Raw genomic sequence first — 144,179 nt, 5'->3', positions numbered from 1 at the left:
ATCAGATCTGGCCATCTTGTGTGTTTATATGCAATGTATAACCTGAAAAATTTATTTAACTCTCCAAATGTTCTCTCTACTAAACTTGCTTGTGGGTGAAAACGGGAAATTAGTATATGCTTTATATCTTGTTCATGTAAATAGTTTTTCCAGGTATGGCCTGTAAAATAGGAAGCATTATCCGATATTATCACTTCAGGCTTACCCACTTGTGTAAAATATTCCTTCCCTAACCATTTAACTATTCCACGAGCAGTGGCTGATTTAAGGCAGTATATTTTTAAATATTTAGAGAAAAGGTCATACACCGCTAAAATGTACTTCAATCCACTCCTGGCTCGTGGGTAGGGTCCTGCTATGTCTATAGATACTAACTGAAGTGGTCGATGAGGCACTATAGGATGCAGTTCAAACCTTGTGGACTTATTTTGAAACTTAGCTTTTTGGCACAGAGGACAAGTCCCGATAATGGTGCGAGTCTGCTGGCTTATCCCCTTAAAATAACAGAATTTGGACAAAATCCTTATTGTCTTGCCTATCCCAGCGTGACCCCATGCTAAATGCGTGTGCCACACTACAGCTGGGATAGCCTGTTGTGGTATACACACGACTCCATGGTCATTTGACACACCTGTTTTATAATACAGAATATTATCTACTATTTTGAATTTCTGAACACTTTTAAGATTGGTTCCTTCTTTAATTTTACTAATGATATCTCGCCAAATCGGATCAGTTTCCTGCAATATGGACATATTTTTACACATATGTAAAAAGTCCCTCCTATGTACCTTACCTTATACTAATAGTATTCGATATTCCTCCGATTGTCCCAAAATATTTGACATTGAGGATTGCCCTAGTGGAAGCCTCGACAAGGCGTCTGCTACAACATTATCTTGTCCTTTAAGGTACATGATTTTAATTTTATATTCCTGTAATGCTAACCTCCATCTTAGCAAGCGGGTATGGTATAATTTGCAAGTCATTAAATAGCTCAAAGCCTGGTGGTCACTGAATACTTTGACTTCTTTACCATAGATGTAATAGTTAAATTTCTTTACCGCCCAAACCACTGCAAGAGCCTCTAATTCGGTAGCGGAATATGCTCTCTCGCAGCTGTTTAGTGTGCGGCTGGCAAATCCGATTACATTGATTGTTGTGGGGTCGTTGCTCCTGTCCCACTGAAATAAACACGCGCCCAGACCGTATGAACACGAATCTGTCGCTATACAAAAATCTTTTGTCATGTCTGGGTGTCGCAGTATGTTGGCGTTCACCAAGGCATTTTTGATAGCGTCAAATGCGCATTGACATTCTTCTGTCCACACCCAGTGCGCATTTTTACGCAACAGGCTCAATAAAGATTCGTTATTCATTAATTGGTTTGGAACAAACCGTCTAAAAAAAGATGCTAGACCTATAAATGCTTTGAGCTGTTTCTTAGTTCTCGGACTAGGAAACCCACGAATTACATCAAGTTTTTTGCTGTCAGGCTTGATGCCTTGTGGTGTTATTATGTGACCTAGAAATTTAATCTGATTACGTCCAAATTTGGATTTATCAAGATTCGCTGTTACTCCCGCTTGCTTAAACCTTTCTAAGACTTTACTCAGTAGTTCTACGTGCTCCTCCCAGGTGGCAGTGGCAATCACTAGATCGTCTACATACACTGTTACCCTTTGCAGCAAATCCGGACCTAAAACCGCGTCGAGGGCTGTTATAAAAACTCCTGCACTTACATTTAGGCCGAAAGGTAGTACCCTAAATTGGTAGCTCCTTCCCCCAAATATAAATGCAGTATATTTCCTCGACTCGGGTGTGAGCAGGATTTGCCAGAAAGAACTTCTCATATCAATAGATGTCAAATATTGCACTCCATGAAATTTTTGAATTTGCTCATCAAGATTTTCCGGATGAGTCCTAACAGGTACAATAATTTCATTTATGTCTCTCGCATCTAGTACTAACCGTACCTGTCCGTCTGCTTTTGCTACCGCCACCAAAGGACTACTATAAGGGGACAAAGACGGTTCTATTATTCCCCACTCGATCAGTTTTCTTATTTCTTTAGCTACTATTTCCTTCTTGGACCAAGGAATGGAGTATGAGGCTCGACAGTAAGTTTTGTGAGGCTTCACCTCGATATTGTACTGATATCCCTTAACAATTCCTGGTCGTTCTGAAAATACATCTGCATAATTAGATAATAACTGTACCAAATCCTGCTGTTGCATAGAGTTCAAATTTTCGGACTGTGATACTTTGTTCACAAGTGCGTCCACATTTGCTTTTAATTGATCATCTTGTACGTCAGGATAATAGAGATTCTGACCTAGACAATGATTGTCTAAATGTAGTATCCACTGATTCCTACACCTTATGTTAATAGCATTACAATTAGGTACAGGTACCTCTTCAGATCTGAGCATGGACAATTCTATTCTCCTACCAGCATTCATCAAGCTTAATTTTCCCCGAGAAAGGTCGATTATTGCGTCCCTTTCTCTTAAAAAATCTACCCCCAAAATGCAGGCTACCTTTAAACCCTTTACTACCAGGAATGAGCACGCTATGGCTTCATCCCCTAAATACATCTCTACCCGCACTTGGAGTTTAATTATTTGTCGCTGTGCACTTATGGCTCCAGTGACTTTACAATTATTCACGGGAAAAGTCAGCATACGCCTTTCCTTCCCCAGTACTTTGAATGAGTCCATACTCATAACACTGACAGTAGCACCTGTATCTACGACCGCTTGCACATCAATATTGTTAATTTTGATCTCTATTATCGCTTGTACTTTGTCTTTGTGCTCCTTTATGCACGTGGATGGTTCAGTTATTAATTCATCTCCCATCTGTACCCCGTCATTATACCTAAGGATACAGATTTTGTTCGGTGTTTTGTTCTGTGTCGGGCTGCTCTCACTCCAAACCTCAGCCGACGATGGAGAGCGTATCTCGGCTGCATCTAGTTTGTTGAATTATTGCTAGTGGATGGGCGTGGCTGCTCTGTGTCACTGACCTCCACTATGTGCACGTTGTGTTGCGTCGGTCGCCACGGTTGCGCAATTGGCGCATTTTGTGGTGGCGGTCGGTTATTGTCATATCTATCACTGTTTTGCCGGTCCGGACTGGGCCTCTGGTTCTGCGGCCAAGTTCGGTTTGCATCATTATAAGTATTAGTGTTGCTCGGCCCCCTGGCATTTTTCCATCTATTATTGCTTGGTGGGCCTGTCTCATACCGGTCATCGAACCTCCTTTTCCGGTCATTATTCACCGGCGGACTATTGCCGTTCCGGTCTCTACCTCTATTTCCGTTTTGTGCATACTCCTGTCTCCTATTATTACCTCCGCCGTTTCCATTACTTGGTGGAGGCGTGTTATTTCTACCATTTCTATAACCATTTCCGTTACTTCTAGCCTGTTCAGAGGCTGCCTTAACGTCCTCCTGAATCAGGTCAATTGAGTCCAGAACAGACAAGAAATGTTCCATATCATTTTCAGGCACGTGTATAAGTTTTTCCTTTACATGTATCGGCAAGTGTGATTTCAAAAGCCTGATCAAATCCCGGGATGAAATCTGTTCGTCCCAGTAACGGGTCTTATTAATGTACTTCTCGAAATATTTTCGCAAATTGCCTAGTCGTGGAGAATACGGCTCTGGATTATATACCTCCTTCCATAATCTCTCCTGGATACATGTTGACCAATATTTGGCCAAGAATGCTTTTTCAAATTGCTCATATGTATCACAACTGTCAGCTGCTTCGGTTGCCCATAATGCAGCATCTCCTTGTATGTAAGACATAACGAACTGTATTTTCTGGGTATGACTCCAAACGCTAGGCAAAATGTTTCTAAATCCCTTGATAAACACTACAGGGTGAACAGATTTCTTCTCCGTTGTAAAGATCTGAAACTGTCGGTTCCTAATCAAGCTTTCTTCAATCACTACTTTGGAATGACATTTATTTGTTTCGCTTACATTGGTTGCCTGTTCTGTCTCGCAGTCGCAATTTTTTACTGCAGTATTTATATGCCTATCATTGTTGGACCTGGCTGGCGTGACATACGCCCGTGCCTCGTCATGCCGCAAGCTAAGCTCCATCTCGGCAAGACGACGGTCCACACTCCGCTGCCACAGCGGAATGTCTTTGTGCACTATCCTTTTTAGATCTTGCACATCCGCACTTGAGCCCACATCTCTGGCCTCAATTGCGGCGTGCACTTTCTGATCTATTTCTTTTATGACTTCATTTTCTACTTTGTGCACTTGTTCGATCACTTTGTTCTCAATTACTTGAGTTGTGTCAATTTCTAGTTGTTCGACCCTATTAGTCAGGACACTGATTTCCTCTACTATATTGGCGTTAGCCACTTGGACACTATCTACTCTTTCCCTTAATTCTTGCACCGTTTTGGGTATGGTTTCATATTTTTGTTTCAAACTAACAATCTCACTTTGCGTAACTTCTAAAGTTTGCATCAACTGCAAGTCCCTCTCATGCAGGCGTCGGTCACGCTCTGCTTGTTTAGCATCACGTTCTCTATCGCGCTCTGCTTGTTTGGCAAATTCAGCTACCAATCTCTGGTCACGCTCTGCTTGTTCAGCATCACGTTCTCTATCGCGTTCTGCTTGTTTAGCATCACGTTCTCTATCGCGTTCTGCTTGTTTAGCATCACGTTCTCTATCACGCTCTGCTTGCACACGTACAAATTCAGCTTGGAAATTGAGCATGCGCTCGAACATAACTCTTAATGATTGCACTTCTGACACCTCACCACTCTCTGGTCCGTGTCCAGTGCTTGCGGATGGCACAGTATTTCCGCTATCAACTGAATCACTGGGTGGCAATGGCAACATTTCTTGTCCTTCTGCCCCCAGATTCTCACATTGTACTTCCTGAACTACGTCACTAACATTACTTTGTGTCCCACTTTCCAACTCGGTATCACTACTTACTGACTGTTGCTCATTATCCATGTTGATATCTTTCTGACTACGCAATCTAACCATAGTAAACAAAAGAAATAAAATCTGAACTAAATATCCTAACACTCAGGTTTCACTGACATAATCACACAAGAAATGGACATTAACTAATACACACTTACTATATACTACAATGACTAACTACCTAAATGTCCTGTTATTTTAAAACAATTTACTAACAACAAGCACACCACTAATGATCCGAGAACACTGCACTGAGGCTACTTTACTACCCACAGGACAACTACACTGTAGCTTTACCTTTTGGTGATCTATCTTGGGTGCAGCTGCCCCCTGGTATTGTGGTAGGTAATTAATTTTTCGAAATATTGAGCTCTCTTCTTCAGCTTGCCTCTGGGTACATAGTGTTCTCATGCAAAAAATCATACACAGGTATTACCACACAATATTGGTTATGCAATACATAGAAAAATTATTAAATGTTCTGCAACAAAGTTCGACTATATTAATTCCCTAGTTATCTCACGGGTATTTAGTGGCCACTGCATATTCGAGCCCCACGTTGGGCGCCAATTTAACGAAATCGGTCGTAATGAATGGGATTGATTTGAAATTTCGTTAAAGAAGAATAATAAAATTTATCTGTTGTTTTTAAGTTAATTTTCTTTCGTGCGAACTTTGTTGTAGAACCACTCTCTTATTTTCGTGTGGTAATAAAAAATTTTTACTTACTTAATTATTACGTACATTTATAGAAAAAAATAATATTTACGTGAACTCATATGAACTGGTTAAGAATATTAGGTTGAGAATTGGGTCCTTTAAATCATTCGGCCTTGGCATACACTTTCCTGATGCAGTGGATTTTTTGTTAAATATTTTTACTGAATTTTATCCCGGCACTAGCCATAGAACACAAGATTACCTCTATTAGCAGAAAATGTTTTAATTATTGCCAAGCCGACATTTATCACTGATCAAACCTACTTCATTACACATTTAAGATATTTTGAAACAACCAAACTGTTTAAATTTCAATGTTAACTAACATTAGCTATCCGCCTACGAATGCACAAACGTATAATTAATTCAAATTTTATCAGCCACAGGATCACTGAAAAAGAAGAACAATTTCTTAATTCACCATTGATTTTTATGCATCTGTTCCCGATTTACGGGTTTGCTATTGTTGGTCGCGGCACAGCCCAGCAACACCGCTAAAAAATGCTGAAAAATTCTTAAAGAAATTTTATAGATGACGTGGGCAAGCTAATTTACATAAATAATTCACACTTTTGATAAACTCTAATATATTTAGATCAAACAACAATACAACTCACATTAATTCGTAACGCATCGTCTAATGGCGGCTAAGTTCAGACAGAGACAAAAGAAGTCTACCCATTCGTAAAAAACTCTTTCACAGTGTCCTACCGCAATGACTTCTGAACAGAGAAGACCAAAGAATACATAATGCGTTGTGCTTAAATAGTATTGCTGACTATTAACATTTCTTTGCAAATTGACGATATTATTCTCTTCTGGCAACATATCTCTGCTATCGCAAATACTGACACATCTTACAATCACATAATAAATACAGAAAAAATTCCTATCCTAAATATAGACAAATATTACAACAAAAAATATAAGGAGAATAACAAATGTCTTTTACACCACATTCAGTAATATTTTTGTTCAATAATTACGATATATACAACTTGCCCAGAGCGGCGTATATGGTACAAATAAACTCTTGTTTTTTTTTTTTTTTTTTAATAACGTGAGTTTGCCAGGGAACGTTACAAGCACTGTTCTAACACCCGTGCTATTTCAGCTGAGATGTGTTTTTAATAAAATTGAAGAAGACGACGCAAAATGAAAAAAAAAATTAAAAAAAATTCCAGGCGGGGTCAGGGATTTTCTCTGCCTCTAGATGAATGGGTGTTGTGTGTCTTTCATCATCCTCATTCACTCGCAAGTCGCCGTAGTTGCGTTAAAGAACTTGTGGAGCAGCGGCCGAACCGCCTCGCGAGTGGTCTCCCGGCCACGCTCATCATTATTATTATCTTGCCAATAATGCGCCCTCTTTCAAAATACCTGATTTGACGGTACGGTTACGGCATACGTCTGCGAGGCATCCTGCACGTCTACTCAAGTCACACGGAACCATTACCTTCTGTTTGCAGCGACAACGAGAGCTAAAGGCACATTTTACCGCCGGCCGCGGTGGTCTAGCGGTTCTGGCGCTGCAGTTTGGAACCGCGGGACTGCTACGGTCGCAGGTTCGAATCCTGCCTCGGGCATGGGTGTGTGTGATGTCCTTAGGTTAGTTAGGTTGAAGTAGTTCTAAGTTCTAGGGGACTTATGACCTAAGATGTTGAGTCCCATTGTGCTCAGAGCCACATTTTACCGGTGTTGCGTCGCGATATCGATATTGACCTTGAACCCGTGGGCCGACGTGTTTCAAATGCCAATCATTTCTGGAGAACATACTAATGCATAAGTCCTGTGAATATGAACGTCCTATCTCTAGTCGCACGAGGTTTTCCGTTTTTCCTGAACATGAGTATAAGTTCCCAGATGTGTGACTGGTTCCTTAAGTAAGCGAGTGCTCATCAGAGACGAGGATATTGTCAGTAGCACTGCAGGAAAGTGTGAGAGGACCACTCTTGTCACCTATGTTCTCAAACGATCTGACATATGGAGTAAGCAGCATTCTATGAGTGTTTGCTGACGACGGTGTAGTGTCGGGAAAAATGTAGTCTTTGAGTGAATGTAGTACGGCAGAGGATGATTTGGAAAAAAATTTTATTCATCGAATTTGGCAAAACGTAATTTAAATGGGAAAAACAATTTTGTTCGAGTACGGTATTAGTAACGTGCTGATTGACCCACTCAGGTCAATTAAATCATATCTAGGTGCGACGTAGCAAAGCGATCTGAAATGATGGCACGCAAGCTCAATTGTACGGACGGAGAACGTTCGACATCAGATTACTGCAAGAATTCTAGGAAAGTATACTTCATCTGCAAAAGAGATCGCGTACAACGTACCTCCGTGAAACATTCTTGCTGCTGTTCGAATGTTGATAAATGGAAATGAGCCTTTGGCGTCAATGACCGAGAGGCACCTTACGAGGCAGGTCCGGCCGCCTTGGTGCAGGTCTTATTACATTCGACGCCACATTGGGCGACCTGCGCGCCGGATGGGGATGAAATGATGAAGAAGACAACACAACACCCAGTCCCTGAGCGGAGAAAATCCCCGACCTAGCCGGGAATCGAACCCGGGCGCGTAGGACGGTAATCTGTCACGCTGACCACTCAGCTATCGGGGCGGACTTCGAATGTTGGTGAACCCCACTAGGTCGGATTGAAGGAAGACATCGAAATAGTTCCGAGATGTGATGTTAGATTTTTAACGGTAGCTGTTGTCAACATGAGAGCATGACGGAAATTCTCTGTGAACTCAAATGGGAATTCCTGGAGAGAAGAAGAAGCTTTTCACGAAGTAAAAGTCTGTTTACGAAGTTTAGAGAACCGGTATTTGCAACAGAGTGCAGAACGATCCTACTCCCACCAGCATATATCTCACCTAAGGAGTAGGAAGGCTCGAGAAAAACGACGGTTCGCATGGAAGCATATGGACAGTCATTTCTCCCTCCATCCATTTGCCAGTGGAACAGAAAAGGGAATAATCAACAGTGCTACAAGGTATCCTCCGACATACACCGCCGTGTAATGGTTTATAGAGTACGTAGAAGTAGTTGTAGAAGAATCTATGTTCTAATGTGGTACTGAAAAATGTATTGAGTAACATTTGCTGATCAAATGGTAAGATAAAAACTAGCCTTCCTCCAGTTCAGCAGAAAAATTATTTGCTATTATGGAACGGAGGGGTGACCTGAGCGAAGAGCGCATCAAAACTGAATTGGCACTCTTACTTCTTCCAGTGCAGTCTCTCTCTCTCTCTCTCTCTCTCTCTCTCTCTCTCTCTCTCTCTCTCTCTTTTCTTCGGGTTCTGCTTTGTGGTATTCCCGCCAAAGCCCTCTCCACTTCACTGTTAATGACACTCAGCCAATAGCGCATTATAATAAAGATTTTACATTCAGAACCGGATATTGACTTCATTTAGTATGAATTCGATATTATACAGTATCTAAGTTTTCGATCAGGTGTAGCGGACCTCTGCTTCATCTTCTGCTCAAGGCGGCTATCTGAGGCAGGGCTGACGGGGTGTTCTGCTAGCGCGATACTCCCCCGGCCTTTTTAGAAACTCGAGCCGCTACATCGTCTGGTAGCTTCTCCTAGCAGAGGACAGTCCTTAGTAGCACCGCAGATCGGACCAGATCTTTCGTGTGGCAGCCAAAAATTCTAACAGCTCTAAAGGTGACTATTTCGTAATGATGGAATATAAAATGCTTTTTTCTAGTACTTCTAGTATTTCAGCATCGTTTACAAATACCTTTACATAAACAAAGCTATTAGTACGTGGCCTACATAAAAAACGGAGTTTAACTTGCCATCGACGTAGTCGTTATTACGGACAGATCAGAAGTTTGGATTGAACAAAAATGAGGACAAATTCAGCAGCGGCCTGTTCGAAGTAGCATCCCGGCATTCACATGAAGTGTTTCGGAGAAATCACGTAAAATCTAAATCCGTAGCACATTTCTGAATCACTGTCCACCTCGCTGGATGAGATATAGAGCGTCGACTGTAATCTACTGCTTTTGAGAAAATTCGGATGGTGCTCACTTTCAAACGGAAGAATTGAGGAATTTAATACTGATTTAAATTTTTGTGAGCTTCCCCATCGAAATAATGGTCTTCCGTTACCTACGCAAGTGAAAACGTATTTGCATGACCATTTCATAAATTTATGATGTTTTTAATTACAAAGCATTGTTATGAAACAAATCAGTTTTGTGTCTTATAGATGTTTCATTTCATAGCCAATTTTCCAGTGGAAACATAGTAATATTTCTACTAGTTTTCTAGAGAGCTATATTAATAAACTGAAGTACGTTATAATATACCAACACCTTCACACATTTGTATGCCCTGCATCTATACTGCCCGGCATGGCCCCTCCCTACCCATTTTACGTATTACTTTGAACCTTCTCAGGACGTTATTTTAAAATTTTTTTAGAAGAAGCTTATTATTGTTGGTTGTAGTCCTTCCATGAAATATAGATTTTGGAAATTTGTGGTAAGGTCTTATGGGACCAAACTGCTGCAGTCATCGGTCCATAAGCTTACGCACTACGTAACCTAACTTAAACTAACTTACGCTAAGGACAACACATGCACCCACGCCTGAGAGAGGACTCGAACCTCCGACGGGAGGAGCCGCTCGGATCGTGACAAGACCCCACAGACCGCGCGGCTACCCCGCGCGGCGAAATATAGATCTAAATCCACATTCGTGCGTTGTTACCGCCATTGAATACCTTACCTTTCTTATTCGTCCTGATTTATTCTATGGTAGTAATACTATTTTCTCACACGCAGCACGCTTTAGAACTCGTCTCTTATTCCTGACGTATATGCCTCACCTATCCGTTGAGATTACCAGCTCCCTTCAGTGTAAATGGAAGCGCATGGAAGAAGTATTTCACATTTTATCAACACGATATATTCCCTCTATACATTTTTCCTGGGTTATCGGTATTTTCTTGCTGCCTTCATGAGCATATCGTAAGTACATCAGCAAAATTTATGAATTAAATTTTGTATTTCTCGGACGTGATCGTTTGCTGATACTAACCAGCGAGAGCTCCTAAGCGACATCACTGCTTACGTACTATTATTCGCACATTAGTCCGAATCTTTTAAATAAAAACAATTCCAAAGTAATTTTCATTTCAATACGCAAAAGTTACCTCACAAATGCTCCCAAACTTTTCTAAGATTATTTTTTTTTAGGTATCAACTTGACTTAGGAGCGCACAAGCTTGGTAACTGTAAACGAGCTAAAAATAATTTAATTGGTGAACCAACGTAGGAATCTTCAGAGCAAAATTTCAGCGCAAAATCTTGATGCGTGCGTAGCGTGCGCAGCGGGCGTAATATTTTAATGACCTGTTTGCACGTGTCTCGTCTAAACTGCGCTACAGAATGTCTCCCGAAGAGCCTCATGGAGCGAGGTAACCCATGTTATTGGGCCCGCGAGTTCCGCATTCAACGCCAAGGAGCGCCAGCGCCGCCTGCGTCTCCATGGAAACGGTATCTGATCTTGCCTGCGGTCGCTAATTAACTGCTCTGCCGGGAGAACAGCACGCGGAGAGCTTTTGCAAGCACCGGTTTCATGGCCAAAGCACGCGTGGCGCAGCCTGACAGTAGCGTCGAAGGGAAAGCTAGAGGGTGGAAGTCTGCTGTAGATAAACGTGACGCCAATAATCGATTCAGAAAATCAAGCATTTAGAAGCGTTATAAGAACAAAAGAATCTTACGCCAGCAATAAAAATGTGCCGTCTTTATTATCTTCTTTATATTCTGTGAAGCACGATTGCCAGTTATTAACATTTTTGCCCATATCGCATACGAGCAACTGAATTTCTGGAAATCACACCCCGAGCAGTTCATTTATACATGCGCACAAGAGATTATGATAGCCTTAACTTGGATTTACCAGTGACAGCATCAACATTTGCTGCCCGTGAGGGATATTTAATAGCGATTTCCCATTTTGTATTTCTGTTTATCAGTTTCAAACATCTATCTCAAAGCTGTATAATCTTGCCACCTACTTCGTGAAGAAGTATGAGGTTATTATCCTGTAACAGTATGTACCGACCTGCATCATTGACACGGAGCTGCAATGGCAGATATAACATCCTTTTTACAGTGAAAACAAAACACGACAGGTCTCTGTGGATCTGTGTATGAATATTTCAAAATATGAGCCAAAATATCATGACCACCTGGAGAGCAGCGTGTGGGTGTAACATTGTAACACGATACTGTCTGGTATGGATGCGACAAATTGTTGCTACGTTGCCAAAGGCATGTGGCACCAGAGGTCTACGGACACGTCTTGCAACTCCCATAAATTACTACTAGTCTGTGGTTTGTGGTAGCACGTTTCTAGCTTTGTGACACGGACACGGACACCGCGATCTAAGATGCATCGCTGTCTGGAAAGACATCAAATATAAAGGGATGCAGGTAATCAGCAGTAATGTTCGTGTAATCCGCAACTGTCAAGATGCCTTTGATTGCTAGCACAGGTCCCCCGACCTGCGTCCATGGTGCGATTTACGAGGACTAGTCGGAAAGTAAGGTCCGATCGGTCGCGAAATGGAAATCAGAGTGAAAATAAAAAATATTTCATTTGTAGTAGTTGATTACACTTTCCAGCTACTTCTCTACGTAGTCGCCGCTCCGACTGAGACATTTGCCGTAGCATTGTACCAACTTTCCAATACCCTCGCCACAGAAGGCAGTCGCCTGTGCTTTCTGCCAATTCTCTGGGCTGATCTGCACCTTTCTGTCTGTACCAAAATGTTGTCTTCATAGGCAGCAGTCCATGTAAGCAGAGATGAAAATTAGAGGGCGATCAAACACTTTCCACCGAAATCGCTGTAGGAGCGTCCCCATTGCCCTGGAGTGTGCGGCCGAGAATTGTCATAAAGAAGGAAATGGATGACAGTTACATTGTGTAGGCTGCATTAAATCAGGCGAAATCTCTCACAAGCACTCATACCTGCTCACTGAGCGCTCAGAACTGAAAAGATGGACGTGAAGCGATCGATGGACATAATAGAGACACTGCCCAACACACCTCTGCAAAGCCTCATCGCATTTTCATTGTGGTTTCTATTTCACGACCGTTGGACTTACTTTAAGAATAGCCCTCTCACGTTTGGAGCAGCCGTTCACCAGAATGGCGTCGTATACGGACACGAACATCGATCTGGTGTAACCAGGTACATCATTCATACGACCAGACGACAATTATGCGTTGAACCACTGAGCCATTGTCCAGTCTCGATGATCCCATGCGCAGTGCAATCGTTACTGGATCAACAAGTGAACACACAACGGCCCCCTGCTGTGGAACCCCATGTTCAGTATTTTGCGCTGAATGATGTGCTCCAAAACACTTGTGCCTAAACCACCACTATGCTCTGTCGTCAGATTTGTCACGGATTTTCGCCTCTGATGCTTTACAGAGCGGAAGTGCCCCCAAATGCCACGGTCTGTGGTTAGGAGTGGACGTCCAACACTTTGTCGCCTGCTTGTCATCTCACAGACCTTCAACTATTTTCCATAATGCTGAGGACAGTAGCACGTGAACAGCTGACCAGTTTCACTGTTACCGAGATCCCCAGCCTCATGTGCTGGGCTCTAAAAATCTACTCTTTGCTAAAGTAATTGTTTGTGGAAATAGATTTCCAAATTTACGGCCCGTATCGTCACTAGAATCATTCCTTATTCGTCTCTGCCCCGTTTATTTACTTTCCTTGCAGCGTAACGTGATTTCAACGCCAGAAGGCGACATTCAGTCTCACGATGGACAGTGATCGCAACGTTTCGGCTTATCAATGTACATCCTTCTTCCCACACTCTACAGAAGTCAGTTCTGCCCTCTTCACTACGCAAATATTCGCATACTTTTCACAAATCTTTGAGTCTCAGCCATGTTCCAAAATAATGTTTAATATTGCTTTCAGCCAGTCAGCACTACGTTTCGAAATCGGTTGTCAATTTTCTGCTGTAACAAACATTACCTGTGAAATGAATTACAGGCACCGAAATCAAATGATGGGGATGAGGCTGAAATAAGTGAAGATACAACGACACAGAATGACAATAACACGAAATGTTATCAGTGCAAACCGTTAGGAATAACTACACCCTCGATGTAACTGCTAATACTTAAACATCACGAACATTATCATTGACGCTGTTTACTGTTCCTGCCTCTGCATGTTTGCATCGATATTTAGTCCTAAGTGGCCTGCAAAATTTTGTCTGAGGTTTTGCGAAGCCCTCTGATGTCTAGTCCACAGTCAAATACATTTTGTTTACTGAAAATCGCCCTCTACCAGTAATTGCCAACTGTGGGAAGATGGTGATAGCAGAAGCAGTGGGAGAGCGTCGCTCCACGCAAGCCACCACAGCGATCAGCACCCCTGATGACTGAATACTGCACTACATTGTCACACAACACACACTGGGTATCTGAACCTCTTCCTCAAATTAAAATCTCAGTCGTATAACTGGCTAGGAAGCTAACACACCTTACCTCATGTTAAGCAATACTACATTGAAGCCAAAGATATTATACTTAAATAAGATGGAATAATTAGATTGAACAGTACTAATGTTACGAGTGAAGAATACACAAAAGATATGTTGTTTTGCAATATACTTTTTATTCGAAATGGCTTATCTTGCTTTCAGCATCATTACATTGTATAATCCTAATTCGTAATGCTGGTGATGACGTCTCTTAAAACAATTTTGGTGTACTAAAACACAAATCTTCAAATTCTCCTGGCACTCTACTTCTGCATTAGAGCTCCTTTAATTCCACTAAGTGTTTGGTAGAAGGTCCATTGAACTCCTTGCAGACTATTTTTATTTCTCTACTGTTCCACTCTCTAATAGCACTTTGGAAAAATAAGCATCTAAATCTTTCCGTGCGAGCCGTGGTTTCATTTGTTTTATCTCCCTCGTCATTTCTCCCTGTGAAGACAGGACTCAACAAAATATTTTGGCAATCGGAGGAGAAATTTGGTGACTGAAATTTCTTGAAAAGAGGTTGTCGCGACCAACAAGTCTTCGTTTCAATGATTGCTACCCCAATACGCTTATCATATCCCTGACACTCCCTCCCCTATTTCCCGATAACAAAAAACGAGCTGCCCCTTTTTCATTTATTTTCGATGACATTCATCAGTCATGGCTGGTAAGGACCAGATACGGTGCAGCTATGTTGCAGAAGACGTCAGACAAGTATACTTCTAAACGTTCTTCAAATTGAATGCTATTTTTTTTCGCGTTCCCACGACATTTTCTATGTGATTGTTGCCTCTTTAAGTTACTCGCAATTGTAGTCCCTAGATATTTAGTCGAATCGACAAACTTTAAATTTGTTAGTTTTATCGTGTAACCGAAATTTAACGGAGTTTGTTTAGTACTCTTAGCATTCTCATCGAGGATCTCACACACTCATGGTTATTTGCCACTTCTGCATAATCCGGATATCTTGTTTAATTTATTTCGCAATTTCGTTTTGATCTTTTGGTGACTATGCTACAAACCACACCATCTCCAGACAATGTAAGATACTGCTCATATTGTCTCCTAAATCGTTTATGTAGATTAAGAATACAGACGACATGTAATATTTCCTTGGAAAACTCCAGATGTAACTTAAGTTTCATTTCATGCCTCCCCGTCATTTACTACGAACTGAGATTTTTCTGATAGGAAATCACGAATGCAGTCGTACAGTTGAACCGACACTCCGTAGGCACGCAATTTTATTACAAGAAGCTTGTGAACAAGAAGTATTCAGTGAAATCGTACCTGTTGTCAAAGAAATAAAGCTTAGGCTGTAAAATAAGAGCAAAGATACTTTGCTCTACGTTCCGAAATTTTTATACCAAACAATATCACAATAAAGTTCCTCCTTTCGTTTGTCATATGGGTGCAAAAATCACACACATAGAAATAATTGACCGCGAAACTGAGGAACAATTGCTCGATCGAGAAAAGGCTGCTCAAGCTGATCGTCAAATTCCACCAAAAACTTCCGGAATACTGGCCCTCCATCTCACTGACATCAGTTTACACAGGATTACTGAGAGTACCTTTGGCTTCTTCGGGAAGTGAACACCGTCGCCTCTTAAATAACATACAGTATGTCCTCAAATAATTACAAAAATTAGTCATGAAAGAAATGCAGGAAAACTTGTACATTATCAGCGTTAGTGGACACACACCATGATGAAATCACTAGTCAGATACCTACGAAAATTTGTCTAGAGCGATTTAAGGTGGAGCAATCATAAAAAAGTAGCATCATGTAATAAATTGGACTTCCCCAAAGAATAGCAGAGAAGTCCTCCATAGTATGAGCAATATAACCTGTTCGTTTTATATAGTTTTATGTGCCTGCTGCTTCAATGAAACTCTGCAATGCAACTAGTTCTTCCAACAATGAAACAGCCGAAATATGTTTTCATATTGCATTTAATTATGGTTTGATTTATCAGCCAGAATTTACACCTTTTGGAATCTCAAAGGAATATCTGGTTAGCGATATTCACCTGACTGTCTTCTTCATAGTTCCGTTCTGTCAGACTAAGAAACAAACAAAATAGCCCGCTTTGTCCCATGTAACGAAAATATCTGAATACTCTATGACCGTTGGTTAGTTTTCCTCATGGTCTACAGTTGACAAAAAATGGTTCCTCTCTCGTTGCAACTGATGTTGAGTATTATACTGTTAGTTCTCTCTTATTTTGGATTGCTTTCATCAGCGCTGAATAAGCTTCATTTTCGTTTCACCTGACCATACAAACCCATCAGCTAATATGTGGAATGCTTGTTATGCTTTTCCATCAACGACCTTTAGTTTCAAATTTGTGAATATCGTCTTCCATCATGTGTATCGCGGAAGCTTTTTCGGTTTGAGCAGCTAGTTTGCCTCCTGTTTTTTTTTTTCAGATGTATGCACAGAGCTGAATGCAGCCAGCAGAGTAGTACTTTCGAACTACACACTTCGTGCTGATGTAGAAGCTGACTCTCAGCTAAGCTGTAAATACGGCCTCACAGTGATGGCAAACAGAGCCGCGATGCATCATTACAGCATATGCAATGGTGTAATGACAGCATGTATCGTAGGAGACAAATAACCAGATGTGATGATCAAATGCGGACCATAAAAATTGCCTGGAAATATTTTAGCTTGAAATTCTTTCTCAAAATAAATAACCAATAGGGCAGCTCTTCTTGCGGCTCAGCTTTGGATGTACCTCTGTTTCTCTCTGCTACAGCGAATTATGAAACTTATAATGAGAGCATACAGGCATATGCGGAAGCAGAAGGGTTATGTTTTATAAGTTAGACGATCTTGTCTACGCAGAGTTGAACTCTGTTGAAAAATTAACAGTAGAACTAAAGATAAAGGTAAAAAACATTACTACTTAAGAAGTGCACAGTTGTTAAATACAAGAGGAACAAGTTAATTTTTTAAAGAAAGCTCAAATGATGACACATTAAAAAAAACCTGAACTCACAAGTTAAAAAAAGCCTGGACTCACTGAGAACAAGCAGAGGGCTACACTATCCAACCAAAAGTATCCGGACGCCCCTATGTGACGCAGAACTCCCCACAAGATGTCACGACACTCGGACCGCCACTATAAAAGATGACTATAGTGTTGTCAGTAGAGAGGCAGTAACAGCACGATGGCTCGCTCAGGAGAGCTCAGTGACTTCGAACGTGGACTAGTCACTAGAGTGACAGATCCACCAGAGACATTTCAACGCTTCTAAAGCTGCCCACATTGACTGATGGTGATGTTATTGTGAAGTGGAAAGGCGAAGTAACCATCACAGCTGAAGCAAGACCAGGTAGATCTCATGTACTGACGGACAGGGACCGTCACATGAAATCAGAGGAAGGAATTACTCGTTAGTTCCACAGTGCTGCCAGCAGTCCAGCTAACTCAATCAATGTTCGTAGGGGATTCAAAGAATGGGATAGAGCGATCCGGCGGCACCTCACAAGAGACACTTTTCTATAGTCAATGCTATGCGATGTCACTGGACATTGGATGCCTGGAAATGAGTGATTTTGAGTGACGAATCACGCTGTAGGCTGTGGCAATCCGATGGAAAGGTTTGGGTTTGGCGAATGCCTGGAGAACGTTACCTGCCATCATTTGTAGTGAAGTATAGGGGAAACAGTTCGGAGACATTGATTTATCAGCATGAGAATGCAACATGTTATATAAAGTAGCATCTGTGAGGTAATGACTTGTGGACAATAACATTCCTGAAATGGACTGGCCTGCAAAGTGTACCGAACTGCACCCAATTAAACACCTTTCGAATGAATTCGAGCGTCGACTTCGGTCTAGACCTCAGCGTTCAACATAACTATCTACTCTGGTTCCGATTCGTGAGAAAGAATGGGTTGCCATTCCTCCGCAGACATTGAAACACTTCACTGAAAGTATCCCCAGCAGAATTCAAGGAATGTGGGTTGATTATTATAACAGCAACCGGCCACTATTGATACTACTATTTACTTAAGTAAATGGCGCCGTAACCGGTTTCTAACTGACAAGTTCATCATCAGACGGCTGTTCACAAGACTTACAAGATGCACTTTACGTGATGAACTTGTCAGTTTGAAACCGGTTACGGCGCTATTTACTTAAATAAATAACAGTATTAATAGTGGGTGATTGCTGTCTTCTTCTTTGTAAGAATCAACCTACATTAATTGTACACAAGCACGGTTTCACCATGTAAGTTTTAGACAAAATAGAATTCAAGGAGTCGAAAGCGCGAAAGATGGACACATCCCATATTCATGCCCACTAACAAGTCTCCAGATACGTTTGAAAAGATAGTGTATACGAATTGGGCAAAGGTTTTCAACAGTCTTGGTCATGTTTGGAAAGTAAGAGAGCGGTGCAGATGGTTCATAAAAGAATTTGGACTTTACTGACTGTGCCTTCCATTGCTCCTTCAGATCCACTGATGAATAATCAAATTACCTGCTGAGGTGCCAGATTTCGTCTCTGAGGCTGTAGTTTTCATACAAGCTGCAGGGCAATTTCCGTACGAAGCAAGTGCTGAGTCCGACGTTGCGCGGGAACCAATAGCGGGGAGGCAGACTCGCATCGCCGGATACCTTGCGGCCCGTTCCTCGGACTTTAGAAAGTGCCACATCGATTTTAGCCGAATTGCACGACATAGGAGATGCCTTGGAAGTCCAAGGAAATTGTTTTCCTTCCAACACTTCAAACTGGTGTCTTGCTGACGAAGCGTCTTTGCACATATCGGCTTGAGTGAATACGCAGGACAACACGCAAGACAATAGATTCTGAACTAAGATCTGGCGAAAAGAATTTTCTCTGCTGTCTGTATAAGGCATTTCTCCCTCAGTAAAATAAGGATCGTATCTACAACGAGAAAGAAACATCCTTCTATAAGAGTGCTTCAATTTTTTAACATCCTTTCCTGTAATACTGATTTCACGTCTGGGCTTTCTGTATGGCTCCTTGCTTGAGGTCACAGAGAGAGAGTAGGACAGCTTTTCGGCAAGCTAAACGAATCCCTGATAAACATGCTGCTCCTGTTCGAATCTTTTTTGTCTGTCACGTCTACTTGGTGAGGGTTACAGGCTGAAGATCAACACTGAAGTGTCCGTCGAACGTGAGTTTTTTTAGTTATCTTTTTGAGGGTTCTTCTAGTGACTCTCTGCCTGGCGTCTGTCTTCCCTACGATTAGTTTTATGTGATCGAGCTATTTAAAATCTTTCCGTACACGCAGTCCCAGTTATTTAAGGAATGTAACGCTTCCCAGTGAGTGTTAGTAATTGCGCAATCAAAGGACAACGAGCCTTTACGACAGCATATGCTCGATGTGTAGCATTTGCATGTATTGCCGTTTGCGGCACCAAGTGTCGACCGTCTGCAGTTGTTCTTTCACGTCGATATAATTTTCTACCGTTCCGGTTTCTCAATACACAACGGCGAGCGGGGTGCACTCAGTCCTTTTGAGGCAAACTGAGGAGCTCCTTGATTGAGAGGTCTCGAAAACATACGGCCGGGAGAGGTGTGTGCTGATCACGTAACCCTCCATATCCGCATCCGGTAACGCCTGTGGGCTGAAGATGACACGACGGTCGGTCGGTCCCGTTGAGCCTTCATGGCCTGTTCGGGCGGAGAGAGAGGTTTGAAAGGAACTGTCACAGAATTTTCTAAAGCATTGTCGGATAACCACACGCTTTGGTCATTTAGCCGTCACCAGACCACGAGATGTGTAGCACCATGGAAACCCTCAGATACACTGCAGCGACTGTCGAATTTCCTGGTGTGGAACACTACTGCCCTGCAACGTCTTATCACTGTCGATTGTGACAGAGTCTTATGATCCTGCCGCGCGGGATTAACCGAGCAGCGCAGCAGTCATGGACTGTGCGGCTGGTCCCGGCGAAGGTTCGAGTCCTCCCTCGGACATGGGTGTGTGTGTTGTCCTTAGGATAATTTAGGTTAATTAGTGTGTAAGCTTAGGGACTGATGACCTTAGCAGTTAAGTCCCATAAGAATTCACACACGCCGGCCGGAGTGGCCGAGTGGTTCTAGGCGCTACAGTCTTGAACCGAGCGACCGCTACGGTCGTAGGTTCGAATCCAGCCTCGGGTATGGATGTTTGTGATATCCTTAGGTTAGTTAGGTTTAAATAGTTCTAAGTTCTAGGCGACTGATGACCTCAGAAGTTAAGTCACATAGTGCTCAGAGCCATTTGAACCATTTCACACACACACACACATCTTATGATCCTCTGGCGAGTTGTAGCAGAGCGCTGACAGAGATGTCTAGCAGTTCTTTCGAAAGCAATATCAATGACTATCCTGACGAATTGAGCTCACGAAACCTCTGAGCAGGAAAAAATTCACGTTGTGCTCTCTTTATGAGATTAGTTAACACTTACGCTCTAAAGTTGGCATTTGTCTCCAGGAGGAATAAGAAAAATACTTCGACGACCCCGTGAAATCTAACACAGTTAGCTTTCGTTGAGTTCTGACTGTAGTTTGCAATTTGATTATCCACATTTTTCCTTTACACGATCTCAATGTATATTGAGTTGTGGTCACTACATATCAAGCCCTGTATGTGGTGCGCTCGTCCCCTGTCGTGAAACGTACAATAATTCCTAGTTTTATACAATTTTGTGAGCTCTGGCTTTCCTAAAATCTCCAGTATCTGCTCCTGTGCTCGTCAGCCTTAAGGTAAAGGTACAAGACAGTTTGTGCACTGACGACGGTGGCCACAAGCAGATTGGAACTCTGAGAATAGTGCTTAAATTTCTGTGTACATGGAAACTGCAATGCACTGTCCGGTTTGAATTTTTATTTCCGCTTTAACCACATGTCTCCCACACAGGGCCGTAACGGTGGTACGATTATTGACATATTTCGGATCACTATTGTCACAGCTGTCTTCCACTGACTTGTTATTCCATAGGCTTATATAGGGCTCTTGAATGCACACAATGTCAACGCCCACTTCTTCTACGGCGATGAGCAGCACTGTGCCAACACGTTAATTTCTCACAGCAATAAGCTGCAGAATTTTAATGTCTGCGGATAAATATGAAGCATTTTCCCAGGGCGGCACGAGTGACTTCCTCCACTCAGGGCTATGCAGGGGCGCATCGATAGCCGAGCCGTGGTTCAGTGTGTCAGTGTGGACCTGCGGTGCAGCCGATCGCAGGTCGATAGCCGTGTCAGGTCGCCGGTCGACCTCTGTGGCCGAGACCTTGCACCGCGCCTCCCCTGGTTGCTGTGGGCAGGGTCACCGCCCGACTAGTGTCGCGTCACGGGCTGTATCGAGCGAGAAAGGTGGATCAGTACCACACGGCTCTTACTGGCTATTGTCTCTAAGGAATTCGTAGTCGAGTCGCAGTCTTCGTGGTGCTATTTAACAAGATCATCTTTTCTTGTGTTCAGAATGTGTACCACATCTGGGATCGAACCCAGACCTTTCCCTTTTGCGGACAACACTCTCCCCGGCTAAGACATCTAGTAAGAATTCGAAACCGAACACAAAGCTTAGATCAGTACTATTTCTATCCTACAAGTCCTGTAAATTCGTTAAATATAGTATGCAAAAATAGAAGGAAAATGGAAACTGAAACGTCGATAGTCATTATAGATGGCCGTTCATATTTCTCCACTAACGAGAACTGTGCCGTATGTGTTGGAAAGGAATGTGCCCTGTTTCTAACAGGTGCATGATCCAATGACAACGAAAAAGTAGTGCGCTACACCTGTAATGTTTATGTCGTATTTGCACTTCCGTTCGGAGCACAGTATAACTTGCTAGTGAAATTTACGAAATAATATCACAAAACGACATTAGATCCATATTTAATTTCTGGATTCGGCTTTGGGTCTCTACCTATACAGCCATCTATCTATAGTTTCTAATCATCGGTACTCAGTTCCTAAAATTTATTAATTAGTTGAAGTATGCTGGCAGTAACATCTTTTGCATAGCTTAGTGGAAACAGACGATTACTGTAGTTAGAATGAAGGTTCAGAATGAAACATCTAGTGTCAGCACTGCGAACGTCCAGAATAATAATGGTAAAATGGGTGCAAAACCTGGGACTTGAACTAAATGAGAAAAAGTCCCAAGTAATCTTAGCAACCCATTAGAAATGAATAAGTTCTTCTCAATGGTTTTCCAATACACATCAGAGGACTGTCAAGGACATTGGATGAACATCTCAACTGGGCAGAAAATACTGTCGTCACATGCAGGAAGACATCTATTCGCGTCTATGCCCTCAAAAAGTTGCGGAACACATTTCCAGAGGATGTGAAACGGAAACTTGTGCAATCACTCGCTCTATGGAACCTCCACTAATGCGATGTAATCCAACATGACGCGAACAGTGAAAACACTAGGCATTCAGAACTAACCGTGAAAGCTTGGCTGCGTTACATCTGCAACATTTATCTCTTTGACCGTGCCGGTGCGTCACGCTCCCAGACACGCCGTTTGCGGCCAGACAAGTCACGGGACCCCGCGAGCTGCGTCTACTTCACAGGCTCCTCTTGCCGCCAAGCACAGCAGTGCTTTGAATCAGGGACTACCTGTCCTCTCACCGCAATCGATACATAAAGCCTAACTTGTCTAGTATCCTAGCTGTGCCCATTCATAAAACGAAATCTACGGCAATCTCCTTCTCTGTCGCTGTCGTCCGCCTCTGGAACAAGTGACCCTACACTCGACGCACCATTCAATGCCCTGTTGCATTTTACAAGAATCTGGAGCAATTTCCTCTTTTATCCCCACGTTTCCCAGAAAATTAACGTGTATTGGCAATATTCCCTCTGTCAGACAGTAAAGACAATGCTCCTAACTGTAATGGAACTTACGCTGGTTTACCTGTATGGGTATATGTTCTATTTTTTTTTCTAATTTTATCCATTCATTTACCTAAGTTGTTTGCGGCGAAGATTAAAAAGAGGTATGCCCGCAGCAATCAAGCCTGTGGAGCTAGCGAGAAATGATGAAGAACGTTTATTTTATTATATCTGTAAAAACTCCTATCGGATGTTTCACCGATCGTGTGCGTAAATTAGCTGAGACACACTCTCCCGAGTGAACACATTATTTTTGCCCCTCTTGTGCTGCGCCAGAAAATTTCCATCTTAATTATTATTCTTAAGATTATTAATTAATCAGTAGAACTAGTGACTGATCCCTGGACGATACCAGATAGATTAGACAGGTGCAATAATTAAATGGTATAAAATATTCTATTGACATATTGTATTTTATAATTTACTTTATTTGTTTCATGATTGAAATAACATTGCCGAGAGAAAGAACTTGGGCAGACACCTCATAGTATGCATAAATTACAAATGGTTAACCGTTGGAATTGTAACAACACTAAATATCTCACATGCCAGCGTTTTGTAACGCATCGATCAAAAGTAATATCAGTGCATTACACTATCCAGTCAGAAATATAAACCACTTTTTTTAAAGCAGTAGAGATCTCGATTGACATTATTTTCATTTTTTGCAATGTGGACACAAAAACTGCAAACGGCAATAATAAGCTGCAAAAATGCGTAGAATACATCATGTACTAATAGGGAAAATTCTCGCAATGAGTTTTAAGATTAAAATTAAATTTTATTTCATATTTATAACTTTAAAAAAGATTTACAAAATGGAACCAGTTAAAATGGTTGTGCTGAGTAATGAAAATAGTGTAAAGATACAAAATGTCGCCGCATTGGGTGCGACGACAAATGCTAGTGACACCGAAAATGCCGATCACATCGACGGCAGCTGGGAATATTACACAATCCAATTTGTGCTGAAGACAATAACGTCTACCATGCTAACGGTAGACGAGACTAACTTCTAAATCTCATCGAGAAGCATTTTCTCACATAAAGCCAGTGAAAGGCGCAATAATGTGGAATCTTTAAATTATAGTTTCTCAATGTCACTAGAGCTTGTTTCAAATGTGGCGGAACAGGACACCTTAGGTACACAAGGCACTAATGCGGCATCAGTGCATTCAATGCAGGACATGTATCAAGGCCTCACTGGCCTAATGAAGAATTTATTTAATAATTTTTCCACACGACAAACCGAAAAACTTGATTACAAATTTTATGATTTCAAAAAGTGAGCAAAAGCAAACATTTGGTGGTTTCGAGAATGAACCTATCACAGAGGTTCGATATTTTAAGTCAAAATCTACGCACTAACCTTTCTAATTATTTAACATGCAAACTTGCAGATATGGGGAAGAAATTAAAGGTGGAATTATTCACTGACTTGTCTCAGGTGATAAACAACCTAGATCAAAAAGTGTCATCTATAGATGAGGCACAAGCGGACATGGCAGGTAAGCTAAATATCGTGAGTGACATCCAGATTCAGATGCAAGAGGCTCAGTAGTAAATTTGAAAAAATTTAGAAACTATACCAGGTACTGTCAGTGAGTTGCAATCTTTATGTAAAGATTTAACAGAAGAAGTACAGGATCTGTTGGTAAAATTAAGTAATTTGTTTTTAGTTAATAACTTCATAAAGAAAGCACAAGAAAAAAATAGAAAGGAGGTAAAGAACTTAAAGAACAGAGCCGAAGCGGGAATGCTAAGTTAGGATCCAATCCTCGCACAGAAGGTCGTACAAGAGCAGAAGACCTATGTCGAAGCAGTTGAAGAGGTCGTAAAGGAAAGGGAAAACGAATTAATTGCTGGGATTGAGCTGAGCTTAAAGGCAAGGGAAGAGAAATTTGCAGAACAAGTGGTGACATCTCGTTTTTCTCGTTCGCTGGCGAACTGTTCATCAGTGTTGTTATTCTGTTTAACCATCGTTTGCACGAGATTTTGAAGCATCGCTTCCATATTGTTATGAATTGATGTGTCGGGTGGGCTTTGCGGTGTGGAGACATCATCTACAACCATGGTGGTCTCTTTTGTTGCATTATCTGCATAATTATCGCTAATGTAATCTGACGGATTTTTAAAAACATTGTACTTTGTACTACTGTGTCTTCTGACACACTATTGGCATTCTGATTGACTGTACAAGAATTGGGAAGTTCAGTGATCTGATTCGGTAAAAGATCCTCTTCTGACACCACCTTCGTCCGTCATGCCGGAATCGACAGTCTGAACAGATGGTAAATTAGGTGAAAACATACTGTCAGTAAACTGTACGTTATTTTGGGCAACGGAACTCACGTTTTCTGTCGTGCTTTGCAACTGTAGCACCGCAGAGTGGTTACTATCATTCTCTACATTGTTGTCAATAATCGGAGATTCGTCCATTTCGGTATCTTTTATTGTCAGATTATGCGCCGGAACCTAAACACTTTTGCGCGGCATAGTAAATCACCTATAGTGTGCAAGCCAAAAAACAAAAAATATTCAACAATCCAATCAATGAAAAACAAGGCGGAGCACAAGAATGCCGATGAACTGTGGAAAAATTTTGTACAAGTCAGGAAACTACGTTGCGCCAAAAAAATCTAAATTCTATTATCGCTACGGAGTGGTTGAGAGAACAGAATATATATATTTCTATTTTAATATCAAAAACTTCACAAAGCGAACGCCTGACAGAGCTGTCGCCAAGTATAACGTTCAAACGGTTCAAATGGCTCTGAGCACTATGTGACTCAACAGCTGAGGCCATCAGTCCCCTAGAACTTAGATCTACTTAAACCTAACTAACCTAAGGACATCACACACATCCATGTCTGAGGCAGGATTCGAACCTGCGACCGTGGCAGTCACGCGGTTCCGGACTGAAGCGCCTAGAGCCGCGTGGCCACCACGACCCGCCAAGTAGAACGTTCTTTAACATGTGTAACGTTCGTTAAAATTATTGAAATACTTAAATGACTGCCTGAACTGAGAAAGCATACAAAACTGGAGTTATCGTGTAGCGTGTTATAACTGCAAGTTGTGTGCTTACTCTGTGTTATTGTTAGCAAAACTTCACTCGTACTGATTGGGCAATGCAACTCCCAATACCAATAAAGAAATACAGTCACTGGAAAATACTTAGGTACTGAATCCTCTGGCGCGCCGGCCGAAGTGGCCGTGCGGTTAAAGGCGCTGCAGTCTGGAACCGCAAGACCGCTACGGTCGCAGGTTCGAATCCTGCCTCGGGCATGGATGTTTGTGATGTCCTTAGGTTAGTTAGGTTTAACTAGTTCTAGGTTCTAGGGGACTAATGACCTCAGCAGTTGAGTCCCATAGTGCTCAGAGCCAGCCAATCCTCTGGCTCTGTTCAAAACTGATAACTTTGATCGCTGTGCGCATAACAAATAAATAAAATTATCTTACCTCTAAAGCAGCAACGGTGGATCGCGTTATATTCTGCTCTCTCATGAACAAGAATAAAATATACTAGCTACAGGCTCGGCGGGATGCAATGCTGGCTGAAATACTTTGAATTACACATCAAATTCTTTTAGCTGGTAAATGAAAACATTTAAGAAAAAGTCTATGTCTATAAAAAACATACGACCTGGACAGGGAGGCGGTCAGGGATTTTCTCTGCCTCGTGATGACTGGGTGTTGTGTGATGTCCTTAGGTTAGTTAGGTTTAAGTAGTTCTAAGTTCTATGGGACTGATGACCATAGCTGTTAAGTCCCATAGTGCTCGGAGCCATTTTGAACAGGGAGGCGGTAGTGATTTGGGTGAATTATTAACACTTGACTTTTTCAATAGTGAAATTGTATTCGAAGTTAAGTTTAGCTTTTCGAAACATCTGACAAATGGAATTACATTACTCATAAAAATTACGTCGTTTTTACTAAACCAAAACCTTTATTTGCCGACGTAGTCACAAACAATGAAATTTGTAATTAAAATCACTAAAAAGCATAAAGACAAATCATCAAATTACGTATAGGCTACCTGAGTTACCAAATCTTAGGAGCATTACAAAAGGGAAATATCTAACTAGCCTGTACATCAAATCTGTTTACGTACATTCTGGGGTCACTCAACATAGAACTCATTGTTACCAATTATTAGCCAACTCATTCACTAACGCGCTGGCAAAAGGAAAGTAATAAAAAATTAGCTTCTTTACCTTAACTGCGATAAGACTTCTGCTTACACATTTATGTTTCCAGTAATACATGTACCCATAAAGTGATGTAACGCAAAATATTGGTATGAGAAAATTCCTACATTATAATCTAACACTTGGTGGCTTTACAGAGCACACCATAGAAAACTGTCCACTACATCCTCTTTCGCTCATAGACTGATACAGTCACTACTGTGCACCAAGCGCTCTGTTGCTCCAACAGTACAATTTCGGACCAGAAGGAGTATCTTTGGCTCTGCGGTCTTGCAAAGTCAGCGGTCCACTTTATACAGTCCATCAGATACATACATCGTTCACAATATAATAGTTTCATTTTAGTTCACGTTAGTATCATCACAATATTCGGGTGCCACATATAAGTGTATCCCAGTATACTTCTTGCAATGTTTACATTTTGATCGAGATGTTTGGTTAAAAAATTATTCCGGTATGAAATGCAGGCTTTAATCACGTAAGCTCGACCTCTTGAAGTTCCTTAAACTGGGCCCCTTACTTTTTCACGCTTAAAGTATTAGTGCACTCTTATTCTGTTGTAATTCTTTTACTGATTCCATAAGGGTAATAGAGCGGGTTAATCGAAGAAAGTGGAGTCTGTCTAAGCCGACTAAAGCTACTGAAGTGGTACAAAAACTTGTGAGTTCGAAGGAGGCCAGTGAACAATTGAATGTTCCAATAACAACTCTTATGAGGATATTCAGCAAGAAGTACAGTGCAAAAAAGAAAAAAAGACCTACACGTTTGGGTAAAGATCTTAAAGAAGAGCTGGTTTAATGTTGTCCAACTATGGAAGCTTCTTCCTTCATGCTTACCCGCAACGACTTGTGAAGAATGCATACGCAACTGTCAAAGAGAAATAACACTGAACACCCATTCAAAGCCGAAACTGCGGAGAAAGTGCCATAAATAAATCCTACAGGAATATCTTATAACAGGACTCTTGGGTTCAAACAAAGAAAACATACAGAAATTCTATAATTTCCTGGAAGATGTTGTATTATTCGCTGAAGCGCCAAAGAAACTGGTATAGGCATGCGTATTCAAATACAGTGACAGGTAAACAGGCAGGATACGGTGCTGCGGTCGGCGACTCCAGCATAAGACAACAAGTGTCTGGCGCAGTTGTTAAATCTGTTACTGCTGCTACAACGGCAGGTTATCAAGATTTAAGTGAGTTCGAACGTGATGTTTCAGTCGACGCTCTAGCGATGGGACACAGCATCTCCGAGGAAGCGATGAAGTGGAGAATATCCCGTACGATCATTTCACGAGTGTACCGTGAATATCAGGAATACGGTAAAACATCAAATCTCCAAGATCGCTGTGGCCGGAAAAAGATCCTGCAAGAACGGGACCGACGACGACTGAAAAGAATCGGTCAACGCGACAGAATTGCAACCCTTACGCAAATTGTTGCAGATTTCAATGCTGGGAGGCCCAGCGTTGAAATCTGCAGCAGGTGTCAGCGTGGCGAACCATTCAACGAAACATCATCGATATGGGCTTTCGGAGCCGGAGGCCCACTCGTGTACCATTGACAACCGCATGACACAAAACTTTACTCCTCGCCTGGGACCCTCAACATCGGAATCGGGCTCTTGATGACTGGAAACGTGTTACCTGGTCGGACGAGTCTCGTTTCAAATTGCGTCGAGCCTATGGACGTGTACGTTTATGGAGACAACCACATGAATCTGTGGACCCTGCATGTCAGCAGGCAATTGTTCCAGCCGGTGGAGGTTCTGTAATGGTGTGGGGCGTGTGAAGTTGGAGTGATATGGGACCCCAGGTACGTGTAGAAACGACTCTGCCAGGTGACACGTACGTAAACATCCTGTCTGATTACCTGCATCTATTCATGTCGATTGCGCATGCCGATCGAGTTGGGCAATTCCAACAGGACAATTCTACACCTCACACGCCCGGAATTGCTAAAGAGTGGCTCCAGGAACACTCTTCTGAGTTTAAATACTTCCGATGGCCACAAACTACCGAGACATAAACATTACTGAGCACATCTGGGTTGTCTTGCTACGTGTGTTCAGAAGAGGCCTCCGCCCACTCGCGCTCTTACGGATTCCTGAAGGATTCACGGCGCCAACTCACTCCAGCACTACTTGGTCGAGTTAGTCGAGCCCATGACACGTCGTGCTGCGGCAATTCTGCGTACTTTCGGGGGTCCTACACGATACTAGGCAGTCGTACCAGTTTCTTTGGCTCTTCAATGTACCTACTTTGAAACTAGATTATGTTTTCTCAGATTTAATACCTTCCTCTAATTTTGTTTTGTATTATTTTGATTATTTGGTATCCGATTTTGGTAGCTATTTTTTTAAATTTAAATTATTTTTTTCATAATAACTTTTCTTTTATTTCCTATCACTAAAATGCACATGGTGTAAATTAAATATTACATGATTTTAAAGCACAATCTTTTATAGTCAAATATTTGTAACAAGTAAGAATATAAATAACATTGCTGGTCTCAGAACCCGTCGCAAAGGCGAAGACATAAAAACAGTTGTAACAACCTCTGAACCTGTGATCTTCGACATGGTAATCTGATACTTGCAACCATACGACCAAACAGAATATTGGATTGAGTGGAATAAAGATTTTGTTCATATTAGGATCTCCTGATGAGTGTCGATGTGCCATTAGTTGATATTGAATTATAATAAGTCCTACCAAGGGTAACATATTTGTGATAAATCATCAGTGCGTCAGAAACAACTTTAGTAAGAAAACAAATATAAACCCGTACGCAGGTGAAACATAGCGCTTTCCGGTTTGTCTTCCAGTTCTGACTTTTCATTGGTCACTTGGTTAGAAGTGGGACGACGTTGTGGAAACAGTGCAAAACCCATGTTATTTCCGTTCTTGCACTTAAGAAAGTAGCTATATAGATACTACGGAGGTTGAGTGCATTTATCAAATTCACAATTTCATTCACATTATTGGTCAATACTTCTTGAAAATCGATATGACAAATAGAACAGCCTCCTTTCACAATGGTTGATTGAATAATAAATGAAGTGGGTACTAACACTGGAACCGGGATTAACGGTATCGTGGCAACGGTACATGTCCCATTTGCAACCATCAGCGCCTACCTATCACCGGTACTGACGCATACTCTCGCCAGTCTGCTGTGGCGGTAAGGCGGCCGTGGGTGGTCGCATGTGAAGAACTAGAATCTCGGTCGTCGGGACTACGATACTGTGAAGTCCAGTCCAGCGATTGAACTCAAGAGTCCTCGACGTCTCAAACCACCGACCGTTCACCTGCCAAATCCGAGTCAAAAGTGTCAATCTTCAGGTGTCCCTACTCCAGACCCTGTTGCTTGCACCGTTCCGGCCGCAACCGCCAATCAGGAAAATTTTTCCCGTTTCCCACCAACAGCGTGAAAACTGCTACGTTTAATATATTCCCACTACAGACTGTCTCCAGGCGCAGGCCAAACAGAGCACACCTACCTCGCCATTTTGGTCTAGAAATTTCTTTCTGACGTCAGTAGGCGATGGGAGAATCAGAGCGTTGTTTGTAAACCTCTGAATTTCCAGAAGTCTAACCAACGTGGCAGTAATTTCGCGAGATTCGTCCTCCGACAGCATAGGCCAAGACATTCAGGACTTGCGATTTGCCGCGCGGAGTGGCCGCGCGGTTAGAGGAGCTATGTCACGAATTGCGCGGCCCCGCCCTCCGGAGGGTCGAGTCCTCCCTCGGGCATGCGTGTGTGTTTTGTTCTTAGCGTAAGCTCGTTTAAGTTAGTTTAAGTAGTGTGTAAGTCTAGGGACCGAAGACCTAAGCAGTTTGGTCCCTTAGGAATTCACAGACATTTGAACATTTGACTTGTGATTTCTCACCATATATTATTAGGTGTCAGCCAGCACCTGAGACTGCCTTCCTCAGGCTTTAGCAGAGACGAACCGTCCCGACTACCGCGAAACCCGTGTTAGCTTGATGGACACGACAGGTTCGGTGAACCCTCTCAGGTTCACACACGTAATCCGGAACAGAGGCGTGTGGTCTCTCCTGACGCTTTCAGAGTTCTGTGCGAACTGACGGTTCTTACGCATTCTTGGAAAACAGCAGACAATCACTGCAGTTTTGTAAAATACATTCCCCAGCATTGCATAATGTCATAAAACTTTTAGAGTGATGAAAATGAAGTGTCCTGGCTATCGCCAGATAAATTTAGCATGTAATTGGAAGGAGGCAAGCCAGACGGCTTGTAAGCTTTCAGTATTTTGTCTGCATTCAGAGTTAGTGTGTCTGTTCCTGTAGCACAGCAAACGCGGTGCGGCACACTTGGGTGCGGCGCCCGGCTGCTGCGGCAGACATTTATTTAATTGTGGCGGCAACAAGTGGCGCTAAGTGGCAGACAACGGCCCTGCTGATGAACCCCCCCCCCCTCCCCCCTCCACGCTCTACACCAGCGGCGACGCTTAATCACGCAATCGAGTTAGCGCCGGCCGCCGCGGGCAGCAGACGCAAAGCCAGGCGCTTCAGCTCGTCTTCTGCTGTGTACACGCCGAAAATCAGCTTCCTACGTCGTTGCGAATATCGTTTGTAGTATCTCACGCTTAATACCTTGAAACGTCCCCTTAGAAAAATTATGAATTACTGTGCTGGCAAACTTCTACGTTATTTGATACAAAGACAGCTGAGTAAAACTCAACGTACTCAAACAGTTTTCTCTTAACTTATTCTGATCATCACTAAACTGACACACAAGATTTTTAGCGCAACGCAATCTGGCTTTCAATAATCCCTATAAAAGAATAGCCCTAACTAGCAATAACCTATACCTTTCATGAATCACTTACTTCACGAAAATCTTCGTTACTCGAACTACTGCAATACAGTGAGCGCCAATACTGCAAGCTAAATAAAAGGTTTTAACTACTGATAGGCGTAGTTAGCAAATGAAAGATTTTGATAGAGAACAAACAATGTATTTACCTTAATAATGTTCAAAAGTCATCATATATATATCTATCAATTCATGACATCCATCTTTACAAATTTCCTTTTTTTTGGCGGACACACGTTCAGATCGTCCAGTTATAGTAACCTCTCAAAACTCTGGCATCTCTCTCTCCACATCCACGACTGCTAGCGGCTCACCTCCAACTGCCCAACGCTACGCGCTGTTCACATCCAACTGCCCAACACTACACTAGCGAATATTCCAACAATGAGTCCAACGAGCCACAGACTGCACACAGCGCACAGTCAGCGCTTTTCATACAGAGCACTACGTGGCGTTACCAACATAACAGCCTACTTACAACCTTACAAAAAAAAAAACCGGCTAGAAGTGGTCGTCACAAATAGACTGAGGTACGCGTGTTTGCAGACGATATAAATATAGAAGAGCTATTTGTAAAAAACAAAAATTAATAGTATTTGTGTTTACAGAATGAGATTTTCACTCTGTAGCGGAGTGTGCGCTTGTATGAAACTTCCTGGCAGATTAAAACTGTGTGCCAGACCGAGACTCGAACTCGGGACCTTTGCCTTTCGCGGGCAAGTTCTCTACCATCTGAGCTACCCAAGCACGACGAACGCCCCTGCGAAGGTTCGCAGGAGAGCTTCTGTAAATTTGAAAGGTAGGAAACGAGGTACTGGCAGAAGTAGAGCTGTGAGGACGGGGCGTGAGTCGTGCTTGGGTAGCTCAGATGGTAGAGAACTTGCCCGCGAAAGGCGCAGGTCCCGAGATCGAGTCTCGGTCCGGCACACAGTTTTAATATGCCAGTAAGTTTCAGTATTTGTGTTTATTGCGTATAACTGTAAAATTTCGTGAGTGCACTATGCGAAGTATTTGTCACATAAGAGATATGTTTGTTAAGAGGGTTTTGAATAAGGGATATATCCACTGAGGTGACGAAAGTCATGGGAAACTTCCTAATACCGCGTCGGACCTCCCTTTGCCTGGCGTAGTGCAGCCACTCAGTGTGGCATGAACTTAACAAGTTGTTGTAAGGAAGTCTCCTGCAGAAATACTGAGCTATGCTACCTCTATAGCCGACCATAATTGCAAAAGTGTAGCCGATGTAGGATTCCGAGCACGAACTGGCGTCTCGATAATGTCCCATAAATGTTCGATGACATTCATGTTGGGCGATCTAGGTGACCAAATCATTCTCTCGAAGTATCCAGAATCTTCATCAAACCAGTCGCAAACAGCTATGGCCCGGTGACATGGCACATTGTCATCATTAAAAATTCCAATCCTTGTTTGGGGAACATGAGCTCCATAAAGGGTTGCAAATGGTCTCCTAGTAGCCGATATAGCCATTTCCAGTTAATGATAGGTTCAGTCTGATCAGAGGACCCATTCTATTCCATGTAAACACAGCCGACACCATTATGGAGCCACCACCAGCTTGAACAGTGCCTTGTTGACAGCTTGGGTCCAAGGCTTCGAGAGGTCTGTGCCACACTCGAACCCTATCATCAGCTCTTACCAGCTATTATCGGGACTCACCTGAACCGGCCACGGTTTTTCAATCGTCTAGAGTCCAGCAGAGGAGCATCAGGCGATGTCGTACTGTTAGAAAGGGCACTCGCGTCGGTCGTCTGCTGCCATTGCCCTTTAATGCCATATTTCGCAGCAGTTTACTACCAGATACGTTCGTCGCACGTCCCACAATGATTTCTGCGCTTGTTTCATGCAGTGCTACTTGTCTGTTAGCACTAACAACTCTACGAAAACGCCGCTGCTCTCGGTCGTTAAGTGGCGGCCGTCAGCCACAACATTGTCCTTGGTGAGAGGTAATACCTGAAATTTGGTATTCTCGGCACACTCGTGACATTGATGATCTCAGAATGCTGAATTCCGCAACGATTTATAAAACAGAACGCCTCAGGCGTCTACCTCCAACTACTGTTCCGCATTCAAAATCTGTTAATTCCCGTTCTGCGGCCATAACGATGTATGATACTTTTTCGCTTGAATCACCTTAGCACAAATGACAGCTCCACCAATGAATAGCCCTTTTGTACCTTGTGTATGCGATACCATCACCATCTGTATATGTGCATATCGTAATCCCACGACGTTTCTCACTTCAGTGCATATTTAGGCTGGCTGCGATAATTTCTGTCCACCCCGGTAGCTGGCTGGTTAGCTCGACGGAATGTCATGCCAGGAGGCCCGGGTTCGATTCCCGGCTGGGTCAGAGATTTTCTCCTCTCAGGGGCTGGGTGTTGTGTTGTCTTAATCATCATCATCTCATCCTCATCGACACGCAAATCGCCGAAGTGGCGTCAACTCGAAAGACTTGCTCTAGGCGAACGGTCTACCCGACGGGAGACCCTAGACACACGACATTTCATTTTACGCTAATTTCTGACCAACGAGATTAATGTATGATGTGATCCAATAGTCCGATTTCATTTGAAAATGCAATACCCAGTGGCATCATGTAGGTAGAGAGGTGAAAACTAACACATCTGCTACAAAAGACATGGGTTTTTATTGAAACCAAGAAAATGTGCAGACAATGACGAATTGATGCCGCTTAGTATGATAAAAGAGCAATAAGTAGCAAATTTTTAGCGAAGATAATTTTCATAACAAATGCTCAACATGTGGGGCATAATTCAACTGCAGTACCTATAGGCGAGGGGCAATGTTGTGAACAGCACTGTACAGCATAGCAATAGGTATGGTGACAAATTGCCGCAAGACGTTGTCTGTTAGCATCTCTAATGATGTTGGTCGATCACGGTAGACTTGCGACTTCAGGTAACCCCACAATAATCACGGCGGACTGACGCCAAGCATGACAGGAGTGGCGGTTCAGCACGTGGTCCTCACCAAATGAGGTACGCAGGATCAAGCATGTAGCAATATGGGATAGAGCGCCATCCTTCATCAAAGTCCTAACTTCCAGTAGGCAGGTGTTTGTCAGTCAGGCTAGGAAGGATACGATTTTGTAACATATCAGCGTAATTCGCACCCGCCACGGTGACAGCTCAAAAAGCGTCACCCATTATTTCCTCGAGGAACAAGGTACGACCACGATTGGTATGGTAAATCTACACCACACCGTGACTTTCTCGTCAAGCAGTGGGGTTTCCTCGACAGTTCTAGGATTTTCGGTGGCTCAAATTTTGCAGTTGTGAATGTGTTGACAGACCCTCGGAGTGTGAAATGGGCTTGGTTGGCCCAGAACATGTTAGGCAACCAGTCGTCGTCTTCCCTCTTTTTTTTCTTTTTTTTTAAGTACCCACACCTCACTTGATCTCCGCGTCTTTTTTTTTTAAGTACCTACACTTCACGTGATTTCCGCGTCATAAAATCTATGGCTAACAGTTCATGATGAAGCTGTATTTTGTACGGGCAGCGTTGGAGGGTGCGCCATAGTGCTTTCCAAACAGTAGTACTTGGAATGCCGGGGTGACGTGCGACGTCACGAACACTGATTCCACCATAAGAAGATGAAACCGCTGAAGTCCCCATTTCTAGCCTGAACTGTCCTAACACCAGTAGCATTTGTGTCTCGTGGCCCACTTCGGGCCGATCGTATGAAGAACCCGTGTCTTCGGACTGAATCATCTTTTTCTTCACAGCAACACTTCTCACAGGACATTTATCCGTTCGAATACTCTTCTTATGACGATAGGATGGTAAAGCTACCGTGGAGGATTCTCCATGCTGATAGTAGAGTCTAACCGTGCCTTTCCTGGCACATCTCACTACAGCTCATTTTATACACGATTCCCGAGCAGCGTCACTGAAGTGTTGCTGTCCAGCGGCACCTTTTGGCCGCTTTTTTCACTCGTTTTTGGTTTCACTAAAATCCCATGCCATTTCTGGCATGTATGCACAGTTTTCCCTTCTACCTGCATTATTCCGTGAATTAGTGCATTTTCAAATATTAACGAAGTTTTGGGTGGCCGTGTATAGAAACTGTTATCAAAACAAAGTTGTTCAAATGGCTCTGAGCACTATGGGACTTAACAGCTGAGGCCATCAGTCCCCTAGAACTTAGAACTACTTAAACCTAACCAACCTAAGGACAGCCATGCCCGAGGCAGGATTCGAACCTGCGATCGTAGCAGTCGCGCGGTTCCGGACTGAAGTGCCTAGAACCGCTCGGCCACCACGGCCGGTAAAACAAAGTTGTGTAGAATGTAATAAAGACCGGTATTACCTGTGTTATGTATGATAAATATTGTTACCTCGTATTACAATTTTTTGCATTCCATAGTGCACTGTGTGCCGAAAATAATGCTCCAACCGTGTGCGGCGGGAGGGTTCTCAAATGGAAGGTGAGAACATGTGTGGTAGAAACGTCGGTTTCTGATTCTACAGTGCTTGCTTATGCGTAGACATTGGCTTTTCAAGCATTAACAAACAGCATTTTGCAGTGCCTTCAAAGTGAATTTTGATCAGGGACTTGCGACGACTGCAATTAGTAGCTTTTGTGTGATCGGGAGGAGCTTTGATTTGTCATTGTGCATGCTTTTATGATACGGGTTGTTACAAGTCTTGATTGATCGGTGGAATTATAAATATTAATTGCAAAGCTTTAGTAATTCACGTAGTACACACTGTTCAATCAGTCAATAAGGTTATTTGAAAATTTAACGGAGTTAACAATCCTTCTGTTCCACATTAGTTCCAGGTATAGGGTTTATTAGCGAGCACACAATCTCACACACACACACACACACACACACACACACACACACACACTTGTCTCATTATTATGAATTTTACGTAGTAACTTGCGTGTCAGTTTTCATGTGTGTGAATGAACATTTTAAAAATGTTTGCCAATTTTATGTTTGTTGTTTTCATACTCTCCTTGACATCAAGCGTAACATTTTCGCTAAGCGAAGTAGTTGCTCATAATCTCCCAAGGCTAGTCCGATAGCCACGTGGTCATGTACACCGAAGAGCCAAAGAAACTGGTACACCTGCCTAATATCGTGTAGGGCCCCCGCGAGCACGCTGAAGTGCCGCAACACGACGTGGCGTGGACTCGACTAATATCTGAAGTAGTACTGGAGGGAATTGACACCATAATCCTGCAGGGCTGTCCATAAATCCATAAGAGTACGAGAGGGTGGAGGTCTCTTCTGAACAGCACGCTGCAAGGCATTCCAGATAAGCTCAATAATGTTCATGTTGGGGAGTTTGGTGACCATCGGAATTGTTTAACTCAGAAGAGTGTTCCTGGAGACACTCTATAGCAATTCTGCACGTGTGCGGTGTCGCATTGTCCTGCTGCAATTGTCCAAGTACTTCGGAATGCAGGTGATCAGACATGATGCTGACGTACGTGTCACCTGTCAGACTCGTATCTAGACGTATCAAGGGTCACATATAACTTCAACTGCACACGCCTCACGCCGTTACGGGGCCTCCACCATCTTGAACACTCCCCTGCTGACACGCAGGGTCCATGGAGTCATGAAGTTGTGTCCATTCACGTTCACGTCCAAACTGGCACTCTGCAGATCGGAGTGTGGAATGCTAGATCCGTTAATCTGGCAGGTAGGTTAGAACATTTAAAAAGGAAAATGTATGGTATGAAGTTAGATATAGTGGGAATTGGTGAAGATCGTTGGCAAAAGGAACAGGACTTCTGGTCAGGTGAATACAGGGTTATGAATACAAAATCAGACAGTGGTAATGCAGGAGTATGTTTAATAACGAATAAGGAAATAGGAAAACAAGCAAGCTATTATGAACAGCACCGTGAATGCATTATCGTAGTCATGATACACACGAAGCCCACGTATACCGCAGTAGTACAAGTTTACATGCCCACTAACTCCGAAGATGATGAGAAGATTGAAGAAATGTAAGATCAGTTAAACGAAATTATTCAGATTGTTAAATGAGACGAAAATTTAATCGTGATGGGAGACTGGAATTCGATAGTAGGAAAAGGTAGAGAAGGAAAAATAGTAGGTGAATATGGAGTGGGATAAAGGAATGAAAGAGGAAGCCGCCTGGTAGAATTTTGCACAGAGCGTAATTTAATCATCGCTTATACTTGGGGTAAGAATCATAAAAGAAGACTGTAAATGTGGAAGAGACCTGGAGACACCGGAAGGTTTCATATTGATTATATAATGGTATACAGAGGTTTAGGAATCAGATTTGAAATTGTAAGACTTTTCAGGGGTAAATGTGGACTCCGACCACAATTTACTGATTATGAACTGTAGATTAAAATTAAAGAATTTGGAAAAAGGTAGGAAATTAAACAGATGAGGCCTGGTTAAGTTGAAAGAACCAGAGGCTGTTGAGAGCTTCAGAGGGAGCATTATAGACGGTTGACTAGAAGTGGGAAAGGGAATACAGTAGAAAACGAATGGGTAGCTTTAAAAGATAAAACAGTGAAGGCAGCAGAGGATCAAATAGATAAAAAGACAATTTCTAGTAGAAATATTTGCACAACACAAGAGATATTGAGTTTAAATAATGAAAAGAGAAAATTTAAAAATGTATCAAATGCAGCAGGCGAAAGTGAATGCAAACGTATAAAAAATGAAATTGCCATGAAGTCCACAATTGCTAAGCCGGAATGGCTAGAGGCAAATGCAAGGATTTAGAAGCATACTGCACTAGGGGGACACAGCCTACAGAAAAATTAAAGAGGCCTTTGGGGAAGAAATAATTAGCTGTATGAATATCAAGATCTCAGATGTAAACCAGTCCTAAGCAAAGAAGGGAGAGCTGAAAGGTGGAAAGAGTATACAGAGGGTCTATATGAGGAAAATGTAATTCAAAGCAACGTAATAGAAAGGGAAGTAGAGGTAGATGAATATGAGTAGGGGATATGATACTGCGAGAAGAATTTGGCAAAGCTCTGAAAGATACATGTCAAAACAAGACCCCGGAAGTAGACGATATTCCGTCAGAACTACTGATAGCCTTGGGAGAGCCAGCCATGACAGAACTCATCCATCTGTTGTGCAAGATGTATGGGACAGGCGAAATATCCTCAGACTTCAAGAACAATGTAATTCCCATTCCAAAGAAAGCAGGTGCTAAGATGTGAAAATTACGGAACACGCAACACAGTACTGACCCTACAATTTGTCATAGCAAATAGGGTAAGGGAAAAAATGGTTCAAATGGCTCTGAGCACTATGGGGCTCAACTTCTGAGGTCATTAGTCCCCTATAACTTAGAACTAGTTAAACCTAACTAACCTAAGGACATCACACACAGCCATGCCCAAGGCAGGGTTCGAACCTGCGATCGTAGCGGTCTCGCGGTTCCAGACTGCAGCGCCTAGAACCGCACTGCCATTTCGGGCGGCGGTTAAGCGAATACAAACCTACATTTATAGCATCTGTGGACTTACAGAAAGCTTTTGACGATGTTGACTGGAATACTCTCTTTCAAATTCTAAAGGTGGAAGGGGTAAAATACAGGGAACGAAAAGCTATTTACAGACGGCAGTTATAAGGGTTGAAGGACATGAAAAAAAAGTAATTCAGAATGGAGTGGGACAGGATTGTGACCTGTTCTCTTGGAAGAGTAGTTGAGCAGAATGGACAGTGTCCTGAAAGGAGGATATAGGATGAACATCATCAAAAGCGAGACAAGGATAAAGGAGTGTAGTCCAATTAAATCAGGTAATGCTAAGGGAATCAGGTTAGGCAACGAGATACTTTAAGCAGTAGATGAGTTTTGTATTTTGGCAGCAAAATAACTGATGATGGCCGAAGTAGGGAAGATATAAAATGTAGACCGGTAATGGCAAGAAAAGCATTTCTAAAGAAGAGAAATATACTAACATCGAATATTGATTTAAGTGCTAGGAAGTTTTCTCTTAAGGTATTTGTCTGGAGTGTACTCATGTATGGAAGTGTAACATGGACAATAAACAGTTTAGGTAAAAAGAGAATAAAAGCTTTCTAAATGTGATGCTACAGAATAATGCTGAAAATTACATGGGTCGATCACGTAGCTAACGAAGAGGTACTGAATAGAATTGGGGAGACGAGGAATTTGTGGTAAAGCTTGTCCAAAAGAAGGGATCGGTTCATAGGGCACATTCTGAGGCATCAAGGGATCTCAAATTTAGTATTGGAGGGAGGTTTGATTGAGGAAATCGTAGAGGACTACCAAGAGATGAATACAGTAAGCAGATTCAGAAAGATGCAGTTTGCAGTAGTTATTCAGAGATGAAAAGGCACGCACAGGATAGAGTAGCATGGAGAGCTGCATCAAACCAGTCTTCGGACCGAACACTACAGCAACAACAGCAGTGTTCGTTACCATTTATTGCTCTTCTCTTGTGAGGTTAATATTCCAGTAGCGATTGTGAAAATATTAAATCACCACGATAAACTACTGAAACCCACTTGTATCCGCAAATATGCAGATGGTGCCACACTGGATAAACGTATGCCACCGTCTGCATCGCTGCGACTGTGTGTGGGCTTCAGAGGTAGCACGGAATGAAATAACGAGTCGTATGAAGCTAAATTTAACCTTACTTTCTAACAAAGACATAACAATATCCACAATAAAGTCAGACTTTTCGAAAGTGCGCATCTTTCCATACTTATGAAATCAAAGTCTTTTGCTCGGTAAGTAACATACTTAGTTTCTCCTCGACGTGCTGCCCATACGGTGGTCGACTCATTACCTTTTCATCTACATACATGTTCCTCAAGCCACCGTATGATGCGTGGAAATGGATTCCTAGTGCCACTACTACTAACTTCCTTTTCTTTTCCACTCGCAAACAAATTGAAGGAAAAACCATTGTCTATATGTCTCCGTGCAAGCCCTAATCTCTCTTTATTTTATCTTCGTGGTCCTTATGCAAAATGTACGTTGGCGGCAGTAAAATAGTTCTGCAGTCAGAACTCTAAATTTCCTCAATAATTTTCCTTGAGAAGAACGTCCCATTCCTTCCAGGGATTCCAACTTAAGTTCGCGAGACATCGCCGTAATATTCGCGTGTTGATCGAACCTACCGGTAACGAATCTAGCAGCCCGTCTTGGAGTTACTTCGATGTCTTCTTTTAATCCAACCCGTTGGGAATCCCAAAGACTCGAGCAGTACTCAAGAATGGGTCGCACTAGCGTCCTTTATAGACGAATCACGCTTTCCTAAAATTGTCTCAATAGACCGAAGACGACTATTTGCCTTCCCTACTACCATTCTTATATGCTAGTTCCATTTCATATCGCTTTCCAGCGCTACGCCTAGATATGCAACCACCGTAAATGTATCAAGCAGCAAATTACTAATGCTGTATTCGAACATTACGAGGTAGTTTTTCCTACTCATACACATTAACTTACATTTAGAACAAGCTGATATCATCAAACAAACTAGAAAATTCGTCTAAACCATCTTGTATCCTTCTACAATCACTCAAAGTATGGTGTGTACACCACAGCATCATTAGCAAAAAGCCGCAGGTTGCTGCTCACGCTGCCCATCAGATCATTTATGAATATGTAAAATAAGTGCGATCCTACAACGCTTCCTTGCATCACGTTTGACGATATCCTTCTCTGTGATGAACACTCACCGTCGAGGACAATGTACTCTCTTCTACAGTAGTGTAGAAGTCTTCGAGCAGCTAACATATCTGTGAACCTATTCCGTATGCTCGTACCTTCGTTAACAGCCTGCAGTGGGGAACGGACGACTTTTTTGTAGTGTTGCTCAGGCGGGCTCTGTGGTTGCTGCTCCTTGTTTTGACGTTGGCGTGACCCCCTATCACTGACTGACCCGATGACCACGCATTTGTGTGTTCATATTTACTTGGTGGCTCCAAAAGATGAAGCTTTAATCTTCAAAACCGGTTATGCAATGAATTAAAAAATTACTGGCAACTGAGGCGAATTGTTCACTCTGTAAATATGTTTCTCACTTGCGGGTACTTCCGTAATCAAATATTTTGTAAATCGATATTGCAAACGCAGATACCGTATGAAAGATACCAGCGACCTGTGTTTAAAATCTGAACTTTCTAGGCCTTAGAAATATGCTGTATTTGTTTGCTAAAACGAGAAAATGTAATGACAATTCCACTGTTTTTTTATCGCTAGCTCACTTCTGTCTTTTCTCCCAGATTCTGCACTGCAGAGTTGAGCTATTCACATGTAAGTGTCTGTCTGCGTACGCATTTTTCGTTGGATTTAAGTAAGATTAAACTTGTTCATGTAACATACACTACTGTTATCATTTAAAGAATACTTTCCTTTTCTCGAATTTTAAGATGCATATGTATTTACTCACTGCTTTTCAAAATATTCAACGACTGAAACAACGAAGTCGGCACTGAATTGTTGAGAAACGTAATGACCGAATACATACCGTGTTCAGTCATTAATTTGTCTTTAGACAAAATACGAAGCAGCCCTGAGATACATTAGCGGCCATTTAAAGTATCTTTCAGTAACTTTTGGGCAAGCAATGCCGAGAACGATTCCGTCATTGGCTCCATACAGTGACGTTGTCGATCTTCAGTACAAGTCAGACACAGACCCCGTTGTACTATTTTATGAATGGTAGTAGAAAAGGTCGAGTATTGTCATACAGTAATCTGTGCCGCACATACGTAGTTTCTTTTTGAAGCACGAACCCCGTGCATTAACGGAGGCACTTACCACCATCAAATGAAATGTTGTACTCTTGTGGCGTTTGTTGTCTCCATCAGTAATATACGTATCATTAAATTTAATTAATTCAATTGAGTCCCTCTCTGAAAACTTTCACTACTTCAGAGACAGCGGAAGGAGTGAACACTTCACTTTGTCTGCGAATCATTTACATGTTCCGTAAGTCAGGTCCTGAGCTTGCTGGTAGGAAATTTAAATGTTCACTTATGACCACTGAGTAACATGTTGTGCAAAGTAAGTGTTCCTCTTACGAATTTATTCTTGAAATATAATCAAACAGCTTATGATAAAATTTACTCATCAGAAATGTTATAAGAGGTCATTTAAGAAAGGACAACCTTATGTACACATTGTCAAATGTCTTGGGAATTTACCAACACATAACGAGCTTCCAAGCTACCTTAGACAGCGATGAGAAACATCCGTCATTCGAACATGTTAGCAGCCCAAAACATGACGACTGCTCCTTGCTGTTGAACTCGCGTAACTGCTTGCCTCAAACGTCAATTGTTACCAGGTCACCTCTTCACAATTCTACGTTGGTCAATAATCACACAAAAATTGTAGACTTCTTGGAAACAAATGTATTATATTGGTTTCCGTTAGGCCTCGCCAAATATGTCTCTTTGATGAAACACTACTCTTAGGTGGTCAATGTAACCACGATCTGATATGAGGCCAGTGACTAACGAGCACCTGCCCACTCACTGAATGTTGACACTAGCCCTGCATACCGGAAAAAGACTCATCAGAATTCCACTCCCACGTAAGCGAACGCACTTTCGACTCCCCTTAGCCTTCCCATATAGGAAAAAAACTTGATCCCTAAGGATCACTTCTATCGATTGCAGAAATTTCAATTACCACATCTGTTTCAGGGGCCGTACGACCTACCTCCTACAAATGGGAGGGTTTCTGGCCGACTCCTCAGTCCTGCTACCAGACTCTTGCAAAAGTCTTTAAATGCAACAGCCTTTCAGAAAGTTAGTTGACCTAAGGAGCAGAAAGCAAGCATTGTCACTCATTATTTTCTTCTCCCGCTAACAGTTGTCTATGGAAAGCGCAGCTTCCTCCCAGGTTCTGGAAAATTCCTGTTTTAATGGAAAAGGCACCAGGCTTCAAGTTCCCCGACTAGGTTCCGGCCAGATATCACTTTCGAATGATTGGGAACGATAAACCCGACAGCTTCAGGTTGGACAAAGCCCAGTTCTACCAAATACTGGAAGCCGACTCTTGAGTCCATAGCAGCCGAGAGGCAGAACGCACAGCGGAGCCGGGAACGACATGCCACAGAACCGCAGGTGGAGAACTGCTACATACAACAAACGGTAGTGCAGAGCCGGGTGGAGGTTCTGAATCAGAGGCTCAGACGGTTTTTCGACCGTGTTGGCTGCAGATTCCTTGACTTGCGCCATAGAGTGGTAGGATTTCGGGTTTCGTTGAATAGGTCAGGAGTTCACTACACTCAGCTGGCGGCTACACGGGTAGCGGAGGCTGTGTGGAGTGGACTGGGCGGTTTTTTAGGTTAGAAGGCCTCGGGAAAGTATGGGGTGGGCTACAATCTCAAAGGGTGCATGGCAAATACAGGACGTGCTTGGATCAAGCAACAGTCGGAATTGTAGTTGTAATTGTTTAGTTGTGCTGGGAAAGTCCCTGAGCTTCAAGCGCTAATAGAAAGCACAGAAGCTGAAATCGTTATAGGTACAGAAAGCTGGCTAAAGCCTGAAATAAGTTCTGCGGAAATTTTTACAAAGTCTCAGACGGCGTTCAGGAAAGATAGATTAGGCAGAATTGGTGGTGGAGTGTTTGTGTCTGTCAGTAGTGGTTTATCTTGTAGTGAAGTCGAAGTAGGTACTCTGTGCGAATTGGTATGGGTGAAGGTTATACTTAACAGCCGAATTAAGTTAATAATTGGCTCCTTCTACCGACCCCCAGACTCCGATGATATAGTTGCTGAACAGTTCAGAGAAAATTTGAGTCTCGTAACAAATAAATACCCCACTCATACGGTTATAGTTGGTGGGGACTTCAACCTTCCCTCGATATATTGGCAAAAATACTTGTTCAAACCGGTGGTAGGCAAAAAACATCTTCCGAGATTGTCCTAAATGCTTTCTCCGATAATTATTTCGAGCAGTTAGTCCACGAACCCACGCGAATTGTAAATGGTTGCGAAAACACACTTGACCTCTTAGCTACAAACAATCCAGAGCTAATAGAGAGCAGGGATTAGTGATCACAAGGTCGTTATAGCTAGGCTCAATACCGTTTCTTCCAAATCCACCAGAAACAAACGCAAAATAATTTTATTTAAAAAAGCGGATAAAGTGTCACTAGAAGCCATCCTAAGAGACAATCTCCATTCCTTCCGAACTGACTATGCAAATGTAGACGAGATGTGGCTCAAATTCAAAGATATAGTAGCAACAGCAATTGAGAGATTCATACCTCATAAATTGGTAAGAGAGGGAACCGATCCCCCATGGTACACAAAACAGGTCCGAACGCTGTTGCAGAGGCAACGGAAAAAGCATGCGAAGTTCAGAAGAACGCGAAATCCCGAAGATTGGCTAAAATTTACAGACGCGCGAAATTTGGCACGGACTTCAATGCGAGATGCCTTTAATAGGATCCACAACGAAACATTGTCTCGAAATTTGGTAGAAAATCCGAAGAAATTCTGGTCGTATGTAAAGTACACAAGCGGCAAGACGCAGTCAATACCTTCGCTGCTCAGTGCCGATGGTACTGTTACCGACGACTGTGCCGCTAAAGCGGAGTTATTGAACGCAGTTTTCCGAAATTCCTTCACCAGGGAAGACGAATCGAATATTCCAGAATTTGAAACACGAACAGCTGCTAGCATGAGTTTCTTAGAAGTAGATACCTTAGGGGTTGCGAAGCAACTCAAATCGCTTGATACGGGCAAGTCTTCAGGTCCAGATTGCATACCGATTAGGTTCCTTTCAGATTACGCTGATAAAATAGCTCCCTACTTAGCAACCATATACAACCGCTCGCTCACCGATAGATCTGTACCTGCAGATTGGAAAATTGCTCAGGTCGCACCAGTGTTTAAGAAGGGTAGTAAGAGTAATCCATCGAACTACAGACCTATATCATTGACGTCGGTTTGCAGTAGGGTTTTGGAGCATATACTGTATTCATACATTATGAATCACCTCGAAGGGAACAATATATTGATACGTAATCAGCATGGTTTCAGGAAACATCTTTCTTGTGCAACGCAGCTAGCTCTTTATTCGCACGAAGTAATGGCCGCTATCGACAGGGGATCTCAAGTTGATTCCGTATTTCTAGATTTCCGGAAAGCTTTTGACACCGTTCCTCACAAGCGACTTCTGATCAAGCTGCGGGCCTATGGGGTATCGTCTCAGTTGTGCGACTGGATTCCTGATTTCCTGTCAGGAAGGTCGCAGTTCGTAGTAATAGACGGCAAGTCATCGAGTAAAACTGAAGTGATATCAGGTGTTCCCCAGGGAAGCGTCCTGGGACCTCTGCTGTTCCTGGTCTATATAAATGACCTGGGTGACAATCTGAGCAGTTCTGTTAGGTTGTTCGCAGATGATGCTGTAATTTACCGTCTAGTAAGGTCATCCGAAGACCAGTATCAGTTGCAAAGCGATTTAGAAAAGATTGCTGTATGGTGTGGCGGGTGGCAGTTGACGCTAAATAGCGAAAAGTATGAGGTGATCTACATGAGTTCCAAAAGAAATCCGTTGGAATTCGATTACTCGATAAATAGTACAATTCTCAAGGCTGTCAATTCAACTAAGTACCTGGGTGTTAAAATTACGAACAACTTCAGTTGGAAAGACCACATAGATAATATTGTGGGGAAGGCGAGCCAAAGGTTGCGTTTCATTGGCAGGACACTTAGAAGATGCAACAAGTCCACTAAAGAGACAGCTTACACTACACTCGTTCGTCCTCTGTTAGAATATTGCTGCGCGGTGTGGGATCCTTACCAGGTGGGATTGACGGAGGACATCGAAAGGGTGCAAAAAAGGGCAGCTCGTTTTGTATTATCACGTAATAGGGGAGAGAGTGTGGCAGATATGATACCCGAGTTGGGATGGAAGTCATTAAAGCAAAGACGTTTTTCGTCGTGGCGAGATCTATTTACGAAATTTCAGTCACCAACTTTCTCTTCCGAATGCGAAAATATTTTGTTGAGCCCAACCTACATAGGTAGGAATGATCATCAAAATAAAATAAGAGAAATCAGAGCTCGAACAGAAAGGTTTAGGTGTTCGTTTTTCCCGCGCGCTGTTCGGGAGTGGAATGGTAGGGAGGTAGTATGACTGTGGTTCGATGAACCCTCTGCCAAGCGCTTAAATATGAATTGCAGAGTACTCATGTAGATGTAGATGTAGGTGTAGATATAGAGCCTTAGTCTTCTTTCAAAGCAGCCTGGCAGTTGTGAAATCGTTCAGTGTAGGAAGAAAGATAACGGTGTAACGCAACGTTGACGATATCTTCAGACATGGAGAATGAGTTTGGACTGGGAAGAGTAGGGTACGAAATATTGGCAGAATCCTTTTAAAACGAACCGTTTTGTCATCAGCCTTAATCGATTTAGAAAAACCTAAATCTTTATGGCTGCGTCCTCCCCATCGTTTTAACCACTGTGCAACTTCGCTCGATTTCTTTCAATGTGCAATACTGTGTAGCAGCTCCGTCAATGCTAACACCTTTATATTGCAAGGATCACAACTTCTATTTGCTTGTATCGATACATGTTGTTTTTTTTTTGTGGTTTTAGGGCGCACAACTTCAATGGTCATTAGCGCCCTGACTACTCTAAGAATGCACCGCGAGGCACAAGTTGACCACAACAACTAAATGGGAAAACACAATGAAAGACAGACTGACAGGCATAGGATTAAAAAACAGCATCATCAAATGTCCTTAGCGAGGTTTGTCAAATTGATAAAACGAAGAACACGAGCAGCTGCTCGTGGGTCATCCGCTAAAATGGCATCGAAAGTATTTGGCAGGTTAAGATCGAGGCGCAGTGTGTTAAGATCTGGACAGGACATTAAAATGTGTCTAACCGTCAGCAAGTGCCCACATGGGCAGAACGGCGCCGGCGCAGCCGTCAGCAGATGGCGATGGCTGAACCGGCAGTGTCCAATTCTTAACCGGGCTAAAACGACCTCCTCCCGCCGAGAAGGGCGTGAGGAGGACGTCCAAGCCACGGGAAGAGGTTTTAAGGCCCGAAGCTTGTTGTCGGTAAGTGCAGCCCAATCGGCATGCCACAGAGATAAGATGCGCCGACAAATCACCCTGCTAAAATCGGACGAAGGGACACAACAAGAAGCTGTCCGAGGCTGGAGGACCGCAGCCTTGGCCGCGGCATCTGCAGCTTCGTTCCCAGGGATACCGACATGGCCAGGAACCCACATAAAGCTAACTGGAGAACCGACGTCCACCAGCTGCTGAAGAGAGCGTTGGATCCGGTGTACGAAAGGGTGAACCGGGTACGGATCACTGAGGCTCTGGATGGCGCTCAGAGAATCTGAGCAGATGACATAAGCAGAATGTCGGTGGCGGCAGATGTAAAGAACAGCCTGGTAGAGGGCAAAGAGCTCAGCTGTGAAGACCGAACAATGGCCATGGAGCCGGTATTTGAAACTTTGTGCCTCGACAATAAAGGAACACCCGACCCCGTCATTGGTCTTAGAGCCATCTGTATAAATGAAAGTCATGTCGATGAACTTCGAACTAAGTTCCAAAAAACGGGAGTGGTAGACCGAACCGGGGGTGACCTCTTTTGGGAGCGAGCTGAGGTCAAGGTGAACGCGGACCTGAGCCTGGAGCCAAGGCGGCGTGCGGCTCTCGCCCACTCGAAAGGTTGCAGGGAGTGAAAAATTAAGGTGTTGAAGGAGGCGACGAAAGCGAACTCCAGGGGGTAGCAGGGCAGAGACATACAACCCGTATTGACGGTCAAGAGAGTCGTCAAAAAAGGAACGATAAGACGGATGGTCGGGCATTGACAGTAGCCGACAGGCATACCGACAAAGCAGTATATCGCGCCGGTAGGTGAGTGGCAATTCGCCAGCGTCAGCATGAAGACTCTCTACGGGACTGGTATAAAATGCTCCGATCGCAAGTCGTAAACCCCGATGTTGTATGGAGTTGAGGCGGCGTAAGATGGATGGCCGTGCAGAGGAGTATACGAAGCTCCCATAATCCAGCTTGGAGCGGACGATCGACCGATAGAGACGAAGTAGGACGGTTCGATCCGCTCCCCACGACATACCACTGAGAACACGGAGGACATTTAAAGAACGGGTACAACGGGCGGCCAAATATGACACATGTGGAGACCAGCTAAGTTTCCTGTCAAATGTAAGGCCTAAAAATTTGGTTGTCTCCACGATTGGGAGAGCAACGGGACCGAGTCGTAAGGACGGTGGGAGAAACTCTTTGTAGCGCCAGAAGTTAATACAGACCGTCTTCTCGGCAGAAAAACGGAAGCCATTGGCGACACTCCAGGAGTAAAGACGGTCAAGAGAACGCTGAAGACAGCGCTCCAGGACACGTGTACACTGCGCGCTGCAATAGATGGTAAAATCGTCCACGAAAAGGGAGCCTGATACATCAGCTGAGAGGCAATCCATTATTGGATTGATCGCGATGGCGAAGAGAGCGACGCTCAAAACTGAGCCCTGTGGCACCCCATTCTCCTGGCGAAAGGTGTCGGACAGGACAGAACCCACACGTACCCTGAACTGTCGATCCATTAAAAAGGAACGAATAAAAAGAGGGAGGCGACCGCGAAGGCCCCATGTATGCATGGTGCGGAGAATGCCCGCCTTCCAACAGGTGTCGTAAGCCTTCTCCAAATCAAAGAACACAGCCACGGTCGGGCGCTTCCGCAAGAAGTTATTCATAATGAAGGTCGACAAGGTAATCAGATGGTCAACAGCAGAGCGGCGCCTACGAAATCCACATTGTACATTGGTAAGTAGGCGTCGAGACTCGAGCAGCCAAACCAATCGAGAGTTAACCATTCGCTCCATCACTTTACAGACACAGCTGGTAAGCGAGATAGGTCGATAACTGGAAGGCAAGTGCTTGTCCTTCCCCGGCTTAGGAATCGGGACAACAATAGACTCGCGCCAGCATGCGGGAACATGTCCCTCAATCCAGATGCGATTGTATGTACGAAGAAGAAAACCTTTACCCGCAGGAGAAAGGTTCTTCAGCATCTGAATATGAATAGAATCTGGCCCCGGAGCAGAGGACCGTGATTGGCTAAGTGCGTTTTCGAGTTCCCGCATGGTGAATGGGGCATTATAACTTTCACAATTCGAGGAGCGGAAGTTAGGTGGCCTAGCCTCCTCTGCCTGTTTGCGGGGGAGGAAGGCAGGGTGGTAATGAGCGGAGCTCGAAACCTCTGCGAAAAAGCGGCCGAAGGCATTGGAGACAGCCTCAGGGGCCACAAGGACGTCATTCGCGACCTTCAAGCCAGAAACTGGTGAGTGGACCTTAGTGCCAGATAGCCGGCGCAGGCTACCCCAGACAACAGAAGAAGGAGTAAAACTGTTGAAGGTGCTTGTGAAAGCAGCCCAGCTGGCTTTTTTGCTTTCTTTGATAATACGACGACACTGAGCACGTAATCGTTTATAATTGATACAATTCGCCACTGTAGGGTGGCGTTTAAATGTGCGTAAAGCACGTCGACGAGCACGTAAAGCGTCTCTACACGCTGCGGTCCACCAGGGGACCGGTACGCGACGTGGAGAAGAAGGAGGGTGAGGGATTGAATATTCAGCAGCAGCGAGAATGACTTCCGTGAGGTGTGCGACCTGACGATCGCAGCTTGTAAAGGTTTGATCCTGAAAGGTCGCCCTGGAAGAGAAGAGCCCCCAGTCTGCCTTGGAGATGGTCCAATTAGAGAAGCACGGAGAGGGGGTATGCTGCAGGAGATGGATAACGCACGGGAAGTGGTCGCTCGAATATGTATCAGAAAGTACATACCACTCAAACCGGCGTGCAAACGCGTGGGTCGGCCTTCAGGCACGCACAGGGAGGAAGGAAGAAGAGGAAGAAGAGGAAAAAGAAGAAAGAGAGGGAGAAAGAGGACAGACTGTCTCAAACGCCGAGGCGGAGACCAGAGAAGGCAAGGAGAAGAAGGCAATGAGAAAGCAAGGAGAAAAAGGCAATGAGAAAGCAAGGAGAAAAAGGCAATGAGAAGGCAAGGAGAAAAAGGCAATGAGAAGGCAAGGAGAAAAAGGCAATGAGAAGGCAAGGAGAAAAAGGCAATGAGAAGGCAAGGAGAAAAAGGCAATGAGAAGGCAAGGAGAAAAAGGCAATGAGAAGGCAAGGAGAAAAAGGCAATGAGAAGGCAAGGAGGAAAAGGCAATGAGATGGCAAGGAGAAAAAGGCAATGAGATGGCAAGGAGAAAAAGGCAATGAGAAAGGAAGACAGTGAGGTGGAGAAGAGCAAAGAAAGGAACCAACAAAAGGAAGGAAGAAACAAGAAGTGAAAAACCAAAAAGACCACGATGATAGGTCGTGGAACCGTCCGTCTCCGGACGCAGGCGCTAACTACCCCCGTGAGGGGGATGGACTCCTTTTAGTCGCCTCTTACGACAGGCAGGAATACCGCGGGCCTATTCTAATCCCCGGACCCGCAGGGGGGGATACATGTTGTGTTGCTGCCAACAGCTTTAATGCAGCGTTACACCACGCAATTTAGACCCACTATGAAGATGATCGAGCGGGGTTTCAGGAAGAAACCCCCGTCTAGTCATAGAGATTCAGGTTTTCCTTGATTTCCTCTATAAAATAAGGCGAGTTCTTAGATCCCTTTGAAAACGCCACCGTCTTCGAGGTGCGCCGTCTTTGTCTATTCTGAGCTTGTGCTATATCTTTAATGATTCCGCAGTCTGTGAGATGTTAATTCCTGATATTCCTCCCTTACTTCCATTCTCTATGATACCAAGGGAACATCAAAAACACTGTAGAGCATGCACAGATAAGCTATTCATTATAATTCTTGTATCAACCTTACGCTGATAATTAATGGACTCCATAACAAAGTAGGACATCAAAAACATCCGAACAAACTTTCATAGACATTTTTCTGAGACTCTGACGCCTCATGGCACCAAAACTATGCAACATTTCTTCCTTGAAAAATGACCAGTTCATCATCCCACTCAATATTCTTATTGTTCTCAGAAGAGTTTTGGTACATCACGTGTAGACAAACTGTATAGCGTGAGACAATCAGTATCAATTAGCACTGAGTTACCGCTTATCCGTCTAACCATTGCTTCGGCATGGGTTGAATATCTATACTAACACACAAAAGAGAAAACTCTTTGCCGATTTACTTCAAGCTTTTACTCTAATAAACATTCGGATGCTTCAACTTTTTACCCGATACTGTAATAAACATTCGCACGGACATAGACAATTTATAATTTTAAGCAACAACTGTCAAGTGCGTAAAAGAATATGCTGTGCTATGCTGTAGATATCAACGGTACCGTTACCTGTCTCACATCCGGCTTTTGGACAGAGGACACATTTTGCATTTGATAGCCAATCTTTCTGATATATAAAACTTTCCATTATAACCGACTACGAGGGAGAAAATAAAGCAGCACCTTGATCTATGTTCAACTTTTACTCATATTACCTGTATATATGTGGGAGAAACAATTACTCTAATGCATTAATTGTCTGCTGTCATAGTTAAAACTGACTGCCAGGAAAAAACAAGACCGTGAATTTCACAGCAGAGAACAGCATTTTCTTTTTGGCGGAGATTCTAACGGAAAACCTGTAAATTGTTGTTTAAAAATGTAATGCTTATGTCCGTCCAAACGTTTATTACGGTATTTTTTATTGGTATATTGTGTAAAAATTTGAAATAAATCGCTCTGAACTTCGTGAGGTCTTTTTTATTCATATTCTACATGATCTGTTACATTTTCGAGTTCCACACCTTCAAAGTTGGCGAAATCGCCATTAGGGGCCGAAATTGGTATCCTGACAGAATTCTTTATGAGACATATCCAATCCCCCATACATGTTTAGCAAAGTGCAAAACATTTCAAGGTTCACTTGTCGAAAATAAGAGCGGTGTTAGTACGATGAGTTACAAACGGAGTTGTCATTGCAGACACTGCTCATGTTTAATTACTATATAGTTCCATAAGTTCGTTGTCACAGCAGACGAGTTTTCATCTGATTCAGTTTCTCATACTTTCTTTTATTCTTCTGCGAATTGTTTCTTATGTGATCCCTGCGTCCAAATTCTGGACAGTTAACGCTTGATAAGATTTGTTTGCTTTAATTCTGTTTCTCTTCTGTATGATTTCTTCATATTACTGTATCTGAATGTACTGTCAGTGCGTGTGGTGCGGCAGTCCTGTTACCAAGTTTCCTTAATATGCGTTTTGATGCCCCCAGTGCATCGTAACATTCATAAATTGCAATTTTTCCATCTTAGATTTATTAGAAGAATCCACCGACAGATAAGTTTTTAAAAGTGTCGAATATTTTAATTGTTAGATTCTTTTGCATGCAGTCCTTTTCCATCTTCTGTAATGTCTTCACAACAAAATTATTTACACGAAATATATGTACCATAATCTAATCTTTGGCCTTATTAACACTCCGGTTTATGTATATTTTTCAGAGATTTAAATCACCGATAGTAACGTAACACAAATCCGTCCTATTACGCTTGTATACACTAATGGGCAGGTATGTCCTCTTTTGGTTTATGAGAACATTTCGTTAGGCAATTCACTCATATTATTTTGCATATATTTTTGTGTATTAAGGGGAGGGGGCAGCCTGCGTGTTATCTCCTGGCATTGTCAGAAAATGTGGAACAGCACGATATGATTACCGACACTATAAGATGCACTTTTACTTTGAGAAGTAAGTACTTGGTACACAAATGTGGCCTCCGTTAGATTGAAGAAGTAATTTTAGCAGTAAATCACATTATAAAACGGCTTCATTTATGCGAACTGTGATTAACAGATTCACTCGAAACCTATCTTCATCCTGTTCTTCGCGTAATTAGGTAACAATGTTTCTCGCCATCAGAAACGGCGACACTAAAGTAGCATTCTGAAGCCATCACCAGACTCAGTGATAGCTGTACACAGTTGAGAGAGATATGTTCTGAAGTACTCACATTGCATTACGTCCGCTCCGGTGGTTACAGCGAGAAGAACGATGCAAACGCGGCGAATGCTGCCACCAACTTCCTGGTTTCCGCGGAAACCATGTCTGGACGACAACAATCGCAAACGCTGGCACTTAAGCAAAGGTACCATCTTGTCTCGGTCAAAATTACACGCCAATAGAACTCCGTCACTGAAATCAGGAACCGCTTATTGTATAATACGTAATTCCCCCAATGGATAGAATAACGCAGCTCTAAAATGTTCACATTGTATTTGGGTGTTTTGTAATATTTGACGAGCAGTCAAATGAGCATGAGACACATGAAATAAGTAAGTAAACTGTTTATTATTCCACAATTAACCACCAGAACCGTTAATACATTTATCCCACTGTGAAACAAGATGGTCAGTACCTTAATGAAAAAATGTTTGTGATTGCCTACAAAGACGTAAACTTCTTCGCCCTAAGCAAATCCATGGCCACAAAAATCTTTCATCAGGACTCCAAAAATATGGAAACCGCATGGGGGAGGGATCGGAACCGTATGGAGGATGTGTAAAGGCCTCTGAACAAAACTTCTGGAGCGCAGAGTATTCGAAACAACTTTGGCAACATGTCAGTCAACATTCGTGGGCGTTTGGACTTGATGGCGCGCTTCAGTTTTTGCAAAGTGTGTCGATTGGGCGCCATGTTCCACAAATCAATGAGCAGCAGGCCCTTGCAGTAATAGAAAAAGGTCATCATGACTTCCCCAGAGCTAGCGTTCCTGGTGTTTTGAATACACCGCAGAAGTTTCGCTGACAAGTGCGTGAATAAAACGTCAAAGAGGTCTCTCTAAGACTCCAGTTCCGCAACAACTGCGCATCTTTGTTGACCACCTTAGAAATGTTCCTATAGAGAGACAGTAATTGACTCCCAGACGCCAGCGTGACGGGCATCTATTTCGATGCCCTTAATAATTCTCATACGGCCAGAAGGTCTAGTTTGACGACGTTTGACGTTTTGCCACTCGGCTAATGTCTATCGAAATGGTGTTGGCCACACGGGCCCTTAGGAATCACTTCATGGCTGTCTGTACAGGCTCTACAAAGGTGTGAGGGAGGCACAGAGGATGTTACCGAAATAAGAGAGGGGGGGGCAGGGAACGGTCTTTGCCGTTTTGTTCACCCACGTGTCTGTGTCGCACCCCGCCCCGTAAGTACAGTCATAGCTGTATCAAACGAAATTTGCAATTGGATTAAATGTTTCTTTGAAGAGACGTCGTAGTTTCTTATCTTGGTTGGAAAGTCATCGACCGACTTCAAGCCTACTCCATACAAGTGTATTCACGTTGCAGATAAATTACCTGACAGACGACATTATTAGTAGTCTGAAACTTTTTGCAAGTACTACTTAATAACAGATAAATGTATTTTCGAGATCAGACTGGATATTTGTCCCGTTTTTTGAGATAAGATTTCAAAGTGGTGCAAATATTGGCAAGTTGCTTACATTTTTCTTTTAGGAAGTTACAACAGTACACTTAATAAAAACGAAAATGTATTATTCTATGACAATAATACTCTATCAGTCAGTCACACTGGAATCAGTCAGCTCACACTAATATCTGCGTTTGTCAATTTGTGAGAATATGATATAGTACCAGACATCAGTTCATTAACAGGATAATGCTTGCAAAGCGCTAAAACACTCGTACGACCTATCACTGTATATTATTCATGTGGGACCCATACCTCATATTTCTAACAAGGGATATTGAACGCATACAAGGAAGGATACGGGAAAGCGTCACCGATACGTTGAGAAACCTGAACTGGCAGACGTTTTGTGGTAAAGGTCAACTACTCTCCACGAAAGCCGACTTCCAGAGTTTCAGGAATAGTAACAAGAGATGAATCTAGAAACATACAACCATCCCCAACATATTGGATACTTGAACATTGTCACTTTCATTTCGAAAGATCAGGGTTCAAGCCCCGCTTCGCTAATAGGCTTTAGTTTATCAGCAGCACAAAATACGCTGCAGAGTGGAAGACGGGGAACAAGGAAGGAGCCTCCAGGAGAGAATTCTCGAAGTGTGAAAGCAGGAAATAGACCAGAGAATATCGGTTTCCGCTGAAAACGGTAACAAATATAACGGCCAATCCTTCCGCCGCCGGAAACCTGTCTTCAAGACCAATCAGAACCGAAACAGGAACTTGTCAGAGTCAACTATGACGATTGTAACCCTATACGTCTAGGGAATTACAAGGAACAAGCAAGACGCCATATCGACACTCGGTGGAACACATGAATGAGACGTATTAGGTACTCAAGAAACTCACAGAACTGGAGGAGGAAAAACACGCGAAGTGCGAGGAATGCGACTAGCTGGTGAAGCACTGCACCCCAAACACGGCAGCATGCCTTATTCATCAGACTGCATATGATCGTTATCACTGTCGCTACGACCACAAATAATCACGCTGGAATACTAACAATCGAAAGCTGGAACTTCAGTCACATCCGGGTACAGCCCACGTGTAACGTCCAAAATACGAAATTCATAGCAGGAGATTTAAATTTCCACAGTGTCAGCCGGGACTACAGCGAAACAGATGGGATCGGACACCTGCTGGAGGAGTGAGCAGACGCAAGTGGTCTCTCTGTCCTTCATGGTCCAAAACTTCCCCGCTCCTTCATGAGCAAAATATGGAAGTATGGCTACAAACTCGGTAATTGTATCACTAGCTCTAACATGCAAGACTGACATACTAAAATGGTATGTCAGTTCATTCCTAGAACCGAGCACAGATCAGTTGTGATACAGGTGTATGCCGCAGCTAAGACCACTATTGTACCGTTCCACTGAAGGTCTCACTTCAGGAGTGCGAAATGGACAACCCTTCGGGAGGAACTTAACAAAGCCATTGTGGACCTTACCCCTGCATCTGAAAATTACCAGGCATCTCGAAACAAAACATACCACGAGGTTACCAATAGCAGTTCATGCCACGCCTCTCACACAGATCTGAGAAGCTCCTCACTAAATAAGAGAAACTATATTAGAAAGACCCTTTTAATGGAGAAACTATAATATGCGGCGTGGCACTGACAGAAATAATAAGTGAAGCGGAGCAAAAGAGATGGATTAAGACCTCGCAGTAGATGGAAATGACACACAGAAGTAAAATAGAACGGAATCTTATCAGAAAGGTGAACGGTGACCCAAAAGGCTCCAGACGGCCTGCTGAGGTAACACGCAACCAAGTGGCCCATCAACTCCTTTTGAATGGAAAGTCCGATATAAAACATCAAAAAGTAGAAATGAACAGGGTCCCAAAATCGAAAACTCATATGCACTCAGCGCCTTTCGCAATGAAAGAACTCAACCAGGACCTCAATACTACAAAAAACGGTGAAGCAGATCAAACATTTTGACCCAGGCGTCAAAATGTGGACCCTGCAGCTCTTCAGCCATTGCCGCGAAACTTATAAGATCCCCAAGATGTGGAGAAAGGATAGTAGCGTTGCTGAAGACAGGGGAAGAACCAGACTCGCCAAAGAACTACCGACATACATCACTTCTTTGTCACCTGTACAAATTGTATGGAGACTCGTTTGAATTTTATGGCAGACTCTATCGATCTGAAACTTATCCCTCAACAAGTTGTTTTCAAAACTGGCAAATCATGCCAAATTTTGTACCTGACAGAACATATAGAACAAAGGTACTACAATAAAAAGATTATAGACCACAGCTCTGCATGCGTTACAGTCAACCACAGGTTGCTCTTCCAGAAACCCTATAACGACCTCAGAGATTACCACTTCGCCAAGATCGTTGAGTCTTTCTTACAATATGGCCAATTTTACGTAGTTCTCGAAAAAGGAAAGAATCGACGAGAAACTAAAGAAATGAACTCGCCAAGGAAGCGTTCGGTCCCCCTCCCTTTTTAATCTATACACTAACGGTCAGCCAAAACCCAATCATATGAAGCATATCCTGTACGAAGATGACCTGGAAATCACACCTCAGAGGAGGGTTTTAGGGTAGAAGTTTGTGAAAACACTCAGAGACTTCTCAGAATATTATCAAAATAACTCCCTTAAACCGATTTCTTCGAAGATTCGAGTAAGCGCTTTCCACCTCCGATCTTGGCAAGCAAAGCGAAAGCTCAATGCTTCCTGGAATAACACATCATTGGAACACACAAATAAACAAATCTACCAGGTTATGACGTAGAACAGATATCTAACACATTGACACCACTGTGAAAAGATCCGTAAGAAGGTGGCTTCCAGAAATAGTATTTTGCGAAAAATCAAATAGCAAATGGGAAGCAAGACATACTATCCTGAGTACATGGCACAAGCATTACGCTTCACTACGGCTGAACACAGAAGTTGTAATGAAACATTTTGAAAAACATCTCAGGAATTCACAGAGGAACGCGAAACAATAAAGTAAAGTAAGAGTGAAAGATCTATTCTATAACTGAAATTGTAGCGGTTGGTTGGCTGGTTGGTTTAAAAGAGGGAGAGAAGGGACCAAACTGCTAGGAAATTGTAACGCGTCGAGATGTGGATTCCATGGGAATGCGTAGCCAATTTACTGTTTGTAAAAATAATTGTTCAGAACACGATACGGAACTGAAAAAAGTAATGCCGAATATAAAAGAAGCACAACGGAGGAACGGTTGGACAAGTAAGGTGCGAACCAAATTGATGCTGTCAGAAGCTAGTGAGGATTGGACGCAACGATGGATGTTGTATAAAGAAGTTTTATTCAATAACAGTAGGAAAGGTTTAATTAGGTGGCGTGTTTGCATTCCACAGAAGCATGCACATCAATTAGTGCTGTACATCTCTTGGGTATATGATCGTTTTGAGGTTAAAAAGTGCTTATTTCACATCCAAAATTATTATTATTACGAAGGTATTAGCAGGATTGTTAACGAGAATTAAGAACTTGCTTGTGCCAGGAAAATAATTACGATAACCAGCGATTTAAAGTGCAATTTTATCCTTTTATAACCGCTAACATTTTCGAACCATTGCCTCGTGGTAACAGGGGGATGCTATACTTCATTGTTATATCGGAGATGTGGTGCAAATTCGTTAAACTATATCCAGTTAATACAGCAACAAGTAAAGCCATAATTATATCCCTGGAGCAGGATTGCCCAAGGTGGAGGAACCCAAAAACCCTGATATCACTCAATAGTATTCAGTTTACATATAAAGAGATTACCGGCTTTTTATAAATCAAAAGAATAAAGCATTTGTTAATTGCACATTTTTCGCCCCCAGGCCAACTGCAATGGAAGAGTAATGGGAGAGTCAGGACGATTAGGAAGAAAATATTTTAATCAAAAACATACAAAATGGTCAGTGTATCTCAGGGAGTATGAGAGGATCTTAAACGACCTACCAAATGTCAATGAAGGACTAGCACCTAGAGAAATAATCGAGGGAAATAGCTTATTAAATAGGATTGAATTTCCACTTAAAGAAGATGACTGGGAAAGGAAAGCTATGGAATTAGTAGACCAGAATTCACTTAGAAATGCTGAGGTTCGACCAAAAAGGCTTAACAAGAATCTAGGAAATAGGAATTTTAACATCGGGGATAAAGTTTTGGTACGGAGTGACTTAAAAGTAAAAAGATAAACAAAAGTATCAAGAAATTTTACCAGTTACATGATGGGCTTTATAAAATTAAGGAAATGCCCCATCCTGCTACAGCGGTACTGAAAGAAATCAACTCATGTAAACAAGTAGGGAAATTTCATTTGAGTGAATTGAAACGGTACGTTACCTCAGCTTTTGCCGTAGGTAACACTGAAGAATAAAACACTGATGATGGTAATGTTGTTACACGGGTGGAGAATCTGCAAAATTCATTTGATGTAGCAGTACATCATAACGTAAAATCATTAAAAGACAAAAAGGGTAATGCAGCACTTGACTCTGGTAAAAAGTGATGGGTGTTCTCAATATTTAATGCAAATGTAAGTTACGCTAGAATTAAGACTGCTCTGAGATTATGTAGGCATTCAACTAGTGGATAAGAAATATAAATCTAAGAATAGAAATAATATTAGTGGCAAATTAGGAGGAGGCATTCAGAGAGGCAGTCCAATTAAACAAAAGAAGCATAAAATCAAGAAATCTTAAATTGAACCCAGGAGGCTCAGAGATTACGAGAAATTATACCGTTGGTGGTGGTTTGGTAAGGGACGGATGACCTTACTGAAGCCACAAGGAACTGGCGAACTGATAATATGTGCCCTTAACGGTATTTTAAGTTTGTATGATTAGATAAGTTGAGTGAGTTAAATGTTTGTATGTTTTGTACGTTGTGAGTATTAGGATTGTTAACATGTTTTAGTTAAGCTGGTGTTTATGCACAATGTTGAGTCAGACCATTGGTCCCGCAAAAGCAGATTGAACTTAATGAATAAGATAAATCATGCTCATAAATATTAATACTAAAGAATTATGAATTACCTATAAACCCTCTCTCCTGATTAAAACTGCTGCAACTGAGAGGAGGCAGAGATGGATACTGTTAGCGGCAAAAACTTCGCTTTTAACCCTTTAATTCAAATAAAGAATGAGTTGCAATATTAGCCACTGTCTACATTAAACAATTAATACGTCATTTAAAAATAAACTCGCTCAATTAGTAACTTGAGCAGTTCATCTGTTGCAGAAACTATGATTAAATATCTTAATATGTTAGTTATAAATTGCCACCATCTACTAATTAAAAGTTGAAACTAGGAGACGGGACAAAAGATCTTGAGTGACGTCACGGGTTGTTTATCGTTTCAACATATTAATTTAGAGGTTGGAAATATGTTAAGACCACGAAGATAGTTATAACTTTATTATGTTTTGTAACTAATGTCACTGTGTCAGTATGTTGTAGGAAAGCGAGCAAACGTCCGCGCTTGAATGTACGACCAAGCTGCAGCAAAGACTGCTCGCTGGCAGCAGGAGCCAAGAGCTGACCACGCCATAGGTCCCATCTCATCTAGCTGGCCGCTACGTGATACAGCGAAGGCCGCAGAAAAATAAATATTTAACTCTAAGGCAATTGAGTGTTTGCGATAATTTTGTGGTTCGTGTAGGTCTCTCATTCTAAGGTAACTGAGTGTTTGCGCTTTTTATTGTTGATGTTTTAATATGCACTTCTGGATTAGTGTATGTACCGTTTGACAAGAGTCTCAATCGATGTTTGATAATAGCTAGCAATCACAATTAGCACAGTGTATACGTTGAGAGAATACAGCTATTGTTGCCCGCGAATGTGTGACTGCAAATAGTGAGGATAGTTTAGTACCTTAGCGGAATCAATTAACACAAAAGCGACGATATTCCACTGCTTGTTAGGGTGACGAGTTAAACTTCGAATAGGGACTGTTAGTGGGAACTCGTGAGTCAGTACTTGAAAAGGCTGAGTTTTGCCTAATAATTTAATTTAGTTAAGGATGTAAGTGGTGGTGACAAGTAGGTTTTTTGTTACGAGCTTTTTGTCTTTGTATTTCCGCTTCGTCTGGGACTAGCTTCGAGTAACTCGTTCACGATAAAATTTCGAACGTGTACCGAATTTACTGAACTAAAAGTAAATAAAAAAAGGAGTAAAAATAAAATTTGCCTTACGAACATTCGTTTCGTGGAACGGATAGAAACCCCGCTAAAGTTACTTACGCAAGTAGTTTTGAAACGACAAGATGTCATTTTGATTTGCAAGGTATTCAAAAGCAACAATAGCAAAGATAAGTTATTTTTCAGTAGTGTCAGAGATATTGAAACAAGGAAAGTTCTTTGTCGTAATTATATTCAGTTGCAGAAAAAGTTAATCAAATATCTGGAAAGGTTTAATAAGAAATTCAGTTGAGTGAGATAAGAAAAATAATAACTTCCCTAAGTAAAAGGTTATTTCAAAGTTTTAAAGAAATAAAGATAATAAGCATAAAAATATAATATAGATTAGGTCATAGGAATACATATTATCTTAGAGGTAGCTGACGTTCTGTCGTTGGTCCATAGTAAAATTAAAACTCGATCGGAAATCACGTAATGATACGAGTTTTGAAATTAAATTTTGAGAATTCTATTTAAACGGTAGTAACCGTAAGTAATATTAGCAGCAAATACGATTAGTATTCATAAAGTGAATTAATGTGTGCTGTGTCTAGTGAAGTAATTTGACGCACTCCGTTGTAGAGTATCTCACCGGTCGATAGCATTAATCTGTGAGAAAAGAGCAACTGTAGCCAAAGTTATCTCGCCCAGAGAAGTTAAAAAATATCTTAACGTACTCAAAACTTCAGTTGTCCTCTTTGTTAATGTCATAGTTTGCATAATGTTGCGTGAAAATAATTGTAATATGATTTGTTGACCTGACGATTGCTACAGCAACGTCCTATATAACAGAGTGATAAGTCTCAGTTAACAAGTGCCACGGGTACGATGTTTATTTAATTCATATTTATTATCAGACAGTATACTATTTCCGACGAGTAATGCTTATTTACCACTTCAAATGTACCTCAATTTTCCTGACTGGGAGAATTAATTGCATTCATAGTAGGTTGACATTTTATTCGCGTACTGGTGGCTCACGTCTGTGTTATTCCGTATTGCTATAGCAGATACGTTAATTGCGTGTAGCCGCGCGGGGTAGCCGAGCGGTCTTAGGCGCCTTGCCAGGGTTCGCGCGGCTCCCCCCGTCGGAGCTTTGAGTCATCCCTTAGGTATGGGAGTGTGTGTTGTCGTTATTGTAAGTTAGATTAAGTACTGTGTAAGCCTAGCGACCCATGACCTCAGCCGTTTGGTCCCATAGAACTTACCACAAATTTTCAAATTTTCCAAAATTGCGTGCAGCCATGAGGACATAAACATAATAAGCAATTCTGGATTAAAATTTAACTTTCTATTCGTACTGGGGACGAGGTGTTGGTATTCGTAAAGGCAGGGCTGGAGTCTTATTGCCAAGTTAGCGTAGCATCTCGCCACGGCGCAGTACATAGGACATGAAAAGAAACCCTCTTTGTAATACCACCAAACGTTGCTGGTAAATTACATAAGCCAAGTACTCATGCTGGTATTTCATGTCCGTTACATGCAACCAAAACAAAAGTAAGGTTCTATAGGCGTGGGCTACCGATCACTTCATAGGTGTCTTTATTGATGAGTAAACCAATGGCATCTGAACTGAAATTTAATTGCATTGTGAGCCAGTATTAATAGGATTACAGCAGAAAATTTCCACGAAATGTGAGCCTATCGTAGCGGCGCAGGTGGTAACCACCGTGTAAACAAAACATTCACTTCCTGAAAGCTACGCTGTAACCGTGCACACGAACACTGCGTGCCCTGGCTACCTTGTAAACAGACTGTCTGAATATGACCTTATTGTTAACCCTTTAAGTTCAGTAATCCATTGTTTTAATGACTGGTCAGAGTGCTTCTTAAGATGAAAATATTTAAATCTTGCTGCAGCGATCTGTATCTATGATGCAATATTTTTCCGAACGAGTTCCTCAAAACTAATATCTTCCAGACAAGATTCGGGGCACAATTTACGACAGTCTCTACTAGTCGGCTCCGACAATCGATAAAAATAAAACAATGCACGCCATACCTTTAATGTTGTATGCTGCGAAGTGTTCTTCGAGTTCGCCGCGGCATTTCGAGGAGAACTTTTGTTTATTGTTAAAATGGTGAAACCTGGGAACATAAACCCGGTGTGGAGCTGCCTGTTGCGACAGTAAGGTTGTCATCTGTTGGACACTGAGCAGCAGTCTGTCAGTCTGCTGAGCCTGCAGCTGAACAACTTCGTTTAGAGGCATTTCTCGTGGGGGCTCAGACATAGTTAAATACTCTATAGGAAACACAAAATGTTGGCCGCTGTGACTAGCAGAAATCAAAACATTCACTGGGCACGCCAGAGCGGTAGGCAAAGCATTGGAACAAACGTGCACACATTAACAACACACTGGAGAACATCCTCGTCGCCATTGTAGAGCCGGGCGAAGAACAATTGACATATTCGCGACGTCACTGTAGTGGGTCCTAGCAAGTCTACATTTACTTCCGTAGCAGGTCGAGTGGATACTACAACACACAAAATATTAGATCAGGTTATTAAACTTTGAACACTCTGAACATGGAAATGATCCATGTCCATAGGAAGACATATGTATTTGTTACTGTCTGTAAACAAATAACTTATCACTTAATACAGTTACTCTCTCTTCTCAATGTGCAATTTGTAAGGTGGTAATATCTTTTGGTTTTTTTTATGTCATCGACGTGTATATCAGAGAGAGAGCAAGCTACGTTACTGCTAAACAATCTTTGGTCTTGTCGAGGCACAGTCTTTGACTTCGCATATCTGATACATTCTTAGTTGAAGTGTGGTAGGGGATGGACGTATTTAGTAGTGCTGTGTTGACTTGTGATTGTATCTGTTAGATACAGAATATGGTAAAGGACAGCAAGGATGAGTATGATGTGTACATTGAAAGCTGAAAGAAATATGTATTTTGATTAACGGTATCATTTTTGAAGAGAAGTTTGAGGTAAGACTGCAGCATTGCGCAGCTAGGGATGATTATTGTCAGGTAGTTAACTTGCTTAGAGCTGAGAGAAAAACCACCCCACTTGCCTAAATCATGGATTAACATATTAATTAATTAAACTATTTGATTTCTATAGAAATTCTCTGAAGAGGGGCAGCAGCCTTTTCAGTAGTTGCAGGGGCAACAGTCTGGATGATTGACTGATCTGGCCTTGTAACACTAACCAAAACGGCCATGCTGTGCTGGTACCGCGAACGGTTGAAAGCAAGGGAAAACTACAGCCGTAATTTTTCCCGAGGGCATGCAGCTATACTGTATGGTTAATGATGATGGCGTCCTCTTGGGTAAAATATTCCGGAGGTAAAATAGTCCCCCATTCGGATCTCCGGGCGGGGACTACTCAGGAGGACGTCGTTATCAAGAGAAAGAAAACTGGAGTTCTACGGATCGGAGCGTGGAATGTCAGATCCCTTAATCGGGCAGGTAGGTTAGAAAATTTAAAAAGGGAAATGGATAGGTTAAAGTTAGATATAGTGGGAATTAGTGAAGTTCGGTGGCAGGAGGAACAAGACATTTGGTCAGGTGAATACAGGGTTATAAATACAAAATCAAATAGGGGTAATGCATGAGTAGGTTTAATAATGAATAAAAAAATAGGAATCGGGTAAGCTACTATAAACAGCATAGTGAACGCATTATTGTGGCCAAGATAGACACGAAGCCCACGCCTACCACAGTAGTACAAGTTTAAATGCCAACTAGCTCTGCAGATGACGAAGAAATTGAAGAAATGTATGACGAAATAAAAGAAATTATTCAGATAGTGAAGGAAGACGAAAATTTAGTAGTCATGGGTGACTGGAATTCGGTAGCAGGAAAAGGGAGAGAAGGAAACGTAGTAGGTGAATATCGATTGGGGGTAAGAAATGAAAGAGGAAGCCGTCTGGTAGAATTTTGCACAGAGCACAACGTAATCATTGCTAACACTTGGTTCAAGAATCATAAAAGAAGGTTGTATACATGGAAGAATCCTGGAGATACTAAAAGGTTTCAGATACATTATATAATGGAATGACAGAGATTTAGGAGCCAGGTTTTAAATTGTAAGACATTTCCAGGGGCAGATGTGGACCACAATCTATTGGTTATGAACTGTAGATTGGAACTGAAGAAACTGCAAAAAGGTGGGAATTTTAGGAGATGGAACCTGGATAAACTGTAAAAACCAGAGGTTGTAGAGAGTTTCAGGGAGAGCGTAAGGGAACAAATGGCAGGAATGGGGGAAAGAAATACAGTAGAAGAAGAATGGGTAGCTTTGAGGGCTGGCTCAAATGGCTCTGAGCACTATGGGACTTAACTACTGAGGTCATCAGTCCCCTAGAACTTAGAACTACTTAAACCTAACTAACCTAAGGACATCACACACAGCCATGCCCGAGGCAGGATTCGAACCTGCGACCGTAGAGGTCACGCGGTTCCAAACTGACGCGCTTAGAACCGCACGGCCACATCGGCCGGCTAGCTTTGAGGGATGAAGTAGTGAAGGCAGCAGAGGATGAAGTAGGTAAAAAGACGAGGGCTAGTAGAAATCCTTGGGTAACAGAAGAAATATTGAATTTAATTGATGAAAGGAGAAAATATAAAAATGCAGTAAATGAAGCAGGCAAAAAGGAATACAAACGTCTCAAAAATGAGATCGACAGGAAGTGCAAAATGGCTAAGCAGGGATGGCTAGAGGATAAATGTAAGGATGTAGAGGCTTATCTCACTAGGGGTAAGATACACTCCTGGAAATTGAAATAAGAACACCGTGAATTCATTGTCCCAGGAAGGGGAAACTTTATTGACACATTCCTGGGGTCAGATACATCACATGATCACACTGACAGAACCACAGGCACATAGACACAGGCAACAGAGCATGCACAATGTCGGCACTAGTACAGTGTATATCCACCTTTCGCAGCAATGCAGGCTGCTATTCTCCCATGGAGACGATCGTAGAGATGCTGGATGTAGTCCTGTGGAACGGCTTGCCATGCCATTTCCACCTGACGCCTCAGTTGGACCAGCGTTCGTGCTGGACGTGCAGACCGCGTGAGACGACGCTTCATCCAGCCCCAAACATGCTCAATGGGGGACAGATCCGGAGATCTTGCTGGCCAGGGTAGTTGACTTACACCTTCTAGAGCACGTTGGGTGGCACGGGATACATGCGGACGTGCATTGTCCTGTTGGAACAGCAAGTTCCCTTGCCGGTCTAGGAATGGTAGAACGATGGGTTCGATGACGGTTTGGATGTACCGTGCACTATTCAGTGTCCCCTCGACGATCACCAATGGTGTACGTCCAGTGTAGGCGATCGCTCCCCACACCATGATGCCGGGTGTTGGCCCTGTGTGCCTCGGTCGTATGCAGTCTGATTGTGGCGCTCACCTGCACGGCGCCAAACACGCATACGACCATCATTGGCACCAAGGCAGAAGCGACTCTCATCGCTGAAGACGACACGTCTCCATTCGTCCCTCCATTCACGCCTGTCGCGACACCACTGGAGGCGGGCTGCACGATGTTGGGGCGTGAGCGGAAGACGGCCTAACGGTGTACGGGACCGTAGCCCAGCTTCATGGAGACGGTTGCGAATGGTCCTCGCCGATACCCCAGGAGCAACAGTGTCCCTAATTTGCTGGGAAGTGGCGGTGCGGTCCCCTACGGCACTGCGTAGGATCCTACGGTCTTGGCGTGCATCCGTGCGTCGCTGCGGTCCGGTCCCAGGTCGACGGGCACGTGCACCTTCCGCCGACCACTGGCGACAACACCGATGTACTGTGGAGACCTCACGCCCCACGTGTTGAGCAATTCGGCGGTACGTCCACCCGGCCTCCCGCATGCCCACTATACGCCCTCGCTCAAAGTCCGTCAACTGCACATACGGTTCACGTCCACGCTGTCGCGGCATGCTACCAGTGTTGAAGACTGCGATGGAGCTCCGTATGCCACGGCAAACTGGCTGACACTGACGGCGGCGGTGCACAAATGCTGCGCAGCTAGCGCCATTCGACGGCCAACACCGCGGTTCCTGGTGTGTCCGCTGTGCCGTGCGTGTGATCATTGCTTGTACAGCCCTCTCGCAGTGTCCGGAGCAAGTATGGTGGGTCTGACACACCGGTGTCGATGTGTTCTTTTTTCCATTTCCAGGAGTGTAGATTCTGCCTACAGGAAAATTAAAGATACCTTTGGAGAAAAGAGAACCACTTGTATGAATATCAAGAGCTCAGATGGAAACCCAGTTCTAAGCAAAGAAGGGAAAGCAGAAAGGTGGAAGGAGTATATAGAGGGTCTACACAAGGGCGATGTACTTGAGGACAATATTATGGAAATGGAAGAGGATGTAGATGAAGATGAAATGGGAGATATGATACTGCGTGAAGAGTTCGACAGAGCACTGGAAGACCTAAGTCGAAACAAGGCCCCGGGAGTAGACAACATTCCATTAGAACTACTGACAGCCTTGGGAGAGACAGTCCTGACAAAACTCTACCATCTGGTGAGCAAGATGTATGAGACAGGCGAAATTCCCGCAGACTTCAAGAAGAATATAATAATTACAATCCCAAAGAAAGCAGGTGTTGACAGATGTGAAAATTACCGAACTATCAGTTTAATAAGTCAGGGCTGCAAAATACTAACGCGAATTCTTTACAGACGAATGGAAAAACTAGTAGAAGCCGACCTTGGGGAAGATCAGTTTGGATTCCGTAGAAATATTGGAACACGTGAGGCAATACTGACCCTACGACTTATCTTAGAAGCTAGATTAAGTAAAGGCAAACCTACGTTTCTAGCATTTGTAGACTTAGAGAAAGCTTTTGACAATGTTGACTGGAGTACTCTCTTTCAAATTCTGAAGGTGGCAGGGGTAAAACACAGGGAGCGAAAGGCTATTTACAATTTGTGTAGAAACCAAATGCCAGTTATAAGAGTTGAGGGGTATGAAAGGGAAGCAGTGGTTGGGAAGGGGGTGAGACAGGGTTGTAGCCTCTCCCCGATGTTATTCAATCTGTATATTGAGCAAGCAGTAAAGGAAGCAAAAGAAATATTCGGAGTAGGTATTAAAATCCATGGAGAAGAAATAAGAACGTTGAGGTTCGCCGATGACATTGTAATTCTGTCAGAGACAGCAAAGGACTTGGAAGAGCAGTTGAACGGCATGGACAATGTCTTGAAAGGAGGGTATAAGATGAACATCAACAAAAGCAAAACTAGGATAATGGAATGTAGTCGAATTAAATCGAGTGTTGCTGAGGGAATTAGATTAGGAAATGAGACACTTAAAGTAGTAAAGGAATTTTGCTATTTGTAGAGCAAAATAACTGATGATGGTCGGAGTAGAGAGGATATAAAATGTAGACTGGCAATGGGAAGGAAAGCGTTTCTGAAGAAGAGAAATTTGTTAACATCGAGTATAGATTTAAGTGTCAGGAAGTCGTTTCTGAAAGTATTTGTATGGAGTGTAGCCATGTATGGAAGTGAAACATGGACGAAAAATAGTTTAGACAAGAAGAGACTAGAAGCTTTCGAAATGTGGTGCTACAGAAGAATGCTGAAGATTAGATGGGTAGATCACATAACTAATGAGGAGGTGTTGAATAGGATTGGGGAGAAGAGAAGTTTGTGGCACAACTTGACTAGCAGAAGGGATCGGTTGGTAGGACATGTTCTGAGGCATCAAGGGATCATCAATTTAGTATTGGAGGGCAGCGTGGAGGGTAAAAATCGTAGGGGGAGATCAAGAGATGAATACACCAAGCAGATTCAGAAGGATGTAGGTTGCAGTAGGTACTGGGAGATGAAGCAGCTTGCACAGGATAGAGTAGCATGGAGAGCTGCATCAAACCAGTCTCAGGACTGAAGACCACAACAACAACAGAAATTCTCTGTCAACATTGTACCATTTTTAAATCATTGTTCACTTTGTTAAGCATTGTTCAGACCTATGTTATTTGTCAAGATCATGCGAAGAATTGCTACGTCAATTGAGTAAATACTTTATTCTAAAATCGTTGTTTTTAAACAGCCTATCATTTCATAGGAATACTTACTCTCCCCACCCCACTGTTTACCATTACTACATGCAACAGATTGAATATGTGTTTAGAAACGAAAATGTAGCTTAACCGCTGCCTGCTTGCTGTTTGCTGTTGTGCTTTCGAGAAATTTGAAATTTAAACAGACGCAAAATCCCCAAGATTGGCGATCTTTTACAGAAACTCGAAATTTAGCGCGGACTTCAATGCGACATGCTTGTAACAGTTTCCACAACGAAACTTTGTCTCTAAACCTGGCAGAAAACCTAAAGAGATTCTGGTCGTATGTGAGGTATGTTAGCGGCAAGAAACAATCAATGCCTTCTCTGCGCGTTAGCAATGGAGATACTATCGAAGACAGTGCTGCCAAAGCAGAGTTACTAAACACAGCCTTCCGAAATGCCTTCACAAAAGAAGACGAAGTAAATATTCGATAATACTAATCGAGAACAACTGCCAACATTAGTAACGTAGAAGTAAATAAAGGCAAGTTGTTGTTGTTGTTGTGATCTTCAGTCCTGAGAATGGTTTGATGCAGCTCTCCATGCTACTCTATCCTGTGCAAACTTCTTCATCTCCCAGTACGTACTGCAGCCTACATCCTTCTGAATCTGCTTAGTGTGTTCATCTCTTGGTCAAAGGCAAGTTAATAAAGTTAATAAAGGCAAGTCTTCTGATCCAGACTGTATATCAATTAGGTTCCTTTTGGAGTAAGCTGGTGCATTAGCTCCATACGTAACAATCGTACCCAAAGACTGGAAAGTTGCACAGGTCACACCAATATTCAAGAAAGGTAGTAGGAGTAATCCACTGAATTACAGGCCCATATCGGTAACATCGATATGCAGCAGGATTTTAGAACATATATTGCGTTCAAGCATTATGAATTACCTCGAAGAAAACTGTCTATTGACACACAGTCAACATGGGTTTAGAAAACATCGTTCCTGTGAAACACAACAAGCTCTTTATTCACATGAAGCGTTGAGTGCTATTGACAAGGGATTTCGGATCGATTCCGTATTTCTGGATTTCCGGGAGGCCTTTGACACTGTACCACACAAGCGGCTTGTAGTGAAGTTGAGTGCTTATGGAATATCGTCTCAGTTATGAGACTGAATTTGTAATTTCCTGTCGGAGAGGTCACAGTTCGTAGTAATTGACGGAAAGTCATCGAGTAAAACAAGGTAGTGTTATAGGCCCTTTGCTGTTCCTTAACTATATATACGATTTGGGGACAATATGAGCAGCCGTCTTAGGTTGTTTGCAGATTACGCTGTCGTTTATCGACTAATAAAGTCATCAGAAGATCAAAACAAACTGCAAAACAATTTAGAAAAGATATCTGAATGGTGCGAAAATAGGTAGCTGAAACTAAATAACGAAAAGTATGAGGCCATCCACATGAGTGCTAAAAGGAATTCCTTAAACTTCAGTTACACGATAATTCAGTCTAATCTAAAAGCCGTAAATTCAACTAAATACCTAGGTATTACAATTACGAAAAACTTAAATTGGAAGGAACACACAGAAAATGGTGTGGGGAAGGCTAACCAAAGACTGCGTTTTATTGGCAGGACACTTAGAAAATGTAACAGATCTACTAAGGAAACTGCCTACACTATGCTTGTCCATCCTGTTTTAGGATACTGCTGCGCGGTGTGGGATCCTTACCAGATAGGACTGACGAAGTACATCGAAGAAGTTCAAAGAAGAACAGCATGTTTTGTTTTATCGCGAAATATGGGAGAGAGTGTCACAGAAATGATACAGGATTTAGGCTGGACATCGTTAAAAGAAAGGCGTTTGTCATGGCGATGGAATCTTCTCACGAAATTCCAATCACCAACTTTTTCCTCCGAATGCGAAAATATTTTGTTGACACCGACCTACATAGGGAGAAACGATCACCACGATAAAATAAGGGAAATCAGAGATCGTACGGAAAGATATAGGTATTCGTTCTTTCCGCGCGCTATACGAGATTGGAATAATAGAGAATTGTGAAGGTGGTTTGATGAACCCTCTGCCAGGCACTTAAATGTGATTTGCATAGTATCCATGTAGATGTAGACGTAGAATGTTGTCAAGACGCGAGGTATGTGGAAATTTTGATTAGATCCAGATGAATTTTTTACTTCCGTTTCGCATTTTAATACAAAGACAAGCTGCATTCAGATTAGTCACAGTTCAGTTCAGATTAGGTTCTGTTTAATCAAAGGTTAGCACATGAGTGTAAGTTGGTTAACGGTTAGCAAATACATAGTTTTGGTAGTACGTAGACTTCTCGAGCGTCGACGGAAATTTGGGCTAAATTTCATTCAAATTCAAAAATATAGTGAGTAGGTCACATACATCGACTTTTCTGCCAGGACAGTTCGTTGATTCTTTTGGTAATACACAGTCAGATAATGTTGGATCTCTCGAAAGCAAAAATACCCAGTTGCTAATTTACTAATGTCGTACTTCTTTTACAGGCAATTCATTTAAAATTTCGTCTTCAGTTTGTGAATATTTGTGTCGTGTGACGATTATCGATTACTTTCTCACGGAGGTTCTGTGTAGATTTCTTTCATTGTTGAGTATTTGGGTGCACAATAGTAAATTTTTGTTTTTGCTTGTTTGGTCATTGTAGCAATCTTGATTTTCCAAGAAATAGTGTTTCATCATGTTTGGTACAACAGAAAACAATATGAAAGTTCGTCGCAGCACAAGACAACAGAGGGTGTTGCAAAATAAGGAGCCAGTAAAGGATGAGATAAACCACCTTGAGCCATTAGCAAATACCAACAATTTACATGAGGCTGCAGGACACTGCCCGGATCCACAACTACTAACCAATTTAGAGAACAATAATAAAACAGAACAAACGATGGGTAATGAACCTGTTAATTCTGTTGAGTCGGTCGGCAATAAGCCGTAACAGTCGTAAGCCTACAAAAGTCACCACAGTCGTGCGAAAGTTTACAACTGGTAACAGACACATCAGAATCAGGTTTTGTGTCAATGTCGTTTGAACGGACATAACACATTTCACCTTCAGTGAACAACTATAAAGAGCCACACCGACAAATTTTCTAGATTCGGTTCGCCAAATGTTTAAAGAAACACAAGACTAAATGGGTAAGCAAATCGACAAAACAGAAGCAGACGATACTAAATCAATTAGAAGAAATAAGAAAATCACAAAGAGAGAATAGGAAATTACTTTGGGAAGAATTAAAAATTACCTTCAACCAATAATTAGCTGTTTTGCAACTAGATTACGCGACCTCTAAACGGAACATAAAAAGCTGATGACAAATCAGCGTGATGACAAGAACGAATTGGCAGTTAAAATCAACACTGTAGTTCCGAGTGCGATGGTTACACAGATAAAAGAACGGAACGAACATCTCAACACAACGGTAAAAGAAACTCTGACACTAAATCCTGAAGAACAAAATTAATACTCAAGCACAATTAAAGCAAAAGTCCATGACCTGACAGCGCAAAGATCAAATTTGTCATCCATTGTACACAGAGATTCAAATGACACAATGCCAATACAATTTTCAGACAACAGAATACCAGCCTTTAATAAATTTTAAAGACAAACAAGAGAGAATTAATCGGGAAAAACGCATTACAGGAACACCCTGAATGACTAAGTTGTGCGTATTGAAAGAAAACTTAACCTAAGGAAGAAAAAGACGAATTTGACCGTTTACATCCATACTCAGAAAACTTTGCGACCATACGTGTCTATTACGTGATTTCTTACTAGTACAGTAAAACACAACCAGATACGACGATGAATCGGAAATGTGGTACAATAGAGAACAATCTGGTTCACATAGGGATGATAGCTTCGATTACAGACACTCACGATTGCAGACACTTTTTGACAGTACATAAATTCAAAGTTGCAACGTTCTTTAAATAAATAAACTTTTACGATTGCGTTGAATGAATGTCTCAGCTGCGGAATGGATACTGAACTCGAATTATCGTGTAGCGTGCTGTAAGTGCAAGTGGTGTTCTTACTCTATGTTATTGTTATAAAAAACTTTATACGAACTGATTATGCAATGCAACTCCGAATACCTGTAAAGAAATATAGTCACTCCAAAATACATTCAGTCCTTAGGCACTGAATCCTCTGACCCTGTTCAATACTGATAACTTTGGGCCCTGTGCACATATGTTAATTAAATTGTCTTACTTGTAAAGTAGCAACGGTGGAACGCGATATATTCCGGTCTCTGATGAAAAGAATATAAATATGTTAGCTACAGGCTCAGCGGTGTGCAATGCTGGCTGTAATACTTTGAAATACACTTGAAGTTGTTTTGGCTGATAAATGAAAACATTTATGAAGAATCCAGCTTCTTTAAAAAATATACGACCTCGACCAGGAGGCGGTACTGATTTTGGTGAATTACTAACACTGAGTTTTTTAGCAAAATTATATTTCAAGTTAAGTCTGTCTTTTTGAAATATCTGACAACTGAATTCACAATTGATTCACAAACAATGAGATTTAAACAGCACATACTATCTAATCTCACTAAACCAGTATAAATGCAAATCATCAAATTAAATACAGCTCTGTTAACAAATCTTAGAAACATTACAAAAGTGAAATATCCAACTAGCTTTTTATCAAAACAGTTCATCTACATTCCGGAGTTACTCAACAATTATAAAGTATCAGCCAACTCATCTATACTAAGGCGCTGGCAAAAACAAAAATCATAATTATTTAACATTTTTACCTTGCTTGACTTCTGCCTTAATGTTCAACAATATTGACCTACCTACATTAACCTAACACTTGCTGTCTTTACACAGCACACCACAAAAAACTGCTTCGCTCACAGCCAGCTACCTACAACTGTGTGCCCAGCGCTCTCATACTCAAACACTGCAATCTCAGACCAGAAGTAGTATCTTTGGCTCTGCTGTCGTGCAGTCAGCAATCCACCTTATAAAGCCTATCGGAGACATACATCGTTTGTAATATACTGGTATCATTTTAATTTACATTAATGTTCTTGTCATATTCGGGTGCCACATACAAGGGTGTCCCAGCAGACTCCTTTCAAAATGGATAGGTTAACGTTAAATATAGTCGGAATCAGTGAAGTTCGGTGTCAGGAAGAACAGGACTTCTGGTCAGGAGAATAAAGGCCTATAAATACAAAATAAAGAAGGGGTAATGCAGGAGTAGGTATAATAATGACTAAAAAAAATAGGATCGCGTGTAGTTACTATGAACAGCATAGCAAACGCATTATAGTAGGCAACAAATACACTTATTTAAAAAGGCAGCTTAAACGTACCTGTTATGCAATACATTTTATACATTGAAGGATTATTTAGCTAAAACAGAGTAGGGGTTTGATAAAATTGTTATACAAATAAATGATGATAATAATGATTATAAAATATCCAACATTCCACATAACACCTTCACTTTATGTTTTTTCCTTCTTTTTTCCTTTCTAGAAACACTTACCCCCAAGTTTTGCATAGCACAATACTAACACCTCTTTCTCTTTCTGAGCTCAACATCTCCTCATTACGGAGGCATTCTGACTCAGCTTTTCAGGATAGCAAATGGGAAGTTGCGGTACAGAGAATGGCCCAGAGATCACCAGTGTGTGTGTGTGTGTGTGTGTGTGTGTGTGTGTGTGTGTGTGTAGTGAATGAAGTATTATGAAACAAAGTGTGTATAGTGTGTGCTGTGACTGGTAGTGATATATGAGTGAACAATGTGGCTTTACATTACTTAATAAGTTATTTGTAAAAAAAGTATTGTATACCAGGAGTAAATCTAATGGTCGTCTCTAACTAGAAGTTTGTAAATATATGTGTATACGAATTAGCTTATTTTAAATTGAGCTAAATTTGTAAATACTTTGACGTGTCCTACATCCTTGTAAAAAGAGCTCTACGGATGAATAAAGCTACTACTACTACTAAGACAGACACAAAACCTACACCCACTACAGTAGTACATGTTTATATGCGAACTAGCTCCGCTGGTGAGGAAGAGACTGAGGAAACGTACGATGAGATAATAGGAATTATTCATATCGTTAAGGGAGCCGAAAATAGATAGTCATGAAGGACTGGAATTCGATAATAGGAAAAGTAAGAGAAGGAAAAATAGTAGGTGAATATGGATTGGAGGAAAGGAATGAAAGAGGAAGCTGCCAGATAGAATTTTCACATGACATAGTTTAATCATCGTTTACACTTGGTTTAAGAATCATAAAAGAAGGCTGCCTGTATACGTGGAAGAGACCTGGAGACACCAGAAGGTTTCGTATTGATTATATAGTGGTTGTACAGAGGTTTAGGAATCAGATTTTAAACTGTAAGACATTTCTAGGGATAGATGTGGGCTCAGATCACAGTTTATTGGTTACAAATTGTAGATTAAAATTTAAAAAATTGAAAAGGTAGGACACTAAGGAGATGAGACCCGGATAAGTTGAAAGAACAGAAGTTGTTGAGAGCTTCAGAGGGAGCATTACACGATAGTTGACTAGAGCAGGGGAAAGTAATACAGTAGAAGAAGAATGGATAGAGTTGAGGAATAAAATAGTGAAGGCAGCAGAGGATCAAGTAGGTAAAAAGACGAGGGCTAGCAGAAATCCTTGGGTAACACAAGAGATATCGAATTTAATCGATGCAAGGAGAAAATATAAAAATGCAATAAAGGAAGAAGGCGTAAGGGAATACAAATGTCTAAATAATGAGATCGATAGGAAGTGCAAAATGGCTAAGCAGGAATGGCTAGAGAACAAATGTTAGAATAATGGAAAAACTGGCAGAAACGGACCTCGGGGAAGACCAGTTTGGATTCTGAAGAAATGAAGGAACATGTGAGCCAATACTGACCTTACGACTTATCTTAGAAGATAGGTTAAGGAAAGACAAACCTACATTTACAGCATTTGTAGACTTAGAGAAAGCTTTTGACAATGTTGACTGGAAAACATGCTTCCAATTTCTGAAGGTGGCAGGAGTAAACTACAGGGAGCGAAACGCTATTTACAATTTGTATAAAAACCAGATGTCAGTCATAAGAGTCGAGTGGCAAGTAAGGGAAGCAGTGGTTGAAAAGGGAGTGAGACAACGTTGTAGCCTATCCCCGATGTTATTCAATATGTTTATTGAGAAAGCAGTAAAGGAAACAAAAAAAATTGGGGTAGGAATTAACGTCCGGGGAAAAGAAATAAAGACCTTGAGGTTCGCCGATGACATTGTAATTCTCTCAGAGACAGCAAAGGACTTGGAAGAGCAGTTGATCGGAATGGACAATATCGTGAAAGAAGGATATGAGATGAACATCAACAAATGTAAACCGAGGATAATGGAATGTAGTCGAATTAAATCAGGTGATGCTGAGGGAATTAGATAATGAAATAAGACGCTTAAAGTAGTAGATGAGTTTAGCTATTTGGGGAGCAAAATAACTGATGATGGTCGAAATAGAGAGGATGTAAGATGTAGACTGGCAATGGCAAGAAAATCGTTTATGAAGAAGAGAAATTTCTTAACACCGAGTATAGATTTAAGTGTCAGAAAGTCTTTTCTGAAAGTATTTGTATGGAGTGTAGCCCTGTATGGAAGTGAAACACGATAATTAGTTTAGACAAGAAGAGAATAGAAGCTTTCGAAATGTGGTGCTACAGAAGAATGCTGAAGATTACCTGGATAGATCACGTAACTAATGAGGAGGTACTGAACAGAACTGGAGAGAAGAGAACTTTTTGGCACAACCTGACTGAAAGAAGGTATCTGTTGGTAGGACACGTTCTGAGGCATCAAGGTATCACCAGTTTAATACTGGAGGGAAGCGCGGGGGTAAAATCGTTGAGGGCGACGAAGAGATGAATACAGTAAGGAGATTCAGAGGGACGTAGGAGGCAGTAATTACTCGGAGATGATGAGGGTTGCACAGTATATAGTAGCATTGAGAGCTGCATCAAGCCAGTCTTTGGACTGACGATCACAACAACAACTTGCTTCTTAGAAAACACTTTCAATATGTAGGACAACATGCACGTCATCTCTTTACACTTCCTCACCATCGGCAGATACGATCGGAAACTTGTATTAGATTTTTTAAGGCGCTTGAATTTTAGTGTGTTTTCTTGTTTTCATTCTGCGAAGTATTGTCATTCATGATTCAGGAACATCTTCACTTTCAATGATGAAAAATTTCTTGGCCCTTGGAATAAGGAAGGCTATTATATCTGTTCTATGAAGAGGATTACAAACTAGGCTTCAGTTAACCTCAATAAAACAATTTCGTTTAGGTGTACTGCTAACAGTGAAAATTTCAGCATATGTAGTTTCAACAGGACTGAAAAGGGATTAACGGAATCCATTTAATTTGCTTTTGGGTTCTTAGAATTGTCGTAAATTATTAGTAATTACTGCCGTCATTAGTTATGAAATGATTATTACGAATGGACTTCATGCATTATTATGCAGGTTTGAGTCCATTGCGGTCACAAAGTTTCGTTTAGTAATAACAGCTGGCTAATAGTAAGTTGCCAAGGATGCTGTTTCAAGGTATATGGTCATGAATAATCGGTGCTTACAGAAGCAGGAGTGAAAATCTTACAGAGGGAAGTGATAATTCAAAATTTACATTCTACGCTATTCATCTCGTTCGAAAGTCTTTGGGACTACTACTAGAAAGACGGTAGCGTGCAAGTTTCATACGAAGCAGCTTGGCACAATTACTCTACGGGATGAGGCAGCTTATGCAGCCCAATCAAAATAAACTAGTGGCCTTTAAAGATGCAACACCACGATGGGGACATGTGGAAAACGTCAAATTAACACAAAGTGTACTATGTGCTTGGATATGAAAATATTTTAGGATTTCAGCGTAACTGCACAAAGAATAAAGTAATACATTCTGTACGCAAGTAAACCGCATTTGTAAGTCCGTTGTTTGAGAGAAGATCGTGTTATGCCCACAGGATTAAGGAGAAAAGTCTTCCAGTACTTTTCGGAATTCCACAGGAACAATATAGTTGATTAACGAGAATGCAGTTCCGTGAAATTACTGTTAGCGTTGATTGGGATTCCAAGATTGTCATGTGAATATGAAGTGATGGATTCAGGAGGGACGTATTAAATGCCACGCAAGATTATAATGGCCCTGGGCGACTAGCGCCTGAGAGGACATACGTAATGTTTCTTCCTTCTTGTGGGATTTTAGACCCACTTCAGATACACTGGGTTAGGAAATGGCCTTATTTTGAGAGAGACAAGTACACAAATGGACAAGGCTACGATATTTGGAGCACCATGACGACCATTTCTGCGGCATCCCTTGGCAGCAGAGAGAGGCTTGTCGACGGCTTACGCCCACCAACAGTAGATGCATGAGTGGCACCACGCTATCTTTACAGACATTTGTTGTATTATATGTGAGTTACTTATGAATAACATGACTTTAAATACGTTTTCAAGTCCTGACTTCCATGCAGTTTCGTTGTATCTGTTGATGTCTATTTGTTACTGATTCTATTTTATGTTAATGTAGCAATAAAAATCAGTTTCGTAGTACTTTCTCCCTTCTCTTTTAGTATTGTTCAGAAACAAATCTTAGTCTGTAACTTACATTTTGTGGCAGTAATTGTGACAGATCAGAGATTTTGTTATTTCTGTTGCTAACTATTTGTTTATTGATTATATTCTTTCGTTGCTCTTTTAGTGGTTACCAGTTGCTTGTTACGTTTTGACATTTCATTAATAATGGTCAGAAATAAACTTAATTCCCAGCTGAAATTTCGTGACAGCAGTTATGTCAGAGAACAAGTGATGCTGTATAGTTACATTTGCTTTTGACAATTCTAACAGCAATGTTATCGGATTATATAGCATGGATATTTGTGATGTTTGTCATTTAAGTTAAATTTTATCCGGGATCTTACTGGAGAATGTCAATAAAGTTTTCGTTAAAGTGTTTATACTTTAGGTCGATTCGTTCGTTGAGGATTAAATGTGGATAATTTATTGTGTATCCAATCGGTCTGATGTGTGACGTTCGTTTTTGATGTGGTGGACGAAGGTAACCGAGTTGTTGTCACTAGTCTAACTTGTTCTCGATATCTAGTGCCGAAGTTTCTACCTGTCTGTCCTATGTAGAATTTTTCAGTCTTTGCAGTAAGAATGTATGCGGATGTGAAGTGGAGCAATACATTAGCCCAACTATGGCCCAGAAAATAGATAGGTTCGATTCATTGGTAGGATACTGGGAATCTGGAGTCCATCTGCAAAAGAGATTACTTTTTAAAATATTTGTACAGGTTTTAAAAGATACTGCTCAAGCTTTGAATAAGGTCTTATTACCATAGGACGTCGAATGCATACAAAACAGCGTAGCGCACACGGTCACAGTCTAGTCTGAATAGTTGAAGTATGTAACGGGAGTGCAGAAAAATCGGAATTGGCACAATTCCAAGAACCGGATTTCATCAGCAGCGTTAACATCGCTCCTCTATCGGGAATATAAAGTTGGACCGATAAGTGTCCTGACAAGACGTTATAGAGCTTCACGCTATCTACGCCCAACTTTCAGATGAAACTGGGCAGACTCCTTAACGTATGGAACAACAAAAAGCATGTGTTGCCATTCACTTAGCAGTGATTTTTAGGATATATTTGTAAATGTAGAAACTGTATGCTAACTAACTCGTCGACAAAAGCCTTGAAAGACACAGGGAAAGTTTGGAATATGTTTAAAAAAATCAACCCATCATTCGCCTTAAGCGAATTGCCTAAACCAGAATTTGCGGGTGGATGTATGAAACTCGAGAAAATATAGACCGGAAAACTATTCTGTTTTCCTCTTCTGTTGATTGTTTCTTATTGAACCGAAGTAAACATGGCTGCTGATAACCTGGTGGTCTACAGAAATCTGCTGTTACGTCTCTCAAAGTAAAGTCTCGGCAGTTCAGCTCAAATCCCCACAAGTTCAACTCGTAGCTCGTAATGTCTGCACTTACGAGTGATAAATCGTTCCGGAGAGCTTTACTGCCACAGAGGGCTCACAAACGCCGAGTTTACGACTCTGGGGACGTTACACCGGCTGTTATACTCACACTACTTCTCGTTGTACTGTGGCTGTGTTTACGATTACTCCTGCTAGTAGATGGAATACAGTGTGCTAACACAAAATCGAGAGTCGCAACGATAAAGCGGTAAACCGCGATGAACTAATTCTTCAATGACTCATCACCTAACGTTTTACCATGTGTCATCGAAACTCTATTCTTTTGTACTGTACTCATGTAATACTTGTAATGAAATGCCACAAGAATCGATGGCCATAGGTATAAACGAAAGGAAGCTCGATAACGTCTATTGTGTGTCTGCAGTAAATTAATTATGACAGTTTGCTAAAGAGAAATTACTTCACCCTCTTTCTTTGAGGAGGTGCGTATCACTAGCGAAACGCAATAGATGTAAGACTTTACAGGAGTACTAAGTCTTTTTCAGTAAAATATTTTGAGATTTTTGATGGTGCGGAGTCACAGTCGTACGCTATTCTTTTGACAGCATACACCCGCTTTTGATTGCATATTACTGTATTTTTCGTATGTACGATCTAGATTTCTGCTTTCGCGCCATTATAGAGAACAAACTTCTTAGACCATTAACATCACTTGCTGTGTTCTGTGCAGGATGACAAATACATTGCTTAGCCTTGATGTAAATTGACGTCATGTAGGAAAGCAGCATACTGTTGTACAAGCATGTTCTAGCACGTCATATAAATCAGACCAAAGCTGGTTTTTACCAGATACATTCCTACATGACGTGCTACATTCCTACATGACGTTAATCTTGCACCATTTATATCAATGCTAAGTAAATGTGTTTAACTGTTTATCTCTCATCCTGCACACTACACAGCAAAATGATGTTAGTGGTTTAAGAATATTGTATTCGATAACGGCGAGAAAGACGAAATATAGATTGTACAGAAGAAAAATACAGTAATATACAGTCAAATGGCGGTGTATCCTTTCAAAAAAAATTCTCATGTCATCCGAGGTCCTAATCACTGATTGCAATTGTCTGCCAACGTTTTCGTAAATTTCAGTTCTTTTTAGCTTCGTTTCAGGTTACTGTAGGTAACTTACAGCTTTACATTACAAATATCCACTGTAAACCAAACAATGAATTTCCAATTGTTGTTCTTTTTAATAAATTCCTCTCGAATCATTGTTTATAAAGCTTCTCATTCGCTTAATGATTTTTCCCCGTTAAGTCAACAGTAATATAATATTTAACAAATCGTACACTTGGACAGTCAAACAGCACTTTAACTTCTAAACTACAGAGTTTAATTACACTATGTCCACCGCTCGTGGTCTCGCGGTAGCGTTCTCGCTTCCAGGGTTCGATTCACGGCGGGGTCGGATTTTCACTTGTCCCGAGATGACTGGGTGTTGTGTCGTTTTCACCATCATTCATCCCCATTACGGCGGATGAAGGCAGCGGCAAACTTCCACTAGGACCTTGCCTAGTACGGCAGTGCGCATCGTTCCCCCACGCTCTGTCAAGAAGCATGGGACTTCGTCATCATCAATTACACTAAATAACATTTAAACTACTTGTGTAAAAAATGCCATTGCAGACAAAGTAAACTTCCAACAAAATATTCAAAGATAGTATTAAGCTTCAATGGCGCTGGGCAACTTTGGCGAAAAGTGTGAAACACGTATGTTGTGTGGCGGCGATGGCGAGGCATTGCAGAGTCTCTGACCATCGCTGCCAAATTTTTGCCGCCCCCGCCGAACACCCCCCCCCCCCCCCCCCAGTGGAGGGTTATGAAACACGTATGTTGTGTGGCGGCGATGGCGAGGCATTGCAGTCTCTGACCAGAGAGCTATTTATCGTGGCTAGTCTGCGCTTGACCGCGCGAGTGTTGCGAGTAGTAGTCAGTGGGCAGTCGAGTGCAGTACTCTGTCGGTAGTAGCAGCCCAGTGCAGTTGTCTGAGGCACTCTGTCGGTAGCAGTCGAGTACGGTCGCGAGCGGGACGCAGTCGCAGGCGTCGACATGGGTCTCTGATCAAGATGCTGAATGAGGTATATTGTTAATTAAGGTAACCAAGCTGCATTGCGCACATCAGATAATGTAAAGTTTATTTATTGTAATTCATTTTCAACAAGTGCCCCAATAATAATTTTGATTTCAAAGCAAATTTTAATAAAAGAACCATTTAATTGAACGAACGATCTCGTTCCATTTCCTTTAAAGAAAAGTTTGTTAAATTTCAAAAAATAATACTTGCAATGCATTTCCTCCAAGCCGCGGCCAACAATAAGAGCAGAACTTTGACATGCAGTTATACTGAGGTAAGAAATTAATTCTGATTTTTGCACAGGGCCAAAGACTGATATTTCGGTCTAATTGAGTTTTCATTGTCACAGAAGTTTCATTAGCATTGAATTATCTTTCATTATTTTTTTTTTGTGGGAGCTTACACCAGAGTCAGATTGCGATTTTTCACATTTAATTGTCCTTGTCGGTAGATTTCATTGCAGGGAGGTTACGCTTGGCTCCCATTCATTTATTATTTCTGTCTTTCGAAATTTCCATGGGGAGGTTACAAGTGCGTCACCTCTAGTGGTTTGGAATCTACGCGAAACCTCGCTGACGCTTCGACTTTCAATGCGCAACATTTGATCAGTTTGTCTTCACTCGATGTTGTGTGGCAGACTACGGTGGGACTCTTATCTCTCGACGGAAGATGAGAGTATGAAGAACTATCTGCATGGATTCCCAAGCAGCAAGTGTGACTTGCGACCCTTCATTTATAATAGATGTGATCCAGAGCAGGATGCCTCGCCTTTGGGCCAGCAGATGCTTTTCTTGTCGAGTACAGTTGCTCACTGGTAGCGGCAACTTTAAGGGGTTTATCGGAGCTCCTCAGGGAAACAGCAGGCAGCCGGTGTGCACCCAGCATGTAAGCCAGGAGGTATCATCCGAGATGCCGAATAGGTCCTGCCGGCAGCTCTGAATTCGTTGGGTGCCACCGGCTGCAAATCGTAGTTCATGGCACTTTTAACATTTGCCGCCTGGTTTCTGAAGCCATCCTCGCTTCCTTTAGACGGCTGGCTACATTGGTGCAGGTGCCGGGTGGAAGTACGGCTTACAGCATCGTATCCAGAATAGATTGCAGTACTCTGGTTTGGAGCTGAAAGGAAAGACAGAGGCTTACATGATCCGGCATGTCAGTCTCTTGACCTCCACTCTTGGGTGGAGGATTGTAGAACCCCGCAATATAACAGACGTACTCTACACAAGGGAAGCAGACGCTCGGGTAGCGAAGGACATGTGGCGGGCATGTAGTTTTTTACGTAGTTTTTTTTACGCTAGGCACGTAGGTTGTTGTGGGTTTTTTTACGTTAGAGGAAACGCCTCCTTAGGGTCAACGATGGATTGCCTGCGAAGTCGAAGATAGATCAGCCGCTGTAACCTCAGAGACAAACTTCCGTCCTTGCAGAATGGAAAGAGAAAATGTTAATGTAGTGTCAATAAATTGCAAGAGCATCCACGGTCAGATCCAAGCATTATCATTACTTATTCAAGACAATACAGCCCACGTAGTATTAGGAACAGAAAGTTGGTTGAAGTTCGGAAGTGAATAGCAGCGAAACCCTAAATCCAGACTCTAATATATGTCTCGCAAAAACAGCGTGCACACCCATGGTGTTGGTATATTTACCACGGTGAAGAAATCTATGTTCGTTCGGATTATTGCAGATTCCGAATGTGACATGACCTGACTGAAGTTACATATAAAAACTGGGTCAAACGTGGCAAGCGGATACCTTTATAGACCACCTGCGTCAGAAGCTGAAGTGGCAGAGCACATCAGAGACGATGGGAAAAATCATACAACTGTAACAGGGGGAGATTTCAAGTAGTCATCTATTGAATGAGAGAGTGCTGCCGTCAAAACTGATGCCAGGACAAAGGTTTTATTGAGATCGTTGTAACTTATTTTAGAAAAATACTTCGAGTGGGTAGCTAGATAATCACCCTCTAGGACATCTTGGGCCTCTTAGTCACTAAGAGATTCTGACTTTCGAAACAGCATTGCGTTCTTAAAGGAACGCAATCTATAGTTGCCTAAAATTTAACGGGAACACCCCAATGGAGTGTTGAGACAGTTGTCGTTTGCAGCATACAGGCTGAAGAAAAATTTGCGCACTTAGGGTTCGCAGCGTGATAATTAGCATACTAGCAATACAAAAATGTCTCACAAAAATTTTGTCCTGCTCATATTTCGGGCGGTAAAAGGATGTTAAGGAATGGCAATTTGGCAACACTGTTATCACATATATGGTAACCACCTCTGTCAACATTTAGCGGTAGTGCTGTGCAGTTGGTGCAGTAGCTAGTGTTTTGAGTTAGTATGCAGGAGGTCGGGGGTTCGATTATAGCTCGAAGGTTGTTTTTATTTGCTAAATGTGACCTGCGTGGTACGGTATCTGACGTCTTAATCATCTTACAGTGATTACAGTAGTTCTACAACACATTTGCAGTTACATACAACGAATACAGAAATGGGAGTACACTCGTTTTCACTGGTCAGCTTTTAAAGAAGCCTTCTGCACGTCGTGGACGTGAATTATTTCGCACCATTGCATCTTCTAGAATCAAAACTTGTGTGTGTACCCTGCCGCAGTGGTCCCACCGAAATTATTTGCAAAGCACATTGGTAACCTTACTGGTGACATAATGCCCTAAAGAAATGTAATGGACTTGAAAGTGGCAAGAATAACAGTTGGTATTAATCGATAAGACCATCGGGTGGAGATGGGAGGGGGCAGGGTACACATAAAACAAGTTTGCAATCTAGAAGATGCAGTGGAGTGAAACAATTCGCGTTCACGACCTGTAAAAGACTTCTTTAAAATCTGACCAATGAAAACGAGTGTAATTCCATCTCTGTGTTCGTAGTTTGTAACTGCAAATGTTTTGTAGAAGACCCACTGCAATCGCTGTGTGACAAGTAAGTGATCTGATACTGTAGCACGCAGACCACATTTAGCAAAGAAAAACAAATAGGCCTCGACACAGAAACCCAGAATCGAGCCCTCGACCTCCTGCCTGCTAACCCAAAATGCTATCCACTGCACCCACTCCTGACCACTACTACTACCACCTTCTGACGGAGGTAATTACCATACATGTGACTACAGTGTTGCCAGATTGCCAGATTGCCAGTCTTTAAGTCCATTTACTGCCCGAAATGTGCACAGGACGAAATTTTGTGAGACATTTTTTGTATTGCTTGTATGTGAAGAATCGCTCTGCGAAGTCCGAATGCACGGATTTTTCTTCTCCCTGTATATTAATGATCGACTGGCTAATTAGTACATTCCGTGGGGCCATGCGAAGATCATGCTTAAAGAAAGACTGCAAAGCATGTAGGAAAACCTGTAGATGATTGATTGTCGGTGCAGCTACTGGCAGTTAAATCTGAATGTAAATAAATGTAACGTATTGGTCATAGTTCAGTGACGAGATTCACAGCTATTCCGTTACAGGTTTTTTTCATTTTCTTTCTTGTATTTGTTAGTCATCTAAGTAGTTTGATGCGACCCGCCACAAATTCCTCTCCTGCACTAACCTCTTCACCTACGTTTAGAGTTTGCACCCTAGGTCCTCAGTTGTTGAATGTATTCATTATCTCTGTCTTCCTCTACAGTTTTTACCCTTTACTGCTCCCTTTAGTACCATAGAGGTACTACCGTGATATCGGAACATATGTCCTATCATAGTGTCCCTTCTTGTCACTGTTTTCCATGTGGGTGATAAATTACTGGAAACAGTAACTACCACAAACTACCACGGACTAAAGACTCAGAGTGCCCTAAACTCAATAGACCACATGAACGACACTCTAGGAAAAACAGATGCCAGGCCAAGATTCATTGAAAGAATCTTAGGAAATGTGAATACGAAGGAAATGGCTAGCAAAACACTTGTAGAACGAGTCTTCTGTATTTTTGATAAGTCTCGAAAACGAATTTGGAAGAGACGGAGAAGATCCAACGAAAATCGACGCTCTTCGTTTTTATGTAACGTGGTGTCTCGTATGGCTTGGTTTGGACGGTGATTATCTACCTTTGATGGATGTGAGTGCAGCAGAAGGCAGTTCGTCGATGCAAGAAATTCTTTATTTTCATTTACACTGAGGTGACAAAAGACATGGGGTAGCGATGCGAACGTATACAGATGGCGGTAGCATCGCATATACAAAGTATAGAGAGGCATTAGCGGAGCTGCCATTTGTACTCAGGTGATTCATTTGAAAAGGTTTCCAATGTGTTTATGACCGCACGACGGGAAATAACAGACTTTGAAAGCGGGATGTTTGTTAGAGCTGGGCGCGTGGCACATTCGTTAGATTATTCAGTATTGCTAGATCAACAGTGTCAAGGGCATGTCGAGAATACCAAACTTCAGGCATTATCTCTCACCACAGATAATGCAATGGCCGACGGCCTTCACCTAAGCTGAGGACAGCGGCGTTTGCGTAGTCAGTGCTAACAGACAAGCATATAACCGCAGAACTCAATGTGGGACGTACGACAAACGTATCCATTACAACAGTGCTGCGAAATTTGGCGTTGCCGGCCGAAGTGGTCGTGCGGTTAAAGGCACTGCAGTCTGGAACCTCAAGACCGCTGCGGTCGCAGGCTCGAATCCTGCCTCGGGCATGGATGTTTGTGATGTCCTTAGGTTAGTTAGGTTTAACTAGTTCTAAGTTCTAGGGGACTAATGACCTCAGCAGTTGAGTCCCATAGTGCTCAGAGCCAGCCAAATTTGGCGTTAATGGGCTATGGCAGCAGACGACCGACGCGAGTGCCTTTGCTTACAGCACGACGTCGCCTGCAGCGTCTTACCTGGGCTCGTGATCAGTTGAGTTGGACCCTAGATGACTAAGAAACAGTGGCCTAGTCAGACGAGTCCTTATTTCAGTTGGTAAGAGCTGATTGTCGGTTCGGGTGTGGCGCAGATCCCACGAGGCCATGGACCCATGTTTTCAACAAGGCACTGTGCAAGCTGGTTTTGGCTCCATAATTGTGTGGACTGCAGTTACTTGGAATAGACTGGGTCCTCTGGTCCACTGACTATGATTATGTTCGGCTACTGGGAGACCATTTGCAGCCATTCATTGTCTTCATGTTCCAAAACAATGATGGAATTCTTATGAATGGCAATGCGCCATGTCACAGGACCACTATTGTTTGCGATTTGTTTGAAGAACATTCTGGACAGTTCGAGTGAATGATTTGGTCATCCAGATCGGCCGAATATTTATGAGACATTATTGAGATGTTATTTCTTACACAAAATCCTGCGCCTGCAACACCTTCAGAATTTTAGACGACTATAGAGGCAGCATGGCTCAATATTTCTGCAGGGGACTTCCAAAGACTTGTTAGTACCATGCCACGTCGAATTTCTGCGCCAGACCGGGCAAAAGGAGGTGTAACACGGTACTAGGAGGTATCCTATGACTTTAGTCACCGCAGTGTACGTTTGTCAGTCTTCGATGCTGGAGAATGATCCCTAGCGAGTGTGGCAAATATACTGACACGGCTCGTCCAGTTTGTGTTACCTCTGAATCCGTGCGCCGCCACTGCTGCTGCAGTGTCAATGGATGTCTCGTGTTACCTGTCCATACGAGGACACACAGGCGTCGTCTGCTCTTACCGAGGATATGGCGGAATGCGACACACCCAAGTGGCACATGGCGAAAGAACCCTCGGCAGATCGGGAGATGTGTGTACCCCAGCGTCGAAGACTCACGAACATGGCAGAGTGCCGAGCATCCCAAGTGGCTTGGTGACCAAGTGCCAGTCGAAGATTGAAGACCTGGTGACGGTTGTGTCGGCGGCGTCATCAGTGCAGCGTCGATTGGTACAGACTGGACGGCACAGTATAGCTCAGCGGTTCGAGGCTGACAGATTGGCCTCGCGGAGTTCAAATATAGCTGTCCGGGGCTGAGCATGCGGAAGTTGTCAGGATTCTGTGTCATGGGGAAACGTCGTGAGCAGCTGCCAGCGCCCCGAGTCACGGCTGTCGACATGCAGAAAGAAGTCGAGTCGGAAGCAGAGGGTTGCTTGCATCGGTAAGTCGCTGACAGGTTGCTGGAGGTGGCTATTAATGTCCTAGTTATGACACTGGACTGCGATCCATGGCGTAACAATTGGATCGTTGATTCGGCACAAGGGCGATTCGCAGATGGTCCACAAGCTCCAGTTCCAGACGCTTTGTACATCACGAAGACGATTTCTTTAGAAATGCCGAGCATAAGCTCCAAGAAGAGACAGAAGTATATTAATTCCTCCCACATACGTCTTGCAAAATAAACAACGAGAAAAATCAGGTAATTACCGCTCGTTTGGAGGTTTACTCACAATTTTTATTCTCATCTCACCTACCATTTGCAAATGGCAGTGTTACCCTCAAATCACCACAAGTTAGCTTGCGGAAAATTGATGTAGATGTAGCTGTAAAAGTAGAGGTGGATATAGAGAGTGATAGCACTTCCCACACATGTTTCATGTAGTTTGGGGAACCTTTAATCATGATTTCTGGTCGGATATTTGAACCCTGGTCTCCACTAACATGCATCTGATGTCTTAACCACTACCTCATCTCAACTGGTAACTTTTTAAAAAATAAATCCAAAAAATAAATGGAGAAGGGGAACATTCTGTCTGGGAAGCACTGCTACATTGTGCAACGGCGCATGGATGCTGAATCAGGTTTCACCGCATTTAACTATATTGATGGAAGGCCGATAGTGCATCCTCAGAGTGAAATATTTAAAATGAAATTGAACATCAGTAAATAACCGTTTTCCCAAACCGTTTTCCCAAACCGTTTTCCCAAACCGTTTTCCCAAACCGTTTTCCCAAACCGTTTTCCCAAACCGTTTTCCCAAACCGTTTTCCCAAACCGTTTTCCCAAACCGTTTTCCCAAACCGTTTTCCCAAACCGTTTTCCCAAACCGTTTTCCCAAACCGTTTTCCCAAACCGTTTTCCCAAACCGTTTTCCCAAACCGTTTTCCCAAACCGTTTTCCCAAACCGTTTTCCCAAACCGTTTTCCCAAACCGTTTTCCCAAACCGTTTTCCCAAACCGTTTTCCCAAACCGTTTTCCCAAACCGTTTTCCCAAACCGTTTTCCCAAACCGTTTTCCCAAACCGTTTTCCCAAACCGTTTTCCCAAACCGTTTTCCCAAACCGTTTTAGGTGCTTCAAATGTCATTATCTGCTCAAAATCTGACATATTAAGACTTTATCAACTTCTGTTAGCTACCAAATTAAGAAATTGTCATTCATGTCAATGAACATTTAAATGTACTTGCAATAGGTAAAAGAAAGGTGAAGTAGAAATCATGGCAAGCAAGACATTTCACTTCTGTTACCTTTCTAAAAATTAATAAATCACTTATGAAAGACAGATTAATGAATTACTTGAATAAATACAAGTTTCTATGTGCATCACAGTTTGATTTGTGTGTATGAATTACTAAGGGACCAAACTGCTCTGGTCATCTGTCCCTACACTTACACACTACTGAAACTAACTAACTTATGCTAAGAACAACACACATACACATGCCTGAGGGATGACACAAACCTCCGGCTGGAGGGGCCACGCAATCAGTGACGTGGCGCGCAGTTTCGTTTCTGGAGTGGTAGAAGCACAGAATCAGCTACAGCAGAATTCACAAGGGTGACAATGCTCTTCACAGTCATGTATTAGATGCATATTATTAGATTTGTCCAACAATTTTAATGCTTTTGATCATAAGAGTCTCCTAAATTAGCTAGCATCAATAGGAATAAAGAGAAGCTAACAACTGGTCCAAATCGTACCCAGCAGATAGAGAGGAGACGTACCACAACTCTCAGATATAAAAAATTATCAGACTTCTTGCCGCATCAGATCAGAATAGAATAGAACCTTAGGGCTTTTGACAATTATCCCCATCGTCTCCGTCAATCGAAACTGACTATCAAAAACCACTGCTGTGGTGACCTTGTGTGGTCCATAGACGGCTTCTGATTGGTTAGTAATTATATAATGCCGTCGCAGATGATTCAATGTCTGCACTGGTGGCGCCACTGCTCCTGCTGCCGTCTAAACATTGAGATGAAGAATATCTCTGTCTCTTCTCTGCATCAAGAGCTCGCTTCCATGCACCGCTAAGATTATATTCGCTGTTGCGATTGAAGACCTTCTCAAACATTTTTATTTCTACAGCCACGACATCGACAGCATATTAAAAATCGAGAACTTGAGAAATCTGTAGTTGCTGAGCACAGCCTTACAAACAGACATAACATAATATAATATTCGATGAAACAAAAGTTTTGTTCCAGTCTTCTACGTACTGGGGTTTTGTAATTAAAGAGGCTGTGGAAATAAGAATTTGTGAGAAGGTCTTCGTCTGCGACAGTGGATGTAATCTTAACGGCGCGAAGAAGCGAGCTCTCGATGCAGAGAAGAACTATGGCTGGAAAGGTGACACCACCAGCGCAGACGTTATCACCATCTGCGGCGGCAGTACACAATTACCGACCAATTACATGCCTTCTATGGGCTATAAAAGGCCATGACATCAGCAGTTTTGACAGTCAGTTGTTCCTGGCAAAGGCGATGGAGGCAACTGTCGGAAGCTCAAGGTTCTAACCTGAAATAATGCAACAAAAAATCCGAGAATGTTTTTTACAACCATCGCGAAAGACTTCGTTCTCAATTTTTGGATATGGCAGAAATCCTAGAGAAGCACTTACCAGAAACAAAATAAATTAATATACATGTTGCACAGGGAGACACAAGGGCCAGTACTTACCAATGGCTTTCCAAACTGTTTTTCACAAGGAAGAAATTCCTTTTGTTAATAATAGTGACGATCAACAAAAAACTTTTGAAAGAAAAGACGTCTCCTTTCAGAGAAACTATATGGGACCACTAAGAAAATTTAGAGATAAATTTGCAATAAAGTTATGACAAATACCATCAATTTCATTTTAAAAAGGGAAAATATCTATGTTAAATAGATCTAGATGGTAGTTGTATTGACTGTGTAACAAATACAAAATTTGTATAAGTTAATATTGATTGTCAGTTGAATTGGTGTGACACACAAACCTATTGGCAAACTTCATGTCTCTAGCATATTATATTCTTACAATCTTGTCATCAGTATGTAACAAGCAGTGCTTTTTAGTTACACATTATTTACATGTACTGTAGCAGCACACAGTTTAAGATAGGAAAGGTGCCGGTTTTCTAACAAGATTCATTCAAGTGTGGCAGCTCTTGGACAACGAGGCATGTCTCACCACCAGCTACACGCAGCAGCAGATGGGGCGCCAGCATTTCAATCTACGGCAGGTCTCTGGCTCGACCCTCTGAGGCCGACACGGGGTCCGTAGCCAGCCAGCCAGGGGCGGACCACTTCACAGCTCACTACCACTAGCAGTCGTCATGGCTTCCAACACACACCGGAGGCATCCAGAAATGAGGGCTGCAGATTCGGACGCCGGATCGCAGGCACTTGTTGTCACCCCGATCTCAGCTACGCCAGCGAGGAAGGAAGCAGTGGGCTGCTTGGCGGCTCCCAGCAGGGCAGCGCTGAGTCAACGGGAAAGAAGACCACTGAGCCAGCTGCCGGCGCAGCGCTGACGATGCGGTCCTACAAGGCTGACGCACAGCGGCGCGTTGCACTGGGTCGCTGGGGCGGTAACCTCAGCATTGTGGGACCCTGTGATGTGGGCAGAGGTGAATGGGGCACTGTAGTGGAAACAAATCATCTGGTAAGCTCAGATGAGTCTTAATACGGCACCTCCTGACCTCCAGCCACTACAGTACACTCAGTTCTTAGCTGTGGAATTATTTTGCGGGGAACAAGTGCACAAAATATAAACACAGTTTTCAAACAGCAGAGGACAGCCATAATAATGACCAAGAACAGTAATTGTGTCTATTGCGCAGACCTGTTCAAAACATTTTTGAATTTAGCCTCACCATGTGAGTGCACTTAGTAATTGTTATTCATACATAGAAAACTTTAATGATTACTGCACTAACAGCTTTGTGTGTGACTCTGCAATAATATTTTGATTGAACTTAAGAAGAAAGAATAAACATAAAACTCCTAACAGAATTTTCTACCAAGGTGTAAAACTTCACAAAAAGTGGGCCAATGGAATTAAAGTGAATATTAAAACTACTCATTTAGTAAAGGCAGTTAAAAAGTGCTGTTAAAACAAATTCCATTCAGTGAAGAATTATTTAGACAACACATTTTAGCCTCTTTCTAAACTCAAAATCTCGTCCATTGAGCTGACTCATTCACTCAGGTAAGCAAGTAGGAAATTGTAGCATACGAAATGGAAACCAAATATCATCATCTGTTCAGTCACTCATGTGGAGAAATGAGTGAACAATGGAGCACTAGCTACTTATGTTACTATTTTACTGTTTTTCAAGACAGTATAAACAGAACAGTACTGATAATATAGATAATCCGACCAAAGCTGCTCTGTTGTTAACAGACAGGCTGGCCTCATATTTGGAAGGATGAAGCCTCCAACCCCATCTGGCCATCATGGTTAGGTTTCCCATCATTCCCTTAAATTACTTCAAGCAAATGCTGGAGTGTTTCCCATTATAAGCCCAAGGTCGATTGTTTGTTTCATCCTTGTCAAACTAGAACTATGGAAATGCCTCCATATCTGAAGTATACTTTTTTCCTCAAACTGTAACACCAGTATCTTCCTAAATGTGATCGACAGATTAATACTACTTTTCTGCATTGCTATCGGTAGAACACGTTTTGCTCCTTTTTTGTCCGTAATGGTGAGGTTTTTTACAAAAGACATGTACGAGCTGGGTAAACTGGAAGTAGCTGACGACTTATCACAATAGTATACAAATACACGTATGGGACCTTCTGTAATAAAATGGGTTCAACCTCAGTTGACAGAAAAACATTAAACCAACTTAAAACATTGTGAGATACTGTATTTTGTGAAGAAAAGAACTAATTTCATATCTCATATTACTTTCCCCTCTGGTGGACAGTTCTGACTATGTTGTAACATTTTTGTTAGACATACTGTTAAGTGGCTTCACAAAATGTGGAAATTCTTTCGCATTAACACATACATTTTTCTATTCATATTTCACTAGTTTCTTTTATAGCGGCCTCAGTCAGATCTAACCATTTTGTGTGAGAAGGAACTTTCGTTTCTCCATTACTGCTCATAATATCTAATGCTATAAATATTAGTATCTGAAGGAGTTGTCAGACGATCACTTTTATCAGTACACTTTCCCTTTCTCCAAAACCTCTCTTATTATACAGAGTGAAACTGGCATAAATGCAGATATTTCTATTGGTGACTGAGGACAGTATGCTGAACAACATTACATCAGTATTTATGTCATTTGCAGGCTAATAAGTATAACTATTTCAAGTCTTATGCTTTTAGGTTAGGTAGTACCTCGAAATGTGCATGGCACAAGCACACCATTAATATTTATTTTGACCTGGATAGTAGGTCAGATATTGAAGTGTGGGCATTAGATGCAAAACGTATAGTTTATACGGACAGGCATAGCCCACTTTGCGACGTAGTTACAGCCATGCAGAAAACATCAGGTCGTAAAGTGTGTGAAGTGTAAGTGGGAAGACTGTTCGATGCAGAGAAAAAACAACCAACACACCGATGTGTGTACATATTAAGGTGGCACACACAAAAATATCAGCGCTCATACCCATTACACCCTGTATAAAACTCACACCGAATAGAACTGGAGTAAAACAGCCACAATTTAAAAATATTTATACTGCATAGCGTTGTTGGCCATAGTAGGATAAAAACTACTATGTGCTTTATCACCATACCAAAGGATGATATATAAGTTACTATGATGAAACGGCTTTAATTTGCAATAATGGTAGCACTATGAGGTCGTATGTGTATGCAGAGCGTTCCACTACTCTCATTACAGGATTCTAGAGGTTGCAGAGGGCAGTACTTAAAATGTAGCCAAAATATGAACTCCTGTAGAGAGCAAAGGGCAGAGCTTGTTGCCTCCTCTGTGTCATACCATGACGTGGGACAGTTTAAAGTGATCCAATCTTCAATCTTATTTTACATCCTATTGGTACGTTTCTGGACAAGGGTTCCTCATCAAAACTTTATCCATCAGTAAGTCCCACAGCCCATAGAAGCCTGTAATTGGAACTGTGACAGACCCTGTATAATGTTTCAAAATTTTCTGCTTGTAAAACAAAATTTGTTTCTGTTTCTGCTGTGAGTAGGAATATAAATAACTTCTTGGAATAAAAGGAGATCCAGTTTTAAAAATCTGGAACCAGGTTCGACCTCGAATAACGCCATTTTCAAAGAACATCAAGTAAGTGTTCAAGCAGGCGGACAAAGCTAAACTAAGCTCAATATTACTTTAACAAAATCTTATACGAGATTGAAACCGATCATGTTTTTGAAATACAAAATGTTTCAACTGGAGGCACTGTTACTGCCATGTATTATCTACAGCTGTGGAAGACACCAACCTCCTCATGAATAAATCAATACGGCTGCGGGTATGTTCTCCCTGATATCCTTTTTACACTTTGGGTGAATTTGTCCTCCAATACATAATCCAACTTATTATTTAACAGAGATATGTGGTTGCACATGATTTAGAACTGTGTTATGACAGTGTTTGTGAACCAAATTTTTATAAATGTAATTCAGTGAACACTGCAATTGGTCATGACATACACAAAACTTCTTTTATATAAGTAAATTTAAGTGCCAGCTCGCAGTGTACATCTGACTCCCATGTCTATTGTTCTGGACAAGGAACGGAGATTTCACGATGACCTTTCTTACTCAGACTGTTGTTCCTTCAGCTTAGATGGTTGTGAGAGTGATACCTAAAGGGAAGACAATGCCCTGTAGGTACAAAACATCTAAGATAGGGTATTTGTACAATTACAATGCGCTGATCATGACTGTGTATATGTATCTCTGCTTTAATTTGCCATTTGTCTTATGCGTGCTGTTACATGAACGTTTTTTACAGAAACAGTCCTATTCTTTCGCTTACACCATAGTCCCACAGCGATCGCAGGGTCGGCGTGGTTACAACGGATTTGGCAATGTTAGTGTTAGGGATGGACGGATGCCCTTCCTGCCGCCACGCTGTACCCCCCAGGTGGAATCAGTGTACCCCAACTGCCTGCGCCGAGTGTAAATTTCGGAATAGTGCGGACGTGTTTCAAATGTCTGCGACGCGTGTAACTGATGCGGAACGTGGGGACCAGCCCGGTATTCACCCAGCAGGATATGGAAAACCACCTAAAACCCACATCCAGGCTGGTCGGCACACCGGCCCTCGTCGTTAATCCGCCGGGCGGATTCGATCCGGGGCCGACGCGCCTACCCGAGTCCAGGAAGCAGCGCTTTTGCGCTCGCGGCTACCCTGACGGGTTTTACAGAAACAGTCCTATAACATATGTAACATCATAAAGAAAGACCCAATAGAAGGCAATAATTCGTCAGCGTCAAGGGCTGTGATACATAACAATGCCACTGATTGTCAGCAACTGACTAACATTATTCTTCATTTACCTTTTATTCTAATTTTCGTACTGTACTTAAATGAGAGGACGTTAAAAGCAGATTTAAGGTGTTGCAGGAGCACCCAGGCAAACTGGGAACTCATGTAGGTCGCCACCCTTGGAGCGATGTCACAGGAGAACACAGGTCAGTGGCTAGGAGGCCACTGGACAACCTTGACACTGGGGTGCCCAGAGTGTTGTAGATAAACACATATGGGATCTCCTGTGGCACACGTTCCCTAGCTACGAATGCTTTACAATGCAGGAATGGAAGGAGGGACACTTTTTAGCAGAAAGCACTATTATGCTGAATGTTTCTCCAGAAAGCGTTTCATCCCACAGATAACTGCAATGGGAACCCACAGTTATTGGCCTTCGAAAATGGTCAACTTAAATAAATAAAAGGTTAGATAATCTCAACTGTGATGATGGGGATCTTCTTTATTGGTCACAGAAAGAGATGGAGAGAGTGAGACGACTTTCTGTGTTACTGTTTAACTGACTAAAGTGTAGCTCATAGAGATTGTACTGTAGATAGGACAGCTTGGCTGTGGAAGTGGAAGGGTAGCCCACAACATAGACAACAGTATTCACAATTACGAGCACCCGAGCTTTAATGATCTTCCAACAATAAAGGCTCTTAAATCTCATTTAAGCAAGGACAAACTTGTTTACAAACATGTTAACCTTCAACCAGTGAATAACCCCAATAAAGAATTACCAATCAAACTTAGATAATGGACTGCTTTATAAGAATGCTTAAATTAAGTAAAATCATGAAAGCTAAGCTACAAATTTTATGTTAAGCTTCAGCAGGTGAATAACCCCAATAAAGAATTCTCATTTAAATAAAACAGATAGGAAAATGCCTTACCAAAATGCTGGAATTGTGTAAAATCATGAAAAGCTGAGTTACAACTTTTCCCACAAACTACTTAGGAATTTACAGCCAATAAACAAGTTTGATCTGTTTAACCAGAAGGTAACTGCCAAGTCCAAGCGACCGAAGTCACTCAAAGCGGACGACCGCCCCACCGCTGGTCATCAACCGACATCGTCACGGCCCAGTGGCCACCGTGCTAAAACAGACTAACGTTTCGGTAAGCGATCGACAGCAACAGCAACAGTGACAAAGTCGGCGTACGCCTTACGAAACACGGCACACCCTGAAGCGGGAGCAGGCACAGCTGACTAGCGGCCATACAACCGCGAACAAACAAATCTCACGCCGCCCGTACTAACGCGGGAAATGATAGCGAGCGACAAGACGCCACGCGCAAAGCAGCAACCGTGCCTACCCCTCGATCACAGAATGTGCCCTGTCTCCTTGTCTATGGTAATACAATTTATAGCACACAAGAAACGATTTAATAATGGCATTAGTTCAACGCAAGATCAGTTAACAGTTAGGTCCAGTAAAGATTTACCAACGGATTTACCTTCAAACCAACTTCCGGACCACAGGTGGAAATTAGTAAACATGGTATAAGTTTTCACCAGACCGATAAACAAGAAATCAAATTAAATAGTTGCCAAAAATACAGTCAAGTTACGCAAGCCCTTCAAGACCTTGCTATCTTACAGTTATCATTAACGGCGAAACATACACAAACGAATGACAAGAAATTCACTATTGAAAGCAAAATAAAACAACACGCCACAAAGGGTAAATTAATTAATTTGCAGACGAGCCAGTCACTGAAAGCTCAGTTCCACAAGGTTAGGACTAACCTCATTCGGCAGCAATACATTTGTTTGCGTGATAACTAGGTTGCCCAAACAAGACTCCAAAACCCAAAACAACAGGTCACACGTTAGCTGTCTTGTCTTGTTCTGGGATAGTAGGCACCACCAGGCTAAGACAATCGCGACGAAAAAAAATCTCTATAAGTCATGGCGCATGAACGTAAAGCACAAGCCACTGTTCCAGCCGGAGCGTAACCTTTTCAATGCACATACGGACAGAACAACACACGTGCGCATAAAGGGAGCAGCAGATGCGTACCAAGCAAACTATACTGCGCCAAAATACGACCCACGTCACGTCCACAAACCGGAGCACTGCTCCCGTAGCTGGTGTCTGCTCGTTGCACTGCCGCAACTCTGTCCTCCGGAAAGCGATGCTGACTGCCGCCTTGCTCAACGCTCCCTTCTCGGCCGTGCACAACAACTCTTCTCTTGTCGCCTCAGAGTGCGGCCGCAATGTCCGTTCTCCCCCTGCTGTCCGCCCCAGCCTCCCGTACTCGCACTCACCCCCCGTTAGGACCCGCTCCGACAGAAGGCGCTCGCGATCGCACATAGTGCCAACCTCAACCAGAGGAGTAATCGATAGCGTCTTCCGCCCGAGAGCCGCGCCACGGCTCAGAGATGACTAGTTGCTAAGGGGCATTTTTACCAGACGGCACTCAGATCTGAAGCCCAACCAGTGTGAATACAGTAAGAGACGCAAAACAGGGCACTGTCAGGTTTCCTTTTGGTAAACACTCCATCAGTAGGTACCTGATTTACGAGAGCCTCGGCATTGAGGAGCCTCCATCACCAGAACATCACCTTCACCAGCCTGCACCGATAGGGCTAATGTATCGGGGCACTCAGAGGAATTTTGAGCTGATCTGCACTTTGCCATCGGTGAGGGTCGTTGGCGCCTCCAATGACTGGTTTTGCAGCCACTTCAGCCTCCACCTACAATTTTCTGTGGTGAGACGGAGCCGCAACCCCGAGTCGATCTGGAGGGGCATTAAAGTCAATTTATAGTGCTTCGATTACTTCGAGTTTCACTTTGCAGACTTGCATTTAGATTCAGTGAACAGTCTGCTTTCAGCTCCGATCACAGGTGCCTCATATTCCCTTCTGTAGTACTATACGTCTACTGAGCTAACCTCAGGACAATTATGGTGAAACTTCACGACTGCAATTATTTCACTTGAACAAATATTAGAATCTTCTCCCCTGACCACTTCGTCAGATATGCCAAGGTTTTATTATAACAATATTGCCATTGTTTGTAAATTGTCTTACGAATACCTTTAACAGAATAAACCAAATTAATTCGGTTTCTTGTTTCATTTAGTTGTCATTAGATTCCCAGTTCATTATTTTGAAAATTGATTAATTAAGGTTATGTCATACACAGGATCCATTTACATAAATAACTTTCTCTACCCGCTACATCAACTTGCAGCGCCAAGAAATCAGTTGTGCGTCTCTCTTGTAGGGAGAGAAGACTGAAACGAGTTGGTAGTAACGACAGAGAGAGAATCAACAAAGAACATAAAAGTAGTCTCAAGAAAACAGGATGGTCTTAAAGTTTTCTTGTATGTTCACGAAAATGACCGCCAACGACAAGTGAAGAGGTTATGTACGTCACAGTTGCAGCTAATGTGATGTCACATTCCCGTCTGATGGTAAATTTTTATTGCCACATCACAATCAGGTTCTTTCGAGATTAGAAAGTCTTTATATATAGCGCTGATATTAATTAATTTTGGCTAAAATTTGGTTAGTGTTTCTATATCTGGTGTGAGAGTGAGAGAGAGGCACGAGATAGGCAGAATGATCCACCAGTATAGATGTATGCCTGTAATTTTTACAAATCGTAATTGCAGTTAATTTAGAAATCGGTCATTTTCATCAGGATTCCGTTTTCCATTGTACGGGAGCCCTTTGTGGTTTTTGAACGGTTCTTCGTGCATGAATAGGCTGCAGAGCCTCCACAGAAACAGTTCTGGCCGTTACAAGAAGTCAGTGTCTGCTAACGTAACTCAAGTAAGCAACCTACCCGATCTCGCGTCCGTCGGCCGTCGTAATTTAATGTATATATTATTATTGTTATTATTATTTTTTGATTGTTGCCGACTTACGTGGTGGGCCTTAATAAAAATGATATTTAAGCTGAACAATGTAATAAACTCGGCTAGTCAGTTCACTTTAAAGCAAGAAATTTTTAGTTATTAATTAAAATTGCGGCCCACACGCGCGAGAGTATTTTTCTTACCTCCGTTGACCATTGTATTGTAGTCGGAGTCCTGGCTCTGGCTCTCAGCTATGGTACTGAAAATAAGAATCTTAAAGCTAAGTATTTCTGCAACTTCGTGCGGCTGTGGAGAAAAATTAATATTATGTTAATAGCTGGCGAGTTTTCCGCTTCCGCTAATTTTTCGTAAGTTAATATCGCCACGTAATGGCGTCGTTGGCTGCATCGGCCGCTGCGATTGTTGAGCTGTAAATTACTTGAATGCAGGTTAATTCAAGGAAGGCGGACATGAAATCGGGATCACCTCTTACAAATTAAAAGTGCACAATAATATTAAATCGTTATATTATATGTTTAACTCATACAAATATGCTTACATTTGTCAGCACACGCAAGATGTCCCTCTAGACACATTCAAGACAAAAGAAGAAGTGAAGTCGACTAAAAAAATTAACAAAAGAGCGTATCTTGTCGTCTCTTTATATCATTCTGTCATAAATTATTTCTTTGCAATCTAAACCTACACAGAGAAATTATTATTTTACGGCTACATGAAAACAAAATCTTACAAATTATGAATGTCTTCTTTATAAATATTGTCTTTTCGTAATATGGCACTGGGGACGCTATATTGCCCCCCGAAATGTTTATGTCATAAAAAATGTTCGTGTTTTTTGACATAAATATTTCCACTTTCATGTCCACAGTGTCCACACGCAGATTTTTCTTTCACAGTTTACATATGTCACATCGTATGTTGTAATTACTGAGGTGCGTTGCACACAAAGTGTAATACAGATGAAGTTCAAGGTATACAACCACGAGTTAGTCCGGAATATTTGAAGTCCCAGGGGTGTCAACTGTTCGCTCCCCATTTGGCGCGGCCGTAGGGAAACCTGGGGAAAACCTCGGCGGAGCGACAGACTAACTGCTTTGGTCACTTTCACTTAATTGTTTCTGGAATGTCATTGGAGTACAGGATGTGCATACAAATATTTTTGTTGCACTATGAAAAAAATGAGGTCATTAAAACAATTGATTGCGGTGTCGTTGATGATCTACGCTGCGACGTTTGGCTCGCGACGGCGTCGGTTGGTGTGGTCGGTGCTCGGCGTTCGCGGCGGCTGCGGAGAGGTCAACGCCCGCTCGACGCCAGCGTGTGTCTCGCCGTCGCGGAACGTCAGAATCAGCTGATCGGCTGCACCGTTGGCGATGCGCTTCTGTCTCGGCCGGGCGTGGCAGAGTGGGATGATATCCGCCCCCCGCTCTTGTTGGCAAGAGTCAGCTCTGCTACGCATCTCCAACGTAGTACATGAAACACACACACAACCAACGTAATATTTGTTTCCCGCTGCAGATGGTTACGCTAGTGGGAAAGGAGCATTTATTAGTGCGGCAGTTGTTAAGCTTTCGCCAGTTTCCGAGTGTCAAGCCAGCACTGTCTTGCAGAATACATGACATGGACCTTCTCCCGTGAATGCAGTTTTGATGCAATACTGCTTCCATCATACGTCAGTTTTTGTCTTGACAAAATTATTTATGTTTTCGCCGCACTCGCAGGCACTGGTGAGTGTCCCAATACGATTTTAGCACAAACATTCGCCGTTTCTGCGGTCGCTGTTTTGCAACAGTCCACGCATCGCATTCCAATCTCGCATTATTGTGCTCACTGAAACTACAGTCTGTCCCAAAAATATTGGCTGTGGGTTCACTTCACGTCAACAGTTCACATTTATAAGCAAATTCACAGTTTTTCGTGCGTAATATTGGCGTTTGGCGTCCTCACCGCTGTTGAACGTTCAATACTAGCACTTCACTGTCCATATCATAGTTTCACCTTCACAGTATTTCACACTGTTTAAAGTAACTGTTTCGATTAGTTCACAAACACTAATGTATTTCATTCAGTCTGAACTAGATTTTGGCTTGTGCTGGATTTTACCAGTCTCTCGCACTACTTGTCTCTTTTCCTTTTCCACTTAGAGTCGTACTTGCCTTCAGATTTTTTGGCTATACAATTGTATTTCCGTCTCATCTGAGGTCAGTCCCCATGTCATGTCTGCCCACTCATTGCGTACTTGCCCTCCAGAGCCAGGATCGACTTTACAAGACCTTGCCTCTCGCATTATTGTACACATTTTATAATCTAGGCCTAGCGTGCAAGTTCCTAGATTAATGTTAGATTTGTGACTTTTGTTTGCACTACAAATTCGTGCAAATCTCTGCCTTAGCAGATGGCAATATATTTTAACACTGCTAAGCGGTAGTCGCGTTTACTGATTTGCTTTGTACCTTGTCCACAACACATGAGGTACCTTGGGTGATGTACACCCTGCACTCATGTTGTTCAGTAAATTATGATTGAGCATATTTCGAGATCGGTATAGACATAAATACATGGAACAACATATACATTATAATATTAAATTTTCATAAGTTTCATTACTACTACAGTTCAAAAACATTCATGACACACTAATGAAAAATTCTTTCATCATTACATGCTATTGAATTTTTTTTTTAATATTTTTTTAAAGCATTTTTCAACATGAAATTTTTAACATATTCTTAAACCTACGTTCATTTTTTTCTTCAAAATGCAATTGTTTAAAAATACTATTATTCCTTAACATCTACAAAATTGAATCGCACTAATCTTGTGTGCCTCATTGTCTTTAAATATTACACTAAAATCGGAACATTTACACACAGAAAAAATACACTATAAACTTAACCTACTACACACAAATGTAAACGTTGCTCTACTGAGCGAACTTCTTTAAGTCTTTGTAAGTATTTTTCTTGTTTCCTTAGTAATTGCCTCCCTCTTTGACCACGGGATGGTGTAGTTTGCGTGACAGAAAGTATCATGAGGTACCACTTCGATGTTATAGGTGTAGCCCACGATAACACCGGGTTTTTCCGAAAACACATTCTCATAATCTGTAAGTAGCTGAGTCAATTCGTTTTGTTGTGCTTCAGTCAAATGTTCTGACTCCCTAACTTTCATGGCTATCAGTTTCCTTTTTTCCTCTTTGTTTTCAGTAATAAAATCTTTAAAATATACTTGTCTTGTACTTAAGTCAGAATATAAATTCATTACCTGTATTCCTTCGAATCTCGTTTGAAAGCTCCGGCAATATTTACCGTGCACTTCCCGTGTCCTCAACAATGGCAAAACTACACGTGTACCCTTATTCATAAGGCTTACTTCCCCGCACAAGAGGTCGATTTTTGCGTCCCTCTGGCGTAAAAATTCCATCCCCAGGATGCAAGCAACACCTAATCCCCTAACTACTAGGAACGAGCTTTTCATTGCTTCATTTTCTACCGTAAACTCGACTTGCACCTGGTGCTTTATGATATGAGATTGTGCACCTATTGCACCTGTTACACGACAATTCTTCACTGGCAATACTGGTATTCTATTATTTTGACTCAAGTACTTGTAAAAATTTGCACTCATGACATTGGTTGACGCACCGGTATCGACTATTATGTGTATTGGTGCTCCATACATATCTGCTTGCAATATAGCCTGCACAACACTTTTGTCGGTTCGGTTACATTTCTGCGGTATGTCTACAAGTTCCTTTTCTATTTTTGTTCCTTCATTGTATCTCAGCATACAAAGTTTATGGCTGTCATCCGTGAATGTGCCCTCACTACACCATCCTGCAGCCAACAACGGAGAGCGTATTGTGGCTGTCTTTAGTTTAACGGATGAGCATTAGTGGGTTGACAGTTGTCTGTCACTTCCACTAACCTCACATTGTGGTTCTGGTTGTTGTTGTTGCTACTGTTGGGTTGGCCGCCCTGCCTCCCCGATGGTGTATTTTGATATTGTGTATGGCTCTGGTTTTGCGGTGGACGGTTGTAACTTCCTGACATGTTCTGTGATGGACCTGGGTTGGCGTTCCATTGTGGCGCTGTGTTTTGTTGCCACTGTGGTGTCGGTTCGTTACGACCACGCCACTGGTTTCGGTTGTTCCGCCATTGCGGATTGCCGTTACCATTATATCCATTACTCATGCGTCCATCATGATGTCTCTTTCGATTTTGACGATTATAACCGTTGCCGTTATAACCATTGCCATTGTTTGTGCCTCGATTCTGTTGCCGGTGCTCTTGCCTATTCACGTTACCATTTGGTACTAAGTTACTACCGTTACTGTGGCTGCTATTGTAATCGGCTTTGTGTTGATTATAGCCTGCATGGTTCCACTTGTTTTCGGTTTTCATATCTTCGATCAATAGGTCAACAGAATCCACTATTTCCATGAATTGTTCTATATCGTATTCCAGCACATTGATGAAATATCTTTTAATTTCACTGGGCAACTTCATTTTTATTAATCTGATTATGTCACGATCGGACATTGGCTCGTCCCAGTACCTGGTTTTGTTTATATACTTTTCGAAATATTTGCGTAACGTTCCCATCTTAGGATTGTACATTTCTGGACTGTACAACTCCTTTCGTAGTCTTTCTTGGACGCTATCGGACCAGAATTTTTGCAAGAATGCACCTTCAAACTGTTGCATCGTTAGACATTTTTCGGACACGTCGGTGGCCCACAGTGCCGCGTCACCTTGAATAAAGGAGACCACGAACTGTATTCTTTGTCTTTCCGTCCATGTCCTGGGAAACACATTCCTGAAGCTCTTAATAAATACAACAGGGTGGACATTTCGTTTTTCGCTATTGAAGGGTTGGAATGTCCTGTGTTTTATTACATTGTCCTCTTTTTTGCACATCTGATTGCTATATTCTGGGACATTCATCACTTCGTGATGTGCACTGCACGGTATCGCGTGTTGTTCGTGCTCATAATTCGCATTAGGTTGCGGTTGCGCACTCGCACCCTGCCTACCGTCAGCGTTATTACAGTAATCAGTACGCGGAGTCGGATTCATGATCTGTCCGCCACTGTTTACATTGCTTTCCAACGCAGACAGTCTCCGCGCGACCTCCTGTTGCCAATTTGGCAACTCCGCAGTCACACGGGATTTGATCTGTGTTAATTCGGCACGTAGTGCGGCAGCGCTAGCGTCAATATTTACACTCGCGGCCGCAGTCGCTTGTTCTACAGCTGTTTTTACATCGCTTTCAATCTTTGCAGATATCTCGCGATCCTTTACTTCTAGCCATTCATTTAATTCTTTTTCTACTTTTTGAGCTTGCACTTCCAAATATGCGTCAATACTTTTCCGTGCATCTATCTCCACATTATCCACGCGGTTGGTTAAAGTCTGGACATTGTCTTCAAGCCTAGCCTGCGATATCTGTAATTTTTGCATTTCGCCGGCTAAGCTTTGCACAAGATCGGGTATTTCTTTGCACGCGTCCCGCATCTAAGCAAGTTCGCTTTGGATACTATCTAGCTTTGCTTCACTGCGCTGCTCTTGCTCAATGAGCTTTTGCGTTAATTTTTTCTCCTGCTCATGCAGCATCTGAGCCAGTTTTTCGTCTCTTTCCCTATCTCTTTCTTCTAACCTGCGCAGAAATTCAGCAAAAGGGTCTGCAATCGGTGAGCATACTGGTGCCCCGTTTAATCTAGCACTCGATTGGCCCCCCTGCCCAGGCAGTGGAGTTGTTACTCTATTCCCATTCTGCTGTGGAGCGTCATTCCCCGACCACAGATCCTCGCCCCCCACTCCGGAAATTATTTTATCCGAGGCGGTGGCTTGGGATTCGTTTACGTATTGCAAATGATCCTCACTTTCCATATTAACAGAATTTTGTTCTTCTGGTACGGATGCTTTAGGTTGTCCTATCTTACCCATACTAAATTCACTTTAAGCCACTGACAAATCTTTAACACTGATACACACACGATTAATTATCCCCTCCAAAAATAAACACATAAATACACAAAACGAATAATTATCCCCTCCAAAAATAAACACATAATAATACACAAAACACCGAAGGTATCTCATGTGCACATGGGTTCGATATTCCGCACAGAGCTACACAGGATGCTTGCACAATAGGCCTTACCCTACTTATTTTTCTTTCTCGCAATCCTTTTTCTTTTCTACACTTTTTCCTCTCCAGATCTCCTCAGGGTGTGGTTTTGTTGTTGTACATGTAAAAGAATTCATATAAGCATTAATATTTTACAACAATTAGACACATACATAATTACATTCATTACAATAGAATCATATTAATCGGGCCCCAAAGTTGCGGCGCCAATCTCGCGTCCGTCGGCCGTCGTAATTTAATGTATATATTATTATTGTTATTATTATTTTTTGATTGTTGCCGACTTACGTGGTGGGCCTTAATAAAAATGATATTTAAGCTGAACAATGTAATAAACTCGGCTAGTCAGTTCACTTTAAAGCAAGAAATCTTTAGTTATTAATTAAAATTGCGGCCCACACACGCGCGAGAGTATTTTTCTTACCTCCGTTGACCATTGTATTGTAGTCGGAGTCCTGGCTCTGACTCTCAGCTATGGTACTGAAAATAAGAATCTTAAAGCTAAGTATTTCTGCAACTTCGTGCGGCTGTGGAGAAAAATTAATATTATGTTAATAGCTGGCGAGTTTTCCGCTTCCGCTAATTTTTCGTAAGTTAATATCGCCACGTAATGGCGTCGTTGGCTGCATCGGCCGCTGCGATTGTTGAGCTGTAAATTACTTGAATGCAGGTTAATTCAAGGAAGGCGGACATGAAATCGGGATCACCTCTTACAAATTAAAAGTGCACAATAATATTAAATCGTTATATTATATGTTTAACTCATACAAATATGCTTACATTTGTCAGCACACGCAAGATGTCCCTCTAGACACATTCAAGACAAAAGAAGAAGTGAAGTCGACTAAAAAAATTAACAAAAGAGCGTATCTTGTCGTCTCTTTATACACTCCTGGAAATTGAAATAAGAACACCGTGAATTCATTGTCCCAGGAAGGGGAAACTTTATTGACACATTCCTGGGGTCAGATACATCACATGATCACACTGACAGTACCACAGGCACATAGACACAGGCAACAGAGCATGCACAATGTCGGCACTAGTACAGTGTATATCCACCTTTCACAGCAATGCAGGCTGCTATTCTCCCATGGAGACGATCGTACAGATGATGGATGTTGTCCTGTGGAACGGCTTGCCATGCCATTTCCACCTGGCGCCTCAGTTGGACCAGCGTTCGTGCTGGGCGTGCAGACCGCGTGAGACGACGCTTCATCCAGTCCCAAACATGCTCAATGGGGGACAGATCCGGAGATCTTGCTGGCCAGGGTAGTTGACTTACATCTTCTAGAGCACGTTGGGTGGCACGGGATACATGCGGACGTGCATTGTCCTGTTGGAACAGCAAGATCTCTTGCCGGTCTAGGAATGGTAGAACGATGGGTTCGATGACGGTTTGGATTTACCGTGCACTATTCAGTGTCCCCTCGACGATCACCAGTGGTGTACGGCCAGTGTAGGAGATCGCTCCCCACACCATGATGCCGGGTGTTGGCCCTGAGTGCCTCGGTCGTATGCAGTCCTGATTGTGGCGCTCACCTGCACGGCGCCAAACACGCATACGACCATCATTGGCACCAAGGCAGAAGCGACTCTCATCGCTGAAGACGACACGTCTCCATTCGTCCCTCCATTCACGCCTGTCGCGACACCACTGGAGGCGGGCTGCACGATGTTGGGGCGTGAGCGGAAGACGGCCTAACGGTGCGCGGGACCGTAGCCCAGCTTCATGGAGACGGTTGCGAATGGTCCTCGCCGATACCCCAGGAGCAACAGTGTCCCTAATTTGCTGGGAAGTGGCGGTGCGGTCCCCTACGGCACTGCGTAGGATCCTACGGTCTTGGCGTGCATCCGTGCGTCGCTGCGGTCCGGTCCCAGGTCGACGGGCACGTGCACCTTCCGCCGACCACTGGCGACAACATCGATGTACTGTGGAGACCTCACGCCCCACGTGTTGAGCAATTCGGCGGTACGTCCACCCGGCCTCCCGCATGCCCACTATACGCCCTCGCTCAAAGTCCGTCAACTGCACATACGGTTCACGTCCACGCTGTCGCGGCATGCTACCAGTGTTAAAGACTGCGATGGAGCTCCGTATGCCACGGCAAACTGGCTGACACTGACGGCGGCGGTGCACAAATGCTGCGCAGCTAGCGCCATTCGACGGCCAACACCGCGGTTCCTGGTGTGTCCGCTGTGCCGTGCGTGTGATCATTGCTTGTACAGCCCTCTCGCAATGTCCGGAGCAAGTATGGTGGGTCTGACACACCGGTGTCAATGTGTTCTTTTTTCCATTTCCAGGAGTGTATCATTCTGTCATAAATTATTTCTTTGCAATCTAAACCTACACAGAGAAATTATTATTTTACGGCTACATGAAAACAAAATCTTACAAATTATGAATGTCTTCTTTATAAATATTGTCTTTTCGTAATATGGCACTGGGGACGCTATACCGAAAATGTGCAAATGAGCAGAGTTAGGATGGCTATGGGAAGTAGAGCCCTCTATGCAGTCAGCCGATCCCTTTGAAACCCGAGTTGTTAAACAACCCTCACAGCAAAAACTAGGACTCAATGGGACCCGATTTCTTCTACCGTCAAGACATGTTTCCGCTTGTGGTACAATCAGTCTCCAGACCATATGTTTCTACCGTTTTAGGCGACATGTTAAAACAGTTTACCTGAGTGCCAGAAACGCCAGAAGGGTCGATAAAAGATTGTCGGTATGTCGGAGAAATAATTTTTACTCGCTGGTTGCAACAATCAGGTCATCCTGAATTTCGATCGTTGGCAACTTGTAATTACGACAGCCGACGTCCCCACTCAACCGCTCAGGTAATCTGCCACTATCTACTGCCATTTCCCATCATGAGCATGTCTCTCACTCACCCTCAACTTTGCGTTTTATTTCTTCATTTTCTGACCTCTGATTACTTATGTGAGTGACTTTTCTTGGTTGACTGAGTGTTTCCGACCGGCGCACTAATAACTTTCTTAGCAGTCAGGTACTTTCCCCACTTACACTTAAGAGCCAAAGAAGTGGTACACCTGCCTAATATCATTTAGGAACCCCCGCGAGCACGCAGAAGTGCTGCAACACGACGTGGAATGTACTCGAAGAATGTCTGAAGTAATGCTAGAGGGCACTGACACCATGAATCGTGAAGGGCTGTCCATAAATCCGTAAGAGTACGAGGGGGTGGACATCTCTTCTGAACAGCACGTTGCAAAGTATTATAGATATGCTGAATGACGTTCTGTCGGGGGAGTTTGGTGGCCAGCGAAAGAGGTTAAACTCAAAAGACTGTTCCTGGAGCACCTCTGTGGCAATTCTGGACGTGCGGGGTGTCGCATTGTCCTGCTGGAATTGCCAAAGTCTGTCGGAATGCACAATGGACATGAACGGATGCAGGTGATCAGACAGGATGCTTACGTATGTGTCACCTGTCAGAGTCGCATCTAGACGTATCGGGGGCCCCATAACACTCCAACTGCACACGACCCACGCCATCACAGAGCCTCCACCAGCTTGAACAGTTTCCTGCTGACATGCAGGGACCATGGATTCAGAAGGTTGTCTCTGCACCCTTACACGTGCATCCGCTCGACATAATCTGAAACGTGACTCGTCCGACCAGGCCAACAGTCATCAACAGTCCAATGTTGGTGTTCACGGGCCCAGGCGAGCCGTAAAGCTTTGTGTCGTGCAGTCAGCAAGGGTACACGAGTGGACCTTCGGCTCCGATGTTTCGTTGAATGGTTCGCACGCTGACACTTGTTGATGGCCCAGAATTGAAGTCTGCAGCAATTTGTGGAAGGGCTGCACTTCTGTCACGTTGAACGGTTCGTCGTTGGTGGTATGCGGACATTTGCCACGCCGGACGTTTGCCACGTCGGACATTTGCCACTATTTTATCTGCTCCGAAGGGTTGGGTCCCTTGTCTCCCCCTCCTCCTCCTCCTCCTCCTCCTCATCGCTTACTGAGCCTTTCTGCTGGTTTAGTTAACATATAACCAGAATCTCTTTGGATTTTCCGCCACATTTCTAGAGAGAGTTTCGTTGCGGAAACTATTAAATGCATCTCGCATTGAAATCCGCACCAAATTTCGAGCCTCAGTAAAACTCCGCCAATCTAGGAGATTTTGCGTTCGTCTAAATTATACTTGCCTTTTTCACTGCTCCTGCAGCAGCTTTCTGTCGTCTTTTGTGTAACATGGGGGATCAGTTCCGTCTCTTATTAATTTATTTGGTATGAATCTCTCGAGTGCTGTTGATACAATTTCTTTGAATTTAAGCCACATATGGTTTTCACTTACATAGTTTGGAAGGATTGGAGACAGTGTCTTAGAAAGACGTCAACCGTAGGTTTAGTTGCTTTTATAAATCGATAGGGTGTTGTCTGATGTCCTTAGGTTAGTTAGCTTTAAGTAGTTCTAAGTTCTAGGGGACTGATGACCATAGATGTTAAGTCCCATAGTGCTCAGAGCCATTTGAACCATATAAATCGATATATTTCGCGTTTAGTTTTGGTGAATTTCTTAGCTGCAGAATTGAGCCTCGCTACGACTGTGTGTTCACTAATCCCTGTATCCGTCGTGATGCTCTGGATTATTTGTGGCAAAGAGGTCAAGTGTGTTTTCGTAACCGTTTACAGTTTGAATGGCCTCGTGAACTAATTGTTCAAAATAATTTTTAGGAAAGCATTTAGAACTATTACGGAAGTTGTTTTCTATCTGCAATAGGGTCTGAAAACGTATTTTTGTCAACATACGGAAGGTAGATTGAAGTCACTGCCAACTGTAGTTGTATGAGTAGGGTGCCTACTTGTGATGAGACTCAAGTTTTCTTTGAACTGTTCAGAAACAGTTTCATCTGAGACCCGGGGTCGGTAAAAGGAGCCAGTTATTAATTTATTTCGGTTGTCGAATATAACCTCTGCCATACTAAGTCACAGGAACTCTCTGCTTCAATGTTGCTTGTGGGCTGCGACACACATTACATTATTTTTCCTTACGTTGTGCTTCTTGTTTCTGTTGCAGTGCAGATCATTACAATTACGGCTTTTCCCTCCAAAACCTAGGATGCTTTCTTTGTGACCCTGTAAATAGCAGAGCTAAACAATGTAGAACAACAACGTACGTTACAAGCATAGCATTCTGTATTACTTCATTTCCTTATTTCTAACATTTTAAAATTGTTCCTCGACTTTAGATGACATGTCAGTCATAGATGTTCTTATCTCTGTTTAGTGAACGTATTTTCAGTCATGTTTTGAACATTGTCCCCCTACACTATATTAACTAATGTTTCGCCGCAAGGCTGGCTCTGAGCACGATGGGACTTAACTTCTGAGGTCATCAGTCCCCTAGAACCTAGAACTACTTAAACCTAACTGACCTAAGGACATCACACACACCCATGTCCGAGGCAGGATTCGAACCTGCGACCGCAGCGATTGCGCGGTTCCAGACTGTAGCGCCTAGAACCGCTCGACCACCTCGGCCGGCTTTCACCGCAAGGGATATCGCATTTTAGAGAGTAAATTAATATGGAGTATGTCGTTCTTCTTTTCACACATTCACATACCCATTTCTTCTTTCCTTATAATCTTTTGTGCATGAAGTTGCAGTAATTAAAGTAGGCACAAATGCAATGATCAAAAAGAAATGATTAGTGTACATTCGCATTATCTTTACATCGTTTCTTTCTTGTTGCTCCCATGGCGATGGACTGTTTCTATCGCAATCAGTAAGCGTACAGGCAGAAGGATCTATATTTATGCTTGGCAGAACTAATTACATACTGACATTATCGTCGGTATTGCTTTCGTTTCCCAAAAGTTATAAATATTTCGATTTCGGAAAAGAAGCTCTGTATTTTGCCAAGTTGTCGAAGAAGAAAGTCCCTTACGTACTGGTTGTATCGAGTAAGATGTGGAGACGGCAGTTTGAAAGCGGACAGAAGTAGTACGAGGAAGGGCGTCCCTTACCTGAGGGATCGCTACCTGGCGAAGGGGCAAGTGTGGCAAATGTCCGGCGTGGCAAATGTCCGGCATTCGTCGTTGGTCCCGTTCTTGCAGGATCTTTTTCCGGCCTCAGCGATGTCGGAGATTTGATGTTTTACCGGATTAGTGATATTCAATGTACACTCATGAAGTAGTCGTACAGGAAAATCCCCACCATCTCTACCTCGGATATGCTGTGTCTTGTCGCTCGTGCGTCGACCAGGAGTGAGTTCAAACTCACTTAAGTCTTGATAAACGGCCATTGTAGCAACAGTAACCGATCTAATATCAGTGCCAGACGCTTGTTGTCTTATATAGGCATTGCCGTCCACAGCGCCATATTCTGCTCGTTTACATATCTTTGTATTTGAGTACGCTTGCCTATACCAATTTCTTTGGTGGGTCAGTGTATTTCAGTGTTTTTTAGCCTGTTCAATGTTTGAGCTTTAATGTAAATATTTTTGTGGGTCTTTACGAAAATATACATATTGAACTGACTCTATGGCCAACTCTTATTTAAGCAGAGTTGTACAATTTTCGGAGTCGTTAATTTAACCACTGTAATGTGAAGACAACCTCGAGTCACGCCAGTAGTAGGAGAGGAATTCGATGCTTTAGGCACGGCCAGAGCAGGGTGCAGGGTAATGACTGCTACTTGCCAAGCCCCACAGCTGGGAACGCGGTTTCACCTTTTCACACCACCAACTAGGACCGCTCACCAGCTTCGTATCTTTATCCAATGTACTTGGATTTACAAGGTTCGCTAACGATGAGTGGGGTTTCTTAACAACAAGATCTTTATTGTGAGTCTCTTTATCAGTTTATGAAAATATCGCACAGTCTGTACGACCTCACCCAGTGAATCTCCTAGATCAACTTAGGATCATAATATGCTGAGAAAATCTAAGTCGTAGACGTAATATCCATAGCAGCAGCAACTTTTCAGGCAAATACTATCAGTTATAACACACAAAAAGAATAGTTATCTTAGCTGTCTTACGGGTGCGCTTCCAGCAGATTTCTTTGATGAGAGTTACGACAGATGCTCTACCATCATACATATTAGTTAATCATTACATCAATTTGGGACTATGGTACTTCCAGAATTTTCGACCCATATCTTTCTTTAGCGATTAATATTAACAACATTTATTATTATTATTATTAACGGTCTATACTGGCATTTATTACACCGAGTGTGTCGCATAGGCCTGGAACACACTGACCGCGGCGCTGGCGTATTTGCGCAAGTTCCCGCAACTCTGAAGAAGATAACTAGATTATTACAATTTATAAATTATGTAACAAGTATTTGCTTCTGATAATCTAAGAAACTGCTGCAGAATGAGACTTCCTTTTTCGGTCGTACAGGTTAGCTATTTAGAGGGCGATACGACAATATCATTCAGTTTCAGCAAATATTGTAGACGGTAATCTCCTTACGACGTAGTCGTAAGTCACTATCAACAATGAATGAAGTAGACGAGCTATTGAAAAAAATGTTCAAATGTGTGTGAAATCTTATGGGACTTAACTGCTAAGGTCATCAGTCCCTAAGCTTACACACTACTTAACCTAAATTATCCTCAGGACAAACACACCCACACACCCATGCCCGAGGGAGGACTCGAACCTCCGCCGGTACGAGCTACTGAGACGAGTTGCAATCGAAGTCCCTGCAGTGTGATTATGAACGCCACGACTGCTAGTCCTCACGTGCCTCAACGCTATGTCTCCTCCCGCTTGTCTTATCCTTACACGTGGCTTGTTTCAGCAGTGCTCTTCTCTTTTGTCTGACTGCTCGTCGGACAAAAGCCGTGGAGAGGAGTAGGGAGAAGACTGAGTTCTCACTGCGCATTGAGTGATCGATTTTTTGTTGAGAGGTTGGAAAGCTGCGAAGCTGGGACAAGGCGCTGCTACTGTCTGCAAAAACTAGATCGTCTTCAGAGTTCTCCTTAGTAAAACGCTATGTACCGTACATCGGGTCCTTTAGAAGCCTGCTTTTATGTACAGCCGCGCAATTTGCCTGACTCTGGTTGATTCGTGTTGTTACGTCTCCACGTGAAATTCCTGTAACATCGTCTCTTCGTCAGCACTTACCACATGAATTATTTAAGAACCAGCACCTCCTCGTCGAGCGCCACCGAAACGAACGTAACTTAAACACCTCGACTACAGAGGCTAGTGTAATCATGTTAACAAAACGCCTCAGCGCAACAATTGCGCCTCTTCCAGACAGCAATTTTGAGTGCGGTAACTCCCACCTCACTCTGTCCAGCTCACCCAGGTAAAAGGAAGACGACTGCTGCCAAATAGTGGTTTTTTCGAGAGACCACCAGAGCTAATACTACGTTTATCTTGCCCGGAAAGGAAAGAAAAGTAGGTAGCAACAGTGAACGTACACCCCAATGCCCTTGCGGTTGGAGCGTTGCCATGCGCTTTGCACCTGGACGACCCGCCGTCCGTGGAACTACCTCTCACGTTGATATTTGTATCTTCGTCGATTTGTCGTTCGCCGTTTCAGTCGTGGACGTTTGTGAAATTCATCAGTTGAATCTATTTTCAATTTCCTAGTACATTAAAGTATTTCTTCTTCCAGCAGTTACGCATACACTTTTTTTAGCGTGACTCTCTACCTTTCTCCAGGCTTCTACTGTCACAGCAACAATGAAGCCAGCATCAAAATTTTTAGCTCCGATAGCGAGATGCTTCACTTAATATTTTATTCTTTGCAGTATTTATGACCTTTTCTGTGGGATTGTCGACTGAATGGTCTGAGGGGGAAAACTAGAACTGGTACCTCTTTTCCTGTGTCTTCAGTCTCCTGATTGGAATGATGCGGCCCAGCATGACGTCGTATCCTCCACTAACCTCTTCATTTCAGAAAGTACTTGCACCCTAGCTCCTCAGTCATTTATTCGGTTCATTCCAATGTCTGTCTTACCCTACAGCTTTTACCCTCTACGGCTCCTTCTAGTATCACTAAAGTTATTCCCTAATGTCTTAACACGTGTCCTATCATTCTATCCCTTCTTACTGTCATTGTTCTTCATACGACTATTTCCTTTCTTATCAGTCCATATAACTTTCACCATCCTTCTATAGCAGCACATCTCAAACTCTTCCAGTTTCTTTTTTTCCGGTTTTTCTACAGTCCATCATTCAATTCCATAGAACGCTGAGCTCCAAACGTACGTTCAAAAACAGTTTCCTTATATCAAGGCAATGTTTGATATTAGCAGACTATTTTTGGGCAGGAACGCCCTCGCTGCCTGTGCTAGTCAGCTTTTTATTCACTCCATGCTTCATCTGTCAAGCGTTATTTTCCTTCCAAGGTAGCAGAATTACTTCATAATCTTCTTCGTTACCAATCTGGATGTTAAGTGTTTTGCTAATGTCATTTCCACTACTAATCACTACTTTTGTCTTTCTTCGATTTACACCAATCCATATTCTGTACTCAATAGACTGACCATTCCATTCAACAGGCCCTGTAATTATCGTTACTTTCACTGGCGATAGCAAGTCATCAGCGAATCTTACCACTGATACCCTTTCTTACTGTATTTTAATCCCACTCTTGAATCTTTCTAACGTCACCGTTTCTTCAATGTATAGATTGAACATCGTTACCCGTTGGTTTTTGTACATAGTGTTCATTACCCGTATTTCTCTATACCATACACGTTCTTCCACAGATTTTCCTAAATATTGCACCATTTTACATGGACGAACGCTTTTTCTAGGCCCACAAATCCTATGAAAGTGTCTTTATTTTTCTACTGCTTATTGTGGTATTCGTTGCCGCAGTAGCTACAGCAGTAGAGAACTTGAAACGCACCTCATCGTCTCTCTTTTCTTTCCACGTTGATTCCTCCAGACGATTCTCTCAAACTTCAGTCTACTTTTCATGTTAAAAAAGGTGCGATCCGAATCTATATCTGCTCATGGGTACTCAATTAGTGTTTGGCCTCTCTCATTCCTGCTACCGAGCCCGTATTCTTGCATAAGTCTTTCGTTTCTTCCTTCTCCTACCGTAGCGTTCAATCCGCAATTATTATGATTTTATCATCTCCATTTACATATTAAATTAATCGTTCAATATCCTCAACTACTTTGCAACATTTTTATACAACTCAACTACTGTTACTGGCGTTCGTTTGCTGTTGGTTCTGATGATTGTAACCCTGTCACTACACTGTTCACAGTAACTCATTCTCTGCCCCGCCCTGCTCTTTGTAAGGAACCTTACGCGCCTTACACCTCCTGATGCTGTTCATATTGCCCTATATTCGTCTGACCACAAATGCTTATCTTCTTTTCGTTTCACTTCACTGACCCCACTATATCTAGATCAAATCTTTTTATTTCCCTTCCAGATTTTCTAGCGTCCTTACCACATTCAGACTTATGATATTACGTGTTTCGACTAGCAGAACCTTAGCCTTTCGATGGTTATTCAATCTTTTTCTAATGGATATCTTCCGCAAGGCCGTCCCCTACTGGGAAAGTATTGCGGAAAGGAGAGACATTTTTCGATCAAAATCCACAGGACATTTGGTTACACATTATGTGTTTTTAATGCAGAGCTTTCTATTGCCTTCTGTATCCTCACACTGTTCACCATTGGTGATTCGTCCGAATATTACGGGCGGTTTCCCACCCCAAACGCAAGAGGGCGCCGCTTATGTAACATTCGTACGCGTTTCAGATTTAAAGAACGTATTACATTTCAAGTTTAAAAATAACTATATCGCATAGACTAATTGAGTATAAGTCTAATTTTATATTTGAAATTATTTATATTTCCAATAATTACTGTATGTAGGAAACGAATAGCTTTTGGAACTCGAAAATTTATTCGCGATCTTTTACGGTTCATTGTTAATATTATAAACTACACGTTAGCTAGACAAATAACCTTATTTTCATTTTTATCTTCTAGCTGTCGTACGGAAAACTAGCTACAAGTTAAATCACATAATTCACCTAGATTTAAATGGATGAACAGAAATACGTTACTTTATCACACAAATGTAGATATTTTAAATAGTCGACATTGTATACAGTGTGCAACTGAGCTGTTAAATATACGTTAACAAGTTTCACCCAACGTGAAACGGTCGACATCAACTGTGTAAGACCGAGCGGTTCTAGGCACTTCAATCGGGAACCGCGCTGCTGCTACGGTCGCAGGTTTGAATCCTGCCTCGGGCATGGATGTGTGTGATGTCCTTAGATTGGTTAGGTTTAAGTATTTCTAAGTCTAGGCGACTGATGACCTCGGTGTTTAGAGCCATTTGAACCATTTTGAACTGTGTAAGACAAACAGGAAAGCTGAACAAACATGCGGAAGTTCTTTTTGCTGGCGGACTTGTAACATCCACATGATGAATGTGTTACGAAAATTGAACATTCATGCCATATTAGGACTAGAACGTGGCACTGATAAAAATTTTCCCGTGTCCCAGCACATCCATTAGAGCGCGGCTTCAGCACGTTTCAGAACCGTTTGTACTGATACCGTTTCATGTCACTGCGCCTTCATTGGTATCGTTCTCATCGATCCACTAATATCATCTCACTCCATTTTGATTCATTCCACAACCTCTCAACACCGACAGTGTTACCCCGACAACCAGGAAATTTGATTCAAAGCAGCAAAAAAGTGTAAGGGTGTAATACCAATGTGCACTTTTTATTTGACGTTCCTCCTTTCACAACGCAACTGTACTTCCTACACTATTATTATTGTTAACACCCAAGTTTAATTTTGCGGCAAACCAAGTTTATCGATTCACAGGACCTAACATGGAACACGAAGTATGGGTTTTATCTTTCGAACAAAATACATCGATTAAAAGCTTCAGTTATCCATCTAAAAGACGGAAGACACAAGTAAACATTCCTCGGCGTGGGTATACTATACGAACCGTTGGAGTGTTAATAAAGAAAGCAGAAAAGGTCCGCTGAAAGTATGGTTTAAGGGACGACGGCTTACGCTGAAACAGCGGCCCGGTGAAAGCTCCCTAAATATGCAGGCAGCGGTGTGGGAGTCCGCGAACGCCAGAGGCAGCGGAGAGCCGAAAACGCTGAGGTGGCGGTCAGGATCAATAGCCGTTTTCAAGGGCGGCCCTCGCCACGGTCGGCTTAACTGGTGGGCGGCTTCCAAGGCCGATTATCTGTCACAGTACTGTGGAGGCCCGGCACTCCATCTGGCCGTAGGAAGGAGCGGCTTGCCATTTCTGTTAGGAAGCAGCGCCTTGCCGTTTCTGTTATCAGTTTGACAAACAACAGATGAAGACTTCACTAGCTATAATCGTCGACTGCCCGAATAAAGTTCGAAGAGAAAATTAAGAACATCTCGGAATTTACTGGGAAAAGACCGAAAGACTGGGGGCTTTTAGTTACAAAGTCTTCATCCAAATCCTGCAGCTCTCCTTTTGGCCCTGACCGACGGTTTAGTGCAGATTGGCCGCCATGTCTTCTGCCCAAGGGCACCATTTAGATTGCAGTGCAGAGGCGTGGAGTGATCACACCACTCTCCCGGTAGATGACGATTCCCCAGACCTTGGAGCCACTGCTTCTCATTCCAGTGGCTCCCCAGTCCGCACCACGATATTGTCTACACCTCGTTCCAGACCTCCCAACAACGAAAAAATTGCTGATAGTACCGGGAGTTGATTCCTAACCCTCCGCATCACTCTAGCAATTACATTTAGATTTCTATAATAATGTATCAACTCCAGTACACTACGAAATAACACCGTAAAAATCTAGAACTGAAACCAAGTGACTGAGTAGGGTAATGCCATATACCGGGTGATTCTTATTAACGTTTAAAAAAAACCTCAGGAATGTAGATGACACTGGGACAAGTAATTTAATATGAGACACATGGGGCCACCAATGTCGGGAAATACCACAAAAGCGGACAACTGATGTTGTAAACGTGACGCACCAGATGACGTACCTCGCTGCACGTGCAGCGATTGGGCTTGTCGATTCTACCTTCGCCGGTAGCGAACAGTGCTACACATCGCTCCGCTACACTCCTCTGTTTTCGTAAATGTAAACCGATTCATAGTAGTCTTGTATTAACACTACCGCAAGCACTTCCTCATCACATCGGATAATACAAAACGAAAACAGAGAATCTATCGGTGCGAAGTGTTGCACTGCAGTCTATCGGCTAGAGCGTAGGGTTAACAAGCCCAACCGCTGCACATGCGGTGACGTACTTCATCTCGTGAGGTCAAATTTTTAACATCTGTCGTCCACGTTTGGAATACTTCCCGACATTTGCCATCTCATATGTCTTTAAAGTACTACATAATGTACTCGTATATTCTTTTAGACGAGAGTAACTCAGTAACACAGCGATTATTACATAGAAATGGGAAATAAATTGATACTTAATGTATTTTTGCACGTGTCAGAATCGACAAGAACTGAGATTTAAGTTTTATTTTTGACTAACTGAGCACCCGGCGTTGCCTGGGGTCGTCTTCTATTTGTCCATCTCCTCGTTTCCCCCTTCTATCCTTCTCCTCCTCCCTCTCTCACTGCCTATCTCTCTCTCCCCCTCTCCCTGTACATGTCCTCCTTCCAGCTCCCGCTATTTATATCCCCTCCCTTTTACCTCTGTCCACTTCCTGTCTCCTTTCTCTGTCCATCTCCTCCTCTTCCCTTCCTCTGTCTATTCCCCCCTCCCCTCTCACTGTGCATCTCATTCTTTCCCCCTATCTGCGTCCCTCTTTTCGTCCCCCTCCCCCTCCATCTATCCATCGCCTCATCCCCACTTATAGTTAGCACCCTTACCCCAGTAGGAAGTTACTGGTACTTACCCCCACCACGCTATTTCTTTCCAGATAGTAAGTAATACATGTAGCAACTTTGGTTTAAATTGTTCCAGGGGCTTAGGAGAAACTTATTCCCTGTAGGTTTGTCCGTGTACGCACATGTCATATACATTTCTTATACATATTACGTTTTCTCACATATTAGTACACGTATTTCACCTGCAGCTCCATCGGAATTCGCCCTGCAGTTTCTTTTTCAAACAACCTTTCTGAGACTTAGCTTGATCCACGTGTTTCGAGTGTTTTTAAAAGTTAATAAGAATCACTTTGTGTAATCCTTTACGAAAGCAAGAGCTCTTCGGTGTCGATTACACTTCTCTCTCGACAACTAACGCGTAAACCACGCCTGTGCCGCAGTCGAAGCGCTCTATAATAGGCCTAGGCGATGTACGCAGTCCTGCTACACGGCGCCATACCACCACGACTAAATCGACGACCATACTGCAGTGGACGAACAGTTACTGATAAGGGGCGACAGCCTCATATTAACTATCAAGACAAGGTTAAAGAGAGTCACAGTTCTTTAAGAGCTACTCGATGTCCGGTAGCAAACTGGCATCAGCCAAATAAATTCCACGCTACGACTGTATTAGAAGCATAGGACGCTAGTAATTTCCGGTTTACCTCTTATTAGATCTTTGCTAAATCCTGAGAAATCTCAACACAGAAAGGAGGTCTGGTCATAACATTTAAAAATTTCGAAACTCAGAAATTCACACCATAATACACACTGCTTTCCGTGAACGCTGTATAATTTATTTCCTCTGGCTTAGTCGTGCACCTACAAGTTGTAAAATCGACTTTTGTGTAAACTTTATCTCACTATTTTGTCACTTTTAAAAGCCTGAAATCAACAATTAAATTCCTTTGTTTTTCTGGTCTTCTTACTACGATACTACAGTGTTTGTAAGAATTAAGTTGAGATCGAATTGGAAACATAATTATTATTTTTTGCAAAACGTGCTCAAAAGTCTTTTATGCTCACTAACCTCACGGAAAGGTTATCTTACTAATGTTAACGAAAGCAGGTAGCGTAAGCGACCGAGAGGCTATTAAAATCCTCGCGTGGCGCGTATGCATTCTACCTGAGTTGGCTTTTGTAGACCAATTAAAGATTGTTTTTGGGCTTCATGGACTGCAAGTGTTGTAACATAAATGTTGCATTGGCGGCCCAGATCAAGTGTTAAACGAAAAAGAAAACAAGATATTGTATTTTAGAAATAGCTGGCTTGGTTAACTATTTTGGGACCGTGTATTAAAAATGTTTTATGTGCGCCAGTTTTGTTTGCACTATTCCATCGGACTTCGTGATTAAAAAACAAGCTGGTAATTACTGTAATCTTATCCCAGTGGCATAGCTGTAATAGCGGCTAAACAGATTACGACACAGCCGGCTAATTCTAGTTATGAAATAAACTCACCGTCATTTCTAAAGTATAAGCGATTAAAATACAAATGTACCATTAGTGACAGGGTAGTAAATAACCACAATATAATGCATATTTGATCGTACTTATTATTAGTCTCCTAAACGATAACTTACAGCCGGCCGCTGAGGCCGAGCGGTTCTAGGCGCTGCAGTCCGGAACCGCGCTGCTGCTACGGTCGCAGGTTCGAATCCTGCCTCGGGCATGGATATGTGTGATGTCCTTAGGTTAGTTAGGTTTAAGTAGGTTTTAGTCTTGGGGAATGACGACCTCAGAAGTTAAGTCCCAGAGTGCTCAGAGCCATTTGAACCAAAAGGTTACGGCGCTTACATATTATCCAAATATCTTTTTCATCATAAAATAAAATATTCATTGTCCTTGAAAAATTAAGTCACAAAAGAAAAGTTCATTTTATACTGTATTACATCAAATTATTCCTCTCGACTTCCCCTACAACACTGAGGTACGTCGTGAACAGTTATCGTTTGCACCAGATATACCCTGAGGTGACCCAACTCATGAGATAGCGATATGCACATATACAGATGGCAGTAGTATCGCGTACACAAGGTATAAAAGGGCAGTGCATTGGCAGAGCTGTCATTTGTACTCAGCTGATTCTATGAAAAGGTTTACGACGTGATTATGACCGCACGACAGGAATTAACACTTTGTGATTCTTCAATTTCTCCGGGCGTATTTTATGACGAAATAAATCTCGGGTGAACAGCCCGGTATGAGCGTGCGTAGGACACAATATTTCGGCAATCGACCACGCTGCCATCATCAGGTGCGCTGATGTACTGACTGGCGGTGGGCCGGCGCCATGTATATATAGGACAATCCCCCTCCCGCTCCTCCCTCAGGCGCTTCCTATGAGTCGGTGCGGTCCGCGCCCCGCGCGCGTTCCAGGTACAGCGTCCGTTCTCCCGCCGTCTGAGCGCTGCGTCCTAGGTCTTCTCGTTCAGGGGGAGACTGCCGGCACCGCTCTCGTTATTCTTTCCTCCACCCCCCCCCCCCCAAGTCGGTACACTCTGGGAAATATGGTTTTTCTTCTTAACCCGGGTGATCACGGGTTCCCACGCCTTGCTAAGGATGTAACCGCTGTCACGATTTAGTTGTGGCTCCCTTACTCTGATCTCTATGGCTTCTTTGATGACACAAAATGGTTCAAATGGCTCTGAGCACTATGGGAATTAACTTCCTCTAGAACTTAGAACTACTTAAAGCTAACTAACCTAGGGACATCACACACATCCATGCCCGAGGCAGGATTCGAACCTGCAACCGTAGCGGCCGCGCGGTTCCAGACTGTAGCGCCTAGAACCGCTCGGCCACCCCGACCGGATTTGATGACACAGTCCCAGTATTTGGAAGTCTGTGTCAGGACTTTGGTTTGGTCATAATCCATGCTGTGGAGTTCCGACAGGCAATGCTCAGCGACTGCCGACTTACTGGGTTGCTGCAGTCTAGTGTGCCGTTGATGTTCTTGGCATCGGTCCTCAATGGTACGAATGGTTTGCCCTATGTATACACTACCACATTGGCAAGGTATCTGATAAACCCCTGATTTACGTAGACCAAGGTTTTCCTTGACACTACCAAGAAGGCTCTTGGTTTTTCCTGGAGGACGGAAGATGGTTTTCACTTGGTGTTTAGGTAAAATGCGTCCAATTTTTCCGGATAAGGCCCCACAAGACGGAATAATAGCCAAGGCCCCCTCCTCCTGAGGTTCATCCTCAGTTTCCGCCGGTGCTGCAGGTGTGGGATGTAGAGCCTTCCGAATTTGCCCTTCCTTGTAACCGTTCCTCTGAAACATGAGCTTCAGATGGTCCAATTCTTGTTGGAGACAGTCCCTGCCGGAGATGGTGTGAGCTCTGTGTACAAGAGTTTTGAGCACGCTATTCTTTTGTGCCGGGTGGTGGCAGCTATCCGCATGTAGGTACAAATCGGTGTACGTCTTCTTCCTATACACGCTGTGGGTAAAGTGCCGTAGGCTCGTCTGACTTGTGATTACATTTTCACGCAATTTTGGTGCATAGATCCTGAGAAATCAGTACCCAGAACAACCACCTCTGGCTTTAATAACGGCCTTGATACGCCTGGGCATTGAGTCAAACAGAGCTTGCATGGCGTGTACAGGTACAGCTGCCCATACAGCTTCAACACGATACCACGGTTCATCAAGAGTAGTGACTGGCGTATTGTGACGAGCCAGTTGCTCGGCCACCATTGACCAGACGTTTTCAGTTGGTGAGAGATCTGGAGAATGTACTCGCCAGGGCAGCAGTCGAACATTTTCTGTATCCAGAAAGGCCCGTACAGGACCTGCAACATGCGGTCGTGCATTATCCTGCTGAAATGTAGTGTTTCGCAGAGATCGAATGGAGGGTAGAGCCACGGGTCGTAACACATCTGAAATGTAACGTCCACTGTTCAAAGTGCCGTCAATGCGAACAAGAGATGACCGAGACGTGTAACCAATGGCACCCCATACGATCACGCCAGGTGAGACGCCAGTATGGCGATGACGAATACACGCCTCCAATTTGCGTTCACCGCGATATCGCCAAATACGGATGCGACCATCATGATGCTGTAAACAGAACCTGGATTCATCCAAAATATAACGTATTGCCATTCGTGCACCCAGGTTCGTCGTTGAGTACACCATCGCAGGCGTTCCTGTCTGTGATGCAGCGTTAGGGGTAACCACAGCCATGGTCTCCGAGCTGATAGTCCACGCTGCTGCAAAGTCGTCGAACTGTTCGAGCAGATGGTTATTGTCTTGCAAACGTCGCCATCTGTTGACTCAGGGATCGAGACGTGGCTTGCCGATCCGCTACAGCCATGAGGATAAGATGCCTGTCATCTCGACGGCGTTCCGTATTACCCTCCTGAACCCACCGATTCCATATTCTGCTAACAGTCATTGGATCTCGATCAACGCGCACCAGCAATGTCGCGATGCGATAAACCGCAATCGCGATAGGTTACAATCCGACCTTTATCAAAGTCGGAAACGTGATGGTACGCATTTCTCCTCCTTACACGAGGCATCACAACAACGTTTCACCAGGCAACGCCGGTCAACTGCTGTTTGTGTATGAGAAATCGGTTGGAAACTTTCCTCATGCAGCACGTTGTAGGTGTCACCACCGGCGCCACCCTTGTGTGAATGCTCTGAAAAGCTAATCATTTGCATTACACAGCATCGTCTTCCTGTCGGTTAAATTTCGCGCCTGTAGCACGTCAACTTCGTGGTGTAGCAATTTCAATGGCCAGTAGTGCAGTTATTACGTGTTTGTCTTACATTTAGATACTGAGCAAACATATAGTACTGTCTTCAGATTAGCACAGGGCTAGGTTAGTTGTTTAAAATGTGCCCACTTGGCGGCCAGACACCTAGCGACACGTGCCACTGTAATTTCCAGGCGTAAGTCAATAAACTTGACCTCTCATATTTCCTCCATACCAATTAGGCGTGGAGGCTGTATGGGGATCTCAATGGGCCCTCTTCATCCAATCCAGCGTCTCTGTAGATTGTCACCCAGAAAAGCTCGTATGGCTAGATGGTAGTCTAGTGAAACCCCGTCCTAGTAGTGCAAGTTAACCTAGGTCTCATCAGGTCACACTACCTTCTCCTCAAACTGTTCATCTTCAGCAACCTTTTGCTGACACCATCCACAAAATTGTATTCGACAATCAGGCTTGTCATCATTAATATCGCAAAGTAATCGTGGGATGAAAATTTACGCTTAGCACCTTTTAGAATTCGTTGTACATCTGCACTGTTAACCATCACTTCAAATGCGAACTGCGAAGCGGATTTCTGCGGAGAAGTAACAAACCATTTCAACGGGAGAGCCGACGTCGCTGGAGTTGTAGCTGTACGTGGTCTTTCAGATATTCCTTAGTCAATATGCACCTCAGACTTACCAATAATGCGTTTAATTGTCAGATTAGTTGAGAGCTCTGTTTCAGACTCCCGCCTCCAGTCACGCTGCACTTCAACGCCATAATCAAACTTGACAGACCACTTCAGAATCCACTTTCGCTGCTCGAACCGAACGTCAAGCGTACTCCAAATATTTGGTTTTCTCAATAGAGAATTGCTGACCAGTTGGGGACCATCACTGGGTTGTGTTAATAGAAGAGTCAGACAAGATCCGACGAAGAGCGGTGACTGTCATCACGGGATCCTTTAGTAAGAGCAGATGTTCCTCAAATTCTCAACAAATCCCAGTGTCAGACGTTACGAGAGAGGCGTTGTGTATCACTTCTAGGAATAATGTTGAAATCTCGGAAGCGCACGCTCCAAAAAGAATCGGGCAGTGTAAGTATTACTTTGTCCCTTATAAGTATCTCGAAATGGCAACGACGAGAAGATCAGAGATGTACGGAGGTTGACCGACAATCATTCTTCCCATGTGCCATTCACGAATGAAACAAGGAAGAGGGGGAACTAAGACTGGTATCAGATGTACTCTCCGCCACACACCATAAGGTGGCTTATTGAATGTATGAAGATATTGTTATAGCTAAACCCTCGTTGTAAAATCAAATTCTCTTGCATTAAAAGATTAAGGTCTAAAGGAACTCTGACTTGGCGATGACATTCGCCGTGTAGGCCACGAAGGACCCCCTTCCTCAATCTACGAGGGTATGTGACCGGCTGTCTGATTTCCCGCTTTAAAATCAACCCTATAAAGTTGTTCAGTACTTAAGACCACTTGGCCAGGGAGCAGTGTAGTTGCCATGATTGGTTTATTTCTTGGCCACGGACTTCCTGGTTGTCTGAGCCTCCTCTACAGCTAATAAAAACCCCCATTCAGTGTAACACCCTCTAGCAGAAGTATTTGTACCCTAATCTCCTTATCAAATTAAAAAAAGAAAGAAAAACTTCCCGTGAAGTCACGGGAATTCCTTTAAATACTGACTGCAGTAAAAGATTTCCCGACTAAACTCAAGAGTTTTCACTGAGTTAAATGTCAATCCATCCGCAGACTGCATTACGTGATCTTACTCACACCTTGGAATCACTAAGTATTTGGCTTTGTTTTCAGTGATCTGCCAGCCTGTTGCATGACTTCCTCTTGTTCTGGCTCCAATACAATATCGCCTGCATGTACTCACCATTTGTGATGACTGATGACCTCTCAGTATTATTCTGTAATTTAGCTGCCTGTCTGCTGACCCATTCCGTTCCTAAGTTGAATACAAGTGGGGGATAACGTATCGACGTGTCTCAGACCGGAGTATACTCTGATAAGATCTCATGACACAGCACTGCCGCCTAGCCCAACATTTATTATTACAACAATAATAATAATTCATATATTGTGAGAGGTCGACTTGAACGTGGAGCCCGATTTTGTAACATATTTCATGAAAAATGACATGAAGTGGTTATCACACGTAGAAGAGGTTGTGTCTTTGACACCACTGAACCAAAGATGTTGCCTGAGTGGCAGAATCGATTGCAAGTAGGGGCTCGCAGAGCGCAGTAGCAGTTGCCGTTGCACTCTGTTAAAGGTAGGATGTAAGACTTCAAGCTAGTGGCTAGCTGTGAGAATTTAGCTGTTGGCGTATGGACGCAACATAATACAGTTTTGTAAGGTAATGAAACTTTGTATATTTAGTTTTAAGTATGCAACAACGCAATGTGGATTTTTGCTAATTTTAACAGTACCGATCCTGGAATGTAGGAAACAATAGGTTGATTAGGTATGCCCGATTTGCAATTTTGTGTGTTTTGTAATCCTGTTATAGACAAGTTAAATTTTGGAATCTATTTTGTTAAACTATGTTAGATTTTTGTCATGTAACAATCCAAGTGTGTTTAATTACTTCATTAAGTGAGAATTGTTGAACAATTGAGAAGTTCACTGATTTTTGAAGTTAATGTAAAATGTTTCATATAAGATTTTGTGAAGGAGAAACTTTATTTTGAATACAATTTTGGAACTGAAGCATTCGGTCTTAGCATATCCCGTTATCAGTACCTCATCCTCTTCCATGTCGTGTTTGTTTAAATCCAATGAGTAGTTTTTAAAAGAAATTATTTTTCAATCAGAGACAGAAAAAATATTAATGTGCAAGAATCAGAAAAGTATTAATGTTTGTAACAGCTTCAGTACGAGCAGCACTGCACAGCGCTGAGTCAATATCCAAAATTATCACCCAACATTTGCAAGGTTATTCATTTATCAACTGGAAATGGAAATGAGCATTTGGCGTCATTGGCCGGGAGGCCCCTTACGGGGCAAGTCCGGCCGCCTTGGTGCAGGTCTTGTTACATTCGACGCCACATTGGTCGACCTGCGCGCCGCATGGGAATGAAATGATGTGAAGACAACACAACACCCAGTCCCCGAGCGGGGAAAATCCTCAACCCAGCCGGGAATCGAACCCGCGCCCAGAGGACGGCCATCCGTCCCGCTGACCACTCAGCTATCGGGGCGGACATTTACCAACAAATCTACAGAAATTATTTGTATGAAGCTGTTGTACGGCCGGCATTGCATTTTGCCGAGCCAAGATTGAATATTTTTATGCCTACTGTGGAGAGAACAGAATACAGAGATTACATCCGTTGTGACTCAGGGGCTAAAAAAAATGTATTTCATTGTTTATTTGCATAGGGAATTTTTATCAGTTTATTGCTCAGGGCCGGCCAGTGTGGCCGAGCGGTTCTAGGCCCTACAGTCTGGAACCGCGCGACCGCTACGGTCGCAGGTTCGAATCCTACCTCGGGCATGGATGTGTGTGATGTCCTTAGGTTAGTTAGGTTTAAGTAGTTCTAAGTTCTAGGGGACTGATGACCTTAGCAGTTAAGTCCCATAGTGCTCAGAGCCATATTGCACAGGGCCATAGAACTCGGTGCTCACAAGACTGAGTAAACTTCAGAGGGATTGATTTAGTTATAGGCATTACATACTGGTTTTCCAGATTATGTGGTTTAATTTTCCTGTAGATTACAGTAAAACTGATTAAGCACACCAAATTTGGAAATTTGTGGTGAGTTCTATGGGACCAAACTGCTGTGGTCAGTGGTTCCTAGCCATCCACACTATTTAATTTAACTTACACTAAGGACAACAAACGCACCCATGCCCAAGGGAGGACTCGAACCTCTCCCCCCCCCCCCCCCCCCCCCCCCGAGGCGTGCGAACCGTGGCAAGGTGCCCGAGACCGCACGGCTAGCCAGCGCGGCTAAGAACACCGTTTGCTCAACAACACATTACACTGTAACTTTCCGTAAGACAAACATTACGCATTGTATATCTATTTACAGACACAAATAATAATTTTATTAAAGAACGTTACACTTAGATATACTGGATGATCAAAAAATCAGAATAAATTTGAAAACTGAATAAATCACGGAATAATGTAGATAGAGAGGTACAAATTGACACACATGCTTGGAATGACATGGGGTTTTATTAGAACCAAAAAAAATACAAACCTTCAAAAAATGTCCGACAGATGGCGCTTCATCTGATCAGAATAGCAATAAATAGCATAACAAATTAAGACAAAGCAAAGATGATGTACTTTATAGGAAATGCTCAATATATCCACCATCATTCCTCAACAATAGCTGTAGTCGAGGAATAATGTTGTGAACAGCACTGTAAAGCATGTCCGGAGTCATGGTGAGACATTGGCGTTGGATGTTGTCTTTCAGCATCCCTAGAGATGTCGATCGATCACGATACACTTGCGACTTCAGATAACCCCAAAGCTAATAATCGCACGGACTGAGGTCTGGGGACCTTGGAGGACAAGCATGACGAAAGAGGTGGCTGAGCACACGATCATCACCAAACGACGCGCGCAAGAAATCTTTCACGCGTCTTGCAATATGGGGTGTTTTTTTTTTTTTGGTTCTAATAAAACCCCATGTCATTCCAAGCATGTGTGTTAATTTGTAACTCTCTATCTACATTATTCCGTGATTTATTCAGTTTTCAAATTTATACTGACTTTTTGGTCAACCGGTATTTTAAAGAACGTTACACTCTGTATTATTAAAAGAACACTACAATAGATATCTTTTAAAGAACGTTACAATTTTTTTTAGCATTCTTAGCAGTAGTTAAAAATCACTAATATTAACCAGGGACTATTCGTAACATAAGATAATTTTAGTAATGAGTAAACACTTACGATTAAGACATCGTTAAAATACACATTTTTGTAAGAATAATCCGCTCCGTGACCTCTTTTCTTTTTAGATTACACAATCTTCCATTACTCGGGAGAAACATTCCGTAGTATTGGCTCTAAAATATCAAAATTTTCATGTGTCAGACCAAAGCATTTCATTATACGCAATCTATCTCAATTGTATTACGTTCTCTTTTTTATGTGTATAAGTGCAACAGCTGCGCTCCAGTGGATTACGTCTCGACTGGTTAACATTTAATTTGAGTACTCCATGTTCACCTTACAAACTGTAGAATAGACCATTACATAACTGTCTCCTTGAATTGTCTAAAAATGCAATAGTACTTAGTTGGTTTCCTAACGTGGTGCGGGATTATTTAAAGAAGCGGAACACGGCGTGAATTGTTTTCCTACGCGAAACTTTACAATTGAATATCGCAACTTGTAGGCAGAAATAATTATCTGTTTCACAAGCACAACTAGCGGCTGATTTTCGGTAAAAACAATTCAATGTTGTACTTATACCCATACACACTATTCTAATGGGTGAACTTATGTACGTATGTATATCGTACATCTCCTATACCACTGCACCGATTTCAACCAAACTTAGTACACATATACCTTACAGTCTTCAAGCAATCGCTATGGGTAAGGGGGGGGGGGGGGGCAGTGTAGGAACCGCCTTTCAACAGGTTGGGGATGAGAGTGAAAAAGGATCGTAAATTACGACGCGCAAATAGCCAAAATACTTTCATCCGGTGTTTGAGAATGAGAGCACTTAGTGACTTGCAACAACAAAACGATAAAAGTGAAGATGTTTATTGCTTGAGTGTGCGCTGTTCATGCACTAACATTCCTGCACCAGGCATGCCGTTTCATTTTATTACTTCTTTACCGCTAATTGTATCCGCAACACATTTTGAAGACAGTATCAGCACATACCGCTGAGTGTACCTACAAAGTATATCATTGTACGATATGAAGCTGTAAACTAAAAATGTTCAAATGTGTGTGAATTCCTAAGCGAGCGAACTGCTAAGGTCATCGGTCCCTAGACTGACACGCTACTTAAACTAACGTAAACTAATTTGTGCTAAGAATAACACACACACACCCATGGCCGAGGGTGGAATCGAACCTCCGGCAGGAGACCCGCGCAGTCAGTGACATGACGCCTCAAACCACGCGGTCACTCCGCGCGGCGAAGCCGTAAACACAGAGTTGCTTCAAACACCTCATGTACACTCCTGGAAATTGAAATAAGAAAACCGTGAATTCATTGTCCCAGGAAGGGGAACTTTATTGACACATTCCTGGGGTCAGATACATCACATGATCACACTGACAGAACCACAGGCACATAGACACAGGTAACAGAGCATGCACAATGTCGGCACTAGTACAGTGTATATCCACCTTTCGCAGCAATGCAGGCTGCTATTCTCCCATGGAGACGATCGTAGAGTTGCTGAATGTAGTCCTGTGGAACGGCTTGCCATGCCATTTCCACCTGGCGCCTCAGTTGGACCAGCGTTCGTGCTGGACGTGCAGACCGCGTGAGATGACGCTTCATCCAGTCCCAAACATGCTCAATGGGGGACAGATCCGGAGATCTTGCTGGCCAGGGTAGTTGACTTACACCTTCTAGAGCACGTTGGGTGGCACGGGATACATGCGGACGTGCATTGTCCTGTTGGAACAGCAAGTTCCCTTGCCGGTCTAGGAATGGTAGAACGATGGGTTCGATGACGGTTTGGATGTACCGTGCACTATTCAGTGTCCCCTCGACGATCACCAGTGGTGTACGGCCAGTGTAGGAGATCGCTCCCCACACCATGATGCCGGGTGTTGGCCCTGTGTGCCTCGGTCGTATGCAGTCCTGATTGTGGCGCTCACCTGCACGGCGCCAAACACGCATACGACCATCATTGGCACCAAGGCAGAAGCGACTCTCATCGCTGAAGACGACACGTCTCCATTCGTCCCTCCATTCACGCCTGTCGCGACACCACTGGAGGCGGGCTGCACGATGTTGGGGCGTGAGCGGAAGACGGCCTAACGGTGTGCGGGACCGTAGCCCAGCTTCATGGAGACGGTTGCGAATGGTCCTCGCCGATACCCCAGGAGCAACAGTGTCCCTAATTTGCTGGGAAGTGGCGGTGCGGTCCCCTACGGCACTGCGTAGGATCCTACGGTCTTGGCGTGCATCCGTGCGTCGCTGCGGTCCGGTCCCAGGTCGACGGGCACGTGCACCTTCCGCCGACCACTGGCGACAACATCGATGTACTGTGGAGACCTCACGCCCCACGTGTTGAGCAATTCGGCGGTACGTCCACCCGGCCTCCCGCATGCCCACTATACGCCCTCGCTCAAAGTCCGTCAACTGCACATACGGTTCACGTCCACGCTGTCGCGGCATGCTACCAGTGTTAAAGACTGCGATGGAGCTCCGTATGCCACGGCAAACTGGCTGACACTGACGGCGGCGGTGCACAAATGCTGCGCAGCTAGCGCCATTCGACGGCCAACACCGCGGTTCCTGGTGTGTCCGCTGTGCCGTGCGTGTGATCATTGCTTGTACAGCCCTCTCGCAGTGTCCGGAGCAAGTATTTCCCATTTGTATGTAATAATCGCTGCTTTGCTGAGTCATTCTCGTGTAAAGGAATATACGAGTACATTCTGCAGTAATTTAAAGGTCACAGTCACAAGAAACTATAAGTGTAGCTTTACAATTTACCTGAGTGTATTTCGGCTCCGTGACAGCATCTGTTCTAGGTTACTGCAATTGAGATATGTTTTTTGTGATCTATGAAGTGTATCTTAGATTTTATTACACACCCATATTATAATATCGTATATAATTTCACGCCTAAAACGATTATAATTTAGAAATACGAAATCAAAAATTTACTTTACTGCATTTCTGTCTCTACACGAATTGCTTTCTGTACTTCTTCATTAGTTTAAGTGCGTGTCCATTTATACTTTGTTTCACGTTATTCCAATGTCCATAATATTTGCGACTTTGTACTACTATTATATATTGCTTAAGAATACATCCAGGCTTCTGTCGCTAGTACTTCGTTTTCAGAGTAGCTTCAATTCCAAGATCCTAAAATACAGGGTGATTCAAAAAGAATACCACAACTTTAAAAATTTGTATTTAATGGAAGAAACATAATACAACCTTCTGTTACACATCATTACAAAGAGTATTTAAAAAGGTTTTTTTTTCACTCAAAAACAAGTTCAGAGATGTTCAATATGGCACCCTCCAGACACACGAGCAATATCAACCCGATACTCCAACTCGTTCCACACTCTCTGTAGCAGATCAGGCGTAACAGATTGGATAGCTGCTGTTATTTCTCGTTTCAAATCATCAATGGTGGCTGGGAGAGGTGGCCGAAACACCATATCCGTAACATACCCCCATAAGAAAAAATTGCAGGGGGTAAGATCAGGGCTTCTTGGAGGCCAGTGATGAAGTGCTCTGTCACGGGCTGCTTGGCGGCCGATCCATCGCGTCGGGTAGTTGACGTTCAGGTAGTTACGGACAGATAAGTGCCAATGCGGTGGCGCTCCATCCTGCTGAAGTACGAATTGTTGTGCTTCTTGTTCGAGCTGAGGGAACAGCCAATTCTCTAACATCTCCAGATACTGTAGTCCAGTTACAGTAGCACCTTCGAAGAAAAAGGGACCAAAAACTTTATTGGCTGAAATGGCGAACAAATGTACAACTAAATGAAACTTTATAGCTCCCTTAATTCGCCGACAGATAGTGCTTAGCTCTGCCTTTTGTCGTTGCAGAGTTTTAAATTCCTAAAGTTGTGGTATTCATTTTGAATCACCCTGTATTCTGAATGCTCAGAATATATGAACATATTGACATCAGCGAAAAGGAAAATAACGCAGAATGAGATTTTCACTCTGCAGCGGAGTGTGCGCTGATATAATACTTCCAGGCAGATTAAAACTGTGTGCCTGACCGAGACGAACTCGGCACCTTTGCCTTTGGCGGGGAAGTGCTCTACCATCTGAGCTACCGGAGCACGACTCACGCCCGGTCCTCACAGCTTTACTTCTGCCAGTATCGTGTCTCCTACCTTCCAAACTTTACAGAAGCTCTCCTGCGAACCATGTAGAACTTGCACTCCTGAAAGAAAGGATATTGCGGAGACATGGCTTAGCCACAGCCTGGGGGATGTTTCCAGAATGAGATTTTCACTCTGCAGCGGAGTGTGCGCTGATATGAAACTTCCTGGCAGATTAAAACTGTGTGCCCGACCGAGACTCGAACTCGGGACTTTTGCCTTTCGCAGGCAAGTACTCTACCATCTGAGCTTCCGAAGCACGACTCACGCCCGGTCCTCACAGCTTTCCTTCTGCCAGTACCTCGTCTCCTACCTTCCAAACTTTACAGAAGTTCTCCTGCGAACCATGCAGAACTTGCACTCCTGAAAGAAAGGATATTGCGGAGACATGGCTTAGCCACAGCCTGGGGGATGTTTCCAGAATGAGATTTTCACTCTGCAGCGGAGTGTGCGCTGATATGAAACTTCCTGGCAGATTAAAACTGTGTTCCCGACCAAGACTCGAACTCGGGACCTTTGCCTTTCGCGGGCAAGTGCTCTACCATCTGAGCTACCGAAGAACGAATCACACCCGGTCCTCACAGCTTTCCTTCTGCCAGTATCTCGCCTCCTACCTTCCAAACTTTACAGAAGCTCTCCTGCGAACCATGTGGAACTTGCACTCCTGAAAGAAAGGATATTGCGGAGACATGGCTTAGCCACAGCCTGGGGGATGTTTCCAGAATGAGATTTTCACTCTGCAGCGGAGTGTGCGCTGATATGAAACTTCCTGGCAGATTAGAACTGTGTGCCCGACCGAGACTCGAACTCGGGACCTTTGCCTTTCGCGGGCAAGTGCTCTACCATCTGAGCTACCGAAGCACGATTGACGCCCGGTCCTCACAGCTTTCCTTTTGCCAGTATCTCGTCTCCTACCTTCCAAACTTTACAGAAGCTCTCCTGCGAACCATGCAGAACTTGCACTCCTGAAAGAAAGGATATTGCGGAGATATGGCTTAGCCACAGCCAGGGGGATGTTTCCAGAATGAGATTTTCACTCTGCAGCGGAGTGTGCGCTGATATGAAACTTCCTGGCAGATTAAAACTGTGTGTCCGACCAAGACACGAACTCGGGAACTTTGCCTTTCGCGGGCAAGTGCTCTACAATCTGAGCTACTGAAGCACGAATGACGCCCGGTCCTCACAGCTTTCCTTCTGCCAGTATCTCGTCTCCTACCTTCTAAACTTTACAGAAGCTCTCCTGCGAACCTTGCAGGACTAGCACTGCTGAAAGAAAGGATATTGCGGTGACATGGCTTAGCCACAGCCTGGGGGATGTTTCCAGAATGAGATTTTCACTCTGCAGCGGAGTGTGCGCTGATATGAAACTTCCTGGCAGATTAAAACTGTGTGCCCGACCGAGACTCGAACTCGGGACCTTTGCCTTTCGTGGGCAAGTGCTCTACCATCTGAGCAACCGGAGCACTACTCACGCCCGGTCCTCACAGCTTTCCTTCTGCCAGTATCTCGTCTCCTACCTTCCAAACTTTACAGAAGCTCTCCTGCGAACCTTGCAGAACTAGCACTCCTCAAAGAAAGGATATTGCGGAGACATGTCTTAGCCACAGCCTGGGGGATGTTTCCAGAATGAGATTTTCACTCTGCAGCGGAGTGTGCGCTGATATGATACTTCCTGGCAGATTAAAACTGTGTGCCCGACCGAGACTCGAACTCGGGACCTTTGCCTTTCGCGGGCAAGTGCTCTACCATCTGAGCTAACGAAACACGAATCACGCCCGGCCCTCATAGCTTTCTAGTTCTGCATGGTTCGCCGCAGGAGAGCTGTAGATGAGCCGTGTTGCGGCTTGCGTTGGTGCCATTGGTAAGTTGGCATGGTAATTGTGATAGTGGCGTCTCGTTTCTTCTGGTGTTTACTGGCACCACTACTTTTGCTAGCGTTGTCTGTCCACGAGCAGCAGCAGCAGAGGTTATCGATATCTAGTTCGGTGGTACTATGTTTGGAGGGACGTCAAGTGTTTATGTGTGTCAGGGAGTTCGGTTGGGACAGAGCAGTAGTTAGGTCCGGCAGTGCAAGGCCATGCCGGGACCGCTGGTGGTACTCAGGCACTGCCGAAGCGTGGGGCTGTAATTGCAAGAGCCACAACCTCATTATCCACTGGACCCAGGACGTTTGAGTTGAATTAACATTAACCCCGTAGTGAAACCTCGACTATTTTGAGATCATGCTGTTTGTTCGTGCGTTGCTGCTCGCAGGATCGCTGAGACAAAGAGCAACGGGTGGATTGTTTGGAGTTGGCGGAATTAATTAGCCGTCCTCCACTTCTTATTATGAATTATTGAATTCATTGTGTTATTACTTTTCTGCCTAGTTGCCGATAATGCCCCAGTTACCTGCCGTGGAGGTTAGCGTATTTTCGCGTCAGTGTGCCTTTTATCGTCTTGCCGCTGCTGTCCGGTAAGGCATGTAGTTCGACAGCATCCTTGATTGTGATTTGCATATTTTCTTTCTCTTGGCCTACCTTTGTCGTAGTGGTTCCTTCTGCTTCCGGATGTTCTAAACACCGGATTCTGAAGATGCAGTGCTGTTTGGCAGTTACGCCTTGCCTGGGTTACTCCATCGTTGTATTGGTTATCAGGCATTAGGTAGATTTTGCTAGAGTGTTGGTCCGCATTTAAACTGCCACTAGTTTGAGTTGCCATTTGGTTAAGTCAATACAACTCTTGGCTGCCTGTCTTATCGTTTACAAAGTTGAGCGACTTTCCCAGGTCGATCTTTGGAGCACTGTCTGAGGCCCACTTCTCTCATCATTTGGTCAGACTGTGATGATTATTTATTGTAAAAAATATTTTTTAATTTTGAGTTATTACTGTCTTGGCCTTCAGCCAACAAAGAGTTTGAATTTCTTGTTAATAAGGCCTTCAGCTGTGAGTGTAACTTGTCTTAAGAAATTTTAATTAGACAAAATATCTTAACACTGAAATGTTGATGATTGTTCTTTAAATATCTCTCTAAGAAGTTTAATTGGTTCTCAGCCGTCCAACTGTTTTTGAGTTGTTACTATTGGGGCCTTCAGCCGACAAATAATTTGAATTTCTTGTCAATAACGCCTTCAGCCGTGAATGCAGTTGGTGTTAAGAATTTTTCATTAGATATTGTCTTTTAATAGTGACATTTTGATGATTGTCTCTTTTTAAAATATTTTAGTATCTCTTGGAGAAGTTTAACTGCTTCTTAAGAATTTGCTATCCAGGCCTCCAGCCGTCAAATTGTTTTTTGAGTTATTATTATTGGGTCCTTCAGCTGACAAATAATTTGAATTTCTGGTCAATAAGGCCTTCAGCAGTGAGTGCAACTTGCTTAAGAATTTTTTTTAATTAGACATTGTGTCTTAACAGTCAAATTTGATAATTGTTCCTTATTGTCAACTTAATTCGCAATTGTTCCCAAATAAAGTGTACGTGATTTAAAAAAAAAAAAACCTGAGCAGCCAACTGTAACTGATTATGGCCCAGTCCACACCGAATCCTGCCTTTCCCTAAGTACCAGGTCTCACTAAACACCCTTCATTTAGTAGGGTCCAAATAGGAATCTCATTTAATGAATGAATGAAATCACAGTGGCCCCTCCTAAAGTTTAGTCTCTGAAAATTTACAGTCTAATGCAAAACATAAACTGTTCAAAAAAGCTTTTGCGGATCTTTCTCAACAATCCTATTACCACAGGAAAACGGCAAGTAGAACCACCTGCATAGCTAAGATAAAAGCTAATCTGCATTCTCAATGAAGCTGATTGAAGGACGCTTTGTCTGCAGTCGTGAACGCGACGATGCGACTTACGTGCAATGTTCAGTCATAAATGCCTCGATGGGTCAATCCATATATAGGCTGAGTGTACTTTGTCATTATACGGCAAGTAGGGTTTTCAGCATAGAAAGCGGTCCACTGAACTGATGTTCACCACAGCAATGTCATTCGAACATCCTACTGCTACCGTGAGAAACATAAAATCGAAGCTCAGTCTTGCAATGGTGGCCCACGCAGAACAACGGCAGCTGATGACGGCTGTCTACAAATTATACCTCACAGGTGCCCCGAGCAGAATGCTACAGAACTGCCGGTTGCATTTTTGGTGGTAACCGAGAGTCCTCTAGGCGGCTATTTCGAACAATAGTACTAAAGCCTAGCAGGGTGGTGTGCGAAGGACATGGGCGAGGAAGCATCCTGAACTGAACCTGGCCCAGTGGAGGCGAGTTCCGTAAACTGACAAGTGCAGGTTCAGTCTGACGCCTGATGATTGTTGTCGAAGAGTGTTGAGCTGTCGAGGTATTAAAGCATCTAACCTTACAGGTTCAGTAAGGAGGTGATTGATCATTGAAGTTTAGGGCCTGTATAATGAGCCGGTATCATACCAATGGTAATTTGAGGGATGAGCATTACCGGAACAGGATCCACCAACCTGCTATCCAAAGCTACATTCAACATGTCGGCTGTGGATTTGGCTTTGAAGGCATAATGTACGACCACTCCGCATCCATCTTGTGAAAAACTTCCTCCAGGACGGAGTGGCTTGCAGTATCGGTTGACATTAACGTGACTGAGCACATATTGTACCTGTTGAATATACCAGAGCTACGTCGTAACAACCCGCCTCGCACACATGGGACGACCACAGGCATCATCGCTGTCGAACAGGCTTGAGCAGCCTAGTGGACAGCAAGCCAAGGAGGATCTAAGTATGTTGCAACTCACTGGGTGAAGCAAATCGGTAGTGAATATTACGCAGCATAGACTTTGATTTCAGCGATGTGTATTTTCGAACGAACTGAATTTATTTATTTTTTATTTAATTTTTTTCCGGAGATTCACTCTTTCATCCGCTCTCCTTGAATCTATGGCCATATAATTTACAGATATGCTGGAAGTGTACAATTTTTGAGCAGTTTATCATCCTAGTACATTTAATGGGAATAATTTTGCCAGTCACACTGTCTACAGCCTATCGCCAGTTATGTTCTACTGTACGGTGTGTTGCCTATAGGCCAATTCCTCGTTAAGACGAGCGGTAGGCGAGGCCCAGCACCTGTTGGATTCCTTGCCAGCAACTTCAGTCTTTTCACTTCAAAGCAGATCTATATCTTAAGGTAGTTTTTAGTTTTTCTATAATTCTACGACCTTCATCTGAAGTGAATTTTAACAGTGCCACTAGTTGGGTACGTATTTCAACCACTGGGAGGAAGCAGCTACATACTTCCATAGTCGTTCTTAAGTGGCAGCTACTTACTATCTTTCTGACTGAAGGCGATACATCAGTGGCAGAGGTGACCTACTGAACCACGTTATTCTCTGATGGAAGTGTGCGCCCTCGCAGGTCAGTATGACGAAATGTTAATGTGGCATACGTAAACTGGGAGAACAGCTACTGTAAAGTGTCGAAAGTAGTGTCGCTTATTAAAGGTATCACACCTGCGTGGTGTTAGAAACAAATAGCCGGTTGAAACCAGAAGTAAAAAGCAGCAAAGTACGAAACTGACAGGAATACTTATCATAAAGATAGACTAGAAGCAAATGGTAGAGACGTATTTGTTGCCGTAAAGATTACAGATGGATGTCCAGTGTTCTTAACCACTCCACAGCTTCCTCACTGGTCCTCACTGACCTGATGGATCTCCTCCATTGAAGCACAGAAACTTCGAAGTGCGCAATCCATAATGTGGTTGATGGGATGGTCTGAGGCACCTCTGCACAGTCGCAGAAAGGGCTTCCAGCAATCTTCCACTTGTGCTTCCAAAACTGACATCTGCCGTGTTGGGTCTTATCCGGTTAAGTGATGTCCAGATTTTCCTGGGTTGGTTGAACCCAGGGGGTTGCTTGGATAAGTCTGAGATCAGTCCAGGTCTGTGTGGGTTTAAGGACAGCCAGTTGCTGCGCCAAGCTTCACTTACTGTAAACTGACCTTGGGCCAGCTTCTTTCCTAGAATCCAAGAAGCGCCCGAGATTTCACCCTTAGTCGTTGCTTCACGTCCGTGGGTTTAACCTCAAAGTGCCCGACACAAGAGCCCGGGTGGTGCCAAGAAAGCAACAACGTTGGCTGCTCGACCCGAATTTTTCCTTCGGGATATCCCAGCAACTGAAAGATACAGCAACATGACATGTGTATAATGGGTGCTAAAAGAGTTTCCGTTTGAGTGCGTTGCTGCAGCGCATATGGAACGGATCACCGACATGTATGTAAGGGGTTAGTGCGGTCCCGGAACGGAAACTTTTTGATCGCCCCTTATATTGTCCAGTGCGGTTATTACCGATCCTGAATGTGAAATCATCTGGAAGAGGATAAGGAAGGGTCAGACACGGTAACAGAATGTTTTCATAGTGTACCTGCCTCAGGAGCTTTACTGATAGAGCGCTTCAATAAAAACATAGAGAATATTCCTCACAATATTACTGTAATAGTGGTATCAGTTTGCCAGCTATAGTATTGGAGAGAAAGTCGTACGATTTTAAATGGTGCTGATCAAGGACAACTTGTGAGAATGTCCTGAATCTTTATTCAGAAAAATACTTCAACAGGAATCAAAGGGTAGAGTATCTGAACAGTCCACAGCAAATATTCAGCTCTGGGGAAGAAGATGTAGAGGACAAATGGACAAAATACAAAAAAACTATTCAATACGTCTTAGACGTGTATGTGACATTGAGTAAGGTTCACTGCAGCTCAATAACAATGTTAGAAAGTTGCTCTCGAAAGCAAAGAGAGCTTCATCACAGAAATTAGTCGTACTCAAACCCGCCTTCATAAACAATAATTAAACGAAGGTAAAATAAGCTGGAAGGAAAAAAAGGTTCAAATGGCTCTGAGCACTATGGGACTTAACATCTGAGGTCATCAGTCCCCTAGACTTCGCACTACTTAAACCTAACTAACCTAAGGAGATCACACACATCCATGCCCGAGGCAGGATTCGAACCTGCGACCGCAGCAGCAGCGCGGTTCCGGACTGAAGCGCCTAGAACCACTCGTCCACAGCGGCCGGCTCCTGGTTGACGCCGTGTGCCTTGAATTCAGGAAGGCATTTGACAGAGTGTCGCTCTGACGTTAAGTGGGAAAGAATACGAGCTTACTGAGTATTGGGCCACATTTGTCACAGGATTCAGGATTTTCTTGCAAATAGGACTCAACGTGTAGGTCTTAACGTAGCAAAGTCGACAGATGTGAAGGTAATTTCGGAAGCACTCCAATGGCGTGTTAGAGTATAGGACCGTTAGTGCTAGCAACATGAAACTCTTCCCAAATGATGTACTTGTCTATAAGAATGTAGCACTGGCAAAAAACTGTAGTGGTTACTAAGAGACCTTACAGAAGATCAACTATTAGTGCGAGGACTGGCAGTTGACCATGAATATAAATAAATGTAACACATCGCATATAAATAGTCAATGAAATCCACTACTGTACGATTACACTATTGCCAACAAACCAGTGGTTACAGTAAATACCATAAAATGCCAATGCTTAACCATTCAGAGAGAGCTAAACTAGAACTGTCCCACGAAATAAATTGTAGAAATTTTAAATGCTAGGCTGCGGTTTTTCGGAAGAATCTTAAGGAAATATAATTTCCATCCATGAAAGAAATGGCTTACGAAACACCAGTTAGACATATTCTTCGGTACTTATCATCAGTCCGGGATCTTTACCAGGTTGAATTAATAGAAGAGATAGTCAATATCCAACGAAAAGTGGCACGATTCTTCACGGGATCATTAAGTTGGTACGAGAGTGTTACGGATACGCTCATTAAACTCCGCTGGAGGGCGCTGTAAGTGAGATGCCGTGCGTCACGGAGAGGTTAACTGTTGAAATTTCAAGAGTCGGGAAAGGTATTACTTCCTCCCATATACGCCTAGCGAAATGATCACAGCAATAAAATCAACGATATTAGAGCTAATACGGGATTTACCGATAATCACTTTTCCCCTGTGCCATTGGCATATGGAACAGGGCAGGGAGGAACTGACAATGGTATCAGAAGTATCCACCACCTTATACAGCAAGGTGGCTTGCGAATCGTATATGTAGATGTGCGTGTAGAACTGAGGATTAACTTTTACGAAGTAATGCCACGTCCTGCGATATGAGAGTGAAATTGCATCTCTTAAGAACAACGAAGTTTCGATCTTGCCGTCCACGTCCACTCAAATGAGATTTCTTTGATTTGTTATCGAGAGCCTAGGAAAGATACAGAAAGGAGACACACAGAAAGAATTAAACATACACAATGTAATAGTTGATTGTAGAAAACAAAGCATTCGAATCAAGGACGTCCCTAGAATGTATACAAGCTGGGGGTGATATTCTAAATTTTCCGTTGCTGTCACAACTTGTAGTGTCGGTAGCTTGACCGACACCGTGATGTTGATTGCTGAAAAGGAATGTTAAACTAACGCTGTGGCCGATAGTGCACGAACGGCAATAAGCATACGGGCGTGAAGTCTGGAACATAAAAACTTATGAATGAATAAGAAGAAAAGTAGGTAGATGCTTTTTACTTAACTTTTAATAATTCCTTGGAATACATCTCTCTTGATTACTCGTAAGCTATAGGCACTGATACAAATGGCTCCTTGCTAGTTCGTAGCCATTAACTTCTGATGGCTATTCTGTCTCTCGGCTAATGAGAGAGAAAGGCTTCGTACAACTGGGCGATAGCTAGGTTCGCGTACAACTGGGCGGTAGCTAGGTTCGCGTACAACTGGGGCTGAGTCCACTCTCGTATCACGAGACCTGCCTTGGTGGTGGCGCTAGGTCTGCGATCACAGTGGCGACACGCGGGTCCGACATGTACTACATGGACCGCGGCCGATTTAAACTACCACCTAGCAAGTGTGGTGTCTGGCGGTGACCCCACATTCCTCCCCCGCAAATCGGCGAACGGTCGTGTAATAAGGCTTCCGCCCGCCGTGGGAAGGACCACACGTTGACGTATGCGATGAGGTGGGGAGCCTAACAACAGGCGAGGCTGTGCCACCCGCACCCGGCCATCCGGTCCGAGGGGAGCTAGGAAACGCCTGCAAAACTAGTCCAGGGTGCACGTCAACATGCGGTGTATGCGCCCGTAAAGAGACAGGAGGTACTGAAGGGTCGACGTCCATGGCGTCGGGGTAGCCGACGCGCGATGACGTCATGTGGTCCGGAGCGGCGGGCGTTCCATGGCGGAGGACAGCTGGTCACGGGAAGCGATCGGCGGCGCGTGACCCTGGGAGGCGCTTGGCGGCTGCAACGAAGCGTCGAATGCGGGCGGCGCCGGCGGGAGAACACGCGGCGGCGGCGGCGGCTGCTGCTGCTGCAGCGGCGGCGGCGCGTCGCCATGGGGCAAAATGGAAGGCATCGTCGGTAACACCTGGGGATGAGGCGAGCCAGTAGATGGGTCCCCAGGGCGCTGACCGGACGGCACCGTCGCTGAAAGCAGACGGGGAGCGGCAGAACCCGAGCGACGACAGAGGCGCAGCTGATTGAGATGCCGACGCACCTCACCAGAGGCCCCCAAAACCAAATACATCGCGCGGCCGAGGCAGCTAAGAATGCGCCCTGCGAGCCAACGCCGTGAACCTCGATAGTTGCGATAAAATACAACGTCGCCTGGAGCAAAAGCAGGAGTCTGCCGCTGCGCAGGAACCCGATGCGGCGGATGCAGCAAAGACATCAAGGTGCGATGAGGACGACCGTGGAGCAACTCAGCCGGCGAGCGACCATCTCGGGGCTGAGAGCGATACGAAGACAAAAAGAGCAACAATGCGTCCTCCCGAGAATGCGACTCTTTCAATTTCAACATCTGTGACTTGAAAGTCCGGACCAATCGTTCAGCGGCACCGTTGGACTGAGGCGAAAACGGCGCGGATGTCAGATGTTGAATACCATTGGCCTGGCAGAAAGACTGGAATTCTGCGGACATGAATTGTGGGCCATTGTCGGAAACAATAGTCTGCGGAAGACCTTCAATGCAAAAGATAGCAGACAACGCTTGGATGGTGGCGGAGGACGTCGTGGAAGACATCCGGACAACAAAAGGAAAATTACTGAAGGCGTCGACCAGAACCAACCATCGAGCATTCCAGAATGGACCA

The sequence above is a fragment of the Schistocerca piceifrons genome, chromosome 1, assembly GCF_021461385.2.
Source record: "Schistocerca piceifrons isolate TAMUIC-IGC-003096 chromosome 1, iqSchPice1.1, whole genome shotgun sequence".
NCBI lineage: Eukaryota > Metazoa > Arthropoda > Insecta > Orthoptera > Acrididae > Schistocerca > Schistocerca piceifrons.
This window is presented reverse-complemented; position numbering follows the sequence as displayed.